The sequence below is a fragment of the Anas platyrhynchos genome, chromosome Z (genome assembly GCF_047663525.1).
Source record: "Anas platyrhynchos isolate ZD024472 breed Pekin duck chromosome Z, IASCAAS_PekinDuck_T2T, whole genome shotgun sequence".
In the NCBI taxonomy this organism is placed as follows: Eukaryota; Metazoa; Chordata; class Aves; order Anseriformes; family Anatidae; genus Anas; species Anas platyrhynchos.
In genome coordinates, this window is record NC_092621.1 from 15,832,554 (window position 1) to 15,976,732 (window position 144,179).

General features: G+C 36.4%; 1 protein-coding gene and 1 long non-coding RNA gene across 3 annotated transcripts; one reads left to right on the forward strand and one right to left on the reverse strand.

The window, feature by feature from the left end:
• Positions 1–9,659: 9,659 nt before the first annotated feature.
• Positions 9,660–76,000, reverse strand: FGF10 (fibroblast growth factor 10). Of its 2 annotated transcripts, none has more exons than XM_038170627.2 (5): positions 75,731–76,000; positions 75,241–75,315; positions 74,579–75,142; positions 16,199–16,302; positions 9,660–11,989 (listed from the first exon to the last, which is right to left on the reverse strand). In XM_038170627.2, exons 3-5 carry the CDS (start codon positions 74,913–74,915, stop codon positions 11,792–11,794), a joined length of 639 nt encoding a protein of 212 aa, XP_038026555.1. In that variant the 5' UTR covers positions 74,916–75,142; positions 75,241–75,315; positions 75,731–76,000; the 3' UTR covers positions 9,660–11,791. The 2 variants fall into 2 exon arrangements, with proteins under 2 accessions (XP_038026555.1, XP_038026556.1); XM_038170628.2 differs by lacking the exon at positions 75,731–76,000 and adding an exon at positions 75,437–75,668.
• LOC119714441 (uncharacterized) lies at positions 74,731–88,685 on the forward strand. The gene is made up of 3 exons (XR_005261665.2): positions 74,731–74,870; positions 86,893–87,007; positions 87,394–88,685. It is a non-coding gene; the product is annotated as an uncharacterized lncRNA (long non-coding RNA).
• Positions 88,686–144,179: the final 55,494 nt, after the last annotated feature.

Sequence of the window (144,179 nt, forward strand, 5' to 3'; positions counted from 1 at the left end):
ACATACTGGCTACATGCATCTGCAGGGAAAAATAAGAGAGAGTGTATCTTGTTCAGTTCTACCTAGGTGGCAAGAAATCTGTTGCGGATTTCATGCTCAATAAAAAAACAGACAGGAAAAGGCACAAGGTTTCTATGCATTGCAATAGTACTGCCAGCTGTCCTCTGTTTAATTGGGGCCATCCTTGTTACATGATGCTGTTTTAAATGTGATCTGGCTCAAGTTAAGAAAACTCTGCATATTTATATAAAACACAATAATGTTACCAGTAAAATGTTTACAACATAGACGATCTGGGAGGGACTGAAACAAACAAAAATTATATCTAATTTAATAATTAGAACCAAATAGATACTTGCTTCTAGGACTGGGTTTGAAGAACATTTGAACTTCTCCCTCAGGCTCAGGCATTGCCCCAAACTTAAACTGTAAGGTTCTGCAAAGTTAATTTAACTCATTCTTCTCAATATCCCTTATTTCCATTTCTGTGCTTCCTGGTCTAGCCACAATTAGGTTCCTCATTGCTTTTGATGCATGTATTTGCCTAGCAGTATCTTGCTGTCATCCCTTAGCATGAAGCCCCAGTTATATCAGTTTGCTAGATTTAGGACATACCTTTCCAATGAAGAATAAGGTTGTAATTTTTCTTTACAATACAGGTATGATCCTTTTTGCTCTCTATAGGTACCTTAAAGGAGGCTGTAGTGAGGTGGGGATTGGTCTGTTCTCCCATGTGCCTGGTGACAGGATGAGGGGGAATGGGCTAAAGTTGCACCAGGGGAGGTTTAGGTTGGATATTAGGAAAAAATTATTTACCAAAAGGGTTGTTAGGCATTGGAATGGGCTGCCCAGGGAAGTGGTTGAGTCACCATCCCTGGAGGTCTTTAAAAGACCGCTAGATATAGAGCTTAGTGACATGGTTTAGTGGAGGACTTGTTAGTGTTAGGTCAGAGGTTGGACTAGGTAATCTTGGAGGTCTCTTCCAGCCTAGATGATTCTGTGATTATGTGATTTTACTGTTCTGTAATATTATAGCAGTGATCTAGCTATTTGTTTAAAGAAGTGACTAGAAGTAAACATTTTCAATTTCCATGTGTGGCCCTAGATCTATTCAGACTCCCCTTCCTTTCCTGCATCTCTTATTTGAGTCAATTGACTGTTATATATGTGAACTACACACCGAGCATTATGTTGGTTATTACACTGCATTCACAAAGTTCAGTTTATGCTTCTCTGAAACATTTGTAGTACTTTGCTCCAAAGCAAGACTGTATTTGCATGATTACTGTGTTTTTCTCAGTAACTTTTTTTTGGAAGCTAAAATAATGAAGTCCTGTTTAGATTTTGTATTTCCAACAAATAAATATAAATTAATTACTATTTTCTTCCTGACCTTATTAAGTGAGAAGGATGTGTCTTGTGAGAAGACCATCATGATCACATACTTCAAACATTGTGTCCTATTGCTGTTTGTCTCATATGCTATGCCGAGTCCCCTCATTATAGAGTCATAGAACCACAGAATGGTTTGGGTTGAAAGAGACATTAAAGATCATGTTTTCAACCCCCCTGCCATGGACATAGACACCTCCCACCAGACCAGGTTGCTCAAAGCCCCATCCAACCTGGCCTTGAACACCTCCAGGGATGGGGCATCCACAGCTTCTCTGGGCAACTTTTGCCAGTGCCTCACCACCCTCTGAGTAAAGAACTTCCTAATGTCTAATCTAAATCTACACTCTTAGTTTAAAGCCATTCCCCCTTGTCCTATCACTCCAATCCCTGACAAAGAGTCCCTCACCAGCTTACCTATAGGCTTTCTTTAGGTATTAGAAAGCCACTGTAAAGTCTCCCTGAAACCTCTTTTCCAGCCTGAACAACCCGAACTCCCTCAGCATGTCTTTGCAGGAGGGGTGCTCCAGACCAGTATTTATAGGAAGGCTACAAAAAAAGCAGTGGAGGGACGTTTTGTCAGGGAGTGTATTGACAGGGACAAGGAATAGTGGCTTTAAGATTTACAGCACTCTGATTCTGTGATTCTACTAGAAGGCTTCCGTAAGACCTTAATATGACTATTAAGGATACTGCTCATAACATCATCCTACTGTCACAGGGTTTGGCATCCTTTCATTCTCTTTCCTTGACCACCCTTAAAGAAAAGGGCTCCACTGAGTCTTTTCCTGATATGCCTTAGATGATTTACTAGTTTCATTATACTAACTGTGATTGTTGCCTCTGCTTTCAGTATGTCTGTTTTTTTTTCTTTTGTTTTGTCCTGTTTTGTTTTGTTTTGATGTTCCTTCCATTGGATAGAGGAAAAAAAATCCTTCACATGAAAATCTGCATAGTTTTCTACTTTATTTTCTCATAAATCATTCCTTAAAGCCCATGACACATACTTTTGTGATAACGCTCCCTTTTATTTATAGGCCTCTGTCATATTCCACCACATCAGACAAAAGAGCTATAATTTTACTGGAGTAGCAACGTCTTCTCTCTTACCATTTTTGCTTTGTACCTTAACAATGGAGTTTTGATAACAGCAGTAGCTGTAGCTAACACCTGTATGATTGTGATGAAGAGCAGATAGCTGCCAAAGACACAGAGTAATAGAACACCTGCCGTAATGACTTTGAGGTACAAGACATGTCATGTAGATTTAAAAGATCTATGAACATTAGATATGAACATTATCTTTCAAGGAGGCTGATTAAGCTAACTTCCTACCCAGGTTATAGAAAGTAACAGCAGGGAATAACATCAATGCTCTTATGGGGTGAAAAATAGAAAACAATACAGTGAGTTTGGTAGGAAACTGCCAGTGGTATATGTCTATGTGCATGTGTGGTATTTATGACTATGGGGTATTACATCTTATATACATTACCATAGGATTAAATAAAGAAAATTGAGTTTGGGATGTGTAACATGCTGTATTTTATGATACATCTATGCCTTGTTAGAGCTACAGTTAACTAGAAGAATAATGTTAACCTTTTCTCCCAGTATTTTCATTATTCTGATCCCTTGCCATACTTTCAGAGTGTAAGCAGTAACAGAATGATCATGGAAACTGCATATTTTCCTCTTCCCTAGAATGGTCCTTCTTTTTAGGGCTTATCTAAAATAGTAACACAGTGTACAGGAAGAAGCTGAGTGGCTGATCTTCCCCCAATATAAATTGAGGGCTATAATTAATGTAGAGCCAGTCTTTCATTTGATACCATACTTTAAGAATGAATAAAAAAAAATAAATATGAAGCAAGCTCTATTAATTGTTAAGCTGTCAACTGATCAAAGATTTGCATTAAATAGAAAAAAAAAATGTTTACTGGTTAATTTATAGTACTGTGCTGTTAGTGGCAGCTGAAATAAATAAAGGTTCTTGGACAGTATCCACTGGTCAGCTGATAATAGGTTAGGGAACATTCTGAGGAGGAGTAGATTAGTGAAGTGGTTTATTCATTTTGGCATTATTCTTTCAAGGACCACTGAAAAATATGGTAATTACCTATGAATTTATTTATTTATTTATTTATTTATTTATTTATTTATTTGGACAAGTTACCAAATAGCAAAAGGAGGTGGACATTGACCTTTGCATATTGTAGCTGCCTGGGTCAGTCTCGTTTCCTGCAGTCAGTGTGCAACGGAGGATTGAGTCAGACCCAGATTACATCTCTCTATAATATCATCTTGCTGTCATTTCCTGTACAAGATCATGCTCTGCTGAAAAACTTTACACTTGCTTTTAACCACTTTGATTTCTTTCAGTTAGAGAACTGAAACTACTTTTGTCTGCTTCCTGTCCAACACTGCAAACACACTTGTGGAAAGTAACTATACATGGGGGGACTGGGTGGCTCTGGGGATTTTTTTATAGGATCTCCACATGTTACTAGATTGAGCCTGAGCTTGAGCCTGTTAATACTGATGGAAAATTATAACTGTCTTACTGCCTAGTGTTTCATATAGGTTTAGTCAAGGTTTTCATAGGTGGAAAATAGTTCTGTAAGGGATTTTGGATAAGAGATATTCCATTCTCCTGTCTATGGTAGAATCAACTACCTAAGCCATTCCTGATATCTGTCATATGCTTAGAACTTTGAAAGTACAATCTTCCTAATTGTTTTCTTTGGAGCTCTTAGTGCTAAGAAGTGTTTTACAAATATTTAAACTTAAACTTTCCTTATTTTAATTTGATCATTTTGTTTTTAAATTTTTGTTTTCTGTGGTGAATATAGTGATCCTTTCCTATTTGTAGATTTCTTTTACATCTGTATGTATTTCAAGGTAGTTACCATGGTTTCTCTCAAGCACTGAGCATTCCTCAAAATAAGAGTAACCCAGCTGAACTGGTATCAAAATCAGGTTCTAGGTGGTTCCAGCACATTTGAAGAACTAATCTGGAAAGTGAATGGCTTCCTCAGTAACAGGATTCTACTTTGAAGTCATATGATGTCTCTGTTACAGGGAAATATGGAAATATTGTCGTAAGATGGTCACAAGGTGTTGAAAAGAGCTCAGTCTGTAGGGTTATCAATTCAGGATTATTTTGAAGAATTTGTTACTGGATACCTCTTTCACAGCAGTTTAATTTAGTAATTTAATATAAACTTCTGGGTCAGAAATATTTCAGTATTTCTAATTGGGTGCCATAGTATATTGTTTTTCTTGGACACAGATGTAGATTAGTGCCTAATGTCTTTCTTGGACATCATGCAAATTAGACACTGAGGGTTTGGCTTTCTGGGGCATGTTGTATGTACTATGTCTATGTTTCACAAATTATTCACGTACATGTAGTTGGTCAGCATACCTACCTACTGCAGTACTGTGTATGTGTTCATCTGCTTAAAAACAGTGGTTAGGTACACATTTTATGGAAGTCTGGAAGCCATAATGAATGTCTGAGATGCCAAATAAAGTTTAGCAGTCCTATTGTGCCGGACTAAAAACTATCCTCTAAAATGTTCTATCTCAGTGAGCATAAACATATAGCAAGTGAGATGAGCACAAGAATGGAATAACATTTTTAGTATTTCCTTAAAGTACCCTTCCCAAGTCTAATACTGAGGTTATGAGGACTTCCTGGGCCGAAATCTGCTATCTTATATCAATAGTCCTCAGTGGACAAACTAAGAGAGCTGTTTGAAACTCGCTGAAGTCTTTTTTGGCAAAACATATGGCAAGTTTGGGGAAAATCTGATGCAATCTGATATAAGGCATAACCCTTATATAAGGGTTATATATATATATATATATATATATATATATATATATATATAAATGTTACCCTTATATATATAACCCTGATATGTCTGGTTCCCTGTGTTACAGTCAACTTTCAGCAATGGTAGTGCTTGCAAGGTTCCACCTGATATTTTTTACTCGATTTCTTTTTTTTTTTTTTTTTTCCGTAAGTGAATTTTTGTCCTTAGTACTTGATATACATAAGACCTCATGCTGTATTGCATTTCAAGTGCAATGAAGAACTGTATTTGTGTCAGGAGTCAGGCTCAGGGAATATGTTAAATGAGTAATGGGGAAGAAACTCATTACCACAGGTGACTTAAGCTCAGCCGCTGTCATTTTCAGACTGTGAGTAGAATTTGCCTCACATTTGGTATCTATACATATAACCAAAGTCAAGTTTGTTGTGACTTCACTTGTGGAAAATGGTTATGACACTAGAGCAGTCAGCAGAGTGGAGAGGCTACTTATTTGTGGATAACTAACTTCCTCAGTCCAGAGGCCCAGCCATTCATTTACAACTTGATGATGGCTTTCAGTATGAATATAGCTGAATATAGCTGAACCTTCCCAAGGGTTTTATTTCAAAGTACTTTAATTTTTCTGACACAGCACCTTCCCACTGCAACTTCCCACTGCAACCCCCAACTACCACAGAAACATACTATCAGCAAGACTTTTTGCTCACACTTCATCATTCACCTCAGAGCATTTAACAAGCAATCAGTTAAACAGATGAATAAATTAAATCTTATCCATCTCTGTCAGGCAAAGGATACAGTACTTATTTAATAGAATAAGCAGAGCCATATCTCTTCTAAAGCTGGATTCTTTTAGCTTAATCCATATTTAAGTGAACATGAACTATATGGTTTATCAGTAGCACTTAGTAAGTCAAACTGGCTGATCATAACGAAGAGACAGAGGATGACCCTTCAGGATTGCTGGTATCTCTGTTCTATTTCATCACCAAAATAAGATCTAGTCAAAGACCAGCATAGGACATGTATTTCCTACCAGTTAAGGAAAACAATGACGACTGTAAATAATATTTTTTTCTTCTGTTCTCATGTCTAGTGAACATGAAAAGGGAAAGCAGTATCAAAACACATTTTAATTTGCAACATATCTTGTGTATGGTGGTTGTTAGAAAAGCCAAGCTATTGTTGCAAAGCATATTTAACTTTTGAATTCGTATTTGCACGTTAAATATATGGATTTTTTTTTAGAGGATCCAAGGGTTAACAAGACAAAATAGTATTACCAGATCTCTGTATCATGTTCTACATGGAACCAAAACCAAGCATCTTAAGTCTGTAGTGCTAATGACACAGTACGACAAATATCAGTAATCCCTCAGTGAAGCATTTATGCATCTCTTTGCTTGAGGGCATCATGACATGTAAAATAAGGGGGAAATCATAGAAAACTACTGTACAACAATTGGACAAGATATATACTGCCCGTAGTAACATTAGAGCAAACTGAAAACAGTATTTTTCATTTTTCAAAAAGACTTAATGAAAAGTATGTTTTTAGAGCTGTGGCACAAAGAAATTGTATTCACATTTTTAGTGCAAAATTTAAAATGTCCATTGGGAACATTTATGTTGTGTTTTTAATTTATGCCTAATACCATCATTTGGTTTGGTTTGTTAGTATTGCTTGAAAGATCCCAGTCCACTGGCCCTACCATATAGAAGGTACTCACTAATTTTTTTACAAAATTCTACTGTTCCTGTAATTGAGGAAGCTAGGCTTTTTCAGGCACTTAATTGTATCTGCTACTAGAAGACCATTCTCAAAACATTATGATTGTTCTGAATGGATCGGTCCACTACAATTTGAAAGGATGTTAAACTGTATGTGTGGGCTCCTGATAATGCAGATCCTTATCTGGGTGCTGTCTCAACTCATTAAAAAGAAAAGAGAGCAAAGGCTGAAGTGCTTATACTTCACTTATACAGTTTTGTGGCATAAATTTTAGAAATATGGGAACAAGGTGAGACTTGACCATTTCTAATGCAAGAAAGTATATAAATTAGGTGGCCATCAGGAAAAACATGGATAAATGAATCAGGGAGAACATTTTGCGACTGTCATATTTTTTCCACTTAGACACACCTCACTGAATAACATAAGTTCCTGTATGTCATTAATTGAAGGTAATCTGATTTTCGGTTGTTTATAGATAGACAAAATTGCAGATTAAAGTGTAGGTGAGTGTTTGATTTTTTCCCGGACTTCTCTGAAGACTGTTAACAGAGAAAAGAGTTAATGACATTCTTTCACCAATTAAAAAAAACTGTTTCATCATAAAAATAATAATAATAAAAAATATAGCATCATTTAAATGGAGCCATAGTAATTTATATGGTGGAATAGTGTACTTCTTGAACTTGGATGAATAGCTACACTGAAGATGAACACACATTATACTTGCAGCAGTAATAAAGAAGCTGTAGTATTTTGATTCTTCATTGGCTACATTATCTCAAGATAATCATCATCAAAGAGTCTGACCATTGATGTAATTATAGGCCCTGTATTTTCACTGCAGTATACTGTCTACATATCATCAATACCTTAAATATTTCACATAGAACTACACAGTAAGATACTTCCAGTGTTGTTGTTGCTGTCTTCTGGTATTGAGATGTGTATAACCTCATATTTGGACAATGGACATGTATTTCTGATGTCAACGTTAGCATATGAGATTCACTGTGCTTTATTAGAAAATGGTAGTCCCAAGTAGTTAATCCCAACATGGTCAGAGAAAGCTCCATATGAGGTTCAAATATTCTGAGTAGGTAGACATAACTATGAATTTTAATCTGATAGGTATGAAGCAAACTAATTTTTTATTTTTATTTTTTTACATAATGTGATGGGAAACATAACCTTTTGCATGTTTTTGTCTGTTACTTGCAGTTGCATTGGAATTGTTTCACTTGAGCTTTTTCTGAAAACACCATCAGTAATCGTACACCAACTAGCTGCATCAGAACATGTTTGTGTGTTGTGTTGTGCTCTTTTCTCCAACTCAATAGAAAATAAGGAGAATGAATGCAGATTCACAAATCTAATTTAAGAGGGTTACTAATGACACTTTAAAATAGGCAATGTCTTCCTTAATTAATTCATGGATTACTGATTGAAGTAGTTAGGACTGTATGAATAGAGACAATCAGTTTCAGCAGGGACATGAATTATGATGTACTTATACACTTATATTATTAAAGCTTACTAACCTCTAGTGAACTTTATAACACAAAATGTCTTGAATGAAATCTTGTATAAAATGTGACTACTTTTCCATCTCTGAAGTTTACTTTAAAAATGTAAGTACACGTTCTTCCTAAAACCCTTCATTCTTTCATTAAAGATGCTTGCTTTAAATTCATTACTTTTTCCACTGTATAAACTAGGTGGATCTGAATACTTACGGGAAGAATCTAAAGCATTTGGTTGTTATTAGTGGGGAGATAGCTGACTCACACATGCAAAAAATTAAAGAAACTTTACAAATGTTCTAGTGATTTTTGTTTTGTTTTAGGGCTATACAGCACCAAACCACATCCTGTAGTACAACAGACCTTTTCCCTTTTTATTTTTATTGTGCAATATCACTTCAGGTTAATAAAACAAACAAGGACAATACTCTTATTCTCTATTCCCCAGATTTTATTATTTTTATTTAAATATAACATGCTATACATTGTTGCTCAGTGATTTTTGCTTTTATTTTCTTTTTAAATCCCTCCCGTTTTCCTTTTGCTCCGGAGTATGTTATGTTGACAGAAAACAGCTTATAGTTGAAGAATTGTGATACTCTAGAGTGTCTGCAGTTTGCTTCCACCACAGTGGAATACAGTATGATAACGATGCAGGAATCATTGATTCCTTCAAAGTAATTTTGCTTTGGTTAATTCTCAGAAACAACTATTCATGTCATAAATGGCTCCTGACTCACTTTGGAAAAGTGATATTTTCTGATTTTGGCCTCTGAGCAGCATAAAGTTTTGAGTACTATTACAAAGTTTATGCATAATCCCTTCCCTGACCAAGTAAACTAGGTAATTCTGTAAAAATAGAACCTAATTTGTACCCTAAATGTTCTTTAAGTGGTCAGCCAATACTGCAATTGCCCAGGCTAACATTGAATGTTCACTGTGGGTGGTCCGTTATGTCTTGTCAGTATTCATTATTGATTACAACTTTAAACAACAAAACCTCACTTCTACTATGGTAGTTAAGTTTGCTGATTGTCTGCATTTACATTTAAAATCTGAAATTATTATTTCCCTTTCTAGAAAAGTCACATTTGTGAAGAAGCAAGCTGGAGATAAAGTTCAATGAAATGTAATGTTAGCTATCAGCTAAAATGTTTTGTCTCAAATGACTTTCTGGTTTTAAAACAATTGATTTTATTTAAGTACAGGAAATACAATCTGACCATTTTGTATTTTATGGGAAAGCTATTATTTTTTGCTTAAAAAAAAAAAACAACAACAGCTGATATTTAAATAACAGATTAAGATTGAAGTGCTGGTTAAACATTGACTTAAATAAGTTATAGAAGACTCCAACACCAGCCTTTTTAGAGGTTAAACATTCTCAAAAAGACACATTAAGCAAGGCTATCCTTTGTACCAAAATACAGTTTCCAAACAATAAAAATAAAACCAACTTTTTCACAACAAGAAATATTGAAGATAAAACTGCAGCATCAATATAATCTCATAGTTATCACTTAAAGTATTTAGAACAAAATAATATTATACTACTTTTGTTTCTTACTACAGACACTGCAAAGGCTTATTTATTTATTTAGTGGAATACAATGTGAAGACAGTGGTACAAATTGTTTGATGTACTGTTTTCTATTTATCTGCTCTAACAAAATGAATCTCAATATGGTTATATTGGTGAGCTATCCAGAGCTCTCTAAAATTACAGAGTAAAGCAAAACATAAAACAAACCTTATGTACCTTTAATTGAACAGACTTCATATCACGCTTAACTTTGTTATACTGCAGTTGCTCAAGTTAAGCCATGGGACTAGTAACACTTTATAAAAATGTGCTGGATATTATGCATTTTGAGCCTTCAGTTACAATGATGGATATGAAAGGCATGCTAAAGCTGGATACCAGCACAGCTTTTTGGTTGGCTCTCATATATAATATACATGTGAGTAATAGTCTCTGATAAATGCATGCACATGATTTTGAATCCCCTACCCCTCAGTCCTTATTTAGGTATTGCTCCCAGTATATGCCTGTGATTCTACAAGCTGGTACCAAGGACAAATGTGCTGAATGGGCATATTAACTGAATAAGGAGTGCAGGACTGTGTTGCCTTCTTACTTACCTTTCAGAGACCAAATTTTACACTTGGGAATTACATACTGTTTAGTTTTAATATGTGCAGTCTCAGTGATTTTAACTGGGCTGTCCACATCTAGGTTCCAGCCCAGTGCTTGCCACGAAGTTTCTCACTGATTGCAATGCATCTTTGATCCCCATTGAAATCCAAGTCAGACATATATACAAACAGATGCATTGACACCCAAGTACAGAGGTGGCCCCTCCTCTCAATTTAAAAACAGCAGAAAGACCCTTTGAACAAAGTATTTCTTGAAGTTTGTTCTTGAGTGTTGAGAAGTAAAAAAAACCTCTCCAACATAGACACCCAATACCATAAATTCAAGCACTGCTTGTTTGGTCTTTTTGCTTAAGTGCAAGACAGTTTAAGAAAAAAAAAATGGATTATACACATTAAATTCTGCCTTTAAACCATGTCCATTCCCTATTCTCAGTGTGCTTATGAGGTTTTGACACTTATCAACCTCTGCATAAAGTACTGAGGAAAAGGGAAAACAACAAGCAAATGAGGAAAACATTTCAAACCAAAAAGATATTTAACATCCTATTAAATAAATAACTTAGAAAGAAATAAAAAGGAATGAAGTTAGAACATACAAGCAAATCATACTATCTGTTTTGTTAAAACAGTTTTACACTACTTTGCTTATATTCCTTAATCTTATCCATTCTTCCACAAGGCTTCTCCAAAAACATCTTTGCTTTTACATATGACCCAAGTGCTTCCAGTAAATGCTTGCGTGTCTAACTGTTCATTGGATCATTAGGCTTGAATAAGCAAATAAGGTCCTTGATACAAGTTAGTATTCCATAAATAACTTTCCCCATGAAGATCATTCAATAGATTGTCTCTCATCTGTTAAATTCCGTCGCAGAGATTAAAAAAAATAATAAATTGTTCACACTGGCAATAACTTCCATCCCATTTGATCCAGCTTGTATCTTGATTTTAAGATATGACACTGAACTTAATAAAAGTATTTGATCTGCCAGCAATAAGTTCAAAACTTTCAGAGGCTTCCCCTGCTCTTTTCAAATAAGCAGATATCTGTGCAATTTCTTTGCACTTACTCTTCGAGAGGACTACAAATTACGCTTGACATAAGAGCTTTTGGTTCAACTGAATTGGTAATAGAGTTCCTTCATCTATGACATTACTACCATTGGAAGAAAGTGAGCTGAAGTGTTTTTCCTTCTTGTTTTCTGTCCTCTTTTTGTGGCTCCCCTTCCATTCAGAGCCACAAACATTTGCCTTCCATTGTGCTTCCAATTTAGGGATGCATATGTGTTATATCCATTTTCTTCTATTCTTTCCTTCAATTTGCAATCACTGTTAAACTCCTTCTGTAAAAAGAAGAAAACACCAATTCAGAATAAACAAATTTCACTGAGTTGCATTTAAAGCAACATCACTTAAGATTACAAAAAGTGAAAAAAAAAATAATTATAGCAATAAAATGATATAATTCATCCAGAGTTGAAAAGCAACTTCTCTGTATTGGAACACAGGAACAATATTAAATCATATTCTCAACAATAAACTCGAAGTATGAGGTAGTGCTCTTGGAATCATTCATCATATTTAAGTTCTAATAAATACAACCCTTAAATATCTTGAACCAGATTATTGATACCATATGTTAAACAATGGCATAGCCCTACTTTTATTGAAAGTAGGATCCTTTACACTACACTGGCCATGAAAAAGTGCTTTTTTGGGTGGGTGCAAATCACTGTCAGGCTGTTGATAGAATGGATGTGAAGCCTGTTTACTTGCTGATTTGAAGAGGGGCTTGGCCTAAAAGAATGATTCATATATAAGCCTATATCTTATTGCGAAGATATTCACAGTAAAATTCAGAGCAGTTTTGGGTAGGATACCAGGGATTAATGCTTTCTATTTTTAAAGGAGAACCAGCTGCCCATTTGCTATAAAGGATAAAAAATACAAGCATGACGAAGCAAGTAGAGGGAGACTATAATGTTAAATGCACTTTTATTTGTATCTGCTTCTCTATAGTAAAGACAAGAAAGATTTGTTTTCACAAAAAAGTAATTACTACATATAAAAAAGTCAGATCAAATTACTTATATTCCATACAGAAAACTTTTGAAAGTATAACATTTACAACATACTAAAACATCAACCAAAAATTAATATTTTGTTGTTTCTGCATTTATAAAAACAAGATGTTATTGTACAGCTCAAACGGAAGCATGTCAGAATCTTAGAGTATGATATACTAACCATTCTTAAGGTGTTTATGAACAAGATAACACATTTGTATGAATAATAAAACATTTTTCATGGGATAATAATTTCAGGGATTTTTTGATTATGACTAAAATCTGTAGATATTCAGGTAAAAAAATATATAGAAAGTATCTGCATTAATAAAATAGACATTATTTAGCTGAATTACATTGTTTTAAAATAACACGGGTCAAATACATATTTTTTTCTATTCCTATTAATTTAAACTAGATTTTTTAAACTAGTTAATGTTTAGTACTCAAAACAGTAAGAAGTTTCTGGTGTATTATTAATGTTTAACTTGATTTTAAGACCACAGAACACATACTTAATGCTTTTTTAACACAATTGCACATATGCAAACACAATTTGGCTCTCAAAATGCACTTAAATTTTTGGATTAGTAGTTAGTGGAACAATAACTGTTGGGGAATACACTGCCAGGAGAAAACTCCTATGCAAAACAACCATTAATGCTGCCTGTATTCATACGCTAACATACAGATAATTTAACTTTTAGTTGCTGTAGTAATTTGCTACTTCCCATATCAAGGTATTAAGAAGGCAGGTGACTATCAACTATAGTTCTAAACTACAGTAATTTTTCCTATCTGACAGAGTGTTAATTTGTTAAAGAAACTAAATGAGTCTTCCTTGGCTCCCTCTAGTCAGTCAAATGGTAACATATTTGATAAATGGAGAAACAGTCATACTTGTTTTTCCAGATGCAGAACCATACTAGAATCCAAATTTTTTAACTTTTTTTTTTTTTTTTTTTTTTTTTCCTATTATTAGATAATACAGAGAGAACGAATGATGCTGTGAAGTGGCTAAGAAGCCTTATTGGCAGGGGTCTGAGTGTTAGCCCAGGACTGCTTTGTTCATTCCAACTAAATTTCAGTATAGCCCTGCACCTATATGGTGAATGAATGTCTATTGTGCACATGCTTAAGAGTGTTTTTAAAATTTTTATTGGTTCTGTTTTTCATATCCATCTGCAAGCTGCCACTCTGCAGTAATATGAGTCTAACTGCAAGTCTTAGGAGGATGGGAAAAATAATAACAGAAGCATTCTTGAAATCTCAGAAGTATTATGGAATAGGTTTTGATAAGTCATTATATTGTGATTTTATGATGTGAATATTGAAAAATTATCTCAGTTGGAATTAAAAAAACAGCTTTCCACATTCATAGCCTCCTGTCAACACTATTTCTAATACACTGTGAATTACTGAATCTTATGGCAGCAGTTTCCACCTACGGTACATGAAAGCTGCTTTGCCTTCTTTTGTGTATGAATAGGGTTGGATGAACTCCTACCACACCAGCAATGGATAACAAGTTGGGTAGAAAACCTTATTTTAGGTTTTGGGACTGATCATCACCAATGACTAACTTAACAACATTAACCAAGATTTGTATTGACTGGTGATATAAGCTAATGTATTCACTTATGTCCAGAAGTATTCCTGTGATCAATAAAGCAACAGAGCTTAATTGAAAAAAGAAAACATTGTCAGCCACTCAGTATACCCTTATGACTCTCAAATGTGCAGGGCTGACCACTGATTATCTATTATATCTCACCAGTGTAATTTTATAAATTAAAATCTACATTTATGGGAGCTTAGGAAAAAATTATCTGTTCAGATCTTTCTATCCCTAATGCAATTCTTCAACACTGCCCAGGAACTGAGGAGGTCAGAAGTAACCTCATAAACTAGGAGTGACTAGTAACAACAGTGCAGATAAGGGAAGACAGTTTATGAAGTTTATATGAACTAAGTGCACCCGACAGAAATGCTTACTTAGAAAAAAGGGCCAAATGACATCAACCCCCTTGAATCTCAATTGATGCAATCAGTAGTCTCAGACTGGCAATACTTCATTGTTTTCAGCAGAAGTGGGCTTAACTATGTTACCCTCTTTGAAACCTATGGATGTTCTGAATCCAGAGCAATCTGAAGATTGGCTCATCACCTCTGTACATGACTTGAATAAGTTTACACTCATGTGGGTTCAAACTGGATAAAAAGTTGTAAAATTACAAACCGGTTGATATGTAATAACAGAACAATCTGATGTCTGTGCCATCATGCAGATGTGTGAGTGTAAACTTGAATTTAGTAGTCAGATTTCTAGATTATACTGATTCCTATTAAGAATTTATTATTATTATTATTATTATTATTATTACTTGTTTGAACTGGAAATATCAGTAAACCCAAACTTACAGAAATGCAAATAGCACAATTTTCAAATGATATCCAAATTCTTCTCAGTCAAAATATCTCTGTCTCTTTGTCCTGTCTATAAGCTTGTGTATTAATTACTATAGTCATTTTATAGCTAAGTGCTCCAGAAATCTTCTTCTCAACACTCATACTTTGATGTGCCTTCTCCATCAGCTGAAGTTTACAGCATTTTAGGTACACTTTATTTCCTCAGAATCACTAATTATTGTGTCAGTACTGCAGAAACTCAGCTCTGGTGAGGCCGCATCTCGAGTACTGTGTTCAGTTTTGGGCCCCTCACTACAAGAAAGACTTTGAGGTGCTTGAGCAAGTCCAGAAACAGGCAACGAAGCTGGTGAAGAGTCTGGAGAACAAGTCTTATGAAGAGCAGCTGAGGGAGCTGGGGTTGTTCAGTCTGGAAAAGAGGAGGCTCAGGGGTGACCTTATTGCACTCTATAGGTACCTTAAAGGAGGCTGTAGCGAGGTGGGGGTTGGTCTATTCTTCTATGTGCCTGGTGACAGGACGAGGGGGAATGGGCTAAAGTTGCACCAGGGGAGGTTTAGGTTGGATATTAGGAAGAACTTTACTGAAAGGGCTGTTAGGCACTGGAACAGGCTGCCCAGGGAAGCGGTTGAGTCACCATCCCTGGAGGTCTTTAAAAGACCGTTAGATATAGAGCTTAGTGATATGGTTTAGTGGAGGACTTGTTAGTGTTAGGTCAGAGGTTGGACTAGGTAATCTTGGAGGTCTCTTCCAACCTAGATGATTCTGTTATTCTGTGAAAAATATGGAAAAAGAGCCTTTAAGATTACATTTTGTAGATCCTTTCCATCAGCCATCAGTTAGTAAGAAATGTGACTGAAGCAGTGAACATAATAAATCCCAGCTACAAGAAGCTTGTGGCTGGGGGGGGGTGCTGGTTTACCAGAGGTTGACATTTTGATGAACAGCTAATTTTAGCTCTAATTAGTAGTAATACACAGACAAGTGGGGTTTTCAGTAGGTAAGAGAGGAAAATATGTTGACTACTGCCATCTGTTTGGAAGGTAAAAAGAGGTACTTACAGAGCCATAGACTTTTCCTTTCTTGTTCATGGCTAAATAATAGTTGCTTTTAATAGACTTAACTGCCACGACTCCAATTTCAACGGATGTTATCTCCAATATGCCTAAAAATAAAAAATCAACTATTTAATCACTTCATTATATGACTTTCTCACTATAGAAAGAACAGTAAACCCCCATAATACAAAGCTTCTAATACTCAAAATGAATTGACCAATAGACTTCAGTAACATTCTTCTCCAAACTATTGCAAGAGTATACACAAATATTGTTTCAATTAACATGTTTCCTTTGCAAACCCTGCATTTTAAACCCCATAAATACTGAAACAGCTCCATTCTTCTTAGCATAGATTTTACTAAAATTTATCAGAAGAGACATCTGAACCACAGCATTAAATTAAATCTATAGCATATGTCAATAGAATGTTAGATTTATCCCAATCTTCAAAACCAGTGGTAAACTATTTATTCCTTGTAGGACATTTAGATAAACTAAATCTCTTGGCTGCACTGAGATGATAAATTCATTTTTGGCAAGTGTGTTGACATTTTGGGATATAGTAAGACTAACCCTAACGGCCACATTATCTTTGCTTTTCAGATATCAGAAACGTTTTGCTCTGTTTGTAATAAATATGATTAACTTTTTTTTTTTTTTTTTTTTTTTTTTTTTTTTTTTTTTAACGAACTATTTCTGGGATACTGGATAGCTCAAGGGGCCAGTAACAGGACACAGAACTTTTCATCTCTGCATTGTCTGTCCAAGAGCATACTGATTTGGGACTAGCAGTTAGTGCCACTTACATAGGGAGTGACTTCAGAGGTATATTTTCAGCTATTACTAGAGCAACTGGATGGCTCTGTTGTTTTAATGCAAATGCTTTAATATGAGATAAATATGGTTCCAAAGAAATATCTTCTAAATGGTTAGTATAGGTAGTATACTCCAGCCTTTCTATTGATATTAAAGTAGTAGTAATGGGAAAAAAAAGCCATCTAACTCAGAGGTCACAAAGGGGCAACCACTGGGGAAATTACTGGAGGGCCAAAAGTATTGGGAAATCTTAGAGAAAAAACATCCTACATAAAGCCAACAAATAATATGATGAATAGATCAGCTGGGACAACATTGATGAGTTGCCAACTACTTAAAGAAAAGGCATCTGCAATAATTTGGTACTACGTATGTCCAACACTTTTTGTCTGAGCAGAGAAAAACTGGAAAATTCATATGTTTTTTTCATTTACTTAAAATTCCTTATGGTAACCACACACCAACTGAATCCGAGCGTAGCTTGTTATTCAGTGCTTTGTCTGGAAATGCTGTTTTTCTGTCCATGAAAACTGTATGCAGTCTGTGCAGACTGTGTAAGCATCTGGAGTTCAGTTTGCAGTGGAGGTTTGTAGGAAGCTCCTTCACTGCATAGATATGTATATATTAATAATGGCTGCTTTAGGTACAATGGAAAAGTCAAGCAATATGGCCATTGTGCTGCAGGTCTGTATAAATCAGGATTAACAGATGAGCAAGGTTGATACTTGTTCTGTGACTTGACATAGAAGCTTTGATGCTAGCTAGACAGTGGCTATGAATCAAGCACGACAAAGAAATATCTGATTTTTAATAGGAAGAAAATTGATGATATAGGTTATGGACATGAAAAATAAAAGAAATATAAACCTAGGCAATATAATGGGAAAAGCTTCCTTTTATTGCCATGAAAGAAGAGATGGACTTTTCTGACTGCATTTTTTAATATATATATATATTATTATAATATATATACATTCTGGATTTATATAAATTACCTATTTTTAATAAAAAATATATGTAAATGATAATGCAATTACCAGAGAACTTGTATTTATTTAACAGGAAGCAATAGGTTGGCCAGAGCTACAGAGTGATTACATATTAGAAAGATTTCAGTGAGAATGGCAACAATAAACAACAAGAGGTCTAGGATCTAGTAAAGCTCTCCAAAAAATGGACCACTTTAAACCAGAAATATATACATATACATGTGTATGTATGTATATGTACACAATACATTTCCTGTCCAAACCTATAAAGAACTCAAGGAGGAGGGTTATTTTGTTTTAATTTCTTTATGAGTGCCTCATGCTACAAATACTGATTTCAGTATGTAAATGTAAGTGTTGATAGGCATAGTTTATCATGTACTGCTAAAAAAAGCAGTGATAAAGCCTTCTCTTGTAAGAATTTAATTGTAAGTTTTTCAACTACAGCATGAAAAATCAACACTGCTAAAGATTGTGTTGCACATATATACTAACAAACTTCACTCATAGAGCTGAATATCCATTGAGTTTCTTACAGCTGCATGAGAGCAGTTCTGTGATAATTACCTCTTGAGCTTGAAACCCAATGGGTTTAAAAAAACAGTGAAAGCATAGTTACATATGGCATTGCAAGTGTGCTACCTGTTAGGGAGTAAGAAAAACAATTTCCCAAATAAGCTCATTCCATCATCAGAGGTGTATCCAATTCAGTAGCACCAAAGGCCCCTCTACTATATCTAGAGCTACCTTTTTCCACTGCTAGGTAGAAAAAGATATGCCCGGTTAGATAAATGAAAAATCAAAACATAACTTCCATTAGTTACCTACACGCAATGTTAGCTTGTGCATTAGCACAAGGTCCTAGGTGGAAATAAGAGGAGGCGTAAATTGGGGGAAATTAGTCAATTAGTAAAATTAGTAAATTATTAATCTGGGAAATTCCAGAATGTTTTCAGGAAGAGCGAGGTAAGACCCACTACCTACTTTTAAGAATAATATGACTATTACGAAGGAGCTCTGTATCCTTTTCCATAAGTAAGATGAAGATAATTGTACTCTCTAATCTCAAGAAAAGTTGTCAGAGCTCCTTAACTAGGTCTTGTTAGCCAGCTCATATATTACAAACGTTGTACCATTGACACAAGCAGATCAGTAAGCCTAGCAGCCAAGGCCTATTATGTTTTTGTTACTCTTATAATGTTGCTCATTTTCACTGAAAAAAAAAAAAGCCAAAGTTGTTTTCTTGATTTTCTGCAAAAGCATTAATATAGAACAGTGGTCTTTAACATTTCTCTACCATGGGTCATCCTCTACAGTATTTGTACTCAAAATCAAGAACAGTTAAGTGGAATGCTTTAAGTTATGTGGATGACAACCTGTAAGAGGGTAAGACTATGTTGTGAATGTCGCTACAACACCCCTCTCTTTCTGTGCGAGTGACATGTTTTCAGGTCTTTTCCATGTCAAAAATGAATTTAGTCAAACTAATTTTATTGTAGAAATTAATAGCTGTAACCCAAGTGTCACCAGTAAAACTAGGCTTGGTCTATCTCTAACACCAGTAACAATAAAAATATAATCTGATACTGGCATAATATGTAGTATTATTAATTATTGTATGTTTAAATGGATTAAACTGATTTATAGTTTGTCATAGTATCTTTGTAATAACACCATATTGGATTAACTTAACAGACTATTGCACTTGTGAAATTTCTGAGTGCAGCTGAAGGAGAACAGTGTTTAAATAGGAAGCTTGCTCTAAATTAACACATTTTAATGCTGATACACTGCTCTTCACTATAATAACCGAGTTAAAACAACAGAACAATTTATATAAATCATGAAATTTTTTCTGGTAAAGTTTGGTCACTATCTCATTTGCCATTATACCCCCAATCAGGCAGCTAGAGGGAAGTAATGAGGAGAATTGTTATTATGTTAACATTATATATAAAAGTAATATATATATACATATAATATTATATATAAGAGTATATGTAAGAGTAACTACCTTGATTGTACCCAGTTATGGTATTTAACTGCAACCAAATTTTGCTTAATTCATCTGAACTACTGTCAGTTTGATCTCATGACCAGTGATCCTTGACTTATTTTCATTGGATGTGTTTTGTGTTTTTTGGAGTTGAAAAATGTTGTATAGCTTTCAGTGAAAATTTTGCATATTTTAACCTCTGCAATATTTTGAGGAAAGAAGTAAAAAAATTAATGTTTTTCTTTCAAATAAATGTAGTACTCTTCATCTATTGCTCCTTGGGTAGCAGGGGTCTAGTTTGGTATTTATCTGCCCTGTTACTAGTTGTATGCCCTGGAGACTTCAATGGAGTTAGAATCATAGAATCATAGAATATCCTGAGTTGGAAGGGACCCTTAAGGATCATCAAGTCCAACTCTTGACACCGCACAGGTCTACCCAAAAGTTCAGACCATGTGACTAAGTGCACAGTCCAATCTCTTCTTAAATTCAGTCAGGCTCGGTGCAGTGACCACTTCCCTGGGGAGCCTGTTCCAGTGTGCAACCACTCTCTCTGTGAAGAACTTCCTCCTGATGTCAAGCCTAAACTTCCCCTGCCTCAGCTTAACCCCGTTCCCGTGGGTCCTGTCGCTGGTGTTAATGGAGAAAAGGTCTCCTGCCTCTCGACACCCCCTTACGAGGAAGTTGTAGACTGCGATGAGGTCTCCCCTCAGCCTCCTCTTCTCCAGGCTGAACAGGCCCAGTGCCCTCAGCCGTTCCTCGTACGTCTTCCCCTCCAGGCCTTTCACCATCTTCGTAGCCCTCCTCTGGACACTCTCCAACAGTTTCATGTCCTTTTTATACTGTGGTGCCCAGAACTGCACACAGTACTCGAGGTGAGGCCGCACCAGCGCAGAGTAGAGCGGGACAATCACCTCCCTCGACCTACTAGCGATGCCGTGCTTGATGCACCCCAGGACACGGTTGGCCCTCCTGGCTGCCAGGGCACACTGCTGGCTCATATTCAACTTGCTGTCTACCACGACCCTCAGATCCCTCTCTTCTAGGCTGCTCTCCAGCGTCTCATCGCCCAGTCTGTACGTGCAGCCAGGGTTTCCCCGTCCCAGGTGCAGGACCCGGCACTTGCTCTTATTGAACTTCATGCGGTTGGCGATCGCCCAGCTCTCCAACCTATCCAGATCCCTCTGCAAGGCCTTTCCACCCTCAACAGAGTCCACAACTCCTCCAAGTTTGGTGTCATCAGCAAACTTGCTCAAAATACCTTCTATTCCTACATCCAGATCGTTTATAAATATATTGAAAAGTACCGGCCCTAAAATGGAGCCTTGAGGGACCCCACTAGTGACTGCCCGCCAGCCTGACGCAGCGCCATTCACCATAACCCTTTGGGCCCTGCCCGTTAGCCAATTGCTCACCCATCGTATGATGTTTTTATTTAGCTGTATGGTGGACATTTTGTCCAGTAGGATCCTATGGGAGACCGTGTCAAAAGCCTTGCTGAAGTCCAAAAAAATCACATCAGCTGGTTTCCCTTGGTCCACCATACGGGTGATCTTATCATAAAAGGAAATCAGGTTCCATGCTCATTATGAGCATGGAACTATCTTTTGTCTAGATTGCAAATTGTTCAGCATCATTTACACATTTTCTATGGAGGGGATTGTCTTGTGTGTTTGATAGAAATCTATTGAAGGTAATGGGAATCTTTTTGTAGGTGTCTGTGATGTAGACACAAATTCCAGAGATCAAGATGCTCATCTGACCTAGATCTATAAGAAGTCATAAGGACTTTCCAGAACTTTGAAATAGACTGCATTTAAATCAAGTGCCTTTGATCTAAGGGTGAAAATATGTATTTGATTATTCTTGAGTCATTATTAAATTCAGCAGGAATGTGTAAAGTAAAGCAATTGAGACATACAGTATGAAGCATAAAACTGTAGTGCTTTCACCACCTAATGAAACTGACTTCTTTGAGGACCTTTTTTTTTTTTTTTTTTTTTTGTATTTTCCTCAAGGTTTCTATAGTAGAGCTATGTGGCATGATTGGGCTTCTATGTTACTGAAATAAAAAATATAGATAATTTCCATTGCCTCTCAAGAGTAATCAAGCTTGAAGGTAAGGATCTCTAAATAGTCAAAGACAATGTGGCTAAAAGGATGCCAGAGTGAGGGGGCTCCATGGCTTTAGTCAGGAAAACTATTCTTGGCAGATGAATTGTTCTTAAACACTTTCAAAAAATGGTATGTGACCTCCCAGGTGACCTATATACACTGTCTACATGAGGAAGATTTTCTGTATTTTTGATATATATGGTATTTGATACAAAGCCTTTGCTGTAAGACTGTCACTTATATTTTGTTTGTTACTCTTGTTTAAGAGAATATTCTGATATACTGATTTCAAAAATCTTTCCCAAATTGATGATACCTACTGCTTCTCTCCTGTACACAAAGGTTTTAGCCCATCACTGATGTAAATTTGGCATGGTTTGATATTACTATTAATTATTTTGATTTATAATTTATTAGGTGCTTATAAGCATATATTTAAAAAATATTTGCCCCATATTTTTTCTCTACATATGCTGACTTGTTTCTAGGTCTTTTGTTTTCCCTTTTTTAAAAATAAGTATTATATTTATTATCACGTTCTTTTTCTATTCTAACCTGTGTTAGTTACCATTGGTTGGAGCTTGTGTTATTTTTCTATGGAGACTTAAAAAAAAGTATGTATTCCAAATACTACCTAATATGTTTCTAGTATCTGATTTTATGCCTTGGGTTCATTCATTTGCATTGCTAAAAAATAATCACTCAACAAAATAAATAAAATAATTAATGACTATGGTATAATTTGACTTGTATCTAGGTTTGATAATAAGCAGTACAAAAAAAATATTATTGGGGGGAAAATTCTCATCGGTGGTTACTCATTTCCAGTTCTATGTTCTTTAGGAACTTGGAAAAGAAAAAAAAAAAGTATATTTTTAAATGAAGAAAATAAAAAAATGCTGTGGCCTCCATTATGGTTTTAAAACAGATAGCACACTTACTTTACAGCCATAATTCTGTAAACTCCAAAAATTACAACTAATCCCCATTGACCACATCCACTGTAAAAGCATGGTTTTCAATACCCAAACCATTTCCAACTCAATATAATTAGAAACATTTTAAATATCGTCTTGAGATGTGCCCTGTAGCCATGCATATGCTCTCTTTACAGGTCCCAAAGGCTCAAAACATACTCCCAATAGAAACCAAATATATTTAACTTAAATAAACTGTATTTTTATGGTTTATAAAAATCATTGCATAAATGAGAAGGCAACAGAAAGCTGACTGGCTATCTTGTTCCACACAGAGGGATTGTTTAAAATCAATCAATCAAACAAACAAACAAAAAAACCCCATACTCTTACATAATTCTGTACACTAATTCCAAATGTCTTATGTTCTTATAAAAATACTGGTAATATGAGGCAAAAAAAAATAAAATACAGAATATCCTAGAACTTGTGTAAAATTATGTCAAGCAATTTGTTAGGAAGCAGACGTGAGAGAATACCAGATACATTATCAAGGCTGTATTAGAATGGACCAAAAAAACCCTGTACCTTGCAATGAGAACCACCTGATTCTGAAATCAAATGCTATGTAGCATGAGGCAGTGACTGTTTTTCTGTAGTGTCATTTGTATAGTAAGTTCTTAAAATGCACTTTACATGTCTGTAACCCTAGTCTTAATGTAAAAGAATGGGAATACCTTCTATAATCCCCAATTCAAAGACTTCGCATTTCAGACATAATGCCATCCATATATGTGGCACAATGCCATCCATATATGTGGCAATCCACAGGCAGTCCTTCCCTCCCTTGCCTTTTCTTCTGTCTGCACTGCAGAATAAGACTGAGTTCATCTGGACAGAATGTGATAATGACTGATAGTTTCTGAAACTTTCCAGTTTCTGAAATGTTGACAAGAAGGTGCTGGACCTGTGAAGTCAGGGAGGGCAAAGAGGGGAAACTTAGCAACATATCTTTAAACTAAGTTTTCAGAACTTTTTTTTTTTAGATCACCCTGCAGGGAGCATCTCTAGAGGAGTTTCTTTGACTGTCAGTGTCTTCGGCCAAAGTTGATGATAAAGCATCATGTTAAAGATTTCACAATTCAAAAAGCTGCTCCTACTAGGCCATTTGAAAAAGGCTTGTTTGAGGAAGTGAGAAGATTGGTTGGATGTAGTCATGAAAGACAAGAGTGAAGTACTAAAGGGTCACCGAGTCTTTTCCCACTCTGTTTCACCACTTACACTGGTGGAGAGTGAGTTGAAAACATCCCCAAGTCAGAATGTATACTGCTATCAATCATACTATAGAATCATAGAATGGCTTGGGTTGGAAGGGACACTGAAAATCATTTAGTTTCAAACCCACTGCCATGGTCAGGGATGTCACCAACTATATCAGGTTGCCCATGGTTTTGAGCATTGAACATGGCATTGAACACCTCTTGTTTTTTATTTATTTTGCATAAGAATTGCTGACATCAGAAAGAGAGAGATAGTGGAACAGAAAATAAATGCATTATAATGCATTATATGCATTTATCCAAATGCATATAGATATTATATATATATGCATTATATATATAATATCTCTCTCTATATATAACATATTAAATATGTTATATAATATATAATTATCTTATAATATATATTATATCTTATTATATATTTTAACCTATATATATATTATATATTATATATTATATATCCACATATATATATATGGATAAATGCCTGGGATAAATATCCAAACTTCTGGAAGACTGTGGGAACAGGACTTCAGGGCCCTCTTGCATGAGCACAGTATCAGCATTAGATATGAAATCTCCATTGTACACAACAACAACAACAACAAATTATTAGAGCCCTTTGTCAGACAATCAGAGGGAATAAGAGAAGGTAAGTTGCTTCTCCTTTCCTTATCCGTTTCTTTTATGAGTTTGAATTCAGAGCAGAGCAAAGACTACTCAACCAACACTCCTCTGTAACACCAAATACATGGAAGGGTGGCAGTAGTATGATACATAGGAAGAGGAAATCCTATTAGGGATGAAATAGTAAGAGCTATTGGTTAGTAAAGCAGAAGTTTAAGTTTAGCTACAAAAATGTCAGGAAGCAATTTATGCTGCATGGGCACATAATACCGACCTGTAACTGAAAATTAATTTTCCCTTCTAGTGTGTGGAGAGAGATAGACAGCTCCAAAGGACAAGTCTGAACATTGCCACTTCCTCTGCTAAATGACTGAAGTTAGATGGGCTAAACTTAAGCAAAGGAAATGCAAGAAGTGACTTTAAGGATACATCTATGCTGTCAATTAAGATCTGTTCAGATCTGTCCTTAAGGACACCTTCTCCATTATTTTCATCACTTACATGCTAGCATGTCATCAGATTTAGCCTAAGTGCTGGAGTTGTCTTGAAGGAGGGAAGATGATAAACAGTCTCACTTCCTTCACATGGATTTAATTCATGCTGTGGAGATGGAATGGCTACAGGTAGAGCCAACTCTACCTAGCCCTGTTAAGCAGAACTCAGATTTCTTGAACTCCATGCTTTGAGCCAAGACAGGAAGAGGTGCAGCCAGCTATGTGAATGTTGATGGAAAATTTAAGGGTCTGAAGATCTCAGCATGCTTGACCCCAACATTGTGAGATTTGATAACACGCAGATTAGACACAGACAGAATGTCAGAATTCATTATCTGAACTGTTTCCGAGATGGAGAAGTTACAGCTGACAACTCAAACCGCCCAAGGAGTAGTAGCAATTAACACACCAGGAGGAAAAAGGGGAAAACAAAACACCCCAACTTAGAATATATGATCTATGTATACAGATGCAGGGCTGTAGTTACCTGATTTGTTAGCTCTGTTGACAAAGGCAACTTAAGGAGTATAAGCCCTCCCTTCCCCTAGATACTTTATCCTGCCTCTGTGCTGAAGTTCACCAACCCTTCAAATATAACTGTTTGTGGAGCAGCACTATAAACAAAATCATTGGAATGATCTAGCCTGAAAATAAACTCTTGATAGAAAACAAATCAACCTAAAACCCTAAGGACTAAACAATCCAACTTTTTGCAGTCATTCCTAGTAGTATATGTTTTCTAGACCTCCTATTGCTTTCTTTCTGGTGTCTTTCCAACTGGCTAATTTTTTTGAAGTGAGGTGCCCAAGACTGAACTAGTGTTCTAACTAAGGTCTGATGGGTACTGAATAAAGCAGAAAGATTACTTCATGTGTTTATAAGGAAACTTGGATCCCAATCCAAATCCTAATCGAAACTTGGCAGACCATATATGTTTCCATTTAGTAGACAGGACCAGGCACTCAGGAGTTCTGCCAAATCTTAAATTTCTAGGTCTCCACAGAAATACATAGGATGATGGAAAGCTTCTAAGAGACCAATATAGTTCAGTAAATTTCCTCAGGGGTGTATGGAGCTGCCTATTTGTAACCTGGGTGGAATCCCATGTTACCTTTTACATTCAGGATCATTATGTTCATCTCCTGCATTTTAACATTTGTACAAATTTCAACATGAATAAGAGAGCAAATTGAATGAAATCATAGGGTCTGTTCCATTTATTGCCCAGCCTAATACACAAGAGAAGGATAATATATAGACAGTGGCACTGCAGAAGAAAAAGTCAAAATGTATGGTGACTGGTAGGAGAAGCAGCTTGTTACTTGCAGTCTCAGGAAAGGCAGACCTTCACTGAAGTGCAGTTCAGTCAGAAATTCTTAGCAGATACAGTATATATATTCACAAATGGGGCACAAATAGATGAAAAAATGTACAGGTGTATCAGATGTATGTATCACTTACAGTGTATTGCAGATGGCCTTTGCTGCTCAGCAGTCTTTATCCTAGTGACAGGTCTGTTGCCTCCTACAGAGATTGTCTCACAAATACTACTCAGCTGCACATTGAAATGAGAGAACAGTTTCGTTCAACAGTTATATTTAATTTGAGGCCTCATAGATCTCAGCTTCACTCCTTTTTATGCAGAAAACAGGATTGGAAAAATAAGATCTCATATTTTCTGGTTCCAAATACCTTCTTCTGTAAGGTGGGAGACAGAAGGAAACTCATTGCATAACTATACCACAACAACTGGAAATTTACATTGCACACTGCCAGTGGAAAGTAAGATCCCCCCCTAAATCTGTATGGGCACAATGACCTAGTTTTGGGGTAAAACAGAAAGTTCTACAGGCTCCCTTTCTAGGGACCATGGCTAAATACAATTCCTAACAGTATCCTGATACTACTGTATTTCTGTGAGGAAAAGGGTGTTTTAGTGTTTTCAATGCAAATCAGAAACTTGCCAAATGCACTAATCTATCACATGTTCCTAATGAATTATATCTGGTTTTGCCTTACACTGGAGAAAGGAATCCATGGTATTTTAAAATGTGGGATCCATGTGTTAATAATGCAGGACTATCCCTGGACAGCTATAATGATAACTTTTTCACATAATTACCTTAGGTGACAGTTACTCATAAACATTTTCAGCAGTTTTATTCCACAATAGCACAAATATTCCTAGTATTGCTTGGTAATAATAACCACTATTTTAAGGAAACCTCATAAGGATTTTGGGGACATAATGAACATTTTAGAAGTATAGACTAGGGAAGATATACAGCAAAGGTGATCAGTATTAAGAAAATGATTGCAAACCATATTTCAGTATATCTTAAAATTAGACTGTTTTTTGTCCCTGGCAACATTTTCTTCCTCAGATTCTTTTCTTGACTGAAAAGAAATGTGATCAAATAAAAGACAGACCTGTGAATCTAGTATTCTTATTTACATAGTTTGTACCAATACTGTGTATAATTTAAGATTGACATAGGTTGTGAGTAGCTCATAACCCTGGGGGGTGTTTTGCCAACAAACTACTGTCTAAAGTTTTTCAGATAAAGTATTTATTGAAAAAGACAATCATGTTATTGGATAATCTTAGAGTAAATAAAGAGACAAAGTGAATGGAGTGAGAAATTGATTGTGAGTTCATACTGCAGAAGATGTTAAAGCCAACAATTTAATAAGTGAAAATAACTGGATGACCTCTGAACATCAGTTCATTGTTTTGACTATTTTTTTTTTTCTGACATAAACAGTCTGGGTACTTAATTCATCCTAAGATGCAAACAATTGAAAAGACACCGTTCAATCACTGCATATATTGTTCTTGTTATAATGCTATGTGATGAGCTTCTCATTTTTAATGTTAGATTTGTACTCTGGTTTACATATCTTGTACACATTCTTCATTATCAAAAGTGTGCTGAAACACTAAAACAAGTAACAAGGTCTGTACCCTTGCACACAGATGTAAACTATTGCCTGCTACAGCTACAGTGCAAGCACCTGATATATGTCTTTCACAGTGTTTTCATCTTTAATACTTGACTGTCTCCTAACCTGGCTGGACATATCTTCATTCTTCCAGTACAAACAGCTTTTTTTTTTTTTTTTTAAACTCTGATGAGCAGTGATAAGTGCTGTCTTAAACATTTATTCAACACCTCATCAAAAAGCAGGATGACAAAATCGTCAATCTCTTGCACAGAAACTTAAAAGGCTGATCTGCAGAGCACAATCACTTCACACCCTTCTGCTTTCATTTCCTTCAAGTCTCTTTTTATATTGTTTCTCATCTTGCATGCTGACATCCTCAGATGTCATGATAACAAGCATGTTTTGCCCACAGGATTATGTGATCTAATTGCACATGCAGCCTGTTTTTCTTTTTTCCCTTTCCTTGAAATGCACAAGACTTCTGTGCAAATACTCACAAAACTATGTTTGGGACAGTTAATGGACAATAGACTACAGTAGGGAATACGTAAAGTGTAGGGACCTCCTGTCTTCTCTACCTACTTTTATGTCAGGCTCAGTGATACCTTCACTTACACTACTGCCTAACATTGTAAAGAGCACCTGCCCCCTTGGCTGGCTCATCAAAATTGTCTGGCAATCATATTCACACCTTTGAGCATAGTCTGGTGCATCCATGAGAGTACTTGGTTCAAATTTCCTGTGATGACCTCTGGAGACTTTACCTGTAGACCACTGACAGGTCTGTGTTTTTTCAGCTCTGAGTGTTGTGAAGACTGTGTGGCATCCCACCATTGCGCTTTTTATAGTTTGATGCCAAAGTCATCTAGACATCCTCTTGTAGAGCCTGGCATGAGAGTTTATAAGACCAAAAGAACCAAACCAGGCTTGTCCTTGTCCATATTTCGTCTCAGGAGTTGTCCTTGCAATGAACTTTTGTGAGAAATTTTGTGGAGGTTCATCTCTTGAGGAAATAGTTCATGCCAAAGAAAGCTAAGAGTGAACTAGTTTATATGCTAGGCTGTCAACCTTGAGAGCTATGGTACATGTGCTGTTCATACAGCCTGCACATAGACAATAAGTATAAAACTTTCTATGTGCTTGTCTGTGAACCAACTCTATGATTATTTTCCAGTAAGCATCAACTTTTCTATACAGATGCTGTGCAACTGATATTAGGTAACTATAAATAAAGAAATAATGGGTTAAAAATAGGGAACAAAAATAATCAGTTTTCTCAGGAAGAAATCGGTAAATTCTTTGCATTGTTTATACTCAATGTATTCATTACTGATCCACCATAATGGATGGATACTGACATGATGAACCCTGCTGATTATACTGAAATACTCAGGGTAGTAAATCTGAAAAGAAGCTGGAAGTAAATGCAGAGGTTTCTCAAGATTCCAGCTGATAGAACAGTAAAATACCAGATGAAATTTGATGTAGATGAATGTTGTGAAGTAATGCACATGGGGAGAATACTGTTAATTTTATAAACATGGAATGTGTTGCAAAATTGCTTATGGTACAGCTATCAATTCTCAGTCATATAATAAATAGTAGAAAAGGAATATGGACTATCTAGGAAATAATATATAGCAACAATATTTAAATCCATTTGTGCTTCATTTTGAACATGCAGGTTGGCCTAGTCTCAACATGTACAAGATGGAGTAGAACTGTAAAATCTACATGAAAGGGCACATGCATGAAATATGGATTAACTATTTTTTTTTTTTTGATAAATCACTAAAACTCAGGGCTTTGCAGGGTGGAACAGAAATGGCTTGAGGAGAGGAATTCCGTAAAATTGTGGGCAACCTTAAGAAAGTGAGGTAGGAAGAGTTATTCCCTGTATCTAAAATCAAAATATTGGGTAAATGTTCAAAACAAAACAAAACAATTTTTTTTTTCTTTTCACATTCTGCTCATTAGCTTACAACAGTCATTGGTGGCGTGTCAGTTTACATGAAAATCACTGAGAAGAATTAGTTAAAAAAACATAATGCTAGCACAAGGATACCATCATTAGTGACTGAATATTGATAGAAACTAGGAAAGCAGTTATCACTATATGCTTGTTCTCTTCTCTTCAGGCTTCTGTTGCTGCCAAAGACAGGAAACTAAATTGACCTTTAGTCTAAACTGGTGGGGTTGCCCTTTGATTCTTAAATATACATCCTTTGATACAGGGAAATGGAAGAAAGTGGAGAAGTAGCCAACATGAATTTGTCAAGAGAAAATTCTGTCAAATCTCATTTCATTTTATGGCAATGTAACTGTTCATATCATGAAAAGAGTTCAGCAGTTAGGCTTTTGACACTATCATATTACATTATCTTAAATACACTAGGTATGTACAAAACTGTATTTTGAGTGTGACAAAAAACAGGCTAGAAAAGTGTATTAAGAAAATCACTCTCAATAATTTATTGCCAAAAATGAACGAGGTATTGAGGAAATGCAAATATAAGGTGAAGAAGAATGAGGTAGCCATTTTGCAGAAAACTCTCTGGGTGGCTAGTTTTCCACAACCTGGGCTGCAGTGAATAGCATGAAAAGCAAACATCTTCCTAACATACATGTATTTAAACATGAATATAGAGTGTGAAGCAAAAGAAAATCTTGCCTTTTCATCCAGCAGTTGAAAGGCATAAACTGCACTCTATTCTCACTTCAAGATGTGTGTAAAAAAGAACTAACGTTGCTATACACCTAGAAAATATGTTTTGCAAGGTAAAGTAAAATAAGAGTTTTTTTTTTGTTTGTTTTTGTTTTTTTTTTTTTTTAAGAGTAAGCATATCATTAACTTTCAGACACTTAAAAAAAAAAAAAGTTGAGGTATACACTGTGCAAGAGGGGTCATAAATAATGGGCTCAATAGAATGCTTTGGAGTATGTGTTGTCTTCAAGAAAGATGACAAAAGTGTCTATTGGAGTTCACAATAGGTATCATCCATATGTACATTATAGGAGAGGTGGATCTACCCCATGGTCTCTTGAGATTTCTGTCTGTCTTAGCTGTGTTTCTACATACAAGATGTCAATCTAATCTTTCTTAAAATGTTGCACTAGCACTCTACACAGCAGAATTCTGCACAGTACTTGCATAGGAAGTCCAGCACTCCCAGAAATGCACAGACAGAGTGCATAGTGTGCAGGTGACCTTTTGAAATATTCAGGATTTTTGGTTATGCAAAGACCATTCAGAACTACTGATATCATATATGATATTTCTTATATAGGTATTGGAATTCCAAAAGAAACGCAAAAAATAATTAAAAGCCCTGGGCAGAAAAGGTCAGTTGAGATACATGGTTGCTGCAGGTCAGAGTAGGACTGTGATAATTTAGCTCTCTCTCATGAAAATTTGAACACCATAAATACTTGCATAATTACTAGACTTTACAGAGGCTATATTATCTTTGAAGATCTTGCCTCTAAATCATGAACTTTACAGTGAACCTCATCTTCATGTTCTTCATTTGCAGGTTTGTACTTATTACTTGATCCTAGCTAATGTCTTATTAAATGCAACACCAACCATAACTCTTTTTGGCTTTATCAGAAACTGACCAACCGCTGCAATCAGTAGAAGGAAGGAACCTATTTATTTCTGTAACGAAAAGTGTAATTATGGTAACAGTGGTAGGTCTGTTATACAGAAATCTGAACAGACATTTCTGTTCTGAGTACTGTGTGCAGTTCTGGGCACCACAGTATAAAAAGGACATGAAACTGTTAGAGAGTGTCCAGAGGAGGGCAACGAAGATGGTGAAAGGCCTAGAGGGGAAGACGTACGAGGAACGGCTGAGGGCACTGGGCCTGTTCAGCCTGGAGAAGAGGAGGCTGAGGGGAGACCTCATCGCAGTCTACAACTTCCTCGTAAGGGGGTGTCGAGAGGCAGGAGACCTTTTCTCCATTAACACCAGCGACAGGACCCACGGGAACGGGGTTAAGCTGAGGCAGGGGAAGTTTAGGCTTGACATCAGGAGGAAGTTCTTCACAGAGAGAGTGGTTGCACACTGGAACAGGCTCCCCAGGGAAGTGGTCACTGCACCGAGCCTGACTGAATTTAAGAAGAGATTGGACTGTGCACTTAGTCACATGGTCTGAACTTTTGGGTAGACCTGTGCGGTGTCAAGAGTTGGACTTGATGATCCTTAAGGGTCCCTTCCAACTCAGGATATTCTATGATTCTATGATTCTATTTACTTTAAAAAATAAACACGAGTATGCATAATGGTAAATCTTACAGAACATAGGATTCAACATCTGAAAGCTGGACTACTAACTGTAGTTCCTACAAGATGTAGAAGGGACTCCTTTCAAAAATCAGATTCACAGAGAGGAACTGTTCTACCAAGTAAGACACAAAGTTCACAGAACCTCTTCTGTAAATATGAATGTCCCTGTTCCTCTGATCATCTCTGGTGAATTATTCTTTTTATTCACCAGGGCCTCTTTTTTCCCTCAAATCTGCACTGTCTCTTTCTGTCTCCCTGTTGTAGACCCTAACAAAACAGCTTGATAGAAAAAGAGTAAGTTAAAGCATACGACAGAATCACAGTGGCTGCCTTTAAACTGTCAGTCGATTTATTAACTTTATTTATTTTGCTGTTTTGAAATCTGTATGTGCCAAGACCACGCTCTGGGAGCTCCTTGCTGTGTATAAAATAACAAAATAACCAACAGTTACAAGACACTGCTAAATCTATTGTTATGCATCTTCACATTTATAATTCACTTCCATGCCAATACAAAGCAATCAGACTGTCTGACCCACTCAATACCTTCAGTTGCATAGTCAGCTGTCAAAAAAAAAAAAAAAAAAAAAAAATTAAGCCCCCAGAGAAAGCAGAAAATAACAAAACTAGCCTCTGGTAAAAAAAGAAAAAAGGATTTTTTGAAACAAGATAGAAATTATGTTGCATATTTTGGTATACTGATATGATTCCAACATAATATTTCCTTGTTTATGACAATAAAGAAACATCACTATATTACCAACACTATTTCCAAGTTATCTGTAATTTCCGTGTCCGATATGTTTCATGTACATACTGAGCAACAACTAGTGTCCCGTAAAATCTGTTATAAAACAGAGATTAAGAAATCCCAGTTTGGCAGAACACCTTCTCCATTCTCTGGTATCAAAGAGTAATAGTTCTGGTACAAGTAGTTCTAGAAAGCTGCTTGAAGGATGTCAAAGCTGTTGATGCCACTACTACAAATGTCAGCTGACAAGACTCAGTGCCCACTGACCTCAGCAATCCCTTAGACCTTTCTAATTAGAATAGAATAAAATAGCTTAGTCGGAAGGGACTTTCAAAGATCATCAAGTCCAACCACTTCAGGGCTAACCAAATATTAACTAAATAACACTTTATTGAGAGCATTGTCTAAATGTCTCTTGAACACTGACAGACATGGGGCATCAACCAGCTCTCTGTGAAGCCTATTCCTGTGTTTTACCACTCTCACTGTAAAGAAAATTTTCACAATATCTAGCCTGTACCTCCCCTGGTGCAGCTTTGTGCTGTTCCCACACATCCTGTGATCAGTTCCCAGGGAGCAGAGACCAGCACCTCCCTTTTGCCTTCACCTCCTCAGGAAGTTACAGAGAGCAATGAGGCTACCTCTGAGCCTCCTTTTCTCCAGACTGAACAATCCTAGGCTGACCTATAAACTTATGTCTTTCCTTCCTCCTTAAATCCCATTTCAGCAGGAGATGCCAGGCCAAACGATAAATGAGTGGGCTGGTACAGTTCCCTGCTGGTTCACTGTTGTTTATTTGGAAACATCTCAAATCAGAAACAGAAAAATTTTCATGAGCAGGATGCTCTAATTTATGAAATTTTATATTTGTCTTACCAAATGTATGATTTGTAGAACCAATAATCAGTACTGTCTCAGAACAAAAAAAAAAATGCAACAGATGCAAAAGTATACATATTATAATATTCCTGAAAGCATGTGACCCTCATTCCAGTATCATTAGGCATTTTAGCTAGTAAGATCAGGTTTAGAAGCCAGTAACTTTCACTGGATCAGGAGACTGTTTTTCAGTACTCACTTAGCAGAATAATAGTAAAGTTTGAACATTTTTAATGTTGTCGAGTGAGACAACAACATTTATTGAGAGCAAACTTCTCTAGTTTTCTCAGCTGTTTCAAGTATCAACCTCTGATTCCCACCTTAACAATTCCAGTGTTGTGGGTCATAGAAAAGACTTCTGGATGCCTGTTTGATTCATACAACAATTTAAGTTGGAATGGCCTCTGGACGTCATCTGCTCCAATCCCTCCACTCAGAAGAAGGCCAATTTAAGATTCATTAAGTTGCTCTATTTCTTCTTTGTGTAATCTGTATTATCTCTCATGTGACCGTCCTGGAGAAGAGTTAAGTAACTTCCATAACTGAGGACCCTTCACCTCCATTTTTATCAACAATCTCTTCCAGAATTGGATCTGCCATATGCAAAGTCAAACCTCAGTGGAAGACAGTTGGGTAGAACTGGCAGCAGATTCAGAATCCGGTGCTGATTCCACTGTAAATGAATTAGAAGCATTAAGCTTGGAGAAGATCACTGACTTTAGACAAGGAGGTGGCTAATGGGGCACTGTAAAACACGTACAAGAAGACAGTGGCAGCTGATTTTGATTTCTCTTTCAACATGTGGATTATGTTACATCCACCCAAGCACTAAGCTTTCATCTCAAACAGTTGTGAAGGTGAATGCTTCTGGGGGTCTCATTCTCTAATTATGCCTGACTTAGAATTCACTTAACTTAGAGTAACATGCATAGGAAGTCAAATTCTGTTAGCTGTTCCACCTTTCACCTTACCACACATCTGGGAAATATTCAGATCAAGATCATAACCTTGCATTTTGGCATTAGCTACCTAAAAAAACATTAAGATATCACCAACAATTTGCCTTTGACTGGGAAAATTAGAAGCATATTTGAGATGTAAACACTGTTGTGCCACTAATATTGCTGGTAATGATTAAAGGCTGCTACTTTAACTATAATGGAATAAACCAAAACTGACAGTCTTAGTCCATGCCCCTTTTCAGTTAAAACAAGATAAGGAAATCCCAGTGGTATATCATATTCTGAAAGAGGGGAAAAGCTGGGAATATTTAGAGATGAGTATTTTCGATGACGTCTACAAATGAAAAGCAGTATAAGTAAAGAACTGTAACAAATTTGTGGTTATAAAGCAGAAGTAGGGATAGGACCCAGATCTTCCCACTCTAACAGTACTGTGTCTTGAATTTAGGAAGAATTGTTTTTAATTGTAAGGAGGCTGGTCCTATGCATACCCTAGAGACTATGCAGTAGAGGGTAGCATTCATTAGCCAGTTTATTTCATATCTACTAGCCAATTTATTAGACTATCATCGCCATCATTATTGTTTTACTCCAAGAAAAAATATTGGAAGTCTGGTACATGTAGGAGTTGGAGGGGAAGAGCAACTGGGACATTCCATGCGCAGGACTGGAGAGATCTAAACTCCCTTTCTCCTTCCATTTCCAACTCCATCATTACAACCCAAGTCTAAAGTTGCGCCAACGTTAAGAAGGTTTTGCTCTTACAGTCATACTGGAAGAACTTTTTTACTTCTAGGATTATTTGTGTGTTGAGGTTTCTGTTCATTTTTTATAAAAACAATGGCTGCCTAGAAAAAAATACCGAGACCAAGCAGAGATCAATTTGTAGAAGCTGAAGCCAAGAAGATTCATTAAGAAAGCAAGCAAAATATTTTAATGAAAAATTTTGGTCAGGCTTTGATACTAGCTATCAAACAAACATGAAGATTTTCCATATATTGATGTGTCTAAACCAAAACCAATGCCATTCTTGGATATATGATTAGCCAGATATTAGTTATGTTTGAAATACAAATTCCTATTCCCTCTGCAACATTAACAGTGGGAAATGAAATAGGCAGTGATATATTGATATATACAGTCAGACTACATCCTTCTTAAGAACTCTAAAAAATGATCTATATTTGTAATTTATGCTCTCCCTCCCTCTCTCTCTCTCTCTCTCTCTTTTTTTTTTTTTTTTTTTTCCTAAGGATATACTTGCAGGTTAGAGTTGTTGTAAAAATGAGATTTCCTTCCAGAAATAAGTGTTTTCTACTGCAACAATTTTTCACATCAGTAAGCAGAAAAACAGTAATGATCTCAAGTCATAAATCTGTATATGTTACTAAAGATGGTGAAATGAGATTTAGCATTGGTTAGCATCTGTCTCACACTATTAGTTTCTTTGATATATTTCAAATATCAGTAGAACATTTCCTCATCTTCCACATTGCAGTGGAAAAAAGATTCTGAAAAGAAAAACAATTCTGAACAATCAGAATTGTAACAAAAAGCTCCCTGGTAGCTTTGAAGGGCCACAAAAAGTTTTTATATAACTTCATAAGAAATTATACAATATGAGCTAAGGTTACTAAATAATTTCTGTTAGTTGTTGACCATTTATCTACCACAGGACAAATCATTGCATGTGGTAGAGAAAAAGTGTAGGTGCTTGGGGGCATCAGGAGTATATGGGGTGTATACTGGCTATATTATTTATTGTGAAAAATTTAGTTCTATAAATCAAATATAACAGACAAGTTTAGATGGAAGGAAGCAGAAAACCCTGAGTACGTAAAAACTTGTTTCAAGATAAAAATAGTTATTTTACCTACAGCTGGGTTTGAATATCACTGCTTTTCACAAAAGAGATATACCTAACTCAGTATGAAGGAACTAGTCAAAGTAGGTAACAATCCAGAAAACCTAGATATAGATACAAAGAATTAAAGCCACTATCAAAAGTCACCACCCAGAAGAAGGTGGAGGGAGAAGAAACAATATAACTTTCAAAATCCAAGAGGCAAGACATTTTTATAGTCTCCTTCCCTGACAAAAAAAGATATTTTTAAGCTACTTATGTTAATGGATAACTTACTAGATATGTCTAGTCAGTATAATCTTTAATATTTAAATTTACATGTTTGCTCCTTTAAGATAGAGTATGCCTAATCCTGACATCTTTACCCATTAGGAGTCTCCATTCTCCTTGTGTTACTTTGCCTGAAACTACAGGAAAAAACAGTACTGTAAACTGACAAAACAACACATCTGCAATTACTTCTTTGTACAGAAGACTAAGATAGTGAACACTGGCTTGCACTTAACATAACTTTGGCTTTTGTTTCCTTCAATCAGGCACTGGATTAAAATACTGATTTTTGAATATCTGAGAAAATAAAATTCAAAGTAATTCATACATATGGTATGTAGAAATATGTAAAATTGCATGTAAAGGTAGAGGAGATAGGAGTTTGCATGCTGAAGAGGAAGGAAAATACCACAGTGTAAACTGAAAACAGATCTGAAATCCTTGAAATTCACTAGAGTTTGTGAACAGAGTAACTTGGTTAACATCGATTAATGGAACAATTAAAACAATGCTAGAGAAGTTTTGCAACTGCTGAGGCAGTAGAGAGTACTTTTAGAAGGTAAATGTGTTTTGACATCTCTTGCCATATTTGTTAGAACAGCTCAGAATCTGAGAAAACAACACTGTGTGTGCAACAAACTCCTACTCACATGTATATCCATATTATTTGATTTGAATATAGCACCTTAAGAGACATTACAATGTATCTGATTAAACAGAAAACATAAGTAAATAATCTCATCCATTATCTCATCCATAAGTAAATAATCATCACATTGTTCAGTGGAACTGTCTCCCATTTTGTATTTGTATGCATTTATATTTTATTTATAGTATTTATATTTTATAGTATTTATATTTTATTGTATTTATATTTTATTTTGATGGCTTCAAGTTGTGCCAGGGGAGGTTTAGGTTGGAAATGAGGAGACATTTCTTCTGAGAAAGAGCAGTCAGGCATTGGATTGGTCTGCCCAGGGAAGTGGTGAAGTCACCGTCCCTGGGGGCGTTTGAGGGAAAGGTTGGACATGGTACTTAGGGACATGGTTTAATGGTGGCAGGGAGACTGTTGGAGCAGATGATCTTGAAGGTCTTTTCCAACCTTAATAATTCTATGATTCTATATAGTCCGTAGCATAATTGGATTAGCATCACAGATTTCTAAGTGCTCAGCACAAAATTCATAGCTAGGCAGGGTGATTCTGCCCAGTGAACTGCCCAGTGGCTGGACTGCTATTGGTACTCAGGCTAGCTAGCATAAAGCTCTGTAATACTGTGGTGGGGAAATACGGTGTCTCTTCTGCAGAATAAATCTCCCCTTTCTGTCTGACTCTTCCTGATTCACCTGTTCTTTCACAAGTCATTGTTCTGTCTTATATGCTGTATTTTTGAGGGCCATTGGTCCCGGCAATCAATGATCTTTCCAGTTTTGTTCCTATGTCTTCAGATGGTATTGATAAACTTGTATCTGGTTGTAAAGACTAATTTGCCACAGTTTTACATAGCCCTTTACTTAAGAACAACCAGAAAAACAAATGACTTCTTGTTTCAGCAACAAAACTCAACTGACAGAGGTCAAATCTTTATCTGAATTTGCACCTGAAAGTATCTACAATCATTTTGTTAATTACAGGATTTCTTTTCCAACACATATTTGTGCATATGTACTAAACATACATACATATCACTATATATACATATGTGTGTGTATATATACATATATATACTTACTATATTTACATATATATATACTACATATACTTACTATAGATATACATATTATATATATATGTATATATATATGCACACAATTATGCCTATGATGTAAACATAATATATCTAACCATATGACTATCTTCTGAAATACGGTTTATATATTGAAATACATATGTATGAATATGTATATGAAATACTACTTCTTACATAAATTGAACAATTCACATATACTTTAGAAATGTATTCCTAAACTCTGAAATACCTCTAACTGGATGTGAAATCCAGTTCCTTTTTCCTGATATGTTTCTCACCAGAAACCGAATTGTTGCATAGCTATCAACTATGTTCAAATTATATTGGACTTTTATAAACTACAATAGAAAGAAGTGATATTTCTTGTACAGAAAATGATTTAGAAAAAGAACGTATGTCATACATGGATCATACATCATACATAGGATCATACATTCAGGCAAAATTATAATGACTTGTAAATACTTCATGCAGTCCAAGGGCACAGGGTGAATTTGCTTCTCTTAAAATTTGATATATTTCAGCACAGGAATGAGACGCCATTCATCTTCCCTTCTCATATTTCTACCCACAAGACAGATGTCAATGTTGTCTAATGGATAGATCTGGTCTAAACTATTTCCCATCTGGAGGCAGGCCAAACAAAAGAAATAACAGCTAGAATCAGTGAAAAACATTGTTTAGAAGGTAACTAAAGCTCTTCACTAGTTATGAGTATCTTTTCAGCTTAGCTGTGTTTAGTCAATACTTAACAAACATCTACATTTTGGTTTTGGTGACATCAGATAACAGATATATTTACATCCACAGATACTAATACCCTCAATTAATAATCTAATTAATCAATATTAAGATCATTATCACAGGTGTTAGTATTAATCTCCATGCCACAGATATTTTATGCAAGATATCCCAATGCATGACTTTTCCATAATCCTCTAAGCAAGCAGAAACATCATCAAATGACACTAAAGAGATTAAAAGATGAAAACTGAAACTGATGGACTACAATGCAATGTGTGCTTTAGTATAGGACTAAAGTGTGTTCATGCTGCATGCACACAGAGTGACTGCAGATACATCACAAAAGCATCATAAAAAAATTGGTCTGTATAGGGATACGTCATTAATAAAGAAGAGATCACAATGAAACATTTGGTTGGCTTTGCTGAAAAGGAATTGTGAAATGTAATTATGAAATGTAGTATCTGAAAGTGGGTGTACAAAATGGCTGGAGTTTATAACTTTTCTTCCTGTGAGCCATATTCAGGGTTGGCAAGTACAAGTGGTGACAGCAGTTTTAGTCAAGATGTGTCAGATATAGTTAAGTCTCATGTTTGCTCTCTGACTTCTCCACATAAAATATTTTCACTGTACAGCCTGGAAGTCTTGCCAATGCTGGAAGTAATCTACTGCATGAAAAAAGGTTCAGGTCCCTGAAAACTTCATGAATAATAAAAATCAAAGTTTAGTAAACATTGCAGAACTAGTAGATATTATAGCACGAATTTACAGTTCATCATACAACTTCCAAGACAATATTATTTTGCCTTATTTATTGCAGTAATATTTTATTTTTGCCCATAGAGTGAACAAATAAGATTAATACATTATGACATTTAAGATTAGCCTAAATCTAATCAATTTATTGTGCTAACATTGCTTCAATTAAAATTGATGTTAAATTTCTTTCAACCCTACATCCTCCTATCCCTCTGTAATAGCTTCTTCAGTATCTATTGGTGGAGCAATTGGTCTTAAATGACTCACTAAATGTATCAGGTGCTGAGTAACTTTCCAAGGGTGCTGTTTTTCAGCAGATGCTGTTTTTCAGTGATGTAAGTTAAAGTATGTGATGTATTCCTAGCTTCAGCTCATCTTATTGCCAGCAACTTGTCCCTATGCAAATGCAAAATGCTGTGAGATATGATGGGAGAAGTTGCCTTTCAAACATGGCTTTATCAAGAATGTGCTTATGAGATTCAATCTCCACCATGCACTGAGGATGTCTTAGATAAATAAACAGATATTATTTTGATTGCAGCGTGTTGTAGAAAAACCTGAATAAAATAGTTCTGAATCATGGAAGTTGCTTAAGTGATTATTATAGGCAATGTTACAGCACTCCCCATTATTAAAATGTCAATCATGTCTCTCTTTTGTGTAATAGGAAAAAAACTAATCTGTAGCATTACATTTGTTTTGATTATTTTTGATTAAAACAAATCTCATATATTTTATTTTTTATTTTATAAATATTATTTAATGAGATAGTTCAGCTTTATTAAATTTGACAGTAAAATTATGATATTAAATGAAGTAATACTTTTGCAAATAATCTAGGAATCAATCAACTTAGATGAAATACCTTACAGAGAGTTTTAACAGAGAAAATAACTTCTTTATGATTTATTTAACTTATTCATGTCAGTATGTCATTCATTCAAAGTTAAAAAGTGATTGGGACTTTCAAAAAAAGTAAAATTTTAACAAGAAAGAAATCAATGATTAAAAACAAGGTGTCAGAAGATGAGTTCTACTACTTTTAAAAACCTAAAGGACATGGTAACTAGAAACAATCAGTTCAGCATATTAAATACATACAATCTTTTGCTTAATAAATTAGTTCATACTAAATGCCAAGCATGTTTTGACAAATTATTTTTTATGCTTCCAACATAATGTCATTTCGTGTAATTTAACCAGCAAAACAACGTTAAATTGTTTTTTGAAATTTTTTAGTTACATTGATTTCTTTCCAAATGTTACTCGACAAAAAAAAGCCATATGTAAATGATTATCTTTTAAATAACTAACTTATCATCCACCATTTTCTAGCAAAACCAAAAAGAAAAAATGAGAATCTGAATAACTGTTCATTAAGCCATATAACTACACATAGAAAAATCTGCAGATACTTTGTGGTTAGCAAAAAGGAGTGTTGAACAGTACCAGGCAGTGAGAATCAACAAAATGACTAAAACCAACCAAAGCAAAATAATTGTTTTTAAATTAAATATTTTTGTTGATGCTTTAAATCATGATAATATGAAGTAGGGTACTAAAACTGAGTTAAGTTACTTGTTATACGAAGCAACTGCATCATATATTCAGTTCATAAACTGATAAACTTTAATTCTTGCTTAGAATTTTTTTTTTTTTCAAAGTACATCTCAAAAATCTGTATTGTAGAGTTAAAAAAAATATAAATCCCATTTTTTTTCCTAAATGATCATTTTTACCTATTTTTTTATTTTTTATTATTTTTTTTTTTTTCTCATACTTCTGTATCATTCTCTCTTAGTGTAAGCAGTCATCTTGCCTCTTTCCATACTTATGGTTACTCTTTCTCTTTCTGCTTAGATACATTAATAGAGAACTCTTATATCTTCTTTCAGCTTTTTTCCTTGTTAAACAGGTCAGGTATTTTTCAGACTTCCTGCTAAAACTGTATACGTCCACTACAGAGTTACCCACAGATTCTTGTCTACTCCACATCTTTTTTTTTTTTGTCATTTTTTTTTTTTTTTCCTTGACTAGAATAATACATTTTATTTCAGTTGAGGTCTAACAGTGATTTGTAGAATGGAATCACAATTTTCCCTCCACTTGAAGATATATCTATTACAGAATGTAAGATGCTTGCACTTACATTTCTTATAGCTGCATTGCATTAGAAATTATTCTTATTCATTCTGTGATAAAGTGGTCCACTGAAGTCTTGCTTCAAGATTAAACAATAGTTGCATACAATATACGTTCGTGGTATTATCTCAAAACAGTATGTTTTGCTTTTTATACTGTTGAATTCTCTCCCACCTTTCCACATATCAATCTCACCAAATACTTCCCATATACTATTACTGCTTTATATTTTCAGGATTTTCCGATGTCACACCACCAAATTTAATTTTAGCTGTCCAAGTTACTACTAAAAGCATTGAAAACATATTAACTCTTCTGATGTCCAGCCAGATAGATGAGATCTCATTTATTTTGCTTGTCCAGGAAAAACAATCATCAAAGAAAGACATCAGATTACACTGACATGATGCCCTTTTGGAAAATCCATGTTGAATTTTATTCTGTTTTCCATTTATTTCCATGCATTTAAAGCAAATGTTGAAGAAAAGAACAGTTACATTGCATGATTTTTATATAATCTGAAGCCAACCAGAATCACAAAGTCTTCTTCCTTTTGCAAATCAGTAATAAACCCTGAGATTCCTGAGTTTTTCTGCCTGAAAATAGCCAGTGGCAAATCATTTAATTTCTATTTTTGATGGCTCAGTAAAGAATATGTAATGGATTGTTTCAGTCAGCCAGCTATCATAGACAGAAGTCTGTATGACGATCTACATGTGTCATCTTATGAGAGCTGCTCACTTTTTTGATGAAACCTGTCTTTAAGATTCTATGTCCTTTGAAAAACAGCTCACCATGTCGGTGCTTTCCTGAAAAAAAACAAGAATGAAAAAAACAAACAAAACAAGATAGTCGCACTACACAAACAGGAGTGCACTGTAAAGAATAACAATCTCTTCTTGTTTGAAAATGGGTGGAAGTAAAATTACAGCCTTGCTCTCTTCATACAATTAAAGAAAGCACATGCAAAGTGGGGATAAATATTAAGAGAAAAAAAGAAGACAAAAGGATTCTAATTTATAAATCATCTTAAACTGAACTTAACATGCGCACACTAGGCTTTGTACATGGAAGTGAATTACACCAAATCTTTGTCTATAACCATATTTCTACATTGTCCTGCACAATCCATCAAAAGCTACTTTACAAAAACTAGAAGGATTTTCCTAACATGGAATGCTTGAGCTACGTGTGTAGATGTGTGTGCACAAAAAGATGAGGTATTTTTGTTTAGTTTGCTGCAATGCTGCTTGGAGGTCTCATTCATGATCTACTTTTGCATTTTGCAGAGTTCTTTATTCACACTCATTCTTGAAATGATCCCTATCCCCAAAGCTTCCATTCTAAAGATATATTGTGAGGATGCAACAAATAGGATAAACAAACACAAGTTAACATTGTGACCATGTGATAAAATCAATTAGCAACAGTTTCTGTTTATATTATGATCTACAAATGGAAAACAGAGACTGGTAGGAATGATATAATGGCTTTTACAGTTTTTGAAAAGTCTGAGAAAGGTGAGAAGGAGCAGACAATAAATAACAAGGGCGTCTAGCAAGGGTGGAGTAATGGTCAGTAAAGACTAACTTGGTTAGCGGAGCCCAAAAAAGCTTTCTGAAGAGAACAGTTTTCAGAATTCATACTGACAGACTTTGTTCAGTGAGTCATGGCTTTGTACTATTATCATTTCTTTGTGCAGATAAAAATACTACAAAGATGAATTCTGGGCATAATAATGCCTGCGTGAGAAAAATGAGTTGGAAATTGTTTGAGGGAAGATTGGTGGGAGATGAGAGAGACCGATCACAGTGAGATCATCTCCAGATGTCAATGAGACCTGAATCTTTGAGGGCAGCCATGTGTCCAGTAGGGCTCTTTGAGACAGAACTGTGTTCAGAATAAGATGCTGTCAAGGATGAGTTCAAAGTCATGTTAAAATTGCTATCCAGGATCATTTTTCAGGAGGATGCATGCTTGTCTCTGAAGCAAAGCAAGAAATTGGATACTTTGTCATCCATCCCAAGCATACAGTAATTTTTATGGATCATTAAAGTTTGGAAGATAGAATGGGAATATTTTGGGTACTTTGAGATACAGGAATAAAATAATCTCTGGCCTTTCCAAACTTTCTATCTAAGCTAAAACACATATTATTTTTTAGCTCTACAAAAAACAAATATTCTGATAGGACAGTGATGTTAGAAATTGATTTATCTGGAACTAAATTTAAGCCTAATTTTAAAATTACCTTTTAAAATTTAAGGTAGAGAGTAGCACTTGAAGACAAGATGGTTAAACAACAACAACAACAACAAATGAACAACAACAACAAAAAACAAAAACAAAAACAAAACACAGTCAACTGTATGTTTGGAAGGTTTTCTTTCTAATAAAGGTTACAGCTGGTCATGAAGAATTTCCTAATTTTAACACTATGTTTTAACAGCATAGGGATGCTGTTACAACCCCTCTTATAATGTATTGATTTACTCAGAAGAACTGACGTTGTTGTGTTGAAACTAACTGTTGATATCTGCCAGTTAGTAGCCAAAATTGCAGGGCATATGTTTGAGTAATCTAAGAAAATAAGGCATCTTTAATTTTACGGTCATCAGGGACAAGATTTTAAGTTCACTGGATTCAGTGACAATACTTCCATGAACTTCAGTCTGGATCCCTTAATTGCACATATCTCAGTGAAGTCCATTTCCTTGCAACTCAAACTCAACTCTCAATCAGGATAAATACTACTTTATCACAATCTGAAAATATATACACAACCCAAAAATCTTCTGTAAAATAAAACACACTAAAATTACATATTAATGTATGTTGCTCATTAGTTATGTCTGTGCCAGATACAGTTAACAGTTTTTATCAATCTACAATGAAGAACAGATTTTTTTCTTCAAGAAAACAGTAATTATAATCACTCTATCAACAGCTCTTAGCTAACATATGCAAGGAGGCATTCATTTCCTATTTGTCCCTTTAAAGGGAAATATTGAATACCAAAAAAAGAAAAACCAAATATACTATTAAGATTTTCCCACTCAAAAAGACAAGCAAAAACCTGTGTAACTCAGAATAATAAGATTGAGCTCTCATCTACTTCATGGAAAAGCTGCTCCACTGGAATCAATTGAGTGACCTCTTTTGCACCTCTGTTTGGTCTTATTTGGGTTGCATACAACCTTTTAATAAACTTCTTGGAAATACAATTGTTTGGATTTTGTGAGTGGGATCATATGTAAAGACATTGGTGTTACATAACAACCTAATGAAGTTGTTCATTTCTGGAATTTTGGTAATTTTCAAATGCCCAGAGTTTTTGTCACCCACTAAACACTGCTAGCAGTCCACAAAGAACCCATGCCCAGAAAATGTTTTTGTTATTATTTATTTCTTTATTTCTCTCTGTGACAAAATTAGTAAATAAAGAAATAAATAAATTAAAATTCAGCAATTCCAACAGAGATAAATAAACCTGGAGCTATGGCACCCAAGAATCTGTCTTAAATTGTTAGTTTGCATGCTGCCCTGATACTATTAAAGTGAATAAAATAAAATACAACTTTAACATAAAAACCTAATGCTGCTAATGAAGTATTTTGTCTACTAACATCCACTACACACCAAGAAGACCTTTGGGAATACCTTGCCAATAAGTTTTATGTATGGTAGCATTTTTTCAAAAGATTATTTTGTATGAGATAAAATCTATATGACATATACACTTGAAGGTAGTTCAAGGACTGCTTCAGAAATACCATTCTCTTTCAGGAATTGGTGGCTTCTACTCCAGTGAAATGCAAACTGGCCCTTCTGCCAATGAACTCAATGGCAAAGCTACTGTTGATTTGAAGGAGAACAGCAATTCCAGCTGCTACTTTCTTACCATGGTGTAATACAAAGAACAAATGCACAAAATCCCCCGAGGATATGATACTGACTTTGTCTCTGTCCAAAAAATAACTTTTGCCAACTTAGGAAAAAAAAAATAAAGCAATATATTTTGTTACTTTAAATCTATCACTGATAAGAGATTGCACTGTAATGCCATTTAAAAGTATTTTTGATTTATATTCTAAAGAAAAAGGTTGCCTTGCATTTAAGCAAGATTTCTTTAGTGCTAGAAACCAGGGTAAATCAGAGCTATGCAAACTGTTTGAAGTAAAAAACAAACAAAGTTCTCTTTTAAGATTTATTCTGAGAATTTCCCTTCTAAAGAAGAGGCACTGACAGGTACAGAAGTGTTAATGGCTAAATTTCCCATTTCCCTTGTAATCAAAGTTGTGCTTTCTAATATCCTACCACTAAATTATTCAAACAAATCAATGGGAAGGTCCCTTTCAGTGCTCAGTGCCCTCAGTTCAGTCTAATTCTCTGAGTTTGCACCACAGCAGTCTCTTATGCCTATCATCCAACTCAGCAAGTGTGCCAAGGATACAGCTTGCTCCAGAGTAGGCTGCCATTACTTTACTCAATCTTCTTTAAACTATAACTGGAGATGGAAACCTTTTGCTGCTCCTAAAACAGGAGAAAATGTCTCATCTTACCAACATGGCCTCTTTCTGTCTCTTTTCCTCTTTGCTTCCAAAGACACAAGTAAATGACATCACGTGCTAAGACTATGCTTTCTGAAGTGCTTGTACAGCACATTGCAAAGCAACTCTTGTGGTCTCATAATTCATCTTCATACAAAGGAAATCTATTAAAAAAAAACCAACACCTAATAACTAGAAAAAAAAATTAACGAAAGAACAGCCTAGCATCTTTTAGGTGTTCTTTCAGGACTTCTTTTCAAGAAAACACTAAATCGGGGTAATGTTACTGTAAAAGAGTAGATTCCCTAGACTGCAAACAGCATCCACAGCTTAGAGCAATATTTTTATCAATTACAACACCAGAAATGTTAATTATTTTACTTGGGATTTTATTATGAAAAAAACAAGTTTCATTCACTAGGTGCTTCCTTACATACATACTTCCCCGTAGTTTTAATTCACAGCTTCAGTTTTCTAATGCTTGTAACTGTTAGGATAATTTATTGACTTGAACCAAAACACAGAATTATGAATTACAACTAATTGATTTGCTTTGGTGTAAGTTTCTAACTGCCCCTATTTATTTATTTATTATTTTTCTTACGTCGTCCACCAAAGAAAGATGAACCTGAAAGGCAGTGTTTAGCACTTCAGTATAGAGTTTAGACTCAATCAGTCTTTCCTCCTGTTTTGTCTGTATTTGCATTTTAGGCAGTAGCATTTATGAAATAACAAAATACAGTGAGATGCCAGTTTAGTTCTTTCAATTTTAAGTCATTAAAAGAGAAAAAACACTTTGAATGCAATCTTACAATCAAAAACAAAAATCCAAACTTGTGCTAGATCATACACATTGGTGTTTCATTGTTAAGTTTTTGCATGAATATCCCAACATCTAACAGATTTTACATTTCATCATCATATGATATTGTTAAAAACTAAAAGTTTGAAAAGAATTTTCTCCGGTGGGGATGAACCCTCTATGAAATTAAATGATGAAAAATTCTTAACATGTTGATGCCTACAGTCTACTTAGGCTTCATTAATATGGTAGAAGAGATGTAGTGTTACTCAGTATATATTAGAAGAGAAGGAAAGGTGATTCCCTGTTATTTCTGGGCTCCCCGGTACAAAAAAAGACAGGGGTCTCCTGGAAAGAGTCCAGCAGAGGGCCACAAAGATGATATGGGTCCTGAAGCATCTTCCTGTGAGGAAAGGCTGAGAGACTTTCCAGTCTGTTCAACCTGAAGAAAAGCAGACTGAGGGAGGATCTTATCAATGTTTACAAATATCTTAAGTGTGGGAGACAGAGGGATTTGGCCAACCTCTTTTCAGTGGTTTGTTGGGACAGGACAAGGGATAATGGCCACAAGATGGAGCACAGGAAGTTCCACACCAATATGAGAAAGAACTTCACAGCGAGGTTGAGGGAGCACTGGAACAGGCTGCCCAGGGAGGATGTGGAGTCTCCTTTTCCGGAGGTATTCAAGGCCCATCTGGATGCCTACCTGGGCAACTTGCTCTAAGGAACCTGCTTTGGCAGGGAGGTTGGACCTGATGATCTTTTGATGTCCCTTCCAATCCCTACAATTCTGTGCTTCTGTGACTATTTGATTCTGTGATTTCCAGTATACCAGACTGCAGGAGAGAGCCATGGTGTGTGTTAAATGCCTCTCACAGCCTAGGTGACATGCAGCTTGGGGACAGCATATATGAACTATACCTTATATTTCCTTTTTCCCTGACAATGCAGGATCAACATTTCCTCCAAATTAGAGAATAAGTCATGTTTTGCCAGAGAAATCTTCTAACTGAGCTAAGGTCTGTAACTACTGGACTGGGACCAAAAGGTTTTCAGCCCCTTGGAACATATTAATAACAAAAGACAGGCACACATCTCAAATTCCTGGTTTCAGCTAACAAGTTAATAGGGCAAGATACGTGACACTTTATCTGTTTCCAGCCAATCTTTATATAATGGAAGACATTTTCAAGCTGGTGTTTATCAATTTCAGGGTGACCCTATTGCTCTCTTACTTTTGTGCCTTGAATTACTGAGGAATGCAGGCTTCAGAGCTGACAAAGATGCTAAAAGGTGGCTTCTGCCTACCCCCTACTATGTACACAGAACCCTGCAGCGTTCTCATCTACAGGAGTCAGCCAGAGGACTCTGCTTTTGTTGGTTCTCTACTGCTTTCTGCATGGCTGAGGTTTTCAGCCCTCAGAGAGTCACCAATTTGCCTGCAGGCTGGAGTTTGTAATGAAAGTCTTGGTGCCAGGATTTTGTACATTCTATTCTGCCTCTAGTTAGGATGAGGAAACTTTCAAAATAATTATCCAATTTTAAAGACAAAAAGTAACAAATGGGTATCCAAGGAGCCGTGAGGTTCAATATAGTCTATTTCCTCATACAGTTAATATTGGCCTACAAACACCAGGCCTAAGTTTAGCAGTGATTAAGATTGAAAACTCTGCAGAGCAAAAGAGAAATAAATCTGTACTGAGGAAAACTGCTGTGGTGGGAAAGCTGCCCTCTACACATTACCACCCACAAAGCCATATGGGGATTCCATGGATAAATATGTTACTGCTAGCAAGAGCTGGGTGGGAAACCATCTCTCTAGCTCAGGAAACATTTCAAGATTTCAGAAATGTTCTTGTTCTGTACCAAGGAGGCTGACCAAGCCACTGCTACCAGTGGAATCAGATGGGAGGGTATTTGTGTCCAAAGTGAAATATATTATAAAACAAAACAGATAGTGAGAAGATATGTTTCAAAATCCACAGAGCTGGAAAAGAAAAAAAAAAAAAAGAATATCAGACTTTCTTACCACTACTGGAGCCTGCAAACAAAATGAGAACAGGAAAAACCCAATCAGTCCTGGCAGGCTGGCAAAATTAGAGTAGAGGACAGTGGACAGAGCTTGGAATAGCTACAGCACACTTCCCCTTTCCCTTTTCAAATGTAAATTCTTTATTTGAATGACCATCTGGTCTTTGAATCACTTAAGACTGAGGGGAGAGAATCCCAAATACTGTGGGCCTTATCCAGGCCACCATAAGCAAGCTGGTGACCTGTGATGGGGCACAAGACTTAAGTGGTCCTGACACACACCCTTGATCAAATCACAAATGCAATTCCATTTCCATGGAATTTCCATTGTCTCTCTACTTTTTGCTCACTCGAACCAAAACTTTTCATCATGAACAGAAAACTACAGCCTGCTAATGGCAGACTCTCCACGAAGAATTTGAACCTGCATCCCACAAAAACACCTGGTAGACAATTTCCATTTCTTACAACTGAAAAAGCATTGAAGTGTTTCCCTAACATGAACATAACACACAGACTAACACAAGAAATGTAAAGCTTCATAAGGGCTTCATAAAGCTTCTAGGTGTGAGAGAGAAATTCCCATTATATCTGGTACAATCCTATGATTTTTTGTTGATAACAGATAGCCAGATCCCAAAATCTGTTTGGGATCAGAACAGAACATAAACTGAGAATGATACAAACAGCAGTGATGATAACAGGTGAACTTTCTACATTTTAAACAGTCATTGAAGGCAAAAACCTGAAAATTGGAAGACTTCATAGAGAAAAAATGGTGGCTTCACTAATTGCACTATTACTCCAGCTAATATTCAAGACTATTTCTCCTGCAGACATGTAAGCTGATTATATTATCCTGGGACATCACATGCAAAGCACTACAGGACTTTTATTGCTTCCTGTCTTTCTAGAAAATTGATTAACCTATGTTCTATGTTGCTGTAATGTTGGAACTTGGAAGGTTTTTTTTTTTTTTTTTTTTTTTTTTTTGGCTGGTGAGGTGTATTTGCTCCTTATTTCTTTGGCAAACCTTTGACAGAAAAGAAAATAATACTTTCTCTACAGCCTCCCGATCTTTAAAAAGGAATAGCATAATCAAGAGCAATCTTATGTAAGGATAAAAGACATCTTGGAATGCTATGTTTGAAGGCAAAGCTGCAATATCATCTCAACTAAATGTTCCTCCTGTATATATAGGAAAGAAACCATCAAAGCACGTTGATGAACTTGAGTGTCTGATGTATACAATGCAAATATTTTAGTAGCAGTGAAACATTGTCCAGCTGTCTCTTCTAAGCTTTCAATCCAGTTTAGCAGGAAGCCAAATGGTCCAAGGCTGTTACATAAATTTGGTGACATCTGGAAGAAGTGGTGTGCTCAGTTGGACAGACAGGTTTTGCATGGGAATATGCTGTATTAGGAAAGTTATAAAGCAGCTGGAGATTTAATACAGAATCTGTGATGGATAAAATCCAGGGCTACTGGCTCTGCTACTGCCTGCCCCCTTAGTCACACCATCTCTACTCAAGCAACACATGCAACATATTAACAATCCAATAATTAGTACACATTCCTGTCTGCTACTTAAAACTTCACTCCCAGATGCTGCTTTGGTCTGATCTCAATTTTATTACCTTTGATGATTCCCTGCACTTTGTAATAGTAGGCTCCACTGCCATTCTTTAGACTGAACAGTGCTTAGACAGACAGTAGCTGAGGCCAAGTTTCTAATAGGAATGCCTTTTTTTTTTTTCCATGTGGCTAACTTATGTAAATTACTATAAATCCTTCTTCCAAATCCCCTTCAATGTATATTCATGTATGTGTTTGTCTAGGCAAAACAACTGCAGCCACAAGAACAAGACCAAGCAGCTAGATAACAAGCCAAATGATTAAAAATGATAAATGATAAAAATAATAATAAAATTGTTTTGCAGAAAACTACCTCGAGTAAGATAACAAGATAATATTATTTAATCTGTTCTTTTTATGTACTCATGCACACACACACACACTTTGATACTCATGGTTTCACTACTCCACCCATAAAACTACAAGTCACCTAATACTCTCCTACAGCTAGGCAGTCAGTCAGTCCTAATCACCTTATACAGATAATTCTGCTAAGAAAATAATCATGAGATGTATGTCAACAATGACATTTTTGTTTATAATTTTAAATAACCAGATCTCACATCTCTTATCTCATTGTTCTGGGCCCTGTCTCACTTTTTTTTTTTTTTTTTTTTTTTTTTTTTTTTTCCCCTGATATATATGGGCAGAATTAAGTTATTTGGCATAACTTTCTCAACAGCAGCTACAAATGTTTGAATGTGTGAAAAACTATGCACATTTGGACACTATCAGGAGATACTCAAAGGTTTTGCTTCTAGCATCAAAGATTTTAAATTTATTTTAATTTAAAATACAGATAAAGGGAAAGATATCATACAAATATAAACAGTAAATGTTTGGCTTGAGTTGATCCAAAGTGGTGCCTTACAGTGTCTTTACCTGCCTCCTTGCTTATTGATACAGCAAAATATGCTAAATAAAAGGGGATTTTTTTTTTTTTTTTACCTATAATGCAACAACAGGAACATTCCCAGTAAATCCCCAAACTGTGAAGCTTAGCAGACTTTGAGTTTAATGAACATTGTCAGGATTGAGTTGTTGCAAATGTTTATACAAATCATTCAAAAAGGAACAGGGCTGGTATTTTTGTCTATGTGGAAATCTTTCTAAAACTTGAACTTTGAACAATTTTATTCAGTGAAACCCAAACTAGAAAGCTAATAGAAGAATGGGTGTTGTACATCTAGACTGACATCACAACAATTGCACAAGCCCTTTACAACTACAGTTGCTGATTTTCAGACAGCTTTATTTGAAATGGACTTAAAAACATTATATTTTCAAATGTTGATCTAGTTTTTTTTGTTTGTTTGTTTGTTTGTTTGTTTGTTTGTTTTTCTTCTTGATGACAGTTTAATTTCACCTTTAAGCCTCAGAGATATTACTAGCTATGGTTTCAAATCATTTCTCTATTTTTCTGATACGTAATTTAGAAGAGTGTTGTCTATCATTTCACAACCAACATGAATTTCAGAATGGTGCAATGGCTTAACTTCTGTTACCCATAATGAGTAATTTTTCAACATGGACATTTCACATCACATTCTGTTTCAAGATACATCTTGCACTACTGATGGGATGGAATAAACAAAGAAAAGCAATGAGCTACTCAAATTCCTTGGATCGGACAATGACTAATTAAGTGTTAGCATCCATGAATGGTGTCAAACCAAACAAGGGACGAATGGAGCTTGTTTGCCACACTCTTAATCAAAATACTATTTATGAAACATATGACTGGTCATCGTGATAATGGAAAAATAAACAACAAACATAACTCATAAAAGCTGGGGTGTGCAAAAACTGCCTTGGCAACTTGCAAGGAGACCAAAGCCGATCCTGAAGACTCCTCCATTCAAGTGATATTTATCCTCAAGAAAATTATCAAAGTGACCACAATAGTGTTTTGATATAAAAAATTAGATCCTTTAAATTGTACATGCTGTCTACTTTACAAAACAATGGAAAAGGCCATACTAATTTTGATATCCAGTGTCTTATTTGACAGAAGATAGTGAGGTATGTTAACTCCTTATTCCACTGAATATTTAGCTTGTTATATTTTGACTTGCATTATGGGCTAAAAGACCCTTTTCTCAGTGCACAGTGCTCCTAATACCATCAACATCTCACCTGTACAAAAAAGCAGCTGGTGACACAGATTATTGCTTACATGGAATAAAAACTTCACTTTCGACTATTCTGTTCTAAAGTTGTTTTTAGAAAAAACAGCTATCAGATAGCACCTAATTGTTGTTTACAGACTTTATTATATCAACAACAGCTTAGTCTTTTCAATTAATATGAACTAGAATTTAACTTTCCTTCCACCCTCTCTCCCTCAAAGCAACATTGAATATAAACTCAATTTAACACCACTGCCAAAATTTAATAATTTCATTAACTGTGCTACCTAACACTTTTTTGTTACACAACACACTAGATGATATAAACGTAATTTTTGGCTTATGTGTATTTTAATTCAAAAACCAAGTTGGACAGTACAATTCAACATTTGGCAAATCACAGTCTTATCTTAGTTTTTGTACTAATAATGTCTAAACAAAAGTAGACATTTACTGGGAACAGCAAACAGCAGAACTTGTGTCTTATCTTTTTCACAATTCACAGTATCATGCTGGCATTTGTTATACATTTCTAAGCACATTTTGACAGCTAAAAATGTCCCACATCATATCTCAATGTAATGGCTGTTTTACCTCATATTTTTGTATCTAATCCACTTAAAAAAAAATGATGATCCAATTATTTTTGGTACAAAAGAATTCCTTAGAAATTCTGGTAATTAAATCTAGCAACCTGGAGAATTCCTTGAGTGTCCTATGATCTTTTTTTTTTAGCTGTGATCTCATATAGGCAAATTCAAGACAGCTCCTATGCAAACAGTGTCCAAGTTGCTTCAAGCATATGAGCCATATCAAACAGATTTAAAAGATTATTGCTCTGCTGCTCTGAAGAAGCAGGAATGAGGTGAGACAGAAGTGAATTGCCACACTTTAAGCTCCCTCGCTGACCTTCCAACCCTTCCTCAACTTGTTCCTGCATACTCCAAAGCATAAAGCTGCCTCTTTTCTACAAAAAGATTAAAGAATATGGTGTTAGAATGTAAGAAAACATCATAATAAGAGATGGAGGGAAGCAGGTACTTGTACATTCATTTCTCTGTTTTACATAGGAGCTAATTGATTTCACAGAGTTTGGGTTGAAACAAAATAATCTTAAATGAGACATGAGTGTTCCGAGGATTGCTTTTTGTTTAAAAACCTTATGATTTCTGTTTTTAACTGAACACCTGCAAGGATTCTGTTTAAAAGAGCAACTTTTATCAGTATGTTTACACTATGATCTTGACAACACTTTTGTTTAATCAGTTTTCCCAATGAAAGCCAGCTTCTGGGTCTATACGAAATTTTCATGGGACAACAGAGAAAAAAAAAAGTTTTAAACTAGCTAGATGTGACTACAGAACCTCAAAAATTATTGGCAACCACAATGTATGCAGGTGTCTACCTATATTACTTCAAACTATTGTTAAGAAGAAGAAAGATTAAATACTTCAAGATAAAGGAGAGCTTTTAGATGGAAAGAAAGACTTTAGATATTACATATTTTGAAGATAAGTAGGAATCTTTTTCCTTGTATATGTGAAAGAAATACCGTACATGGTATATGATGCTGACCAACCATCTTAGCTGAATGAATAAATTAATCAATATAAAATACACTACCATGTGTGAAATCTTCAAAATTAAAGCAGATAGAGCAGGGGTTGGGCAACTGCAGCTCTGATAACTTCTCCCAGATTGTTTATGTAGTGTGCTGAGTGTGTCAACTGATGTGTATGGTACTGGAAACTTTCAGGAATAATTAACCTCTGTAGCCTCTTAATGCAGTTTCACCTATAATCCACAGTTCCATATCAGGAAAGAGCAAAAAGCTTGTTCAGGCCCAATTGTAACATTTCACAGAGAAGTCACTGATTAAAGCCAGACATACAGATAGTAGAAGAAAAAGAAAACAGGAAAAAAAAAATCATGTGGTGCCCATTATCTCCATACATCAGATGCAACAGTCCACACATCTTCTATGACATCTTGATGCATCAAGGAAGTGCTAAGAGTAGCCTTGGTTGATATATCTAACTTAGAATGTCAGGAACAAGTGAAATTATACCTAAATATTTCAGGAAATTGTGAAAAACTCTGTCACAATATTTAAAAAAAAAAAAAAAAAGCACATTGTCCTCATCCCTCCTCAACATGGAAGTTAGAGACCACTATGAGTTATATTCAGTGCAAATACACAGCCACATAAAGCACACTGTTTACTAAAGTGCTTTTCTAAACACAAATATGTATTTTCTATAAAAGATACAACTTCTTGAAAAACATCCTGGTCCCTCAGCTTGAACCATATCCAGAACTTATGGCAGTTGTCTTGTTGCTCCAGAAAAATGTCAGGAGGAGAAAACAAACATATTTCTTAATGTTTGCCTTAAGACCATTGATAAATAAAATGAAATGAAGCCAAGGAAGTAAAGATACAGCTTTGCTTCTACACTTCTCCATGTATAAAAAAAAAAAAAAAAGAAGATGATAAACTGTGGACAGGTTTCTGCATGGAAACTAAGAGTTCTGTGCACAGTATTAGGTCCCATTATTAGTGGTATGCCCCCTAGTCCTCTTGCTTTTCTAATTCAATGATTCAATACCTCTTAGAGACCGAAGCTACCTAAGGACTGGCAGGAAATCTCTATTCCTTCAGTTGTACAGAAATCAGTAGCTTGAGCCTCAGACATCATCTAAGACATTTAATGGGCAATCAGATTGCTTGCCTGGTGTCAGGACTTGGACAAAAGCCAGTGCAAAACATAATTTAATCACTCTTTGTGTTTAGCTTAATTCTAGTGATGAGTCTGATTATTTGAAAAGAATATTAGAACTCTCTTCTCATCTTTTATCTATTTACTCTCCAATTCCTTTCTTATTCTGAAGCTATATATAGAAGTATATATATTCTGAAGTATATATAGAAGTTTTATGACCAACCATTAGTTCATTTGAAAGTATGACTTTTCATTCATTTTGTTTTCCCATAGAAATAATGGGTTTCAACAAGATTTTCAATTTAACTTTCTAAAACTTATCATAATTTTTATTATACTTTTAAAAAGAAAAAAAAATGTTTCTAATTTAAACTCACTACAGCAAAAATAAATTTCAATTTTTGGCAGTTTAAAAAATATATTTTAAATTAATTTCCGTAAAATGTTGTGTTTAATATAAACTGATATTATTCTGGACTTTGATTTTATAGGAGAATCTGTTTCAATATTTCATATTCACTCTGAATGGTAAATACTTTCGCTTTTCAACATCTTTCAGAAAGTGGGAAAAATGAATTCCTCCCCTAAAAAACTCATAAACCAATTCCCCACTTCTAAATTTAAAAAGAGGCCTTCTGTGCCAAATCATTGAGAATAAAACACTATGTGATAAATTGCTTCAATTCATCTTCACCTGTATCAGCTCTATTCTGACCATCACTCTTAATGGAGGACTTCAAAATTTCCAACATACTGTTAAATATATTGTAAGCTAGCTCCATTTCTATTCTTACATTTCTTTTATTTATTGGGCAGAGAGTGGCATTTGCCATGTGACAGGTGTAAGGTCTGTTTGGGGGGTTTGTTAGTTTTGGCAATATTAGAATTCTACTAAAATTAGAATACTAGAATTACTACTCATTTCCTCTGGCATTGAGAACTTAACAGTGTGAGTCCTGAGCACTGAGGGCAGAACCTGGCCTGGGACATGGCATGCAATTTTGGTTTAAGACCAGACACCTAGAAACAGTTCTACAAGACAGGAAAATGAAAGCATTATCCTACAAGAAAAAGGCATGTCTACACAGAACCATCCAGGTTGGTTCTTTGTAATCCAGAAAAGAAACACTTCAAACTAAGCTGCCTTAGTAAAGATACTAAACTTGGAAAGCAAGGCAGATATGCTTTCAGGGTACAACGCATGAATTAACATGATCCACTAAGATGCATAGCTTATCCATGTGGATTTAGCTACAGTACTTCATGGCCAGGACCAGCAGGAAAATAGTGAGGGTATTTCTCAGCACACTGGGCTCTTTTTAGCAATGAACTTTACTTATAAAGTTTAGCAGAGGAAAAAAAAGAACGTATATCAGCTTTAGAGAAGAAGAGGCAGTGAAGGAACCTGCCTTCCTTCAAGCGTAGGAGGAGTAGCACTGACTATGAATGTATCCTGACTGAAAATAAGAACTAATTGTAACATGTAAAGCAGTGAGATTGTGCAACAGCCTTTAACAAAAGAGTATGATGAGAAGAACCTATATGTTATTAATTGAACTTAGGAAGATTCTGAACAAATTTATATGGCAAGTACTAGTGATAACAGGAACCATAGTAGAATTCCCAAGAGTTTTTTTTTTTTTTTTTTTTTTTTTTTTTTTTTAAATCCTGTGCCTTTACAAATTTTTAATTAATAGATACACACTGACCAAGTGTAACAAATGCCCATGGTAAGGCTGTGCATGCAGTAGAATCCTCACTCATCAAAAGCCATGCAACAATGCTGGCTGAAACTTGATCCCGGAACACTGGCCTGTTCAACCACTTTTAAAGCATTCCACCAAAAGCTGATGTAAAAAGGATGCCAGAGAAAGATGAGTACAGATTTTTTTTTTAATTATTTTTTTTTTTCTGGTACCGTAAACTTACTGGTTACATATTACATGTCTTTGCAGGACTTCCCTGTTCTAGGCCAAAAGCCACATAACTACTCCTTGCCTACCTACATCTCTCAAACTGCCAAAACCTTGATGTTGGTAAGTTGGAGAAACCACCTGGAAGTGCCCATCCTGCGAATGAGTTAGTGTTCAGGAGGGGTAGCAAATACTTTTCTGATACCATTCACAGACTACTTTTTCACAGAAACTGTCTGCTGAAGCTATTCAGTAAGAACAGTTCCAGTATTAGTGTTTTAGCTTTGAAGTTTATGCAGAAAAATAAAAGACAGAGCTTCTAAGGTAGATGCAGGGCACAAAAAAAGATGAGGAGTTTATCATGCAATTTCAGAGTGCTTCTGCTTCCCCACTGGTTATTCTGCAGCTTGAAGAACAAAGAATTCTGTTTTAATTTCCTTTTCCCTTTTATCCCACAAATGACCTTCTCCTTTGGCTACTTCAGCCTTCCGCAAAGTCGACATCTGTAACCTTTTCCAGGATTGGCACAACCCATAAAATCTCTTGGAATTTTCTCCTGGACTAGGTTCTAAGGTGGTACTATTACTTTTATAAGGTGCTGAAATGATACTCTTGATAGAAATTGAAATCCCGGTGTGAAAAAATTGGCTATTTTGCATTGTCTATTTGAAGAAAATATGAGGAATGCATAACTGAGATCCTGGACTGCTGCGTTTAGGTACAGGGTCAAAACTCCATCCTCTTTGTTGAAAGTCTAAATGATTTTGGTGATTTTTTATCGAATGACACTCCTGTTAGGACTCCTTTTACTTTTTTTTCATTCTAAAGCATCCTGGTTCTCTGGTATGAATCATGAAGTCAGTCTTGATGTGATTGCATGTCCTATCTCTCTCAGTGTCAATATTGGATATTTCAAAGTAATGAAAACCTCTACTATAAAATCCTTCCTGTCTATGCCTTGATGAAGTCTGATCTCAGTGTCACTAGACACTTTTTGATTTCAGGTGTTGAGAAATCCAGAAATTCCAGTATCGCTGATTTCAGTAGGAGTGAAAACATTTTATCCTGCACTGGCAGAAAAACCTCCTGTCTCTAGCTGCTTGTCACCAATCCCAGACAGAGCTTTGTTGATCTCCAAAAATTCCACTGGACACACTTGCTTTAGATAATATCTTTTAAGCCAGTAAAGTTAAACTGGGTGATTTCTGGGTGATTTTGCATGATGGAAGCTACGGAATGCTCACATGAGCTGAAGAGATTTAGTAAACTCCAGCAAAGCAATTATAACAAATTGCTGGAGGACTTCTCCTCTACTTCTAGAAGATGCCGCTCACAGCCTTAGGTTTCTGTGTCTTTGCAATTAACCACTCAAATCCCTGAATCCCTGCTTCCAATAGCCTCTTCATTTTTTAAAATATCAGACCAGTTCCTCCTGCCTTTCTGTAGGCAAGTTTCTTTTGTTCCTGGATGAATACCTTTTCTTCAGTTAAATCTCTTCAACACTAACTCTTCTGTAAAGTTCAACAACATGAGAAAGAAACAACATGAGAAAGAAACAATTAAAATTATGATTTTGGAATCCATATGCAAAATGCTGGCTTTCAGACTCTGCTCTCCTGACAGACTGTTATCAGCTTTCAGCTGTTATCAGTAGTGAATACTTATCAATACTTAAAATATTTATTTTTCATTGTAAAACAGAATAAGCTCCCAAACTGAGATCTTCCAAAGGACAGTTTACGGATTACCAACAGCTCCTAGCTTTACTCATTAAAGTCAACTTGTTTTCAAATATTTTCAGTTTTCCCATCTAGGGGAAAAGGTATACTTAGCAAGAGAAGCTACCTTACAATATCTCTGTTATTAGACAGTATTGTTTATCTGTTTTCAATCCCTTCTCTAAACTTTTTTTCTACTTTCTATATATTTAACTAGCATCAAAGTCATCATGTAATCTTTCATATGTATACATCTATGTTGGAGACATACGCTGCTGTACAAACTGAACAATTACACTTTACCCTTTAAATCCCATTTCTATTAAGAACATGAACATTATCCCTTGTGTTGTGAACACAAAATAAGGAACAGAGTAGAATTATCGGTCCATTATTTAGCATGGAATAAGCTTGAATAAAATTAAAATAGAAAAAATCCAAGTCTTTAAACATCCTGTCTCAATTTCTGTCTCTATGAAAAGAGGAAATAACATAGCTGTATTTCAAGATTTGGCTAGCTAATGTCTATAGAATGAAAAAGCCCAACACTGGACAGGAAGCCTAAGTTCTAAAGCATGGTATTTGTAGATTTTCTTTAACAAGTAAGAATTTTACTACTTGTTACTTTCATTTTTGTGATGAAAGCTTCTGGCCCTTGCTTTTCAAAAGTAAACATGGAGCTATTAGTCCAAGTATAGAAATATCACTACAGTAGAAGAGTCTTTTGGCCTAAAACAGGACTTTGTAATACTACAATTTTATGAAAAGTTCTTAGCAGTTGAAAAGTTCACCGTGCCATATCATTATTTTTGTTTAGAGGTATTTTAACTTTTTGTTCCTAATGGAAGCCAATTAGAAAAAGGGGGGCAAGAGGTTAGACATACATCTGGTCTCCCTATAGAGTTTTATCTTTTGCATGTTGCTGATGACTATTTGGAAGGATGGGCCCAAAGAAGAAAAACTTCTCCACCCTAACACTTGCATATTTTTCTGTTATGAAAAAGACTTCTATTTCTCATTTGACATATTAAATAGCTCTGCCTTAAAAACCTGTATTTTTCAACTTTGTGTTTAATTGTTAGATCCAAGAAAAAGGGTGAAGAAATAAGACAGATCTTGCTTGGGCTGACACTTTTTAAAACATAGGCTATAGCAGGCATGTCTCTCATTATATTTAAGTGAATTAGTCTGTTTCCTTTAAAACTAAGGGGGAAAAAAAGGGAGAGATTAACAAGCCACCAAGGGCCTGCTGTAAGATTTTGACACTTTTAGTGGCTTGTGACATATGACTTGTGAGTATAAGCTCTCCTTCAAAACCAGAAAACAAATCTACTATTTGGATGAGGAATAAAAAGAAAATAATAATAATAATAAAATCACAAACCAAGAAACTCTGCTGCTACAAGTTCATGTTAACTAGAAATTATTAGTAAGATATTTATTGGAATAAGAGAATGAGATAAGTTCTTTAACTGACTAAACTCTAAGATTATTATTAGATATCTAAAAGTTTCTAACATTTGCCATTCTCTGCTTGGGTAAAGCATATGCTATGGTCCATCTGGAAGCATTAATCTCACATGTCCTAATAATGAAATAATACAGATTTCTATTTATTCACAAGATGTTTCACAATGTGAGGGATCTTACATCATAAACTTGATAGAGCAAGCTCTTGGAGGTTCTTACAGCAATAAGTACTAGAGGATTAGATGTGAAAATTAGTAGAATTAATAGAAAATTAGTTCATTAGTAGTTACGGCCTTTACAGATTCTTTGGAAACTTAATCTTATGAAGTATATTAGTTGCATCATCATGCGATCTACTTTTGTATTATCAGTAGTGTCTGAGTGTACAACAGTAGTTTTGCACATAGAACAGCCGTAGCTTGGGACACAAAACACATCAATAAACGAAAAGGTCATGTATATGTTTATATTTGACTACCGTGAGAAACAGAAAGTCTGATGTGGCTGGTGGTCTTACAGTAAACTATATCTGAAAATGATTAGATCTCATGAACTGGGAGAAAAAAAGATTCTGAAACTACTAGCACAAGGTACTTAGATAAAAAGTCAACAACATTAATATTAAAATATGTCAGACTGGAGTTTACTCAAACACGAAAAATATGTTCCCATCCTTGTATGGACTTAATGAGAAGTGTCTGGTAACCTCAGCTATAACTTCTTGTACTGACCACAAGGCAACAGAAAGCAGTGAGATGTTTTCAGGTATTGTTTTTCCTGCTCATCATTACAGATATGTTTTGAGTCTGCATTGGTGTTTGAGCACAAATACACATATCCCTTACATCTGTTTCTCCATTTTCAAGGATTTTAAATGGTGATTAAGATTTAGAGGTCCCTGGACAAGAGAGGTAACATTTCCCCCATCAACAACTTTTTTTTTTTTTTTTTTTTTTTTACAACATTACTGAATTTAATAGATCAGACAACACTAAAGATCTTTCTCAATATAAGCACTACTATTTGCCTTATTAATTAATTAATTTATTTCATTTTGGACACAGCACTTATTATAATTTAGTTAGTATTGGATGACTAGACAGGGTTTGTTATGCCCTGAGTATGGTTGAAAACCAAAAAGGTTACATTTTGCTGACCTTTCTGATCTACTGTGTATATTAATAAAACCAGCAAAACCTAAAAGGAAAAAGTTTCACAGAAAAAGTATTATGGATATTTTACAATAGTGTTTGTCCCCAAATCCTCATCTTTGCAAAATGTTTCCTGTTTCATAAGCAGAATCAGCTGCAAGCAAGTCCACAAATGCATGTGTGGCAGAACTGAAGGAATAAAGCAAGCATGGTGAATTTTGAGCAAATCTGGATAATGCTTTGAGGAATTATTTGGTGTGTGGTCTGAGGCAAGAAGCCACAGAGAGGCGGAAGTTAATCTTATGTACTCCCCAGCTGCAGATATGTCTTTTTCAGAGCAGACTGCAGCAGGAGACACAGAAGAAATGACCAAGAGACCAGATTAATACCACATGAGCCAAGTGTCAGCCTCATTATATGTGTTTTCACTAGAGTTGAAAAGACTTTAACTTGGATGGCTGTCATTTCAAAGAGAAGTTGTGACATGTAAAAGTAACTGTAATAAATTAAACTGAAAGAATAATGCCTGTGACACCAAAGAGGAGATATCTATAATAAAAACAAAGATAGGAAAAGAAATAAAATAATAATAATAACAAAAATCTTATAGCTTTACTCCAAAACATAGGCAACATTTCAGAGAAACTAAGGCAGTGCCAAAACTGCATAATAGGACCAAATACGAAAATTATTAGGCAGAAATCATGCTCAAATTTCTTTGACTGGTAGGTTGAACAGTAAAAAGAAGGAAGTGAAATAAATCACTATTTTACTGTTTAATCATGGAAATGACATAGATCCTTGAGCTAAAACATCCTAATATTTAGACCTTTAAAATAACATCAAGGTTGATATCCCTTAAGATCATAATGGTCATGCAGCACAACTAGATCTCAGCTCAGCATGACAGAGGGGCAGATCCAATTTGTGTCTACACCCATGTATTTTCAGAAGCTATTTTGCCATTAACTTTTCTATTACACTATACAACAAGTTTGTTGAGTAACCTCGACAGTGCTTTCAAGAGAAGCTATGGAATGTTTCTTTTCCAGTGGAAACTTAAGTTTTTGCTGATCAAAGGACAAACACCTAAGTCTGCTGGAGCTAAGAAGTAGCTTATTCTTTCCCTTCCATAAAGAGGACAAAACTGCCCTTCCTATTCGTTATACCCAAACATTTCTGTAAAAAGAGAATCATTACCTTCCTGGTGGGCTTTTTTTTCTTTTCTTTTTTTCCCTGGCATTCATCACCATGTTACAGGTGTGTTTCATAAATAATGTGTTTTCATAACACCCTTGCTCATGGAAGAAGCATTACTACCTTGGTTTTATAAACAGCAAGGAGCCAAAGAGAGACTAGAAACAAATACATGTATAAATTTGGGGGTACAATGGACAAAAATCATATACAGGACCTGATATTTCACAATAGCTAACACTGTATGACACTTCACAAACTCAAGTTTTACTTCCTGTAGACTATCCTTGTGCCAAATTGTTCAGTCTTCTTCCCTTTCCCTTTGAAGTAAACAGATTCCTCCTCTGTGTTGTTTGGCTATCAGCTAGGGGAGCATGGAGAAATCAGAAAAGTCTCCCAGATCCCCCTTATGCCCTGCCTATCTTCATCTCTTGTGCTGAAGGATGAAGAACCTTTAGTTCTTCACATCTCCATGTCATTATTCCAGTCCATATGACTTTCAGCCTTGTTATGATTGAAAATTCCATCAAAGAATGTTTCTAAATTTTGCATGAAAATCTGATTCCTCAAAGAATGCTGGTGCTGGACCTTTTCTTCGAGCCAGTTTATTTGCAACCTTCAAGTAGTAGCTGTTCTGTAAAGTATATCATCCACCTGTAATGAATTTCCTCATCCCAAACCTCTTATAATGAGGTATTTTACACTTGTGTTACTAGTAGCAATCTTTCTGCATGTATGTCTATAATGATCTTAAAATGCTTTCAGCAATGTTTTCAGCAACATCACTGGGTTCGATCTTGTAGCTCCTTAATACACAAGTTTCTCCAGTTTTGAAGCAATCGGCAATCACTGTTCTTGACTGGTTTATGGAATAAGAGAAAAGAAAGTACCAAAAAGTACTACTAACTCCCATGAAATGTACAGAGTTTGGTTGCAATTCCCACCCTCAAAGTGATTTGCACACGTGAAACTGTGAGAGAAATGGCACATTTCTCCACATAGTACTTGGAGAAGAGATTCTGGTTAGTATTGTTCCCCTTTCCCTATCCTGCACTATCTCCCACAGTGTTTGGACTATAGGAAGCACTGTCATTGCCAGGATTGATAGATTGCTAGTCTGCATGATTTCACCATCTCCCTCCATCTTCCTTGGCCTATGACTGTGGCTGGCCACAAAGCAAAATTGAAGAGAAGCAGCAAAATTGCTTGAATTGAATCCATTCTGGGGCACAGAAAGGGCATGATTTGCAGCTCCCACTGCTAACTTTTGTAAATTTTGTTATGGCTCCTTAAGCAATTTAAACAGTGCATTGCCCTAAGAAGTGAGCTATTGTTTGTGTGAGCTCATGAGTTATTGGAAGCAGAGGTGATGCTGTTCTGTAAATAAAAAGGAATAGACATGACAATAAACGTTTCTATTCATAACAATTTGCATACTTGCACAGTATGTGCCTTCATCCAGTATCTTCACGTGTAAGGATAAAGCCTGAAATGATCATTTCCTTCTATTAGTTACATGTTGCTCACTTTCGGAGATATTTCTGTCAGGAGCAGATAAACTGCTAGTTGAAGAGCTTGGAATGTTTAGGGTGTCTCTTTGTACCTCAGAACACCTAGTGAAACTCAGTTTGTATGAATATTCTACTCCAATTTACACATGGTTGAGTCCCTTAACCAAATTATCTACTTCTGCCCCAGATACCCAGTAAAGATAGTAGCAAAACTGCATGTACCTCTTCCAGGACGAAATTATCGTTTCAGCTTCTGAAAAGCCAGGTGAACATCCAGATACAGACCTTGAAGCATACTAGTAACAAGTGGCCACCACTCAGCTCAGACACTCAGTCTCTTTCTGCTGTTTCTTTTCATGTTACCATTAGTTTTGGAGCTATGAATTTTCACTGAGCACACAATTAATCTCTGCATTGTGGTTACTAGCAATAGTGTTTTGACAAAGGAAAGGTGTCCTGTCATCAAGATATGGGCCATGTCTACCACATTGCTTTTCTTGAGAAAGGGGAGAAGGACATGGTGATATTAACTAAGGTTAAAGTTGCCAAAGGTTTTAGATTCTTCACATGGGTGGGAGAGGTACTTCCAGATCAACATGTTTTACCCTTTTTAATGTCTACCCCCCCTGGAAATCCATAGAGAAAAAATGATTATCTGGGAAATACACAGTGAACAAACCTTGTTCTGTTGAAGTCAAAGACAGTTTCAGTGAATATCAGGAGTCTTAGCATCTCCTATAATGTTGTTAAAAACTTTTGAAAATGTGGCACTAAAACTAGAGTCTTATAAAACCTACTTCCTGTTAAATACAGTCATCCTGTGTTCTTTCACAGAGCATATATTCCTATTGTCACTGTAGTAACAAACAGTTATTGGATGTATGAGCTTGTAACTATGTAACTACTTTAAATCTTAAAGATAAATTTACAAAAGATGATATACTTGATAACAGTAAACGTATAGTCATAAAAAATAACCTGTTCCTTTCCCCCAAAATTAAAACACTTAAAAGTCTAAGGATATATCGATGCCCTTCAGGTATATGTTTCTCATACCAAATTCAGTGGATAGTGAAAAACTAGCATAGTGAAAAAAAAAAACAAACAAACAAACCAAAACCCCAGTTTTTTTCTTCTTTAACACAGGTTTGTTTGTGGCTGCTTTTCTTACTCCCAAGGGCCAAGTATGATCACCTTTCTGCTTGCAAGTAGTCAACACTGATTTTGACACTAGGAATAACGCATACTACTAATCCTCTTGAAGAAGATAATCTGAAGAAGAGAATGCCAGAACACATACCAAATCATATCAACAGAACAGGGTTAGAGAAGATACAATGGAAGTGGGGGTAGCAGTGGGGAGATTTGATAACTCAACATTGATTGCACACTTTTAAAATAATTCAATAGGTACCTTGATGAATTTGCAGGTTCATAGGTTCAGGAAGTGAGAAAACTGATGATGCAGTGAGATAAAATGGGGAAATTCAATGGCTTCACTACTGCCAGAATGGGTAGGCCATGTTCCTGTCTCCCATGTGTAACATATGGTACCCCTATTTCTTTCTTTCTTGTCATCCTTTCTAGTGTTGCTCTGGCACTCATCACATTTCCCTTCCCCTTCCTCTAATGCTGGCATGGTATCAATGATTTATTCCCAACCTCCACTTAGCACCACAACTTAATTGCAACTAAAGAGTATCCTGAATGCTTCCAAAATGCTTTAGTGTCCCCTCCCGAACTCCCACATACACTGACTGCAGCTTGCACAGATGTGCATTAGGAACCTGAAAGAAAATTTACATTCCCTTTATTTCTGTGCTATGTTTTGAATCTCTACTATCAGTAGCAGAAGAAGGAAGAAAAACTAGACCCGTCAGGTCCCCCATTTTCACCTCTGCTCCCTATGTAGGAGGAATCAGGAACTGCAAAAAACAACCAGCTTTGTCTTTCACATGTTTTCGACCATGAAAGGAACAGGCATCATATTGCTTTACTAAATCAAGGTTTATGAAAGATCCGATCTTTGTTTTTATATAAAATTTATGAGCACTCATGTTTATAGTATCTGTAGCCTTTTCCTCTCTTGCACAATATCAGAAATTGAAGAAGGGGGGTTGGGGTGGAAGGAATGAAACTTTTTGGTGTAATTTCAACATTTCCTTTTTCTTGAAAGTCAGCCTCAATGCGTGTGAAAATTCCTCTTTAACTGTAGAAGATATACACTACTGACAGATTATTTAGAGGTAAATGTGAAAGGGGACAGGCTAATAATTCTTTAGGCTAACTATAAAATATGGGAATGCTTTACAGCTGACACTGTGAGTATATCAACCCAGTAATTGGATGCACGTGTTAGTAGCAGTAAAAAGGCACTGTCCAGTTGTCCACCTTACATGGGAATCTACTTTGAGTGTATTCTTTGATTTACTGTTGCAATTAGAACTGAATGTTCAAAGAAAGAACACAAGTAACCCAATTTAAAAGCAAAGAGTGCCTTTAAAGCTATTATTTAGCGTGTGACCAGGCTTACTTGCAACCATTTAATTCCCCTGCAATTTCCATTTGTTGCACTGTACATATGAAGTAGCACAACCAGTTTTAATAATGCATTTAGCTAATGATTTAATATCTATCCAGTGCTTAAAATATAACTGATTTTTTTTTTCCTCATACACCTTCCCTTGAAGATATTCATTTTCTTCTTAAAAACAGAGATCTTTCCCATGCTGGATTTTCAAAACTTCATGTAACAGTGTTTCCTGTCTCCCATTTACTATGTAGTAAGAAATGTTTTACAACAAATTGGCTCTAGCAACAAAAACAATTAATACAGAGAGGAAAGGATCTTTTCAAGTCACAAAACTTATGCTTGCAGATACCATTATTAGTTCTTTGTGTTCAAGGTATCTGAACAATGAAAGGCTGCAAGATATGAAAGTATTGCATCAAAAGAAGTTGTTGAAGTACAGGAAGGATATTATTATTATTATTATTATTTTTAATAAATACATGCAATGAGACTAGTATATTTCTACCTACATAGTAACCAAGACACTTATATGTGGTCATATTACTCAAATGCATCCTCCATTTCTGATCTGATATTTAGCTTTCCTTAGCCCAAAGTAAGCAAAGCTTACTTCCATAGAGTCTCATCAAGCTGACAATGCTGATAAACCTTCAAACTATTTACGCTGTTCAAAGTGTCAGAAGTCACTACATGATAAACCACAGAACATTAGGATAAGACAGTTCAATGTCTTATGGCAACTGCAAGAAATAGTACCACAATGTGCAAACTGAAATGTCAACTCAGTGCTGTTTTGGGAAGGAAAGAACTCTAAGACCTTGATTCAGAAAACTTCAGAAAACTGAGAAAACAAACAAAAACAAGACATGAAGGAAGCATTAGAACGAGTCCAAGCTGACTGAATTATTTGTTGACACTATTGCTATCATCCAAATATCAGGCTTATGAATAAAAATGCAATACTGTTTAAAAAGATCATTTTTTTTTTTCTCCCCATTAAGAACCTTACCAATGTGATTTTATTACTCGATTACAGGAAAGGTCTGGAAACCTCCATGAGAGGAGATGTTGCTCTATGTTCATATAAGTACCCACTGTTTTTAACTTAAGACACACAGGTTAACAAGTTTTGCTAACAGGATGTTTTTTGCTTTTCTGGAATGAAAGGCTCTGTGGAAGAAATGAAAACTCCCCTATTGCAGAATCTGACTGAACTCCCATTTGAAGTGAAAAGACCCCTCTTCACACACACAGCTCAAAGACATATGAAAGTCATCTTTATTTCAAAACAGAGGATCTTATGCTATGAGTGAATGCATCCAAGATGTTTCAAAAGTGTAAGCAGATTCTATAGCACTCACTCAACTAACACCATCTTCAAGGGAAGTTTTGACTGAGCCATACCTGAGAATCATCCCATTAAATCAGCAGTATGGCATATCTGAGCCTGTATGCATCTTTCTCTCACTCTTCTGAGGTTTTAAGGACAAACTCTTAATTTCCCCAACTGTTTATTTATTTATTTATTTTTCTCCCCAAGAGGTTATAAGTTAGATTTATGAAGACAAAAAGACTTCTTACAACTGTATATTTTGAACAGATTTATGACAGGGCTACACTATCAGCATGGAGGGTCCACAAGGCAGAAATGCAGTAAGGATAACAGGAGAGTGTCATGTAGACATTAAATAGTACAATTCTTTCCACATTCATAAATCCTAAGTGCCTACGGTTGTACCCTGCTGGTTATAAATTATGTAACTGAGTTATGCAGGGGAAAAAAAAAAAAAAAAAGAAACCTGGAGTGAGAAGTCATCTCCATAAAAACACAAATTTCATATTAAAGAAAAAGGAAAACAAGATTCAACTTACTTCACTGAGACAGCATTATTTATTATTTTAAGTCATTTTAATTGGTAACAAAATAAAATATCTCTTATAGAGTAAAACAACAAAACACATATGACTACTAATCAGTCTTTAGAAAAATAGAGAAAAGTCCTCACATTAATTTGAGGAATTGATAAACCCAAACAGCTAGTTTAACCATGTCCAGAAGCAAAAGAAGGTATTTTACCAAGTATTCTAATCTGTTTTGAACTGTACATCTGAGATTAATGTACCAACAAAGCTTTGAGGTATACCAAAAAAAAAAAAAAAAGAAAAAAGAGTATCAAACTGAGTATACTTAATTGGAACACTTTTGATGTGTGTGTACACAATCCAATATATACTACAAACCTGTATTTACATGTCATGCATACACTTAAAATCCTCATTAGCAATGTTCAGCATTTCTAGCAATTAGTCATTGTCTACAATCTTTTGGCCTACAGAGCAAGCCTTGAAACTGTCTTGCTATTATTCATTATATTGCTAATCTAATCCCACACTGACTATAGCAAAACGAAAGACTGCCAAGGACTTCAGGAGATACTAAAGCCATTCATAAAAGATAATTGCATACTCAGGGGAAAAGCCTGGAGTAGGTTAGCTTGTGAGCAGTAGCTAATTATTTCTTGCTAGCTCTCTCAGTGAAAACACTTGTTCTGCAACTGTGCTTTTGCACTGTTTGGATTAATCCACTTCGGATGCTCAGAAGGCCATTTAATAGCCTCCCACCTGGTGTAAGACCCTTTAGCTTTGCTTGAGCCAAATTAGTCCACAGAGCTGAGGACCCAGCCCCTTGTCTACCTACTTTGAGCAGAGGTGACACCAGACAGTGTCTGTGCCGCCATCTACCGTAGGTTTTGCATAGCACTGCTTGGTCCAAAACTCGCAGGAATCGATCTGGTAATTCTTCCCCCTAATGGGCAGTCTCAATGACATGGACTACACTCCCCAAATATCTACCTGAATTTTTTACCCTGTAATCCTCGCTCAGGCAGAACTCCCACTACGGACTGCATGTTAGCTGCTGCTAGTTAACCATTGCTTATTGTGTTACCACTCTTCACCTACTACAATCTGTGCTGTAAATTTGAAGCCCATGTGCTTCTTAGCACTATTTATGGTTGCCTTAAAAGTCGATTAAAAATAATATAACACTCAATAATATGTCCAAATTTCCTAGATGCAGTTTATCACAAGTATCATGCAGCCCACTGAATGACGACCATATTATATCATGCAGCCTAGTGCATGACGACCATTAAACCCAAAGATTAACCATCTTCAAGAAAGCTTTCTAGGTGCAAATCGGGTAAGAATCTGCACCATGCAGTTCTCTCCAAGTTTACATATGGCTAAAGCTATTGTTGGTCATCCCAGATGTCAAGTTACAGCAATTTACTTTTTTAAATTACACTTTAGAGGTGTTTCCCCCCCCACCAAAATACTTAAGACTCCAGAAAGCAGCACAGCTGTCCTTGTTCATATACACAAATGATCCTACCAAGGAAAGGGATTTCACAGCTGTGGTGCTGAGGGACATGAGGGACAAACTATCACTAAAATGTTACTCTTTGAGAACAAAACTCCAGTTGCAAGGAACAATAAAACCAGACCTAAAAAGCATCCTGCTTTTACCTGGAGATACACACACTCCATTTCTCCTAAATGCTGCAAGTTCTCCTAGCTTCCTGACAGTGTGTTCAGAAGCCACCTCTGTTACCATTACCCTATAGGTAGAGAAAGGCTGATGGAAAAGTTCCAAGCAATCAAGTCGGAAAACATGCCAAAGTAAACTTTTATTTAGTGCACTTTACACAATATTTATAGAGCAAATCTAAGGATGCCGTTTGAGCCATTTTAAAGGCTGGGGACTAAGTTCTATTTTCTGAATGTTTATTCTGACTTTCTCCAACTGTTCTTCTTACTTGACAGTACTTAATTGGCAGTCAGCCATGAAAGCTGTTGTCTAATTACACAACATATCATGATCTTAGAGCCCTACAGATAAGGCTTTACTGCAGCATAAATGGACTTTAAACATTAGCATATGAGAAAAAGAAAATTAGCCCCCAAATTAGATTTCAAACAAAGTCTTGTGTGTCAATAGTAACTGTTATTTGTTTAGGAAAGCGTGATTTTGAAGGAGGAACTTCTATTAAATAGCCTTTAACATTAAACAGGCTACAATTTAGTGGGTTGGCTGGCTAACCCCTTATGCATGGCAGAAATTTGTTCACATGTAATTACACATTTTAGACTATCTTAATGATACCACATATTTGCATGGAATCAGTCCAGCTGGAGATTATGGCAGCACTCTGATTACACAGCTACATGGAAGTGATGAAAAGCACAGATTTTGTGAATCACTTGCAACATTTTGCTACAGACACCCTTGAAATTAAGACATGGTAACTGTCTACATGAATGGTCTCAGCTTATGTGCAGAAAACACAATTTCACACTGCAAGTTATAGTGAGTGTTAGAGGAAGATATAACTGTTTGACTTGTCTTCTACTAGCTAAAGTGTAATCATCTTGTGTTTAAAGATATTGTTGTATCACACTGTGGGGTCAGCAAGTTACATGCCCTAGGACGATGGGAGTCTTTTCTTCACTACTTGTAAACTTGAAAGACAGGATACATCTATGTGTAACACAACCATTGGTTTGCATTTATATGAAAACATAACAAAACAAAACACAACATTCTTCACCCCTTATGTAGATATTCTGCAGTTGTGAAGAATAGCCAGGACATCACCCAGAATGCCTGTTCTCTTTCTGGTACACTGTCTAGAACTCTAGGAAAAAGGAATCACATCCCAGAATTACAGGGAGTTGTTCATGCACATAGATCAAGAGTAGAAAGATGTATATGTACATTGCAGATTATGCTACCTCTTCTTCAGAAACTCATGCATGTGTGCAACTTTACTCACTAAACAATTCTGCAGGCTAAGTAGGGCTGCTCAGATGAGCATTTGCTTCTCTGAATATACTGTTGTCAATTCGGCCCCTTACAGACTGTGCTGCAGGAATATTCTACACAGCATGGCTCTGTGTTTTCAGTGATGCACACGTTTGCAGAATCCAGTTTGAGGGGAATCACGCTATCCTCTGCAAATACAAATTATCAAAGAAATACAGGGCTAGGACCTAGTTCCACACACACCCATTCAAGTGAAACCTTCATCAGATCTTTCTTTCAAGAATTTGGCTTCCTATGAAATATAAAAGGGAAATGGTAAGATTTGGCTGCCTTGATATCTAAAGCCTTTACAAACATTAAGCATATGACAGAGTATGAATGTGCCAGGTGGAGCAAGTGAAACAGTGACATGATACATCAGCTCTCTCCTCCCTGCTTGTACGCCTGTATTATGGGTATTTAATAGAAATACAGTGGAATTAACAGTAATGCCTCTCATACAGCAGGGCAACCTGCTGAAATATTCCATACTTTACACATTAGCTAACAGGGGAGCTACTTAAGTCACTTTAAGTTGTTTTAAATTAACGGGAAATTTATCTTCAGGTTTTTCTGTATTTATGAAAAACAACCCAAGAACCAAGGAGCGGTTCTCCACGAGCGGAACAAGTCAGAGTGCTTACTCCAACACTTGCATAACAGAGCTTACTTTTGCAGCACTATAGTGGGATGCAGTCACTTAAGAGTTACAATGCAATATATTGTGATTTACTACAATTGCTTCAGTTTGAGACTGCACAGGCAAGAAAACCGAATAAATGTTACATTTCTAGCACTGACAGCCAGAAATACATTACCAGAAGCACGCTATTACTAAAAGCCTCATTAGTACCACAGAAAAGCTGGAAAGTACAGCCATGGAAACAGCCATACGGCTTTTACTTTGAAATCATTTCTTCAAGAAAAAAAAAAAAAAAAAAAGACAATGAAATGTGTGTGAGGTCTGCGCGAGTCCAGCCCCAGATGTTTACAATGGGGCGCGGAGCAGCACCGAGGCTGCCGCGAACCCAAGCGCAGCGCGGGTGCCAGCGGAGCGGCGGCGGGAGGAAAAGCCCCTTCCCCGGGATCGGGGAGGGGGGGCGCGGGGCAGGCAGCCGCGCTGGGGCTCGGAAAGCGAAGAGCGTGTGTGCACGGGGGGAGATGGGTGCATTGTTTTAATATAGCGTTCTCGTCGAGGCGCGTTAATGACAGGGGATAATGATTTTCAGATTCGGGAGACAATGTCGTCTCCCCCTTCTCCCAACCCCCCCATCCCCCCCAACCTTCGCTCCCCCACACGCTCCGCGCCACATCCTTTGCAAATCTTTTCTAATTTGCTCTTCTGCCAGGCAGCGGAGCGAGCGGCGCTCGGCGAAGCCATTTGCAAAGCAAATGCCTGCCGGAGAGCGCGGCAGAGGCGGGCGGGCAGCGGGGTCCCGGCAGAGCCCACCCCACCTCCGCCCCGAGCCCCCTCCCCGGCCCTTCCCCAGCTGGGGGCTCGGGCGCCGGGTTCGGGGGAGCCGCGGCCGGGGGAGCCGGCGTCCGAAGTCGGAGCCGTACTTACTGAAGGGGCAGTTCTCCTTCTTGGTGCCGCTGACCTTGCCGTTCTTCTCGATCTTGAGAAAGTACTTGTTGTAAGAGTAGAGCTTCCTCTTGCGCACGTCGCCTTGGAGGTGATTGTAGCTCCGCACGTGTCTCCCCGCACTGGAAGGAGAGGAGAAGGACGAGGGGAAGGAGGAGGATGATGAAGAAGAAGAGTTGGTGGCCTCCGGGGACAGCATGTCCTGGCCGAGGTCATGGCAGGTGACAGGCACAGAAGACACCAAGAAGAGCAGCAGCAAGCAGCAACAAGGCAGGTGGGAAAAGGCTGAGGCACCATTTGTCAGTATCCATTTGCACATTGTACTGAAACTCTGGGCGCTGGAAAATGTCTTATCAAAAGAAACATACTGGAAGGGTAAAACCTGGTAAAAAGCAAGTGGAGAGCCGGTGGTTGCTGCTTCTGGTTAGATCCCTCTGAGCTCTGATCTGGCCTGAAGTAAGTGCACCAACATCCATAACTCAGGGGACAAATCGCCTCAGAAGTTGCTGCCTTTTAATCCTTCGAGTCCTCCCTCAGAAAAAAGAGCTGTTGGTTTTTTTTGGGGGGGTTGCTGTGGTTAATCCTCTTTCCTTTTTCTCTTCCCCTCCCCACCCCCCCCACCACATACACACACACTCCCCAACCTGGTTTGAGACTTCCCAGTAGTTATTTTGTTCTCTTCCTCACTCCTTTCTTCACCATCTTAGATGCAGAAAGGTCTGAAAAATAGATGACAGCAAAGTGAACAACAACAACAACAAAAATAAATAATAACCAGCGGAAAGGGGTGCTGGAAGGGATTTTTCACACACACCCCTTTACACACACACTCGCACTCACACTTTGTGGCTTTGCACCTTCTTCTGATCCCCACCCCCTTGCCTTTTTGCAAATCCCAAACCAGTTGCACAACTCGTCCTTTCTCACTGACAACCCCAGAGGAGGCAGTTTCTTTGTTTTGCTTTGAATTCTCCAGAACAGTATTAAAAAAAAAAAAATCCAGAGAGAGAAAGAAAGAGAGGGAAAAATCCCAACTTGTCTCCCCCCCTTCCCTTTCCTTTCCTTTTCCCTTCCCTTCCCTCCCCCTTTGGTTGTAAACAGGTTGGAAGCTGTAGCCTAAATGTCAGCGATTACAAGTCAGAGGTGGGATGTGCCTCTGGTGGTCAACCCTTATTTGCAGGGGGTCAAGCAGCGGTGGGACATCTGAAACCCTTTTGCAGTTGGAGCGAGCAGTGCCTGCTGCGGAGGGAGCCTCAGGAGCTGCCCTGGCTTCCTCCGAGCGGCAGCGGCAGCAGCAGCCGCCGCCGCCTTCAGCTCGCTGCTAATTGCTCCTAAAGCGTTCTTCTCGGAGTGCTGGCCACCAGCATGGCTTGGAGACTCATGCCTTACTAATTTCCCTGTCTTACAGGCTGAACCAATCCCCTCCAGGGAGGCTACCTTCCCCCTTCGCCCCCCCCTCCAAGGAAAGAAAGAAAGAAAAAAAAAAAAAAAAAAAAAGAACTTGTTTTCTAGCGGAGGATTTTATTTTATTTTTTGGCAGTGAAGTGCTTGAGAAAGCCACCTGGAGCTTGTTGCCTGCTAGATCTCCCCCTCCCCCCTGCTGGAGGAGGGGTTGGTGGAGGGGCTGGAAAGAAGTATATACTACAGGCAGACCCTGGAAAAGCAGATTATATGCTGGTCGGAGAGAGTAAAAAGGGAAGAGACATAATTAGCTCCTTTTCCTTCTTCTTTGCCAGCTTCCATGGAGGTCTTTCTCCCTCCTTTAATGAATCACTGATTTCTCGCTTCCGTTGCTGAAATAAAAAGTTCACACTTTAGCCTGCTCTTCCTTTTAAGCCTCTCAAGATTTATTGTGTCTCTTTCCCCACCCTCACCCTCCTTGTCTCAAAAGAAATCGGGGCCCTAAATGACCATTTTCTAATTGCTAACATGAGTCATTTACCGAATCACGCGTCTGACTTCAAAGCAAAAGGGGCTTTATTGGGATTGCAAAGGTTTCCCCATAAAATCTGTCTGAATGTTTTGCTGTCCTTTTTTTTTTTTTTTTTTTTTTTTAATTAACTAATGCAGTTTCCTTTGCCAGAGAGAAACACATTTTCCATTCCAAGGCTATTTTAAAGCGATTTTTCAAGCTATTATTTTCCTGGAGGGGCATATGTTGTTGGTTTTTCCTTTGATTCTGTCTCTCCTAATGGATTTGTCATTTCACATACTGAATGTTATGACAGATTCATATTTCTATCCCGTCACCGAACTGTCAGCTTTCCCAGTAATTAACAGGCATCTTCCATATGATGTACTATCTTTTAACACCATAACAAGGGATCAGGGACTGACAGGATATGGGTGAGCATGCTAGACGTCGAATGTTGGTTCATTATTCAGTATTGTAAAATAACTGTTTTGGAATGCAAGTAGGTGGAACATTCACTAAGAGGACAGAGCAGCAGAGAAGTGAACCAGTGCAGAAACACAGGGAGTTACTCAATATGTAAAACCAAAACTTTTTTTGAAATACAGGCAGTTTAATAATGCAGATCAGTGGAATGCAATGGAAAACCGCCTGTGCAATTACATGTGGCATTTGGAGTCAGTCTTAATTTAAACAACAGAAAATCCAGAAAGGAACAAATAGTTCTAAAATTAGACTGATTCATTAGATTAGGATGTTAAATATATTGTTAACTTCACAACAGAAATTAGAAATGATTTTCTCCAATTATGGTGTTTATTCTGGAGAGAGTTAGCTCTTAAATTTATGTTCTCAGCTTCTGGGGGTGACATTTAAACAGCCTTAAAAATGAAACCATTTAATGTTAGAATCAATATGTTTTATGATGTTGTTTATGGTACTTCAGAGTATTTATTCTGCACGTATTTGCACTGAGTGCAGAGCATTTCAGAAAATTTTTGGTGAATCTGACTTAGGCTTTTCTTTTGTAGCAACTAATAAAAAAAGAAATAAAAACTAAATGAAAAGCAAAAGCCTACTTCTTGGTGAATGCCTGACAGCTTACGTGTATGTCTGCAAAGCTACTGTCAATGTTCACTTGCTGTTCAGGTCATGAATACAATATATTATCTCTAAAACTGAAGTGCTTTTGATTCCAGCAGATTAAAGAATAAATAAATGCCATAATGTTTTAAAATTATACACTTGAAGAAACCTTTAATTTTTGTGCTTTTTTGTCAAAAGCTGAAAAATGCAATGAATTGACATTTTAGGATCTCTGGTGACAAGAGAAAATAGAAAGGTCAAACAGACATATTTAACCCCAATTCCTCTAAAAACAGGTACTATCTTGAATTGGTTCCTCTCCAGAAGAGGTCTGCTTAAACCTATATCTAGTTTGTGATGGATTGTATATCGATTTTAAAATCTTATGGTTAAATACAAAAGCTACGTGTCCAGAATTTCATATTAAATTTGCTTCTGTCAGGTGCAATATTCAGAGCAGTACTTAAAACTACTTCAACGCATAGGGAATGCGTTTCTATCCCGTGTGATGACAGGGAGGGCATTAACAAAACGGAGTCCAAATGAAAAGCTGACATAGCTTTTTAGATTATATCTCATTCTTTTTTTCTACATTCTGTATAGCCTTTCTTTTACAGCACAGTTGAATCCCTAAATACCCCACTACTTTGTATTGTTAGGTCACCTCTTAGGTTAGCCTGAGAAAGCCTGAGAAAAGTTCCACAGGAAAGATGCACTATTTAACGGAATTCAATCTGTCCCAATAGATTTGAATCACTAACATAAATGTATGAATGTAGATTATATCTCTGTAATGAGGCCTGAATCATTCTCAGTTACTTCAAAGGACTGAAATTCAACCTTCCTTTTTAGCAGCAACAATCAGACCTTAATGGGTTCCTTTATTAATTGTTCCATTGCTACGTTTGAAAAGCAGCTACCTTCAGTCTGTGTCCTAGACTAGAAATGGTACCTGCTGCTTCTAAAACAGTGTTTCTGTTTTGACTTCTACTCTCTAAGATTTGGTTTCCTTTTCTGCAATTTTAGAAATGCTGAATAATCTTGACCCACCATGAATGAAATAAAGAAAATCCCTTTCTAAAAACAATGTGCAAAAAGTAGAACATATGTTTTAAGCATTTTCCTTTTGGGCTCTTTTATTGCCAAGGAATGTTCAGGGAAATGAATTGCACAGGTGAATGAAAAATAATCTCAACACAATATTTTTTTTTATATTTGTAGCAATTGCTTGTGTCATGTTTTGCCTTTTGATCAGCAAGGGAGGGTTTTGTTGTTGTTGTTTTTCTTTCCTGTGTTAAGTAATTGACTTGAATCCAAGAAGGAGTATTTTAAGGTAGCTGGAATAGATTTTGCCTTGTATGATTTCCCTTAGGCAAGTCTTTATCTTTTCTGGTGTTGTAAATAAGTTCTGTGTATGTCTTTGAGTGTTAATATAATCAGCTAACTCTCAAATATCACCAGCCCCTTAGGTTGGGCTGTTAGCAATCATGCCCGTTTGCTGCTTACAGTATGATGAGAGATGCACATGCATCTTCTGGTCATGGGATCCAATTCTGTTCTTATTCAAGGTGTTGGGAAATTCACCAATGTTTTCAGTGAGAGAGATCTGGGCTAGGAACCTGACTGACAGAGAGACAGTCCTGTTGGAAGTGAGGCAAGGAATGCCAAATGACAGTGATGGTTCAGATGTCTCCATCTATATGACTAACTGCTGAACTTGGCTGTGTTGCAAAATGCTAATCACAGTTGTGAAGAAAAGGCGGTAGCACATGATGTCCACAATAGCCAGCCAGCAATGAGACAAGCCATTTGATTCAGGTTGCAATGTTGCTTGCTGAAATCTTTATACTGGGTAAAGAGTTTGTGGCCAGCAATAGCAGAGATTAAAGGCCATAGCATTTTATCTGAACGAACTGTGCCTTAAAGCTTGAGGGTAACTATGTCATGGAGCTTGAAGGAAATAATTGTTGCAGTTGCTTTCTTCTGAGAAATCTGTGAAATCACTATTGTTATATTTGTCTTCCTTTTTCACCTCATAGCATACCTCCATGCCATTTAAGAAGTGTCCAAATACTAATATTATTCTAATTTTACATATAGAACAAGATATAAATTAAGTCCTTAAGTTGTCAAAGAGAAAGATTGAAGGAGGTGTATGCCATATACCTCATCCATATGAAACTGGAATAAGACATCCAAAGACAGCATACCATTTCAGCTGCCTGTAGTGGGATTTTGTAGTGTGTGGGATACATGGCTGAGCTCCTCTGTGCACATTCCTTTCAAGCTAAGCATCCAAAACTGGAAAAGAACTCCAGCAGAGTTTACACAGAGTTTAATAAAATGGACATGTCAGCATTTATTTTTTATTTAAAAACCATTTGCATTTCTAGGTCAGACATAACAGTAGACAAATGCAAAAAGAACCTGAGATAAACAGAATTTAGCTAAGGCAAACCTGGTTCCCCCTGAGTATACAGAATCACTGCTGAGAATAGTCAAGTGCCTTGCCCATGCTGTTAATAGTCCTCAGAATGGTGCTTATTCTCAGAGATCTGGTTGAAGCACAAAGGGCTGTCTGGGCTAGCACTGCCACTGGCAATATGTAATGATCATCTAGCATATACTATCTCATGTTTTAATACAGAATCAAAATATGGCACCTCTTAGGACTACAAGGGTCATATTCTTCTGAACAGATGTGTGAATTGTGGGATGAGCAGCATTTGGTCATTGTGATTTACCTCATTACTTAGGTTGGATGTGTTTTCCACTCTTGGATGTATTGGAAAAGTTGTCTGAATGATGCACTTCAAGCAGACGATTAAGAAAATTGTTTATTCTTCTTAAAATGCTAATTATGGCTATTCTCTTGGAGTATGTTTATAGTTATGCTATGCCTGGCAAAAGAGATCTGCAAATAATGTATGTGTGATGGTTGAAAATATCTGTGTGATTTGTGTTTGATAAATACAGCTTAAAGAAAAAAGTAAAAACATGCATTCTACAGAGGTCATCTAGACTACAGATCCCAGACAATGAGCTGTAGTAGTAGCTATGTGCATGGGTTAGACAGTGACTGTGTTTAGTAATGGTCTGCTGGCAGCCAGTTTTACTTTGCAGAAGAAAAATTAAAAAGGCAATATTTTCAAGGAAGGATTTGTTTTTCTTTCTAATTTCATACAGAACTACCAAGAATACAGGCCACTTAAATATTGTCTATAAATATGAGTGATTGAGAACAAAACCATACGAAACTGCCAGGAAGGGGTAAATGCCAGTGAGGTCTGCATAATTCTCCCTCCCTCCCTCCCTCCCTTCCTTCCTTCCTCCAATCTCATCTAAGCCTAAATTTTCCATTGGAAGAACAATGATGACTGAGGAAATACTTTGTGCCTTCTGATAGTCACACTACACACATAAGCCAATACACCAATACACCCATGGGTTTTCCTTGTAATGGATATTGCTACCACACTTAGTCACCGAATCTCTGTGTGATTTTATTTTCCTTTTGCTGATAGCAGTTTCTCACACTGTTTTCAGACCTCAGCTGATTTGGTGTGCCTAGACTTGAATCAAAATTAGTATTTGAAATGAACTTGTGTGCAGTGTTAATACTTGGAAAAGATAAGCTGACCTTTTATGTGGATAAAAGTGGGATACTGGTGAATTTATCCCCCCACCCTGGTTATTCTAGCTGTTTATACAACTTCTGAAGATACACTGTAAACATTTCACTACTGCTTCACAAGATCCAAATCTTCACCTGAAAGAAGGTGTTGGCTTATTTATGATATTGAAGCTCCTGTTCCTTGGAGGAAGCTTTCCAGAAAAAGGGACAATTTTGTACTTAAATGTGCAAAATCATCTTTGTGTCTTTGTATTGTATTTCTTAATTTACTGGAAAAGGTGCTTATATAGGATGCAACTGAGACAAAATGAAAAAAAAATATATATTTATTTATTTAATAAACAGAATTGTGTATCCTGAAAGGTGCTAACTATCAGTATTCTTTCTGGATCCAACCAAGATCCCTTTTACACAGGCAACAAAGCCAAACCAAAAATCTGCAGCTCTGCTAGGCTCCATCCTTCTTCAGTGCTACTGGAAGGGAGTAAAGAAGTCACTTCTAGGCATTGCTTGTGGAGCTATTTGAAACAGAGCTGACAGCTAGGAACATCAGCCCAACAGCTGAACATGCTTGCCTCACCACAGGCAACCAGGGTAGCCAGCTGGGCTCCCTCTGAGCTAGTTAATAGCTCACACATTGCAGGGGGAGCTCACACATTGCCTCTTCTTTGTCAGTTAATTTGTAGCAGTCACTGGAATTACTTCTGTGAGTAAGCACCTCTCAGCGTGAGGAAGGGTGATGGAAGCAAGCCCTCCACTAGCTGGGCAGTGCTCAGGAGGGCTGGAAAGCAAAGGACAGCTCCTGATTCCCCTCTGGCTGAGCAGGCAGCACCAGAGACACCAGCAGCTAGGCTGGGCACCTGTCAGCCTTCCTATGTGTGCTATAACCCTGGAGATACCTGGCATACTGGGGCTTAATGGGGCACATCCACTTTTCCAAAGACTTTAACCGTACCTCTTTCACGAACTTATCAGACAAATGAGTCTCACTGAAGATACCGTAAAGAAAAGAAATAAATTTAAATGGAGTCAGTTGAAGTCTGTGGGATTTTTTTCCAAAGCATGTCATAGCTTAGGGTATCCTAGTACCCTTAATGTCATTACTAAGAACACAATGACTCAGGTATAATTTCTCATCTGTGTGCAATCTTATTATTTTGTCCTGGAGTTCAGAAAGAACAGACAGGCTTTACTGCTGTCCTCTCCATCAAAAAACAAGTCCCTTAAAGCTAGCATATTCCTGAGTTGTGATCTTTTTAAGGATGATTTTCTTCTGTTCAATAGCTGATTATGGTTTTGGAAATTCAGCTTAATTAAATATATATTTATTAGCAGATTCTTTAGCTTTTTATGAGGATCAAAACACAGAGATAAAGGAAAACAGTATGGTATCTTCTTTCTAGCATTATTTAAAATGTTTACAGCATGTTAAAGTTTTAAGCAACTCTGAAGAGCAGTCATCCATTCTGTAAAGCTTAAAGAAATTATTTTTCTTTATGACATGTGGGTAACAACTGACCACACAGATCCAAATTATTTCAGATTTTAACCAAGCTGACAGTCACTGATGATAATAATTAGCTCCTAATTGTCAGATTCTCAAAAAATGGCATCACGTTTCATGCGCTGTACATGCAGTTAAAAGTAAAGAACTTTGACAATGACATGTTGTTTTTTTGTATGCCAGTAACTGGTAAAATACCTTCCTTGTATGTTTCTAAATATTAAAACAAACAGATAAACAAACTTCTGCATTTTTTTCAGTGCAGCTCAGGAATACAAGCCCCTGTATAAAGGCTGGAATCTGACAAACCAAGAGATGTCACTGATCATAACAAGTAGCAAAAGCCTGTGTATATGGTATACACTTATTCTGAGCAGCTTTCAAAAGCATAGAAGGGCATGTTGCAGCCAAAGAATGAAGAGGGGAAGCCAAAAAAGGAGAGGCACTCCCTTTCTTGCTCTTCTACCGTGCTTGTGATGCTGCCTTGCTTCGTGTATTCCTTCCAGCCCTGAATCACCAAGTTATCCTATTCATGTGATTACTGGGAAAAGAATATCATCTTGGAACCTTTTTTGTGTATCTGAACGATAGCAATATAAACAGAAAAGAACAAGTTACTTAACTAGCAAATGTTGACTGTCTTCTGTGGAAAAGTACTATGTAATAGAAAAAGCTGAGGAGAGCATATGGAAGGGCTGAACAGATAAACCTACATAAATAATTTGTGTATTACAAGTACACAAAAAATTACAATTTCCACAGATTATTCAGGTATAAAATTACATGCTTAATTTTTGAGATATTCAAAACTAGTTCTTTTAATGACTTCTAAAGTTTTATGAATCTGTTGTACAAATGATTTAACAAAACTGTGGTGACCTTTTCTTCAGCTTGCCTCACGTTAGTGTGACTTATGGGTATTTGGGTCAGATGTACACCTAAAGGCAGGCAAACTCTTCAATTAATTAACAATTTTATTGGTTAGTAAATTAATGAAGAGTCAAAAAATTGTTCTTTTCAAAAAGCTCTGGGCATGAATGTCAGCTACTTAGATTCATGGTAACTCAATAGTGATAACTCAGTAAAAATCAAAAAATATTTACAAATGACATATTAGACCATAAAATTTCATTACAAAACAGCCTTTTTGGTCTTGGTTCCCTATGGACATGCATTTAAATTTGTCAACAAATGACATCCTCAGATAAACCACCACAAGTCAGATCTTTCTTATCTCACAGCCAAAATTAAAAGGATTACTTTCTCTGTGGGTGTAGAGGTGAGGGGAATAAATGTCTTTTTATCTCAGCAGTTTGCAGGAAAACATCCTCTTCCATCAGACTAAATCTGTGACCTATTTTGCTGCTCCACTGTACACTTTGCTCCCTACTGGCCTTCAGGAAGAGTACCTTTCCATTCCATTTCTCTTGCAATTGTTTTGTATCCTCAAATGAGAGCTAGAGAGAAGTCATACCTGCCACAAAATGGAATATTGTCCATTTAGTATATCTGAGATCTGGTCAGATATGTACAGTATGGTGGACCCCGAAAACAGCCTATCCTATTCACAACATGGAGCATCTGCAGAGAAGTGGATGAATGGTGGTTCGGATGTCGTCTCCCCAGTTTATTGATTGATGGCTGATATGTGTGATGGCTGATATCTTTCTGAACCATGAAGGTTTGGGGGTAGGGAGTGTCCTGGCACTGAGAATGACTGTGCTCATCCTGGATTTCTGGGAAGATCAGATCAATCAATGTTGGCTAATAAGTAAAAATATTGTCTTCTTCAACAGGGGCAAAGTTCATGTCATTACTATGAAGAGATAATCACTGAGGCTAAGAATGTGAGGGGAAAAAATGCAAGTCCATTCACAAAATCATAATGTGTTCTACCTAGTAAAATTACATAGAAAGCACAGTCCATAAATAACATGCTCTAATGTATCAGGTCTTCAAAGAAAACTGGACTTGGCCCTGAAAAACTTCGAGCCCTTTGCCAGCCAACCACTCAATTTCTTAAGCAGGTGTTTAATCATTTGAATATTTCAGTAAATTTCAAGATGATCATATATATACTTAAAACTAAGTGTGTGTTTAGGTACTCTTAAGACAGGGTTTTTCAGTTTACTAAGACTTTCTGCCAGCTTAGAATTTTGGGTATCAGGAGTGAGATTATAAAGATTTTTAAGGTGTTAAAAACAACCTAAAGTGTGAGAAGACAAACAAATTTTGCATGGCATATTTTCAAGTCTTAAAGATACTAACATTTTCATAATTTGAAAGAATAATACCAAAGTAATTGTTATATATCCTCCCAGGAGACGATCATTATTATGACACAATGTTTGTTACTTTTGATGAGCGTTACAAGGAACTGGTAACGCTCATCATATGATCTTTTGGTAACGCTATATGATCTTTTTCATGGGAAGATTTAAAAGCAAGTGACAAAGATTCTAGATATGTTTTTCTAGGTGAACCAGATCTAGTGCAGTGGTACATTTAGATGATCACTAAATTCTTTTTCTATAGTTTTTGTAACTTTGAAGTAGCCAAACAACTCTTGTTTAAAGTTTAACAAAATAGTTGCATTACTAAGTGACATCTGTGAAACTACAGCATAAGCAAGAACAGGGCAAGCTCTCATCCTTTCACAATAATTTATTTTCCATTTCTTTTTTTATGAGGATCCTTTCTCTCTAAAACTCTAATTCTACAAAACTTAGAGAATAAACAGGACTCAAATTTCAGTTGATTCTGGGCAGCTGACTTCAACAGATTCTATGTGGTTTTCCTGCGCTGACCAAATTGCAGAAAATATATCAGGGCGTGGCAATCCTAGAAATTCCCTGGAAATTCCCAGTGCAGACTAAGGAAGACAGTAATTAATGCTCCTTCATCCTGAATTGATTTTTTTTCATCCTGCCTATAGATTTTGCAATGTAGTATGTGTGTTATGTGTGCACATCCCCCAGGATCTTGACGTAGCAACTTTTTTTATATAGTGCATGAATACCTGTCAGACAGTATGAGTGCTTGATCACAACTGAGTGAAAAAATCAATAATATAGCAGAAAAAGGCTTCTAATTTAATTTCTAATATATTTTTTTTTATTATTATTATTTTTTGTAGCTGTCCTATGCATTCATATAGAGACTTTGCTCTCTGGAAAAACAAACAAACAAACAAACCAACAAACCATTAAATTCTGGGATAAAAATTTCTCATACATCAAAAATGACATTTCATTTAAGCACTGCCTTTTTTTTTTTTTTGCCCCCTTTTTTTTCTCTCCCTATAATAATTGCTGTGTGATTTTGATTTAGAAAGACAAGTGAACAACATTTAAAGTCTTCAAGACTCACTATTGCATTACTGTAACATATGAATAACTTTGCTTGTTAAGTGAACATTTGTAACCAATTAGTCTGAAGAATGCATCTTTGCAGATGAGAAAAAGAAGACTTCAGCTACCCCTTTTCTAGTGCCTTGGACATTGGTCTGCTTTGACAGCTGCAAGAAAGAGGTGTGCTTGGCTCACTAAGGTATTTAGCTGGGGATGGTAACAGAGAATAGGTAGACTATGTTCCTCTTACTCTGCAGGTGCTGAGTTAGAGGAAGGGATATTTTGCTGGTGATATTAACAACTATAATAGAAAGGGAGAAAGTCAGAGAAGCCATCTGACTCACAAGGGTTTCCTCTGTCATAATGATGTTTATTTGTCACACTTACCCAAGGCTAAGTTAAAATCCAGGCCCTAGACTAATTCTTCAGCTTGCTTACTCTTAGAGCTTCTGCTGGCTTTAAAATTGTGTCAAAAAGGTACGTACTCCATTAGTTTCAAGTAGTCTTGTCTTTGTCTTTTATTGAGTCAGCCTTTATGTTATTTTCTGTATAGATAAAAGTTATGAAAATCAGGGAATTATATCAAGACTTATATCCTCAGACAGTTCAAACAAATAACTCAGTAATAAAAACTCAGGAAGTGGTAATTTATGCTGCTACAGATCCTGACTGAATCAACCTCTTCAGAAATATGTGTGCACATATCACACACATCCCCTGTTTCACAAATGGCTTTTTGCAATGTTCTTGAAACTAGCTATAATAAATATTGTTTTAATTATTATTAACAATATTATTATTAATTTTTAGCTGACCTGAAGTAGAAGGACCTGAACATAGACCTGAAGAGAGACAATGTTTTACTCATGTTAGAATAGTACCTGATTATACCTTTATGTGACTGTCAGACTGTCATTTCTTACTGGTAAGTGCAAGATATCTAAACATTCATTTTTCTATTAGAAAAAACATGTTATAAAATTGGAATCAGAACTGAATCACTGTCAGAGCTTCTAGAAATTGCAGAGTGACTGTAGACATCATCATTTCTACATGTGAGCTCCTGTCTGTTTCTGTGCAATGTAACTGCTATGATAACCTGATCATAATGATGGATTTTGGCATTCTGGTGTTTGTCATCACATTCTATAAGTACCTCATACTTCACTGCTAGTGAAGAAGGTACAGCATCTTGCACATGCATTGTTGTCTATATGCTGAAGAGAAACCATTCTGACTTGTCAATCACTCTGTTGAAGGTTAGATGCTGTTTTGGACCAAAGGATGTCATCTTTTTCTTTTAATTTATAGGCACTTCAGGTAAATCTTCAGTCAAATGAAGTAGGAATCAGAACCATGAAACAGAGGTGAAGGGACAAGCAGTGATCTTTCATCCCCAGTTTATTACTAATGTGATGAGATGTTTCGGTTCTAATCCTTCTGCCTGAAGAAGATTTAAATTCATATCTAGATCCATTAAAGTGCATGAGCCATATTAGTCAAAATAATGGCATTTTCTTCCTTCTTGATTATAATGTTACTATTCCACTTTGCATGGACTGTTGTCCAGGAAAAACAAACAAACAAACAAACAACAACAATTCTAACACTGTAACTCGGGGTTAAAACATTGTTTTTAAAATAAAGATCTGGGTTTCAATTGCTGCTCCATGGTCTGTTTATGTGTTTTATGACTGTCTAATGCAACATAAATAAGCAGCAGTTCAAACAGGCACCGAAATTTAAGTCTCTCTTTTCACAGGTACAGTTGTTAACACTCACTGGATTGAATCCCTTACTGAGATAAGGAGATTTAGTTTCAGGATTCCAGCATGACATGTGCTGAATCTGTGAAACGTGAATGTGCATACACTGGTGTGCTGAGTTGCGTGGTCCTGTTTAATTTTAGTTGCTCAGGTGCTTTTATACACACTAGGAGTTGATTTCTGGCTTTTTTTTGATGCGCAAGACACCTATGATCTTTAAAGAATCTTTGAGCAAAGGTTTTTGAAAGTTCAGAATTAGATGCATAAACCTGTCTTATGTCCCATTTTAGGTACCTCAAATAGCCCTGGGTTAATATTATTTGCTTGAGGGTAGTGCTATGGGATAAATTATATCCCACATGCCCAGACTACTTTTTGCTTTCTGAAAGGATAAAATCACAGAAAAATATGAAAACAATATAAGTGAATTATGAGAGCATTATCAAGAAATCTCAAAATGGAGATCTCAGTGAAAATCCAGGTTACATACTAGGAAATAGAGGTACAAACTATGGAAATGACTTGCCAAAGGCTATCTAGAAGTCCAGTAGCAGCAGTAAGAGCCAAATTTCCACCTGGTATTCCATCTATGCATCAAACTCTTTCCCACAGTGTCCATTAACTTTGAATTGTAAAATATCTGAAAAAATAAGGTTATGTTCATCAGCTATTAGTTCATTTGTTATTTTGCTCATCTGATGTAGTTCAAAATGTTAAGAAATAAACCATTGAATTTGCTTCTCTATTTCTCAATTACATCTTGCCTTTCCTTTTAAATTACTGCCAGTTTTGTAGATCTGTAACTTTGAATATGCTGGGCTTTCCTTAAAATATTGATTAAAATTTACATTTACTAGCTTTTTATCAATAAAGATTTATTTATTTATTTATTTATTTATTGTTTCATAAATATTAGGGCTAAGAATAACTCTAATGGTTATCAGATCTAACTTGCTTTTTAATGTATGGTACCAAAAGCTCCTCTTTCATGTATCTATTTTCCACACAGTTCTTGCAGCTAGTCCAATAGCTGGTGGTTAAAAGAACTTCATAGAAGCCTCCAACAGTAATGTGCAATCAGTAATGTGGGACAAGCCCCAGGTACGACATCCACTGGCTTATGGACTAGAAATTCACAAATCAGTATAATAGCTGAAGCCCCCAAAATCAAAATTGAAGCAATATAAAGATATTCCAGTCATATGAAAGCAAAACAATTGGTTTCTAAGTTTAGGACATTTATTTTTGGATTAAATATTGAAGAAACTGCCGGTTTTTTTCCTGCTCTTACTGTATTTTTGAGATTTTAAAATTTTCCATCAATTTTAAAGAACAAATAATTTAATTTATAATCATAATCAACAGATGAATTCAAAAATAGATATTATCTCTTTCCTTTTTGTGCCATGGCAAATAATCTTTTAGCTCTGATGAAAGAAAAAAGAAGTTTTGTGTATCTTATATAATGCTAAATTTTTTCCTCATTAAAGCTAAAGATAGCAGAATTGATTCTGTTGTAATTTTTGTTTCAGAGTATCAAAGCTTTGGAAAATATTAATGTCATGTAAAATGAGGGTTGACATTTCTACATCACTGGTCTTTGTATTAGTCAGAATGGAATAGAAGAAGATGTTGCAGTGAATGAGATCTTACAGTGCCAATTTTTTCATATGCCATGTCCTTTACAAAAATGTGCTCCATTTTTGTAGGAAAAAAAAAAAGGGTAATGAGAGAGAAATTGACATGTCTAGGTTTATGTGTTGCTGTAGAACCTTGAGATGTTAGAATTGTGATTTTTTTTTCAAAAAAAATTTTTTTTCTTTTATTTCTGTGAAAAGCTTAGAGAGGAAAATTCTGAATAATGAAGAGAAGTCCAAGCAGTCAGTTTATCTTTTTTTTTTTTTTAAAGTTTCCTGTTGATGTGCCAAATGTCCACAAACATTAGAAATAAATAGGGTATTTCAAGAACAAAAGCATCCTCTATCAATTCCTTGGTAGCCTGCCATATCCCAAAATGTCCCAGGTAGTTGCTGTCATCAGAAGATTCACAATCAAAATTCACACATTGGAACAACTACCCACACAAACCTGTCTATTCACAATTTTTGATCCAAAGGTCTATGACATCAGCTGGGAAATGGTCTACAGTGTCTTCTGGATCAGGCTAACAGTGAGTTAATTTGAGGTTGAGTACAAGTCTTTGCAAAACTTTGTAGATTGCAGTATCCCAGCCTGTTAGTCCTTACAGTAATGTAATTCTGTTGGCAAATTTTGAAATGTTTTTGTGCCAATATCAAGATTTCACAGAGTTTCTGCTCTATGATTGGCCTGCCATCCTGTTGGCCAGGGTTCCCTTTAGCTGCAAGAACAGTAGCCACAGAAAAGGCACTGACAGGGAATCTGAAAGATTTGGAAAAGAATTTGTTGTGAAGAATGGCTATTTTTACCCTCCTACTCTCTTGTGGGTAGTTGATGACAGATCAACTACCAAGCACTTTAGTAGAGGGGAAGAATCTCTTTCTTGCTTGAAGACTGTCCAAGACCTTACGCTATACTAAATATTGCATATCCATATAACAAATGATAGGTCTTGTCCCGCTTATTAAAAAAAGGGAAAAAAAAAAAGAAAAAAAGAAAAAAAAAAAGTGTCTTCTGCTGATGCAGTCAGGTTTCTCCTTGAATTAACATCATGGCCAAATGGTCTACTGTACACATCTACTCTGCATTACCATTTTAAGCAAACCTGAGATGATTCTAAAAGGAAGTGCTGCTGGAACAGCACCTACAGGACTTTGAAGAGAATCAAGGTACCAGAGGTTGGGAACACCACAATATATTCTCTTTCTCTCACTAGTGGTTCTGTGCTGACAGCCTCAGAAACATTTTCTATTGCTTGTTTGAAATACTGCTGATCTTTCTTTGCCAGGCTGGCACAGTCTGGGTCAGAAGAACCATGCAAGCGTGACTCTCATTCTAGCAAAGACGCAGAGGTAACTGTGCAACTTTGGCTGTGACAATGGTGTTACAACTGTCCAGAAGGGTCTCAAAACACCTGTTGTAATTTGATGGTTCATATGCTTTCTTTTATACCTCTCTTTCAATAACAAATAGAATTATGCCAACTTCTGTAAACTGTTACTGATTTAAAATATACTGAATCTGTCTCTTTACTAAATTTAGTTATAACTGTATTCCCTAAGTCACAAACTACTCAGTAAAAGCATATTCATTTAGAACAGAGTATCTGTTACCAGTGTTATGTATACACCTTTGACTGAAGGGTTGCTGTTCACTGTACAGACACAGATTTCCTTTCAAGTTTCTTTACTTTTAAAATCCAACTTCAACACGAAGGAGCAATTTGCCTCATTGGAGCAGACAAGCCCAAGTAGGATTTCCTACTTAAAGAGACATTTATTTATTTATTTTTTCCCCTCTCCAAATAAACAAATAACTAGACAGTACCAACACAAAAGCCAGTTGAAAAACCTCACATGCATGGAGCTTACTGAGTGTCTATAAGTCTTTTTTGATCTTTCAGCATGGACCTCTGAACCCAACAAAATAAACAACCCAGATTACATCCTAATTGCTCCTACAGAGCAGAGCTGCAACACCTGGGTGTGTGGTTTCTCTTTATAAATTAAAAGGTCAAGCTAACCCCTCCTCCCTTTAGAAAAACATCCTGTGCTTATGGTTTTGGTGGCCTTAGGCAGCTAATCAGCCTTGTGCTGGTGGGTTTGTTGTGAATGAGTCTAGTTTGATTTGTTTTCTTCCTTTTTTTTTTTTTTTTTGAGGTGGGTGGGTAGAATTTTATTTTTTGCTGCTGTTTTCCTTTGGAAGTATTCTTACACTTCAAGCATGAATGGACAATGCTTAACAAATGGGAGTACTCTCATATCAAGCACTGAGCCTCTGCAGGGATGTGATTAGTCATCTGAATATATGCATATGACTTGCATAAATAGCTACACTAGTATATCGTGCCTCCTTTGGTTTATAAGCAGAGACTCCCCCAGAATGAATTCCCACTAATACCAGCGTGCTGTAAAAGATGAAAAATAAGGAGGGAAAAATTAAGTTTACTTAACTAAAACACAAAAAGTAAGATGCAAATTCACATTAAAATGGGAAGTTGAAATGAGTTTGAGAAGAAAACATTTTCTGGGTTACCACTTCATAACATTTCCAGCAAACCTGACATAAGTAAATGAAGGCAGAAAGGGGCTCTGTAAAACATCTGCCGGGTCTCCATTCTCACGTTTCCTTTAGATTCTTTCAAAGTGTGTGTTGTTCCTTTCTGTTGGTAGGTCTGAAGTTAGGGTGATTGTGCAGGAAAACACACGGCATGCTGCCATTTGTGTATTTCTTTACAAGTGTAGGAACACTTTATCAAGACTAAAGCATTGACAGTTTGCTTTTCCCATTCTCTGTGAACCCTATGAGTCTCTTTGAAAGTACTGTAAACATGATATATTTTAAAAATAACTACTTTTACAGGGCAACAACTAGTCATACTAGGGAAAAAAATATTTCAGGGAAGTAGACAATTAAGATATCAGTAAAAAATGGTCCAAGTCCTAATATGAAAGATGAGAATATCATAGATATGTGTTTAATGTATTTATCTAATGTGCTATAGCATAAACTCACAAAACCTTAAGTAATACCAGTAGTAATAAGTAGGTAATACTAGAGTGGGGCTCTTGATAGGTAAATGGCATTTGCTCCCTAAAAGAGAATCAAACCTTTCCAGGTGGGGGATAATTTTTTTTCAGGAATGGAATAATCTGGATTTTTGCAGACAAATCTTAGCTGTAATCATTGAAAACTATTCTTGGGAAATGTCCACATAAAAATGCACAGAAATAGGGGAAAACGGTAGAAGATGAAATCTGTTTGAGAGTCACCAAGGCATTCATAATTTTTTGTAACATAAAGATTCTTCAGCGACCTTCAACCGAAAGATTCATTATATAATTACCATTACTGTGATATTTATTTCTCTTCAAAGAACCCATTCTTAGTGTTGGAGGAAAGGTGTGTGCCTGTATCTACACCTCTGAACCATTGTGCTAAGGGACTACTACAGCTAAGCTTGTAATAATTCATCTCACTTCTTCCTCTGAAGCTCCTTATGCTGCAGTGTCTTCTCATCCTTGTTTGCACTCAAGTTCTTTCTAAAGGCTTGCTTCTAACAATGACGATAATTAATGACCGTGTTTCAAGGCTTCCCAGTACATCCTGTCATTTCAGAGCCTGTCTTCTATACTGTAGGCTCTGAGAGGCAGTATTTGTTTTCATGTTTTGTCTTATGCAATGCCAAGCAATTCATTCTGTTCAACAAACAATAAAAGTGGGTGAAATTTTGCTCACTGTTATACTTTTGAAAATCTTAAGCCTTTTAACTCCATATAATGAGGAGCAAATGAATATATTTCATGTGTATTACTATATGTCAATATATCCTTGTGCAGAGCAGAAGTCTGCTAGGTTTCAGAATGGGGGTTAATTTATTAAGCCACGTGAAGCAGATGTTTCTCTTTACCCTTATAAGCAAATATTTTTTCTGGTAATCTAAAGTGGTCTACATATTCTAGATTGCTTGGGGAAGAAAACCTCTTGCCCTTCCTTACTCCCATCTCTATCACAGGTTCACAATATCAATGTGCAATAACCCACCTCTTTTCCCCAGTCTTGGTTCAGCTCTTGCAAAGGCTAAAGGGTTTTGTCTGACACTTTTATTGTCCAGATGGTTTGTGACGTGTACAGATGTTGTATTTGGTAATACAGTGATTATCAAAACATGTCCTGTTGCTCACTTGAGGGTTACGACTTGATGCATAGATCTATTACAAAGATTGATAGTCTTAATAAATACTAACCTACCAATTCTGTAAGTGCACAGGGATTTTGTTGTTGTTGAGTTTTTTTAAAGATGCTAGATGGCACTGCTAGTCCAGGCTTTACTTTGAACAGCTGGGTTTCATAAAGCTAATTCTGCAAGTTACGAAAAGGGCATGTAAGGTATTACTTAAACTTGACAGCTAACTCATTCTGAGAAATATACACCATGATACATTAAAATAATGTTTCCATCATAAGAGAATTTGGGTTTAGGTCTATAAACTCTGGTTGACTGCACTTAAAATTGTTGTACAAATATCATTGTGTTTGCATTTTGTCCTGTCTTTTTCACATGCCACCTCATTTAATAGATGCTATGATAGCATAGAACTTGTAACATATTTTACTTTTTATTCAAAATGTTGATTGGGGTACTTTAAATACCTTTTTATATTTAAGAATTAGATATACAACAATGGAAAAACATACTTTTAAATTAATTTATTTTTTAAACTGGAATCTTTCATTTTACAAACATTATGCCACATTAAGACATAAAATGATTATTTTGCAGATCTGAAAAGTATTTAAATATCTCTGTCCTCATAGTGCTCTCCCTTTTCCTTCATTCACTTTAACTTCCATTTAATATATGCTATACCTTTCTCTTACAGTTAGGAATTTGATGCAGCTATCTGCTAACAGGTGAAGGTTTCATTTTGAAAAACAAACATTTTACAACTGAGGGGACGGACAAAAAAAAAGAAAAAAAAAAAGTTCCAGTAATGAAGTTGTTGAAAAAAAGTTTATACAATGTTATTGACTATTCACTCTCTGTTTAGTTAGTATCAAATTCCCTTCTTTTGTTTATTGTGCAGTAAGCTTACAAAGAAACTGCAAATTCTCAGCCTTTTTGGGCAGACAGTTGGATCCCATGTCTGAGCATTCAGGGCAACCAAACGGAACCTGCACCCTTCTGACCATTGGTTGGGTCACTGGCTGGGGCGTAAAGACTCACCTGAGTAACTTGAGAAATCCCTTCAACTTCCCTTTTGATTTGCCTTTCACAGGCCAGTACTTTTTATTTCTTCTCATCTGTCTGCTATCATGTTAACAAGCAAGGGAGAATCTCGGCAGTTCATTGACAGCATAATAAAATGGGATTTAGATTTCAGTATTTGAAGAATGGTTTGCTTTTAGGGTTTTCAGCTTTCGTCTCGTATTTGTATTGCCCCAGTGATCAAAAAAGCCCCAAACCCCACAATGTACGTAGTTGGCCCTATGAATTTTCACTTCAGTTTTCCAATTATAATTTGGGCAGAATATTTCGTGTAGGTTCTGCCACAGTTTAAGTGAAACATCCCCAAATATATTTCTGTATAATACTATAATATTAAACATTGAATATTCTGTAGGGCTTTTCTCAGGTAATTATTTCCATCTAAATAAAACTGAAGATGCAAAGTCTAATTGAACACAGTTGAATGGAGAATAGCCCAAATTTATTCCAGACATGAATTAAGTGAGCTGATGAGGTGAATTTGGCCTTGTGTGTCTGCATTGGAAAATTCATACTTCCTCTTGGAAACTCAATGCAAATGTAACCTAAGATTATTGCTTTGAAAAATCTGTGCTAGATGATGCTCTCAGGTGAATATTGTACTAAATATTTCATGACTGTTGAGAGGTGTTGCTTGACAATATTGTATTTAGTTCCTAGCTGAAAATAAACTGCATTGTAAAAACAAGTCAGAAGTGAACATTGTTAGAAGAATATAATTTACTGTGATGAAACAACTATAGTGCAATGAAGTGTTGAAACACCTGCAAATTAATATACTCTAAAATACTGCAGAACTTTTTATTTTTATTAGCCTGACCAAAAATATTAAATTGTATTATTGTTTTCAATTATGCTTCCGTATATATTTAAGTTAATTCTGTTATCTCTTATCCGAGTGACAGTAATGAGAATGATTTTAACCTGATTGCCAAATGTTGTTGTAGCATCTGTGGGAAAAAGTCCAGCTCTATAGGATTTACTCAAAATTGCAGTTCACCAAGTATTCTGGCAGCAAATATAGTGATATCTGGTAGGATAAACAGTTACATGTATTGGTTTGTCAGCTGTTCCTAATTCTGCATAATTTAGATACCGTGAACTGGAGAGGTGCACATTATTTATAAATAATGCATGTGTGGATTAGTTTCATGTGAGAGAAAGCTGAGTAAATAAAACCACTCTAATGTTCTCTATTTATTATTAATTAGTGCAACAGAGTAACTCTTAAAATATCCCAGAACCCCATAGACATCAGTAGCAATTTTAAGGAGTTATTACCCATTCTGTCCTAAATTTTGAGATCCTTGTTTAAATCACTGATGTTATATCTAAAAATACACTAATGTAGTATTTGATTTCTCACAGAAATATTTATTTACTTTGCTTAGTCTAATTTTGACCCATGTCAGCAAGGGAGAAATTCAAATTACAGCCTCTGCTCTTCATAAACTCACATAGCATATTAAGACACTTGCTGAGAATTTAATTGATTTCCTATATAGATACAGGGTTTAGCCAGGAGGACTGCAGTGCCAGTTCAGGACTGAAATTGGCAGAGGCTAAGCACACTTTCAGGAAGCTGCACTCTTATGAAACTGGTGACTGGAAAATGACCCAGAATTAATACCAATTCCATACAGAGAAAAAACTCAAAATGGAGTTCAAACCAGTAGATTACAGTCACTTCAGCTATTCTGGATGAAATGCAGTGAACAGAGGTGGGTTTTGTTATGTTCTTACGTGTTTCAGGATTGCAGGGAGGGATCTCAATTTAGAAACCTCATGGGTTGCAAGGTGGGTTGGACACTTGGCTATGGCCATCTCATGAGAAGTGGGATTATAGGCTTGGGCTGAGAGGCTGTCTTTCTGCAGAAAAGAAAGGATGCAGCAGAAAAGAAAGGATGCAATAATCCACTTGTTGAATCTGTTTGGGAGAGCAGGGTTTTGTACTCCCTGCTGCAAAATGAGATCTGCAGAACATTAGAGCCTTGATCCTCCATGCTGTTTTCATACATTTCAAATTGTTTTGATTATTATTTTTGTTGTTTAGTGGAAAAACTTCATCAAGAGGATCTGAAAGCATCAAGTACTGGACAGTCATCAGGGTAGCTAGAATCTAGAGGGCTTAGGCATTCTTGGGGATTTGAACTCAAATGTTCTCAGGCAGAAAATTATTATTTCATGATCTGCATGTGTGCTATGATCTTTTGGTGTAAAAGGGAGGATTGTTCTTCCAAGCATCTTCTAAATGCATTATATTGAAAGATCCTCTTTCAATTGGTGTTCAGAAATGTGCTCAGAGAAGCTTGCAGTTCAATGGATGTATCTTGGTTCGAGAACTTTGTGTGTATATCTTGCTATGGAAAACTGCTAAGCAGGGAGCAGTGTAACATTGTAACATTTTTATTTTTATTTTTTTTAAAGCCACTTAGTCTGTGCTGAAGATGAAAATAGATATTTACAATAGGAGAAACACTTACAAAATTTAGAAAGCTGTTGAAGGATTTTCAGGGCTATTATTTTGGAACTGAGTATATATATTGCTATTGAGCCAGCATCAGAAACCTAAATACTACTTAAAAAACAAACAAACAAACAAAAAACAACAACAGCAAAGCATGACAAAAAAAATCAACAAAACAGCTACAATGACAAAACTGAGCAAATAAATAAGTCTGAAACTGAGATATCCTTGAAGTCGGATTTTTGAGGTTCAGGATCCATAGAGTACATTGAAAATATAAATACATAAAAGTATCCTATTTCTTATCCTATTTCTTTAAAGTTGTAGGTGTAGTACAAAATGCCTGATCTGTCTGCAATGGTCAGAGAAACCACTGTTGTTACCTTCAACAGAAGCAAAATTGGCTTTCATTTGTGTGTACACGTAGTAAATCTGAGGTATCAACAAGTCCTTCCTGACGCTACAGTACTTTTTAAAAAACTGTTTCATTTTTAACAAAGTTAATTAGTTTCCAAGTGAGTAGGATGCTTTTATACCCTCTTAATATTCTCTTTGCAGTGTGATGGTTGCCTGGGGTTGAAGTGTTTTCGATTAACTATATGCGATAATGAAAACCATGAGAACAACCTTATGCAGAACTTCTCTCTTTCTGATGTTACATATAAAACAGCGGAAGTCTTACAATATTTAACACAAAGCTTTTTCTCTCCTCCTGCTCCTTCCTCAGGCCCCTCTAAGAGCAAAAGCTAATTACGGAAGTGTTAGAAATGGTTGCACACCAAGTCTTCAGTGTTTTGTAAGGTGTTCCTAAGTGTAGAATTTGACTATATTTTTACGGGGATGAAGGGCTAGCACACTTATAAGGACAACGATGATAAGCATCTATGGTGAGAGCTGCTTGGTTACTATGATGCTCTACAGTGTTATTGAGAATCACGCTCACATAAGAATACATATGTTTAAGGTTTGTTAACAAAGGAGGAGAGACACCCTACTTCACTCACATGGTTGTTGCTGCTTTTTTCCCCCCAGCAAAATCTTGTTGACTGTTGGATCTTTCTTACATTCTATAGCTTATGAAATGGAAGCCTGTTGAGACTGAACAAGATGGCCGGATGTTAGAGGTTGAGAAAATGATAGTGACTGGCTGCTTTGGATTCTGTGTTATAGGCCTCATTTTTGATATGAATTCCCATTGCAAAAGTAACTTTGGGTGATATGGATGATTTTCATGTGAAAACATGCATAAAGGGGTATATTCCTTGGTAAAGATGTGAAAGGATCTGATTCTTCTCCCAGGGAAATGCGCAGGAGTTTTGCAATTTCCTTTAATTGGGGAAGGATTGAAATCCTTAAAAGAAGGAGACAAAGCTGAGGCAGGTATTTTGCTGTTTCACTTGAATTTTAATGTGTATAAAATAGATGAATTACAGTAGTACTCCAATTCATATTTAGAAATATTTTAGAAATATTTTATACCAACTTAATTTAAGTTGGTATCAGACAGAAAATCGTAGCATCTTTCTGCATGTAACTAGTAGGAGGAACTCTGTACGTTGCTGGAATTGATGGCAATCTCCCATTCTGCTCTGTAATGAGTTCTGAGCTCTTACCAAGCATTATTCCAGCTTACTTTAGGGCAGGGAATGATATGACTGAAGTGTCTTTACAATAACGTGGGAAGGCTTAGAGAATCAGATGTCTAAAAATAATTGTGGCTCAGATGTCGAAATATATAATGCAGAGTAGTAAGCATGCTGGATATTGTTATATACTGTCGAGTGGATATTATGCAATGTGGTTTTGTACCCATGGGAATTTTGTTGCAGACTATCATTGAAGCAGGAGCTGGAATCCATGTATTACTATCTGGCATGTGCTACAGAAAAATATTTGGGCATATATATATATATATATATATATATATAAATTTATATAAATACATATATATATTTATGGAGCAGAGCTATGCCAAAAATGGAAAAGAAGAATCAAGTGTAATTCAGATTTTATTGTTTCTGTTCAATGCTAACAAAAATGACCTCCATACTGAAGTCAGTTTAGATCAAAACAAACCCTGTTGAAGATGCTAGATGTGAGCATTGCAAACTCAAGAGGAATATATGACAGGTTTCCTTCATACAGCATTATGAAGCAGAAATAATTTTCCAAAGTGAAATTGATGTGTATCATCCTGCCAGAGCCATGCTCTTCAGAATTTATAAAATGTTGCTGTATCAGGCTAATAATTTGTAATAACTTCTTGGCCACATTCACAACATTTAACTAATAGACAAACACTTTAGTGCAGGACTGTATGTAATTACTCTCACTATAACAAAATAAAGAAGGTATTAAATACAGCTGAAAAAACAATTGTCAACACGAATAAAAGGATACAGGGTACTACAATGTTTAGATACAACTGGTAACATCTTTAAAAAAGAAAAATACTCTTCCTTCTTCCCTTCTCCCCCCCAATCTCATTCCTCACAATCCTTCCTCTGAAGCGACTAAGTTATCTGTTCCTTTACAAATGCTGTACTACAAAAGTGATAATTTGCAGGGATCAAATTAACTCTTCATACATTCATATTAGTGTTTCTCTGAAGTAAACATTGTCTTAAATGTTCAAAGTAAGAGTAGTGGCTTTGAAAAGGTGTTTGGGATAACTGTAATATTAATTTTTACCACAGCAGTATCCTGATGGCAAACAGACACATCACAGCATGTCACCTTTTGGCAGATAGCTGCTGAGCTGTATTTTGCATCCCTATTGGCTTTGCTTGGATTCCACAGAATGCAAATCTGGGTAAAATTTGTCCAGTTGTGTCCAAAGAACATTGCTGTGAAAGTTAATAGGGAATTCAGCAATAATTTTTACCACTGGGAGGAAAAGTATGACATCATGCCAAATATGACTGAAAGCCAATTCTCAGTTCCTGTTTAAATATTAGTAGCTTGATACAGCCCAAAACCGTATATTGCTTTAAAAATAAAAAATAACACTGTCAGATGTGAGAAGTATTACTCAACTTTCTATTGGCTAAATGTAAATGGTAAAAACAATATTTTAGGAATATTTGTAACTAACTTAATGTCACTTATTTGTTTAATTAGTTGACCTTTAAATACAAACCCAAATTATTTTATAAATATTTAGCTTTCAAATAAAGCTATATCCAGATATCAGTCTTTTGACAAGAACCATCTGCAACATTTGAACTTTCTTCACATTCAAATCCTTATTTATGGTTTTGCTTTCATTCTGAAAGCAATGCTTTTCACCAAAGTTAACGATGCAACACCTAAATGAGATGCCAACTCTGTGGCAGACACCCAACAAATGTTAATGGCTCACTGCTCAGATGATTAAAGTCAAAGAGAGACATGGATACAACTTTGAATTAGACAACTGCTGAAATTCCTTGTAGCTCATGCCCATTTTGGAAATACACATGCTGAAGGGAGACAAAAATCACACAATGTGTGCTGGTTTAAATTATGTTAGTTGTTCCTTCTGAACTTATTTTATACAATAAAGTCTGTGTATTCCATGAAAGTTATTTGAAACTGGATCACTAATTGTGTTTACAAGGATAGTCAGGCAACATCTTACTAGAAAGTTTCAGTGATACTAACTTTACACCTATCAATAACCAAAGAAATATTTTGCTGGAAGCAACTGATCTAAAGCAAATAACTATTATCTTTCAGTCACTTATGACATGTTCATTTTATCTCCTGGTCTTCCTGCTGATATTCCCTTTAACTGTAGCAATGCCACCTGAACTTAAAAGATAAACTATTAACTGAAATATTTCTTACTGCTTCACCTGTTCAAATTAGATTTAATAATTAAATATATATTACATTACACGAGATCAAAGGTATATATTACATCACAATAACAAATACAGTTCAAAAGGTCTATTTTGTTTTCTCTTATAAGGCTTTTGTCTCACTACTAAACTTTAGGATAGACATCTGTTTTCTGTGTGGATGTTTCTGGAAGATTTGATGTCAGGTGCACAGATTAGGACTTAATCCTGCTAACCTCTGTTTAGATGAACAGCTCAAGAACAATGGCATTTATAACTGGAACCTCTGTTTTCTTAGAAGAGAATGTAAATTGTTTAGTCTGAATAGTTTGTGACATAGTTTCTTCATATATACCGCTTATGTGAGTTATATGTAACACTAAGCAAACTACTGCTGTTAATGTAGTTGCTAACATGAGAAAGGGAAGAAGTTTTTGAAAAGATAAAGCTAAGAAAAGCTGAAGAGGCATAGTGTTTAATTTTCCCTCAGATACATTTATTATACTTTTCTGCTATGATGCTGATATGTAAAAATACAAAGACATTTCATTAAAAATTGTGGTAATATGTGTCTCTTCATTTGAAATGCATTTTTAATATAATACACAATGTAGACATAGGAATGTCATCGCTGAAGTACATTCAGAAATTGTCATCCCTGTCTTTTTATGTTTTTAAATTTATTTCCAAAATCTTGACTTTATCAGAGAACCCCTGTTTCACACTCCTTATGTTTATGCTTATCTTTATCTATCTTCTAGGTTTGCCCTCTGTAAAAAGTTGCTGTTTCTCTGTTTTAATGACTAGATCTGTTTAAAATGTTGGTGATGTAGAAGTACTTTTACAGCACGTTCACTAAACTTTGTCTGCTCAGTGGTGGTTTACTGATTCCTGCTAAAGCAAAATTAGGCTGCTAATTTCTTTCGGCTTCTCTTGTTTTGCCCTCACCCTTGACACTTGACTGGGGAGAGGAAACATTATAAATGGGATGAAAATCTTTAGCATACTCACCCTGCAGGACAGAGGATACAGAAGATCACAGCTGTCTCTACCTCTTGAATCTGCATGTTATTAATGTCACCAAGCAGTCAATCCTCTGTAGCTGCAGGCTGGACTTTTCCTGCTGTTAACAGGCCATGGAGTTCACCAAACTTTCTGCAGCTAAATAAACTCGGTGTTACTCAAAAGTTTTCTCCAGAGTCTAAGATGACAACAAATGTGTAAGCACAACAACCCTGTGGAGCAAATTTACTAGAGTGTGAAAGTGCATCACTTGGGGGCTGCCCCTCCTCCTGGCCATAACCTGCCCCTGGGAGAGGGAGGCAAAGCTGAGCATCCTGCAGGGCTTGGGGAGGGAAGCATGGCTCAGTGCCCATGATTATTCCTGTGGCCTTTATCTCACTGAGCTCTGCCCTTTGTTACCTGGCCCCTTCTTGCTGTGCTTCATGCAAAATGGACAAATTGGAGACCAGGGAAGAGGAATGATAAACGTCCTCCCACGGGAATGATGCATAACGAAACAGGCAAACTGGAAAGATAGAAGAGGGTAGGAAAAGAGCAAAACAAGTCATTCTGCCCCCAAGATTTTGAAGTATTTATCTCTCCTGTTATTACAGAGAATACATTTCCATGAGATGTGGTTGTGATATATTTGATACCTTTCTGTTTTAATGTGTTACACTTTTATAAAGATGGCCTAAACTTGGGAATACAGCATCAACTGTATACCTGTATCCTGTTATATCCTGATATTATCCTATTATAATAAACTGAACCTGAAATGATTTGCAAAATACATTGGTAGTGAAACAGAGTTCTAAGACCTTGTCTCTCATGAGAACAAGTTGTCTGTTTTTGGAGGATTTTTCAATAATATGCAGTATTTAAGAAAATCATTCTTAATTAGACCAACGGTATTGCTTGTCTAATGCCAAATATTTTCAGAATGTCATCAGATTGGCAAGTAAGAATGGATGGCAAATAAAATAAAAAATAAGTAATAAAATAAAATAAAATAAAATAAAATAAAATAAAATAAAATAAAATAAATAAAATAAAATAAAATAAAATAAAATAAAATAAAATAAAATAAAATAAATGTCTCCTCTTCTATTAGAGTTTCACAGTTTTGCTCTTTAGAAATCTTGGACTATGGTAAGAAGTCGAGTTTGAGGATTGGTGTCCTCAAGAGTCTTCTCAGGAAGGCACAGAAATTATAAGTGACAACAAAAAGAAGTGTTATCTGAATGTGATACTACATTGAACTACTGCAAAATCAAGACAAACGAAATCCTAGAAGATCACTTGATAAGGAAGTGATTTTTTTTCCCTCCTCTCAATTTCTCAGTTGCTACTTTATATTTCTTGGAGAGCAAATCTGCTTACTTATATGGACTTCATTTGTCTGTGGGAAGTGGGAGGGATAGCAAGAGACACATGGACTCCACAGTTCAGCTATGACTGTTGTTTATTAAACATGGGTAAATATTATCATAAACTCAATTTTCTTCCAGGTGAAACTGAGGCACACAGATTAAAGCTCTCACAGAATATAAATGGTAGAATTGTTACTGCAATCCAAGTTTCTGGTTTTCAGTCCCCTAAATAAATAAGTGTCCCATCTCAGTGAATCCTTGTTCAGCAGTGATACCAAAAAGGAAAGAGGGGAACAAGTGGTATGAAAGATGCAGTGCAAAGAAAGGATCATCCATATACTCTTACAGCCATCAGCAGATTAGGGAGTAAGGCAGCACAAGTCTGGAATACCTATAGCATAAGGCAAAGTGATCTTAATTTTTGTCATAATTTTTCATACAGATCTAAACAGATCTTACAGAGCCAGCTGGTTGAAAAGGCTTGGGACTAAAGTAGCTCATGCCTTGGCTTTTCTAAGGATTGGGTTAACAACACTCTTGTCAAAGAGTGCAGTCACATTTAGTGATGAAGGGTAGCATTTATTTATTTATTTGAAAAGACTGTTTACAGCATAGTGCCACCTATTACCATATTAGGACATCAATTTAAATGGCTGGAGGAAAGAATATGACCAGCCTTACAATCTGCAGAATCCTGTGTTGGATTACATCTACCCAACATCTAACTTCCTTATAAAATGTCAGTCCATCTAAAATGGCAGCAGTTTGTGCTTAATTCTTAAGTTTCTTAATTCATCCCAGAAAACTCTCTATTTAAAGTCTGATTCAGAAAAGAAATGGTCAAGGGAAAAAGAAAAGAAAAAAAAAACAACTTTGGCCGTTTTAACACAAAAGCCTGTTCACGGTTTCAGTGGTGGTTTTTGTAGGATATAGTATTATTCTGGTACAGATTGTTTTTGAGACATAATTTCTATAAGAAAATTAAATAGGGGTTGGAGATCTGAGTTAAATTCTGATTTAATATCCACCAAATCAACCTCAGATACTTAAGTACTTTAGTTTTACTTAGTTAATTTATGATGTTGTTGACTTTTAAGTGCTCTTGGCCTGTTGTGGATCATGAACTTGGAAGTCTTTTAACCACTAAGTAAAAATTTTCTCCTGGAACTGAAAGCTGCTTTCCTAGGGGGGCTTACTGGAATTGGAAACCAGTTTTCCAGACATCCCAGCTGTAAGAAAAAGAATGAGTTAGAGGAGAAAAAATAATCAAATACATTTTTAAAAGAACTATGTTGAACATCTTATTATTTTAAAAGTCTGGGTTTTGGCTCATGAAGAAATATTTTGCTTGTTTTCAATGATGTTTTCTGTATCATTTTTCTGGTACTTGGAGTGAAATGGACAAGAAAGAATATATCTTCCACCTATCTGACGATAAATCTAAAATGTTTATTCAACAGGAATTTAAATGTTCTTGTGAATAATCTATTTCTAATGTCATTGTAACCAGACAAACTAAGTTACATAGATGTAAAAACATTATGTGCATTTGTTTGCATAGATTCTTTGAAAAACATCTAACTCTGAATTCTGAGATCTGAATCTTTCTTTTCTAGAATATCTTGGAAAATATTGAATGGCATGTATTGTGTATTAAAATCAAAACTCCCAAGTCAAAAGTCTGAAAAGCAGTAAGTCAAGGTGATCAAAACTGGGTTAATGATGTTAGACTTTTAATTTCACTTTTTGCTTATGGGAAAGCTCCTGATAAATGCTCAGCTTCCACTTTTTTTTTTTTTTATTTATTATTTTTTATTTTTTTCCATTATTAAACCTTAATAGTCTAGCTAGATGACCAAAGAGCTGCATATGTTTACTTCACATTGATACCTGCTTTGGGTTTACTTCAGTTTTTTAGCTTACTTTGTAGATTTATTTTGCAGGTTGAAGTAGTATGAGACCTATATGCTGCTGTAACATCTCATTTGGATGAATTAGAAAATGCTGGAAGAAAGATTCATGCTGGTGATTCTTTCTAAGCTGGTGACTCTGCTAAGAGAGTGGAGGAGAAGGCTGTGAGGGAGAAATTATCTTTCACATTTCCTATGTGAGAAGAGAACAAGCAATACTGCAGATTATTTGTTCAGCTATTCTGTGGCCCTGGGGTGTTATCCTTGTGATTTTTTTTCAGGGAAGTCTCTTTGGTGACAGTAGTGTTTGAAGAGTACAAATGAGATGAACAAATAACAGAACAAAAGTTGTTCTTATGAAATACCAGCAAAAACAGAAAGCTTGCATCTTCTTCCTCTATTTATTGAATATTCAACTTATTAGACAGCAATCTCTCCACCATACTTAAAATGAGGAAATTTCCCCACAGACATGATTTTGTGTGTGCGTGTGTGTGTGCGCGCCATTATTTTCTTTTCCAAGGAAAGCTTTCAGCTTTCTAATTACCCTTAAAATAGAAAAGGTGAATAAGAAAACCAGCAATGGGAACATTGGAGCTAAATTTACTAAGCACTCTTAAATAAAGCAGTGGGAAGGCATAAGTTTAAGGCAGAATTTTGAGCCCAACTTTACTATACTTACAATATTTAGTTGCTGGATCTCATGAGGCAAGAAATGTTTTTGCAGGCTATATATATTTGGTGTTTTGTATTTTTTGTTTGTTTGTTTTTGGTTGTTATCTGTCTTGTGATTATTGGTGCTAATTAAAGATATTCCTACTGACTTGAAGGAGAACTTTAAAGAATTTGATTTATATCTTGATTTAGGCCCCTAGAGGTATAGGATGAATATAGTTCTCAAGGAAGCTAAAAAAAACACATTTCCTTATGCTTAGTAATTCTAGAAGCCAAAGTCTAAATATGAAAATATGAACAGCTAACAAATACATGTGTTAAAAATACTGTTCCCGTTTACCACAGTCTTCTATAATTTTGCTTTCAGAAAGACCCTTGACATCTTTGAAGGTAAGACATTACACAGGCCAAGTGTTAATAGTCACGCTAAGACAAATTCAGCTTGTAGTTCTATCAGCATAAATACAAAGTTATAGTGTTGCCTTTCAGTAGGCCCTTGGGAGGAACAGTGTGCATCCACTGAGATTTCAGAATAATTCAAATCGCTGTTGTTGTTCTTGAAACATTAAAGTGAATGATGAAAATGAGGAAACGAGTGCTGGCAAGAGGTTAGCAAGAGGCAAACAGTGTGCAGCCATGTCCATGCAGCTATTCTGCTTCGCCTCCTTTGCTCATGACCTGCAACGCCCTGAATGCTCGAGTCCTGGATCTTTGCGGAAAAGCAGTTACAAGCTGTGCCAAACTGTGTGATGCTTTTGTGCTCTGAATACATGTCCTCCAGGGGCTAGGATGAAACCACCGCATTCATTTGCACTTGAGTAAAAACTACATTGTTTTTGCAGTCATTTGGCATCATGTTCAAAAAATATAAGGTCAAATTCAACTCTAGTGTCGCAACTCAAATGATTTCAATGGCATTTTGCCCACCTACATCAGAGCTGGATTTGGCCCATCATCTGGATCTAGTTAGTGAATACTGTGCTAAATGTTCAATGCCTTGCACAGGGTTTTAGTTATGTGCTTACCATTGAATTAAATGGGAATTGTGTTCTTAGGATCTTATCCAAATTATGAAACCGTAGGACTGTGAAGGGAACTGTATTTTTGTTGAAGTTTGTGCAGCACCAAGCACATAAAACTTAAGTTGAAGTTGTGGTACTGGATACACCTGTAATACAGCTATTAAACACAATAAAACACCTCGTTAGTGCTTCAGTGAAGAGAATATTATAACAGAGAAGAGATTAAACTTTCTGTCATGGGATTACTTTGCTTCTGTTTCTGAATAATTTATGACTTCATACATTAAATACAGTGAGTGCATAGTTTTCCTAAGTATGATCCTTGTAATTGCTTCAGAGAGTATATGAAGTTTTTTTTCTCTTGCAGGGCAATGCCCAGAAAAAAAGTCTTCTCTTTGTCATTGAGAATTCAATATTGTCCTGTTAATATTTCTACATCTTTTAAGAAACATATTTTAAGCCTTGCCTAGATTTATTTGTTAATAATATCTAAAAATTCCAGATGATCAGGATAGCAATGTGAAACATTAGAAGACTTTAGAAAGACATTCATTACATGTGTGTCCAACCAGAAGTGATCAAGTGGTTTTGGTCATATTCATAGTTCATAGAAAACTGAGTTTGTAAACACAGGATGCTTTTGTAAAAGCATTTTATTTTCTAGGAAAAATCTTAACTTGTAAATCTCTTAGGACTTGGGAAATGCGAATGGTCAGACTGACTTTCTTTGACAAAGAACACTCTCACTGGCTCCAGCCTACCTAAATCAAGTGCTTGAAGTGTTTGATGCACGTATCTCGAAGATCTTTTTGAAAACAGTACCCTGATGAAGTCTTGGAACAAGACTTTTCTTTCCTTTGCTCAGATCTAACAATCTGATTTCTTTGAGTGAGAAAGATTTCTAGAAGAGAAATCAACAATAATACTAATTTTAAATTATCTAAATTTCTTCCTGTCTTTCTACTCTGCTGATAATTTTTCAGATTTGATTAATCCAAATGAAAACAGTGATGTGAAACTACCTACCTAGGGTTTTTAGTTTTGGATTGATCTAGTGGTTGCTTTCATGCAGTTCCAGTTCGTCCTTTCCTGTCTAGTTCTAAATTAATCAATGGTGTCCATAAATCTTATCATTTGTCTAATCATTTTAATATTGTTTCATCATGCTGTAGCCCTTTGAAGCTTCAAGTACATGTGAAATAATTCTGTTCAGTACTGACTCTTTTGTTCTGCACTGACTGACAGCTCAGTAGTTTACAGGGTGTGTGAGGAGTAAAAGAAAACCCATGGGGGAAAAGGATGTGGTGATCATGTCAGGGGTGAATTCTGTGGCCATTACACATGCAGAATATCACTATCTATGGGAAAATGATCCTCCAAGGCCAGTGAGACTACTTTGTAACAGGCCAGTTCAATGTGAGAAGGCTTTTTGAACCAAAGTAAATGAAATAGAAGTGCAAAGGTATAAAACTGGTATTGGATTGTGGCAGTGATTTCACTGGCATTTGAAATGAACATCTTTGCACTGTAGGGGAGAGTTGCACTCCTGAGTGGTGTATGGTTATGAACACTGAGGGTGACCAAGAATCAGTCCCTGAGAACCCAAACCAAGCATATTGGGTTCACTATACCTTGTTCTGCAAAGTTAATTGCAAGAGAACAAGAGCAGTGAAGCAGCTGTGAATCAGAGATCTAGAGAGAGATCTAGAGGTTGCCTTGGAGTCAGGAACTGAAAAAGCAAGTAACAGCAACTGTAACTACAGTTCTCAATATCTGTTAATATATTAATATATTATCCAAAGTAAAAGAAAATCTGGGAAATTTAATCCAGCATGTTAACACTGTGTCGTGGTTTAACCACACAGCCGTTCGCTCACCCTCCCCCCTACCTCTCTGGGATGGGAAGAGAGAAATGGGAAAGTGAAGCCCGTGAGTTGAGATAAAGACAGTTTATTAAGACAGGAAAATAATAATAACAGTAATAGTAATAACAATAATGATGATAATTGTACCGCTAATAATAATGTGTACCATCAAGTGATGCACAACGCAATTGCTCACCACCCGCTGACCGATAGCCACCCCTACATATTGTTTAGCATGACATCAGGTGGTATGGAATACCCCTTTGGCTAGTTTGGGCCAGTTGTCCTGGGTCTGTCCCCTCCCAGCTCCTGCTGCACCCCCAGCTTGCCCGTGGGTAGGAAAGAGCAAGAAGCTGAAATGTCCTTGGCTTGGTGTAAGCACTGCTCTGCAACAATTAAAACACCAGCTTGTTATCTTCTCATTCTAAGCCAAAACATAACATTCTACCAACTACTAGGAAAAAAATTAACTCTGTCCTAACTGAAACCAGGACACACTGGATCCAGTATGTTCATATTGGTTTACAGAGTCATTGTCAGAAAGTTACCATACAGGATTTTTTAAATGTATTACCTAAAGATAAAAAAACAAACAACAAGCTGATTAGACATCCTTTGCAGTAATAATTTTAAAATCATAGCAGAATCTGGAGGATATATGATGACCCTGATCCCTAATATCCAGCTAGTTTAAGATACTTAATAGCTTTCTCTTGTAGCGGGCACTTAAAATATAAAGCTGATAGTATAAAACATCAGAAGCAAAAATACAAAACAGAAGCAAAATATACAGTTTCTGGCTATAAGTAGCACCTAAAGATTGATGAAAACCTCACCATGGTCAACTCTCCTGCTCTACTCTGTGCTGGTACAGTCTTATCTTACCTAGTATTGTGTGCAGTTTGGGGCACCACAGTACAAAAAAGATGTGAAACTGTTGGAGAGTGTCCAGAGAAGTGCTACTAAGATGGTGAAAGGCCTAGAGGGGAAGATGTATGAGGAGTGGCTGAGGTCACTTGGCCTGTTCAGCCTGGAAAAGAGGAGGCTGAGGGGAGACTTCATCACGGTCTACAGCTTCCTCACTAAGGTGAGCAGAGGGGAAAGTACTAATCTATTCTCTTTAGTGACCAGTAATAGGACCCATGGGAATGGTGTCAAGCAGTGATATGGGAGGCTCTGGCTGGGAATAAAGAAAGAGGTTCTTCACTGAGAGGGTGATCATGCACTGGAACAAGCTCCCCAGGGTCATAGCCACATAAACAAGCCAGCCAGAGTTTAAGAAGCCTTTGGACTATGCTCTTAGTCATATCGTCTGAATTTTTGAGTAGACCTGTGTGGTGCCAGGAGTTGGACTCGATGATCCTTGTGGGTCCCTTCCAACTTGGGATATTCTATGCTTCTAACTTTAATTCTGTGGAATGCTTTTTGGATTCACAGGTGAACTGTAAGTGATGTAATCCAAGTTTTTGGGCATGGAAGATATTCTCAAATACTTACAAGATTTCAATTGCTTATATGAAATAGAGAAGGTAAATTAGGTAGGAACTGGAAGAATCCTGAAGCTATCCAAATGTGTGTTCCCAATTTAGAGTTCACACCTTAACACAGGAATGCAATGCAAGCTTAAGGTAAAGTAATTTGTAACTGTGCTTCTGCAGCTTCCATTACAGAACTGACCATTAGAAAAGCCTAGGAAATAGCTTAAAGACCTGAAAAAATTCATTGGTTTGAGAGTACAGAAGACTTGTATGCAGTTTTGATGAGTGGGCAATGCCATTGTAGTAACAAATAATGGAGTGACTTTTGACAGAGGAATAGCAAAAAGGGTTTGAATTGGTGAAGAAAGGATTTTTATGAACTAGATTGTATTTAAATTTCCAAATTGATCCGAGTCACTTGCAGCTTCTGTATGGGAAATTACTTTTTTTGCAATGTTAAAAGTTGCTGTGGGATTCGCACTTGAATAAATTGAGCTTGATTGGTGCGGAGTGAGGACGCTGCAAATTAAATGCTTAAAATCTTGGTGAAGACTATAAATGTTAGAATAAAAAAGTAACATTTGTGGTCTTTGCTAGTGTTCTATTATCCATTACTTTCTCAGAGCTTATTTTTGCACTTCTGCTTTTCTGTGCCTTAACAGAAGGCACAGAAAATCATCAGAGTCCTCTCTACATGGTTGTCACAGTGTTTTATCTCTGCTTTCAGTGTAGTATTCCTGAATATAAGACAGTTTTGAGGTGGAAGTAAAGGCACTACAAGCCCGAAAGAAATGAAAAGAATTATGCACCCAAACAGGGAGCAGCAAACATTTGGCTCTTGATTAGAAAAAGTAGCCAGGAAAAGAATCCCAAACTTAGTCCCTTTTGGATACAGCCTAGCCCAATAATTAAGAAACTAAAGTGTTTATTCTTGTTGATTCCAAAACCAAAAACTCATTCCTTTGTTGTTCTTCAGGACCTGGTGCAGAGAAACATCCCAGAGGGAATGAGAGGGAGTTTGGAACAATCCCAGCAATTTTTTTTTGTGCATAATTGGTAATGGCTTGTAGAAGAGAAATTACTCAAGACATTAGAGGTCTCCTTGCAGCTGATTATCTGGCTAAAAGTTTCTGATAATCTCAACCAAAGAACAGACAAAGCTCTTTGGCAGAAATTTAGCAACAAATGAACAGAAAAGTTACTCAGGACAGAAACTATTTGGATTTCAAGAGTTTCAATAAAATTAAAACTTCTGTAGACAATCACCATTAAATGAAAGGGAGGTGTGGTAGAAAAAGGAGAAAAGGAGTTGTAATCAGAAGTTCAGGTTATCAAAATCTAGCAGTCTAACATTGCCATCTTTCATAGTATGTCTTTTTTCTATTAAGATTGGGTGGAAGGAGATTAAATTTGGCTTGCCGTAGTAGGATGTTTACTTGTAATGTCTTAATGAGTTATTTCATTTCAATAGACAAACACTATATTATGTGGCTGTAATAGTAAACAGTTATAGGTTTCATGCTTGACTGTCAAAGGACTGATCATCAAGGCTCATACAGGGATTAAGAGATAAATTCCAAGGTTGCTGTGGTATAATGCTTTTGCTTTGTCATCACTGACTCTTACTGTACAGCTGTTTAAATTGAACACTGTCTCTTTTATATTGCCCATGCCTACCCTTCCACTCCCCTCAAAAAAAAAAAAAAAAAAAAAAAAGTTAAGAAGGATCCAAAACACAATGAATAATACCAGGGATGAAAGGTAATACAACCCCACAGGAACTTCTCTTTGTAGTAGACAGCAGAATCATATTCATTATGGCCTATGTAGCTGCATTCTCAGAAATCACTTTCAACTTCTGGGCACAATTTCTTACTAAATTTTCAGGGTAATTTAACTTACTGTGCAGGTACCTGCATAACTGTAATATACTATACATGTACACATATACTGTGCAGGTACACTGACATAACCTGTAATGACAAGCCTAGAAGAATATAACTTCATTTGGAAGTTTTGTGGGAATAAGGTACAGGTTTTCTAAGGCTGTTATCTTTCAGCAATTCACCCACTTGACCAGCACATTATGACTGTTTTATAACTTGTTTAGGACATGTAATGTTTTACATTACAGAGGTTGGACTCGATGATCTTGAGGTCTCTTCTAACCTAGAAATTCTGTGTGATTCTGTGTGTGACATATATTCCCAAACAGGCCTTGTATCTTTTCCCTTACCAGATGGCTTTTTAAAAATCTACTTCTTTCTGTTTTATGCAGGTTTTGTGTGTGAACTGGTAGCCTAACATCTCCCTCCCTTTATCACCACCTTTTTTCTGCAAACCCCACTGCAAAGGTCCTGTCTTCTCTTTGTGCATTCCCATTCATTCGGCTTCCTTGCCCAGACCATTGTACCCTTGATTCTATACAGCATCTCAGTTCCCTCCTCCAAGCAGGCTGGCTTTTCTTGGCTCTGCTCCCATGCACTGAATCTGAAGAGCATGTCCAACCACAGGTGACCTCTGTAGCACACAGCAGTGAATTAACATGGATCAGCTGGAACTGCTTGTGTAGAAGTGCTTCAACTCAGGTAATCTATCATCGTTGTTTGGGGAATTCTGTAAATTCTGCTCAGCAACACAGTTTAGAGAACTCTGCTCCAAATCTTTGCTCATTATAAGGCTTTAATAGTTACAAGCTCATACAGAAGAATAGTTTTTACATATATCTAGAGTGCAATGGCTAGATGATTCAGCGTATGAAAGGTATATTAAAAGTAAGAATAGCTTGCATCTTTAACAGACCCATTCATAACACTGTTGTAATATATGTGCTTTCTTGAATAATTATTTAATCACTGAGTTTTAAGACAGTTCCAGAAATACTCTGGTGTTTATATTCTAATAAGTAGTATAACAGCAACTGATTCATAACTTTAAAAATTGAGTGCATTGCTAATACTTATGCTACACATACGTTGTGTGGTCATGAACACCATTCTTCTTTTCCCAAGTATCTCTTCCACTGGTATGTGTTATAATGTAAACGCAGTTATTTTCTTTCTTTGGGGCTGAAATTGAATTAGCCTTTTTGCTTCCCATTGTGGCAGAAATATAAGGAAAGTCCTGTTCCTTCCTCTGGAGAGTGATTTCAAGGCTAGATATATCATTTGACATTTCTTAAAATTGTTTTCTCTGTTCCAAAGCAACTTAATTTACAGCTTTCTATATTTACAGTGTTTCATAAAAAGAAATTATGTTTGGCTTTGTTGAATAAAAGCTGAACAGCTTGAAGTGAGGTATCTTCAAAGCAACAATAATTTTCTGCAAATACTTCAGAAAATCAAATAAAATAATCATAATCAAATGTTGCTCAACTGTGTTTGGATCCTACAAACTAAACTCTGATCAGACCTTACAAGCAAAACGCTACAAAAGCAAGCATGGGTTCTCTCTTCTGGGCCAAAAACTTAGAGATCTGGATTCCAGCTAGAATCGTTCCAAGAGCTTTGTGAACAAATTTAATCAAAACTGCTTTTGAAGTTACATTAGTTTCTCATTATAATAAAAAAAAAAAAAAAAAAGAAAGTAAAAAAAAAGACAAATCTGATAGCTCAAGCCATAACCAGACCTAGAACCAGCTTAGAACTCAGAGAGGTGGTTAGACTCAAAAAGGTGGTTGAAATGCCTTGTGAACATTCATGCCTATGATTGCTCAGCTTTATAGTGCCACTCTATTTCATTCTATTTTAGACAGACCTCTTCAGTTGTACTTCTCGTAATACACTGCTTCTTGTCACTAAGAATTTCCCTCTAGAGAAAAATAGAGGGCAAAGAGAAGACAAGCATGCATATTGAAAACTTACAGGTGTCATAATATTCTGCTCTCGTTATTTATGATGCAAACTGTATATTAGAGAGAGACTACTTCTAATGTGTGTTTCTCTGGGAAAAAAATTTCTGCAACTTCTGTAATCTGTTTCTGACACAGGTGTGTTATCTTCAAAGATTATCTTTACTTGTCTTTATTTTCTCATTGGACGATGCTTAGTTTTGTACTTCAGGAGATGTTTTTCACGTATGTTGCTCTCTCTCTTTTTCCTTTCTTTCTTTCTTTCTTTCTTTCTTTCTTTCTTTCTTTCTTTCTTTCTTTCTTTCTTTCTTTCTTTCTTTCTTTCTTTCTTTCTTTCTTTCTTTCTTTCTTTCTTTCTTTCTTTCTTTCTTTCTTTTTCTTTCTTTCTTTCTCTTTCTTTCTCTTTCTTTCTCTTTCTTTCTTTCTTTCTTTCTCTTTCTTTCTCTTTCTTTCTTTCTTTCTCTTTCTTTCTCTTTCTTTCTTTCTTTCTCTTTCTTTCTCTTTCTTTCTTTCTTTCTTTCTTTCTCTTTCTTTCTCTTTCTTTCTTTCTTTCTTTCTCTTTCTTTCTTTCTTTCTTTCTCTTTCTTTCTCTTTCTTTCTTTCTTTCTCTTTCTTTCTCTTTCTTTCTTTCTTTCTTTCTTTCTTTCTTTCTTTCTTTCTTTCTTTCTTTCTTTCTCTCTCTCTCTCTCTCTCTCTCTCTCTCTCTCTCTATCTCTCTCTCTCTTTCTCTCCTTCCTTCCTCCCTTTGTCCCTTTGTCCCTTCCATCTGTTCATTTTTTCCCCTTTTTTCATTTGTTTAGTCATTCTTTTTTTTTTTTTCTTTCTTTCTTTCCTTTGTTCCTTCTTTCATTTGTTCTTCTGTTCTTTCTTTTGCCTGCTTAGGCCATACCTGTGATTTCTCCGTGTGCCTGAAGCTTCATCCAAAGAACTGTCTTTTTCAGCATTCTGGACTAGACTAATCTGGTCTCATATTTCCTCTGTCTTGCAACAGGTGCTCTTGTTAAGGAGGGGATTTCAAGTATGAATGTGCTGCAGGTGGTGCTCAGAGACCTGCAGCTAAGGATGGTTGCTGTAAGGGTGGCTTTGGGCTTTCTACTGACTTTTGAAATTGGTTGGACTGAGGGATGGCTTCTGATGTCTGTTCATGGAGATAGACTTTTGCTTGTTCTCCCCCTCAGTTTGACTGTTGAGAAGTTTGGCTGTGGAAGGTGTACAGTCCATCTCTTTAGCTGCCTTGTACAGGAAGAAATGGTGAAGCCTGGTGTTAATTATCCTAGCCCAAATTGTAGGGGAGTGGGACAATACAAAAATTGATTATACATTATAGAGACCACCAGAGTACACCACTACTTCACCACTACTTCCCTCTGAAAGGTAGGTCAGATTATATTAGTGAATATAACATGAAGAGAGGATAGCAGGTTATTTTGATAGTTTTCATTATTTTGTTATTCTGTTCTGGGGGTATTTTATATATATATACATATATATATATATTTGTTTGTTTGTTTTAATTAGTGATTGTGTATTTAATATCATAAAATTTAATGAGAAGTTAATTGAACAATTACTTTGACTCCTTGGTAAAGAAAAAGGTAAAGAGGTTATTTTTTAGAAATTATCTTGATGGACTCAGATTATATTTTTATTCATATAAAAATATGTTCAATAATATTTATAAAGGAATATTTATATTCATTCTTAATCTTAAGAATGGTTCTTTGTGGTAATAGCTGGAAGAGATGTAGAGTTATAGGGTTTATTAAAATCACATGCTTTTATTTGGTGTTATAGAGGAAGAGAAAACTTTTTAAATGATACAGTTTAGAAAAAATCCCTGCAAGCTGCTAATAGTTAGAATTCTGTATGATATGACACCTTCTTAAAGTTATGGGAATGGAACATAAAGTATCCTAAATTAATAAATTTCTTTTTTCAAGTTTCACTGTTTAAGATTGAAGTTAGGCTTCACATCTGAATTTTTCAATGGCTTCCTCTCAAATGGGCCAAACTAGCCATGGGTGGAGAGTGCACATTAAGTGAATTTTGGACACACTTAACACATTGGATTCTGTCCTATATGTAAAGGTACATGTAATCAAGGGTAAGTTACAGCCTTTTACAGCCTTGATTTTGCATGTAGAGTGATGTGTAGAGAGATACAAGAAAACAGTAGTACTGTGTTACCATGTGGTGTTACTGCCTTTAGGACCGGCCTTTGCACAAAGGTGGACATGCTGCATCACATAGGATGAAGCTTCCTAATCCCATGCTTCTGCCTGGGAAAAATGATAGTCCTTCCCATTCAATTTTCACCATTTCTGTTCACTGCTACTGCAAATCAATCAGCATTAGAAGGAAGCAGGTTCAGATGTGATTCTAAATAATCACCATTGGACAGCTTTTACATATGTCTTAAGATGAAATAGCATGGAAATGGTTCTTTTCTCTGTGAGTTCTGCATAAAAAAAAATTACTCCTCTCTTGGTTCACTGGCTCCTCTAGGGCTATTCATTTCAGTTAGTAAAATAGTTTTGCCCATATGAAATTTGAGTTTTAGTAATCTTCTGATTCAAAATTACTACAGTCCATCTGAGTGTATTTACAACTCCAACTAATTCTTTGCAGGTTCTTAAAACTACATTATGTAATCTGTGTTTTTACTTTTATTGCTCTTCCTGAAACTCTAGTGTTCCTGTTAATACTATTCGAAGATAAAACATCTATGTAACAAGACTATCATATTTTACATTTTTGGGACAGTTTCAAATGCAAAAAGCATGTCAAGGTGAATTGCATAATGGAATCAGGAATGCAGAACTTCCTCTGTCCTCATGGGAAAATAATAATCATAATGCCTAATCCAAAGCCAACTGAAGTGACCTTGGAAAGAGAAGGGTAAGATTTTCCATTGGCTACAGATCCATTATGTTGTGTACTTGAACAAATTGAAAGCTGATTGCTTTCATCACCATTACTTTGCAGTGTCTATTGAAATTCTGGGATCCCCTATGTTATAAATTCATGTGTGAGGATGTAAAGTTCTTTTTGGTATGTCACTAAAATAATATCTGACAACAAAACAAAACAAAAACACACACAAACAAACAAAAAACCAAACTGGTTTTAGATCAGTGTGCCCCACAGAAGAGATTTGGAATGCTTGGAGATTAGATGCTTAAGGGGTTGATTGATTGAATTCAAGCCAGGACCCCAGGAAACATATCAATAATGATGTACAGTCAAACTCCAGGAACCAACTGAACTTTACAAAGGATTATATGAACTTCCAAAATGAATCAGAGAAATGCCCATCATGTCTACTATGTTTATTTTTGTTATTAACCATTTCATGAAAGAAAAATGAGTGGGTTGTTTTTGTTGATTTTTTTGTTGTGTGTTTATTTGTGTATGTGTGCATTTGGTTTTAGGGGTTGGTGCTGAGACTATTAAAAGAAAAAGAACAGAATAAGCCAACAGCTTGCAGGCATACACAAAAACTGGTCAGCAGGACTTAAAATTTCCTACTTGCTTTTTTTGGCCAGTACAGGAAGATCATATGCTTTGATATTTGAAGAAATACACAATTTCTATTAAAACCATTGCTGTAATCAGAGAACGTGAAAATGCCTAAAATTGTCTTTTTTGATGAAAAGATCATTAGATCGCCTTACAGATTTTCTTGAATTCCTGCTGTCAATGATCCGTCCATGTGTAACTATGAAAATTTGCTTAACATATGTTACTCTCTATGTAGAGTTGTTTCAAAACATACTTTTTTCAAAACTTCCTGGAAAGTATTTTGTGTAGGTATATACATTAACTTATCCACTGAAGGTGAGCTTTTGCAGTTCCTGACCAAAATATTTTTGCTCTCTGCATCAAACTGCTGCTAAGTCAGGAGCAGTATTAAGGTCATTTTGTATCATGATTTTCTTTTATTATTATTTTATTATTTTTATTATTCTATATTTTATTCTATTCTATTCTATTCTATTTTTATTTTATTTTCATTGTATTATTTATCTTTATTTTATTTTATTTGTATGTAGAGATGAACATAACAGGCTAATTAAGTACTCTGGTTAAATTATATGTATAACTAAAACTAGTACATGACTGAGTCTTTTCAAGCACAAAGAAAATCTATTTATTACCAAAATGCAATTTTGGTAATTACTATTGCATTAGTTCTCATAGTGTCAAAGCCAGAGTCCTCTGTATATATTATGCAGTGCCTCTGAGCTCAGCCTATTAATTATGTCTTATTGATTATTGAAGAGATGGGTTTCTGCAGTCCTAGGAATATTCCCACCCAAGGAATAGTCCCATCCAAGATAGAAAACCATGCAATCTTCTTTCAGAAATTATATCTCTTCCTTCAATATCTCATTCCATTCTCCCTTCCCTGCTCATCAGTTTGGAATCATAGGCCTGAAGGAATATGCATAGAGTATAGAGCCCAGGAATTAAATTCAAGGTTTCTTCAAGTTCTGTCTCATTTCCAGGACCAGCAGAGAAACTGATCGTGCAGTTTTTCCAGAATTTCTGCATCTGTTTGCAGTTCATCCTTTTTCTTAAGGGTTTTTCCTACTGGACATGTATTATGATGGTATGCACGGGTGATAAAGGGAAGGTGAGATAATACCATACACTTGATTCACAGAGTTAATTTAAATAAATTTATTTTTATAGTTTAAATATATATATATATATATTAATTTTACTAGGTGAACCCAATAACAATGAAGCCACAGACATGGAAAAACAGTAAAAATATAGGCTATTTGAGAAATTTGAGTACATGCTGTGGTTAGCATGCACTGAAGTTCACATGGTTGCTTCTACTGTCTGAGTATACATAGAAGTCATAACCCAAAGTCTATTATAATTCCTGAATCCATTTCACTTTATCGTCATGAAGATTTGGGTAGCTTTTTTTATTGATTAAAATGAAAAACTAATTGATTTGAAGCTGATTAAAAAGTATAGGTTTTGTTTGTTTCTTTGTTTTTAATTAAGTGAAAACACTGTTCAGTACCACAGTAGCTAACTCCTGCCTTCCTCCTCCAGGTAAAAAACCTAAAAGACCTAACGGCTTTAGTAGTGCTTTGTTTAAACAAAGGTTAAGCAAGGTTTGATGAAAGCACTGACAAATAGTTTATGTACTATGTACATATTCTTTTTTTTTTTTTCCTACACAGTATATTACGAGCATGGCTTTCTCTTCCATGCTTTTTATAAGAAAAAGCTCTAAAAGAACTAACATGGATCTCAATCTTTATTAAAAATAAAGGATTAAGCCACTTCTCAGGAACATTCCAGTCTTTTTTGTTTGTTTGTTTGTTTTTTGTTTTTCTTTTTTTTTCAATTTACATGGAAAACTTCAAAAATAAGTCAGCCTTTATATAGCAAAAAGATTCACTATAGTGACACTACAACGAGGAGTTCCTAATTATCCTCAAAATGCAGAATTATGTGTCTGGATACACCTGCTTGAGCACCCTACACAGGATGACCAAAACCAAATGATTAAATATGAGATGTCTAATGCAATACATGCTAGTGTTTTCTGCTGTAAAACTAAAGGAAATCTGAGTCACTGCAATCTTAGAATGTAATGCCAGACAAATGAGAACCAGATCACAATCAATGAAGCCAAGTACATCATTATAGGGTGAGTAATGTGAACAACTTACATAAACCATGGCTGAAACTCATAATTTAGCAAAAGACCATCACCCTTAATTTCATCAAGGACAATTAAAAGCTTTTTAGACTGCAAGTTGTCTATCAGGAATAAGAATCTCATTGATCTAAGTCATAATATTTAAGGAGGGAAATTTTTCATTTTAACTACCTTCCTTTACCTTACCTTTCTTCCTATGGTATGAACTGTTTTTCATTTATTCTCTCTTCTCCCAAATGGGGAAATAACTGTGTAATTTTCTTTGTCTAGTCTCCACTTCCAGAAAGTTGTTGTTTTTTGTTTTTGTTTTTGTTTTTTTTTTTTCAGCCCAGGATCTTTCATTAATTCCTCTGAAGACTTTTTTTTTTTTTTTTTTCTCTTGACTATCAGTACTCTCATAAGCTAAGCATCAAGCTCCTCCTTTTCTGATAATTTGGTATAAGAGCAAAAAAAATATATACTGTTAGTAGCTGTAAGGTCCATGGGGCTTGAGATATCTTTCTTTTTATTCTTTATTTTAAAAAGGAAAAAATAGATAAAAGTTATGAACCAGTTCCTGTTGATGCTAGCTAACATCACCATTAGATATTTACTGTCTGCACTGGCTGAAGTCATTCACTAAGAAGCGCAATTTATAGGATGCACTCCCACATGATGAAATAAACCACAGATTATCAAAGGCTTTAATAGTTTCAGAAGATTCTGGATGAGACTGTGGAGAGAAGAGGCATCAAACTAAGAACAAAACTTAAGTCCTGCAAGACAATGTTGTAACATCTTGTCACACAGCCACATTAAGAAACTCTCACTTCTCTTTAAGTTGCCTCAAAGACCATGAAAATTCTCTGGTAGCAGGAGGTAGCAGACACTGAGATCCTAGTAAGAACAAATGCATCAGGGATTTCTCTAATGCACATTTGAAGTGGTTGGCCATGTGATGTAAATGTGTGGAGGCAGACTATCCCATAAGACATCTTATGATGAAATTAAGTGTGGTAAATACTTTTGTAGGAGTCATCTTTAGGGATATAAAGATTTCCTAGAGATAATCATAAAAATGTGAGAAATCCACTGATTTATGAGCTCATGATGCTCCTATTGACAACAACAACAACAAAAAATGGCAGAAGATGATTTACAGGAGTGCAAGTATCTTTGAAATAACTAGCAAATAGCTAGTCCCACCCTCCCACCCCACCTCTCTCTCTTTTTTTTTTTTTTTTTTTTTTTTAAGAAAGAGCTACACTAAATTAAATCTGACAATTGTGTGGTGAAAACATTCCTTGGATTTCATAATCATAGGAGAACTCATCATCTCAATTATTGTGCCATCATGGATAATAAGCAGAACAGAACAAATAGTTTATAATCAGAAGCTAGTTCAACTCTTTACAGCTCAAGTTTTCCAATTAACATTTTAAATACATTAAGAAACAAATGTAATCTCATTTGTGAATTGTCTTCCTAACAGTTTCTCATAACAGCTACCACAGCAGTTAAGTGGTAGACAAGAGACAGTTTGTTGGCTTCTGCTGAAGAGAGATTTAGTGGAAGTGACATGTTTTTACAGACAAGTTGCATCACCTATTTCTCTCTAAAGTCATTGACACCAGGTTTATCGTAGTGTTAATACTAGATTTTAGCTATGAGAAGAGAGTTCAGAACCTGGTTTATACTTTGCAAAACCCAGAAACTCTTATCTAGTTCAGGGAGACTGCAGTCTGGCTGGAAGGAAAGGCTGCATGCTTCTAACCCTTATACTTTAATCAGCAGACAGACAGACAATAAGTTTAGACGCTGAAAGGGCATAAATATATGTATATATATGTATTATTGCCACTGATACATTTATGAAACCTTCTTATTCAGTAGTAGCAGTGCTTCTCCACATTATATCATCAGATGGATATTAATAGTAGCTTGGCTGAAGAATGCTAGAATGAACAACTTGTGCTACTCATAAGTAGCTTTTTCTGAAGTATGTCTTGATAAATCCTACTGGATTAAATAAGCTGCTGAAAGCTACTGCTCAAACCAATTTTGACAAAATAGATGTTTTGTCTGCTTCTGCATCTGGCTTATAATAACATCTGGTACAGTATGTTCTACTTGGGTTTCCATGGGATTTGATACTATTGATTTATCTTATTGGGTTCCAGACACAATGCAAAAAGAAAAAAAGTTTTTTTTTTTTTTTTTTTTTTTTTTTAAGTTGGGGCATCAAGGCATTTAATTTTCTACAATGAAATTTCCTTGAACTACTTGAGGAGCCTAATGTTCTTTCAAATCTGAAAATCACAAATAAACTTGAGTTTAAATGGCATTCCAACAAAGATTTCCTTATGTCAGTTCTGATTTTTTTTTATTTTCTAATTTAGGCCTATAAATATTTCTGTTTAAGTCGCCAGTCACTGTTCCTGGGATGCAAAACTCTGAACTGCTTTTCCAGTTCATCAATAAATACAGTGCTGGAAACTAATATCTACAGCAACTTGGTGATGCAATGTCATGAATTTCTACCAACAGTCAGTCACCTGCACTTAGGATCCTTTCAAGTGTTCTCTGTCAGCAGTGCACTGCAAAGAGCTAATGAGAATCAAAATACCTGCTGGGGAACACCTGTATAGCAACTAGGCAACAAATCCTTCTGAATCAGATCTAATGACAAAGGAAGGCTTGGTTGTACTATCTTAGATTCGATTATCACAGAATCACAGAATCACAGAATCACAGAATTTCTAGGTTGGAAGAGACCTCAAGATCATCGAGTCCAACCTCTGACCTAACACTAACAGTCCCCACTAAACCATATCCCTAAGCTCTACATCTAAACGTCTTTTAAAGACTTCCAGGGATGGTGACTCCACCACTTCCCTGGGCAGCCTGTTCCAGTGTCTAACAACCCTTTCAGTAAAGAAGTTCTTCCTAACATCTAACCTAAACCTCCCCTGGCACAACTTAAGCCCGTTCCCCCTCGTTCTGTCACCAGGCACGTGGGAGAACAGGCCAACCCCCACTTCACTACTCCTCCTTTAAGGTGTCTGTAAAGCACAATAAGGTCGCCCCTGAGCCTCCTCTTCTCCAGGCTGAACAAGCCCAGCTCCTTCAGCCGCTCCTCGAAGGACTTTTTCTCCAGGCCTCTCACCAGCTTCGTCGACCTTCTCTGGACCTGCTCAAGCACCTCGATGTCCCTCTTGTAGCAAGGGGCCCAAAACTGAACACAGTACTCGAGGTGCGGCCTCACCAGAGCCGAGTACAGGGGGACGATCACCTCCATAGGTGATACAAATTATCATTTGTATCAAGATTTTTGCCTACAGTATTTTCTTCATACATACATGTATATGTTGGCTTACATCATAACTTGTTCCAGTTATTCTGTATATGTCTTTTCAGCATCAATACTAGGCCTTTACCATTCATTTCCTAGAAATATAAGTTCTAGATCAGGCACAGATCTTGCTGTCAGCTCAGGTTCAAAGTATATGCCGACCTTGTGTTTTTATGCTAGTTGAGGAAAGACAGCATTTAACATAAAATATACAGGTAATAAGTTCATTCAGCAATATTTTTGAAATGTACCTGAACTGTTGGCTGATTTTATATTACACCAACTCTTTGTTGCTGTAACTCTTTGCATCTCTCATGGCTGCAGGATCTTTGATCTAGAACTAGGAGCCTTCAGATTGAATTTTACCATATTAATCAGTAGCAAATAAAGCCGGGCCTTCAAATTCCCATTGACATTTAAAGATTACATATTTCTAGGTTTACAAGTGAATTTTATAAATATCACATCTCATCTAATCTAAAAGATTCTGTGATTCCCAACATTAATCACAACTTTTTAAGTACAACATACATGTCAATGTATGGTCAGAATTACACACTTAGACACTGTCAGTTGACAAGACATGGAAACCATTGAGTTTTATTAAAACTTACCAATATTTATTGTTCAAAATACTTTCCACTCAACAAATTCCACTAAAAGTCCAAAAATGGAAACTAAATTAATTTTGTCTCTTATTGACCATGGAGAAGGAAATGAAAGACTGGAACTACCATTTATCTCCAAGCCATAATACCTCATGATTCAGTGATCAGGGAACATGGTCTAGTGAACTCATATAATCAGATTCTAATTTGCTCATACAAAGCAGAGACATACATCAAAGTATACATTCATTCATACATACATTCACAATATGGATAGAGCTTTAATGCCTGGAGGACTGGTGATACATGTACATCCTGCATCAGCAGCTTTTTGGATTAAAACATTTTTTTATTTAAGTTTTAGAATTCTGTGAGGTTTATTACTTGTTCCCTATAAGTAAGATACAAAAGTCTATTCATTTTTTTTCAAATTGTTTTGGATATGATCCTTTTCACTCTCAGTCCTCCATTTTGGTCATGCCTTTTTTTTTTTTATTTTTTTATTTTTTTATTTTTTTTTCCCCCTGGTATTCAACATCAAAACTTTTACTGGAAACTGAGGGGAAGTATCTGTTTAATTTTGGAGCCGTAATATAGTTATTTTATGTTATTTTCTATCTTTTGTCATATCAGTTCTGCTCCTCTGTTTTTGTTTCATTTTCATTAGTGTCTAAAGAACTTCCTGTGATTTGTATTAGTCTTCTGTGAAGTAGTTTGCAAACTTTCAATATTTCTTTCTTTATTTCAATAATTCAAAATTCTGAAATTTGAACTTATTTTGGCTTGGCAAGTCTTTTCCCCATATTCTTCACCATAAACAGAAAAAATATATCCCTTTTCAGCTCTTTATTTACTGGATTACAATTTAACACTACTTCCTATAACTGTGTTTTTCTGTCTTTGATAAAAATCATGAATAATACTTGCTTCTCTGTTTTTATTTATTTCAGGTATCCCAAGTAGTTCCTTATATTTTTAGTCCATTTATCATCATTAACTAGCTCCCAGAATTTTGCATTTCACCCATCTGAAATTGAAAGTCTTCATTGTATTTCTACTTACATTTGTTTAAAGTAAAGGATCCCTACAAGTCCATGGGTCCGGATGGGATTCATCCCCGGGTGCTGAAAGAGCTGGCGGACGTCATTGCGGAACCTCTCTCAATTATTTTTCAACGATCCTGGGAGTCTGGAGAGGTCCCGGTAGACTGGAAGCTGGCAAATGTTGTGCCGATTTTCAAGAAGGGTCAGAAAAAAGACCCTAGCAATTACAGGCCTGTCAGTCTCACGTCAGTGCCTGGTAAAATCATGGAGAAGATGGTTCTCGAACTTATTGAGGCGCACCTGGGGGACAAAGCAGTCATTGGTCCCAGCCAGCATGGGTTTGTGAAGAGTAGGTCCTGCCTAACTAACATGATTTCCTTTTATGATAAGATCACCCGTATGGTGGACCAAGGGAAACCAGCTGATGTGATTTTTTTGGACTCCAGCAAGGCTTTTGACACGGTTTCCCATAGGATCCTACTGGACAAAATGTCCACCATACAGCTAAATAAAAACATCATACGATGGGTGAGCAATTGGCTAACGGGCAGGGCCCAAAGGGTTATGGTGAATGGGGCTGCGTCAGGCTGGCGGGCGGTCACCAGTGGGGTCCCTCAAGGCTCCATTTTAGGGCCGGTACTTTTCAATATTTTTATAAACAATCTGGATGTAGGAATAGAAGGTATTTTGAGCAAGTTTGCTGATGACACCAAACTTGGAGGAGTTGTGGACTCGAATGAGGGTGGAAAGGCCTTGCAGAGGGATCTGGATAGGTTGGAGAGCTGGGCGATCACCAACCGCATGAAGTTCAATAAGAGCAAGTGCCGGGTCCTGCACCTGGGACGGGGAAACCCTGGCTGCACGTACAGACTGGGCGATGAGACGGTGGAGAGCAGCCTAGAAGAGAGGGATCTGGGGGTCGTGGTAGACAGCAAGTTGAATATGAGCCAGCAGTGTGCCCTGGCAGCCAGGAGGGCCAACCGTGTCCTGGGGTGCATCAAGCACGGCATCGCTAGTAGGTCGAGGGAGGTGATTGTCCCGCTCTACTCTGCGCTGGTGCGGCCTCACCTCGAGTACTGTGTGCAGTTCTGGGCACCACAGTATAAAAAGGACATGAAACTGTTGGAGAGTGTCCAGAGGAGGGCTACGAAGATGGTGAAAGGCCTGGAGGGGAAGACGTACGAGGAACGGCTGAGGGCACTGGGCCTGTTCAGCCTGGAGAAGAGGAGGCTGAGGGGAGACCTCATCGCAGTCTACAACTTCCTCATAAGGGGGTGTCGAGAGGCAGGAGACCTTTTCTCCATTAACACCAGCGACAGGACCCACGGGAACGGGGTTAAGCTGAGGCAGGGGAAGTTTAGGCTTGACATCAGGAGGAAGTTCTTCACAGAGAGAGTGGTTGCACACTGGAACAGGCTCCCCAGGGAAGTGGTCACTGCACCGAGCCTGACTGAATTTAAGAAGAGATTGGACTGTGCACTTAGTCACATGGTTTGAACTTTTGGGTAGACCTGTGCGGTGTCAAGAGTTGGACTTGATGATCCTTAAGGGTCCCTTCCAACTCAGGATATTCTATGATTCTATGATTCTAAAGCAACTCATCATCATTTATTTTGTACTTGAGTACTTGCCAGAACAAAATCTAAAAGAATCTCACCTCTCATGGGTGCTGCTGATTGTCAGGTGACAGCCCTGGACATACTGTATCCCATCCAATACTAAATGGGCACTATGTTATTAATAGCCTGGATAGTAATAACCTGGATGTAATAGTCTCCCACAATGATGTAAATTTGCAATAGTATGTCTAAAATAATGTTACCAAGACCTGTGTTTATACTGAAATCTAATCTAAAGGATTCACATAAATTTATTTATTTTAACAGAAGTTAATTCCAATAAATTTGCACTATCGTTCTTCATCAAAGACTGATGTTTTGACTCAGTTCAATTTTGTTTCATTTATGTTAGCTCTTATTCACTGATTTCTATCATCACTAGTATACAATTTGGTACCTTCATCATTGTGTTTTTCTGTTCCTCTAAATCCTACACTTGCTTTTCAGTTACAGTACCTGTTTGTTATTTCTGCCATCTCTGGTTTCATGTCCTGTACTAGCAGCTCTTCATCCATTTTTTCCTAGTTTCCTTGTATTAATATAATAGAGGTTTCAGTTGTTTTTTCTTTCAGTCACGCCTAAAATTTCCTGAGATCAAGTACTTGTTCCTAGTATCTAACTAGACTAGACTAACCAAATGTCTCTCCCACACATACAGTTTTCTATATGCAAACTTATAGCTTCGTGTTAACAAAAATTGGTCTTTGTTACACTGTCTATAAGAAAGGCATATAGTTTTATGTTTTTGCTATGTATGCATGGCACAAAATCTAATAATATTTTAGGAGTATAGTCAAACATATGAATGAATAGGTAGGAGTAAAATTCAAGTGTTACTCAACATTTTTATTGAAATAAGACAGTGACACTCCCTTTAGAGATCATTAAAATTAGATCTGGATTGAGAAACTGTCAAGTTTTGTCCCAAGTCACACACGCACACACAAAAGTTGTTATATCTGAAAATGTTTTTTATTTTATTTTATTTTATTATTTTATTTTACTTTATTTTATTTTATTTAAGAAAATAGAATTTTCTGCTTGGAAAAAAAAAATCTAAAATTTCAAACCAGCTTTAATAAATTATTCTTCACAAATATCCCTCTTCTATTCTTCTATTGGAGATAACTTTTTGTTTGGAAGCAGTTCAGACCCATCATTTTGGGCCATAGCTTGGGAAACAGGGACTATTTAACTTGTATCAGCTGATGGTTTTCATTCTGAAAAAAACTTAAAGCCATTAGCTCTCTCTCATTATGTTCCAGAGGTGACTGTCTATACCTGATGAAAATTTGGATTACACAGCATATCTACCCTAAACATTACAGTACAAAAATACTTCATTTGTTCTAATGATTTCCAAGGAGTAACATCTGACACCCACAGGAAAATGAATAGACCTGGGTGTCCAAGAGGGAACCGAGTACAGGAAAGAGTTAATTATGATTTTGTTGGTGGAATAACATATATCTGGCTCCAAATGATGGTTCAGTGCTCAACAGCAATAGTGCTATGTCTTGAATCAACTTCATCTGGTTATGTAAGAAATTATTAGATTGCGATTTTGAAATCCTAACCACTGGCAAGATCTTTCCAGAAAATTTAAAGGCCACATAAATAGTATAATATCTGCAATTTCATGATTACATTCCTATTAATAATGAAAATATCAATTGTCATAAACACAATTGTTTAAAATGTTACTATGATATTTACCTGGTTACTGAGTTGCCTGTGCCTGCTCAGTTGCCAAACAGTAATTTGGTGGATAAAAATCACAGAATATTTTCAAAAAGTTAGACAGTTTTTTTTTTGTTTTTTTTTGTTTTTTTTGTTAGAAAAATTGGAAAAACACTTCTGCACTTATGTGCTCTGTGCTTTTAGTGATACTGAATAAATATAATAGAATAAAATATGAGGTTTGCAAGGCATAAACTTTTCCAGGAAGGATCATATTATGAGAATAAATTACTAATGATGTTGAAAGGACATCCTTTAAAATAATTTTATTTTATATATTTGATATATTAGAGAGGAGTGTCCTGGTAGTGGGAAATGCTGAGAAAGTGGAGATACTGAGTGCTTTCTTTGTTTCAGTCTTTGCTTCAAGGACTCCCAACACTGATACTCCTCGATCCTGGAGAGAGAAGAAAGGATCTGGGAAATGGAGGGCTGCCCTCTGGTTGATGAAAGAGTGGATCAGGAGCATCTGAGTGGGATCAATGCACACAAATCTATGAGCCCCGACAGGATGCATCAACGTGTGCTAAGGAAGTTGGCAGAGGTGATCACCGAACCGCTCTCTATCATCTTTGAAAGGTCCTGGAGAACAGGAGAGGTGCCCGAAGACTGGAGGATGGCCAATGTCACTCCGGTCTTCAAGAAGGGCAAGAAGGAGAATCTGGGAAACTAAAAGCCAGTCAGTCTCACCTTTGTCCATGGAAAGGTGTTGGAACAGTTGTTCTGGATGCTATCTCCAAGCGAGTGGAAGAGAAGAAGGTTATGAGGAGTAGTCAGCATGGATTCACCAAGGGGAAGTAATGCTCAACCAACCTTGTTGCCTTCTATGACGGCATCACCAGCTGGGTAGATGGGGAGAGAGTGGTGGATGTCATCTACCTTGACCTTAGCAAGGCTTTTGATACTGTCTCCCAAGACATCCTGCTAGCAAAGCTGAGAAAGTGTGGGATAGACAAGTGAACAGTAAGGTAGTTTGAGAACTGGCCAACCTCAGAGGATGGTGATCGGCAGTGCAGAGTCCAGCTGGAGACCTGTGACTAGTGATGTTCCCTGGTGATGGGTCTGGTCTTGCTCAACATCTTCATCGATGACCTTGAGGGAATAGTGTCCTCCCTCAGCAAGTATGCCAATGACACAAAGCTGGGAGGAGTGGCTGACATGCCAGAAGGCTGTGCTGCCATTCTGTGAGACCTGGACAGGCTGGAGAGATGGGCAGGAAGAAAACAAGTGAGATTTAATAAGAGCAAGTGTAGAGTCCAGTACCCGGGAAGGAAGAAACGTATGTACCAGTAGAGGCTAGGGGATGACTCGCTGGAGAGGAGCTCTGAGGAGAAGGACTTGAGGGTTCTGGTTGACTATGAGCCAGCAGTGTACCTTGGTGGCCAAGAAGGCCAATGGGATCCTGGCGTGCATAAAAACGAGCGTGGCCAGCAGGTCAAGGGAAGTGATTCTTCCCCTGTACTCTGCCCTGGTCAGGCCTCACCTGGAGTACTGTATCCAGTTCTGGGCTCCTCAGTACAAAAAAGACAGGGATCTCCTGTAAAGAGTCCAGCAGAAGGCCACAAAAATGATATGGGGCCTGGAGCATCTTACCTATGAAGAAAGGCTGAGAGACCCGGGTCTGCTCAGCTTTGAGAAAAGAAGACTGAGAGGGGATCTAATCAATGTTTATAAATACCTGAAGTGTGGGAGATAGAGAAATTTGGCCAACCTCTTTTCAGTTGTTTGTGGGGACAGGACAAGGGGTAGTGGCCACAAGATGGAGCACAGGAAGTTCTGCACCAACATGAGAAAGAACTTCACAGTGAGGGTGACGGAGCAGTGGGACAGGCTGCCCACGGAGGTTGTGGAGTCTCCTTCTCAGGTGATATTCAAGGCCCATCTGGACACCTACCTGGGCAGCCTGCTCTAAGGAACCTGCTTTGGCAGGGGGATTGGACCCAATGATCTCTTGATGTCCTTTCCAACCCCTTCAATTCTGTGATTCTGTGATATATAATTTAAGAAAGGTAAATGACAATTTATAACATGTTGTAATATGTAATATTTTTATAGTATAAATTAGTAAGATATTGTCGTGGTTTAACCTGGCCGGCAGCTAAACACCACGCAGCCGTTCGCTCACCCTCCCCCCTCCCTCTCTGGGATGGGGGAGAGAAATGGAAAGTGAAGCCCGTGAGTTGAGATAAAGACAGTTTAATCAGACAGGAAAATAATAATAACAAAAATAATAATAACAATAATAATAATAATAATACAATGGTGATAACAGGAAAGTAATAATAATATGTACAAACAAGTGATGCACAATGCAATTGCTCACCACTCGCTGACCAATGCCCAGCCTAACCCCGAGCAGTCCGGCCCCCTCCCCCGGCTAGCCACCCCTATATATTGTTTAGCATGACGTCAGATGGTATGGAATACCCCTTTGGCTAGTTTGGGTCACCTGTCCTGGGTCTGTCCCCTCCCAGCTCTTACTGCACCCCCAGCCTGCCTGTTGGCAGGACAGAGCAAAAGGCTCTGTCCTTGGCTTAGTATAAGCACTGCTCTGCAACAATTAAAGCATCGGGTTGTTATCAGCACTCTTCTCATCCTAAGCCAAAACACAGCATTCCACCAGCTACTAGGAAGAAAATTAATTCTATTCTAACTGAAACCAGGACAGACATTTATAAAAAATGTATTTTAAAATATTTAATTTTCTAAAATAGTATCAAGGAACAATAGTTTTAAAATACATTCATTTTCCAAAATTCTGTTAATATGCAGTTCCTTGTCCAGAGAAGGGTGACGAAGCTGGTGAGGGGCCTGGAGAACAAGTCCTATGAGGAACGGCTGAGGGGGCTGGGCTTGTTCAGCCTGGAGAAAAGGAGGCTCAGGGGTGACCTTCTTGCGCTTTACAGATACCTTAAAGGAGGCTGTAGCGAGGTGGGTGTTGGTCTATTCTCCCACATGCCTGGTGACAGGACGAGGGAGAATGGGCTAAAGTTGCGCCAAGGGAGTTTTAGGTTAGATGTTAGGAAGAACTTCTTTACCGAAAAGGTTGTTAGACATTGGAACAGGCTACCCAGGGAAGTGGTGGAGTCACCATCCCTGGAGGTCTTTAAAAGACGTTTAGATATAGAGCTTAGGGATATGGTTTAGTGGGGACTGTTAGCGTTAGGTCAGAGGTTGGACTTGATGATCTTGATTTCTCTTCCAACCTAGAAATTCTGTGATTCTGTGATTTTAAACAATGAAAAAAAGCAGACAATAAACCAGATGGAAAATTTCTACTACTGCTACTACTTTTTGCCTTCACCATTATGTTTTCTTCTTCCAATCACCAAATTTCTTAAAACCATCTCATGGATAATCTAATACAGTTTACCACCTCTAACAAGCAGCAAAACTAAGCATCAGTATGGAAAGCATAATAGTACCGTTTGAACTTGGCTTTGAGACTGGGCAGATAGCTTCATTAACAGCTCTGGCCACACTAAGGCATGTGGATTGCAGATTTGACAGGGCAGATTAGAAAAGAAGGGTTACAATTGATGGTTGCTCATGGAAAAAGTATTTACTTGATTGAATCCTTTTCAGCAGGGTAACCAGGGGCGATCTTTTCAGAAAGAAAGTTGAGGAGATGGCTTTGGTGTCCCTCTCCCCACTTCCTGAGGGTGTGGGGAGCACTAAAGTATTTTCTGAGGAATAGCTCATACTTCAAGTGCAGCTCCTCCACCAAGAGCAGTGTGTTCAGCCACTACAGAGTTGTAGCTCATAAATTACAGGAAAAAGCCTCTTCAGTAATTAATTTATGTTCCAGCAACCACACTTAAAATTAATTTGTCAAAATTACTCCAAAAAAGATAAATGATACTTTTCCTATTTATTGTTGGTTCTGCTTTTGCTCTTTATGAATTCCTGATCTAACTTTGTATTGCTATAGAGCAATATTAGTCCTCCTTTAGCCTAAACATAATGTAAGAATACAGAATGAAAACTCCAACTTTATTAAGGAGTTGGACAAAAAATGTAACGATTTTGCTGCCAAACACTCTGGGTCACTGTCCATGAATGAACCCTGTGGTGAACTTGATACTGGTTTGGGCAATTTTATTTACCTTCACAGTCATAACAGGTTAGGACAAATGTATTAAGCAGGAGTAAAAATTAATTAATCTATTCCTCAAAAGGCACTCCTACAAGTTTAGTTAGATTCAGAATCAGAGTTTTGGCAAAAAGGAATGAAAAAATGAATGTAGAAATACATGTATTCAGGCTAATGACCGGTTCTCTTGGGTAATCATCCAACAGTTAGATGATATGCCAGGTTTAGAAATAGACCATAATTCTACAATAAAGAAGCTTTAATATAAGCTTTGCTATATCATTTTTTTTTCTGTTTACTAAGATTCTGGATTTCAGATAACTCAAATAATTTTACTTAAGACAATTGCTTATGATGAGCCAACTCTGTTGAAATATAGTGCTTTTGAAATTTCCTCTCATTTTCTCTAGGGATCTGTCTTGTAAAAGTGGGTACGATATGCCTCTAAGAGAACTTTGTACAGGAAGAACTTAAGAGGCAAAGTATTTATTTGTTTGGTCATAGCAGCAATCTGAGAGTGGATTCTGGCAGAAGCAGTTATACTATGACTATTCACAGTAAGTCCAGAATAACTAATTGTATTATTTTACATTATAAAAATGCTCAGCAGTAAAAGATATATTTTTATAAGATGCAAACTTGGAATAGCCAGAACTTTTTGTTTTTACATGTTCATTGCATAAAATGTGGTGAGACTTGTCATATTCACATCTCAGGCAAAGCAAACCTAAAAGAGATTTATCACTTTTTAGTTCAATCATAAAAGGGAGGGGACATATCCTCCCATAAAAAATTGTACTTTTAATGGAGTTACCAACCCCGTGTTAGATATAGTAAAATACTAAGTGCCTGAAGATTATAAACCTGTTGCAGTATCTGATCCCAGCTCCTTTGTGATGGAGCTGGAATGGAAATTTTCCACTTCATTATGCCTGCCATCATTTCCATTCATTCCTGTCAGTTGGCGTCACTGAATTTTCTGGGGTGCTGTAACGGTGTGATTGAAATAATGTTGAGAAATGATCATGAATGTTACCAAGATCCAAGACAGGTAAAAACTGACAATGAAAAACACTTCCCCTCTAGCCACACAGAGGGGCTCTTACCAGCCCTTCTTTTTCTAATTGTGAAATATATCTGTGACATTACAGGTGAATATTTGCTGGGCTGGCAAGATATGAGAAAGGACTTCAAAATGGTTTAGACCCTGCCTCTGACTCCTGAAAAAGCCTTACTCTAGTGCTCTGGTTAACACTTTCCTCCTTTCTGTTCCCAGCAGTAAGTTCACTCTTCCAATCTGTTGCGCTAGCTGAATTTTAAATATATGAACCAACTCCAAAGGCATTCACAGGGCCCCGTATCATTTTTGTGGCCTTCTGCTGGACTCTTTACAGGAGATCCCTGTCTTTTTGGTACTGAAGAGCCCAGAACTGGATACAGTACTCCAGGTGAGGCCTGACCAGGGCAGAGTACAGGGGAAGGATCACCTCCCTTGCTGGCCATGCTCGTTTTTATGCACGATCCCATTGGCCTTCTTGGCTGCCAGGGCACACTGCTGGTTCATGGTCAATCTGCTGTCTACTAGGACCCTCAGGTCCTTCTCCACATTAATAGCATTCTATCCCCAGCACTGATTATTTTTACTGCAATAAACATAATTTTTATTTCCTGACTTAACATTGTCCTGTATTTCATGTTTCGTATTCTACTTATGTTGTGTACATTATTCATGCCCTACCTGGAGCCCACCAAAAACCGGCCATCAGAAATGATAGCTTCTCTTGCAAAACTCCATACCTGTAATATTTTTCTGCTTCTGCTTTTTTCTGCCTTTTTTTTTTTTCTTTAGTATTATTATTCCTGGGATAGATGCAGAAATCCACTGACTGAAAAGTGTGCAACTGGGGCCTTAAAGTCCCATGTGCCTGTGGAAAAAAAAAAAAAAAAAAAAAAAAAAAAAGAGAGAGAGAGAGAGAGAGAGAGAGAGAAAGATGCTTCTCATTACCTAAAATGCTCTAACAGGAGCATACTTTTCGAAAAAAAAAAAAAAAAAGAGTTTTGGACTCTCACCAATTTTTTTGGATAGAGTGTAATGAAGAATATGTTTCCAAAACACTGGCACTAGGGAGTCCTGAAGCAACAGTATATTTAAAATACTCCCTTTCCTTCTGCCTTCCATTTGCTGTTTTGCTGAACAGGCCAGCTTTAACTTTTCAAGACTTTTCAGAATACTTTACAAAGAATGCAACCTTATTATTATTGTACAGAAAACCATGCTAAGTATGTGTTAATGATTCCCAATCCATTTTCAAATAGAAATAAATTTCAGACACTTCCTATAAGTTTGTTCTGAATAAACAACCCACCAGAGGAGCAAGGTAAATCAGGCCATGCTGAATAGCTAGACAACCATTCATACCACAGCTAACTTGAAAGAATGGAGTTGGATGTGTCTATTTTACACTGATTACTCCCTCTGCTATATTAAAATTGCAGAAAACATAGTAAACGTGCACTAAAAGTAATACAAAAAAAAAAACAACAACAACAAACAAACAAACAAACAAAAACAAACAAACTATAAAATAGAATTTATAATAATGCATATAACCTGGAAAACAAGATCTAGTAGCAGAAGGTCTGCTGGATTCTCTTTGTAGATACTGCCCTCCAGACAGAGAAAGCAGCTCTGGAAGGAGCAGAGAGGCAGCTCACCACCTCAGACAAGATCTCTGTCTATCCTAGAAGTATCTGTCTCATCTGCTTCTCCATGTTGGTGCTGGAGGCTCCAGGGAATATGTTCTGTAACACTCTATTGTGAGAAGGTGTTTTCTAACACATAATCTGAAGTTTCTTGACGTTTTAACCTGCTGCTCTTTCTTTCCTTCTCCACAACATTTAATGAACATTTGATGTTTCTATATATTAGCATCCTCATCCTCTAACTGTAGCTATAACAATTACCTACTGACAGCAAGTGAAATCTGTAAGGCATCTCAGAGACTACTTGAATATTTCCAAATTAACTAAGAGATTGTTTCCAACTGGATTATTTGTGAAGTTGACGCTCAATAATTATTTTATTTTATTTTATTTTATTTTATTTTATTTTATTTTATTTTATTTTATTTTATTTTATTTTATTTTATTATTTTATTTTATTTTTTATTTTATTTTATTTTATTTTATTTTATTTTATTTTATTTTATTTTATTTTATTTTATTTTATTTTATTTTATTTTATTTTATTTTTTATTTTTCTGGAAGATGGAAGGGAAGCTGTGGTGAATTTTGAGGACCATCCTACGGAATTGTTCAGGGGGTTATGTTGTACACGACTGATGAGGTAGTTCTCAGATACTGAAAGGGAAAGGAGCACTTGTGCTCCCTGTTGGGCTGTGTGAGAACACCCAGGAGCATCTAGAAACAACGCATGAGACCTACCTAATAGGCTCAGCAATCCTCTACCTGAAGGTGGAAAACTGCAGAGCATAAACATTCTGGCAAGCTGCAGCCAGACCATGAGAAACACACCAGGGAGAGAAAAGGGAAGAGAGGGCAAGAATGTTATATTTCTAGTTGTTATGGCACGTGCTATATGGCTCCCCCAGCGTGGGGGAAGCACGGCAGGTGTCTATGGCACTGGAGCAGCCATAAGGCAGTTCTGAGGGATTTCAGCTGAGGCAATAGGCCTGCTGAAGAGATCCAGAAAACTCAAAGACCTTTGAAAATGCTGAGTTTCTGCTGCCTCTTAGTGGATACATGGGGATGGGAGATAGCTAATAGCTAAGTTCATCTCAGAGTATCCCATATGCAAAGGCTTCCTCTGCTGCTGTCCCATGTGCAACTGTGGAGAAATATCTGGGCTTTGTGGTGTAGAGTCAACACTTTTTCTCAGCCCTGTTTCCTTCTGGGCATTTTCCTGCAGGGGCCCATACCTGAGGGATAAGCCCTCACAACGACACCAACCAACCAACCAACCAACCAACCAACCAACCAACCAACCAACCAAAAACAGAAACAACAACAAAAAAATCATGCTATTGAGAGGAAGTGGAGGAAACATCCATGCAGGGTGGGAGAAAAAACTTCAGACCTGACATGCACTGCACATTCCTGGCTCCACAGAGTTCTTGCAAAACCTCATCAAAGTATAAAGTTCTTCACAGAGTATTTCACAAAGTTCTCTTCCCTGACAATCCTCTCCCTTTGGATCAAACTCACACAGCATCAGCTATTATCAGCAGAATAATAATTATTGCTAGAATTATTCAGTGAGAATCTCTACATGGATGTTCCCCTATGCTGTCATTTTGAGTATTGTACTTCAAGAAAGGAACAAATAAGCAGTATTTCCACATTTAAAAGTATTCTAGTTTTCCTTATGAATTTGTATGAAATTTTGGGAACCCTGCCAGGACATATAGGAAAATAAAAGTATATATAAGAATTATAGAATGTAATAAACCCACCAGATAAATATTTTCTTTGCCAAAACACTATGAAATATTGGTTAAAATCTCTGTACTTGTAATCTGCCAACAGCACACTTAGGAAACTTTAGTGTGTATAAGTGGTGCTTACACATAAAGTTACAAAGCTCTGGCAGGCATGACCACGGATGTGTTTTATATGGATCAATAATTTAGAAATAGAACCACCTGAAAACATCTGCTGTCTCTAGAGAGAATTTACATGAAATGTTAATGAAGTTTTGATTTGTATCAGAATGACATGTTGGTTTGAAAAATGCAAAAGGACAACAAGCTGACAGGTTGGCAATGACCTTTCAGTTTTTGTGGTGATAAGAGAAGGAAGTAATCACTGAGAATATCTGATTAGAACAGAAACAAATAAAGAGAGAAAAATAATATTGTTATAATTGTTCATGATTTTTACATAAATGATAGCAGTTTTCCAGAGGTCTCTGAGATCCTTTTACTGAAGAGGGGCAAGATCTGTGTGCTGTGTGTGTCTGTGTCTACAGAGAACAATTTAAGGTTGCATTTGTGGTCTTTTACAGGAAAATTTTTGAAGGACTTTTTGCTTATGCTAGCTGGACCAATATGAGTTGGACAATGTTGTGCATTCTGTTGTGTGTGAGTCTTGTTTTCAGCAGACCACACCTTAGGAGTGCATATAGTGATATAATAAGGCATCTTGGTATTTGGGATGTTGTGTACAAATATTGTGGCCTAGAGAAGCTGCTAGCACTTGGTGCTCGTTTCAGAAAGACATCTCTGAGTAAGTCTCGTCCTCATTCTAGGCACAACCTTAGGTCCTTAGGGTTCTGACAGAGAGAGGTGTCAAAACATGTCAAATAAATAGTTAATTTTATTGAACACTTGCAACTGTTCTTTCCAGAACAAATTAAAGATCCAAGTGAACTTCAGAGGTGACTATTTCTTAGCTTTGTACAATCCTTCTTATTCATAACTACCAAACAGATTTATTTCAGAAACTAAGTAGTCAGAACTTTAATTCAAATATTTCAGAGGCAAAAGCATTGAAATCTCCAAGCTCCAAGTCCACTATACAAATGAAACTCTCTAGTGCTCTTTGGTTCTGGATCAACAGGAGTAAAACCTTTGTTTTGAAATGTAGGATATGTGGGAAACATCTTTGGCCTCCATGGAAAATGTCTGAGCAAAGGTCTGAGTGAGTGAATTGAGCAAGTGTCTCAAATTAAGGACATATAATTTGGAAATGGACAGTCTTCAGACTGTCAGGAAACAAATCACAATGTTCTGAAGGTGCAAGACTTGTGGACTCTGTGGAATATATGTCTTTTTAGAGTTCATTGTCTTAGAACAAAAATAGCCAATAGCTCTGGGAGCTGGAATGACCAAAGATATATACTTGATTCCTCACATGATGTACTAGACTTTATGATATAAGCTGGTGTAACTTTAAACACCCACTAGGCCCCTGGAGGCCATCTGGTATCCAGGTGGGAAAGGATTGGGAAGCTGAAAGATACATTTCCTTCTAATCCTATTCAGTCCTCTTTGAGGAAAGTACGATGTGCAAAGGTGGTTGTGATAACGTCTGAGACCATCACTGTTACAGTGCCTATTCTGTGTGTCTTATGGTTCAAAATTGATTCTGACTCTTTTTCAGTGATTCTGCAGCTGTTGAAGACTGTTTCTTGTGTAGGATATGTTACAGTGTACTTACAGTATACCACGTACATCCTATTTTTTTTTACATTATCATGGGTCACAAAAATGTACTCCAATTATTCATTTGCACTTATGCTTGTGTGCACCTATATTGCCCTTTCTTTAAATTTGACTGTAGATACTTTCAAAGTTACAGCTCTAAACCTAATAAGAGGGGCACATTCCAGAGACTTTAGCTGAGTCCTAGAAAAGATAGATATTTTATATAAATAAAGAAAGAACTAGAGTTCACTATGGAAGATTTCTGCTATGAGTACCATGAAGACAGAGCAGATGTTATTGTCAAAGAGGCTGGCTCTTGGAAAGTATGACATCCTATTTGAAATATAATCAAAAGTCTCATTTTAATCTCACTTGCACTTGTGTAAATCAGGAACAATTACCTTGCAAGTAATATAGTATTGCTGTTGCAGTTTCATGCAGGACAGATCTTATCTGCTGCAGTTTACTGCACAGACTTGTTTGAATGTGGATATCTCAAGAAGCACAATTTCTCTGAGTACAGGATGTTTTCTCTTGGTTTTCTCACTCCTTTGCCAGTGGATTGCAATTTTTCCAAATGAATTTGGAGGTGAAATGTATAACTGTTGTTTTTCAATCTAAATATGCCAAAATTTGCCAAACTTGAGAAAATGTCTAAACCATTGCAGCTGAGTTATCTTAGTACAAAAATTTCTCATGCCATGGTTTCAGATCTGAGAAGGACTCAAGTCACATCATTTGATCCAGATGTGGGTCTAAAACATCCTCAATCCAGACTCAGGAAACACTAAAATTTGACTGTTTCCACAGTGTTTGCTTGGCCAAGTTGTACACGTGTTATTTTCTATTCCTGGTTTCCTTATTAAATGGAAACCTTAATGTATCATTTTGTTATTTATGGTCTACCATAAAAACTACAGGATATACAACGTGAAGAGTTAAAACTGAGGAAGTTAAAGCTTAATATTTGGCTTTCCTGACTTTTGAGTGCATGTTGCATTATTCACGTAAGGTTGTATGCATCTTCTTACATAAATTTACTTGATTTATGGAAGTTGTAAGAGCTGCAATGCTACTTTTGGCTCTCCCAGAGCTGTTACTCGGTTACCTCCCTGTTCTTTTGAAGTGATTTCATGTGTGTTTATGGCAAATACTACATTTGAATTCTGACCAAATGGTTGAATAAATGTGATTATTCTAATTGATGAGTATGAAACCTGTTACAAGGAAATGGGGAGAGCTGATATTCAGTTTAAACTATTTTTTATTTTAAATCTCAGTTTTGATGTTGTAATAGATGGGAAAGGACTTTCACATGCAATCCTATTCTTACTACATGTATTACTCCATCACTTTTTAAACTTCCGAAAATGTAGTTTCACAAGAGGGCCCCACAGAAGCAATTCCGTGCGCTCCCTCTGCTGGCAGCGACAACCAGGCTGCTGCTTTGTGTTTCATCTGGTGGGGAGCCAGGCCAGGGTTCGCAAAGTGCTCTTCTTTCTCCTCACGCACTGGCACTGCTTCTCATCCCAGTCCTGCTGAGATCCTTGAAGAAGAAGGGAGAAAGGGAGAGTGTGAGAGGAAGAGAAAACAAATGAAAGGAGGGGCAAAGAAAAGGAAAGAAAAAGAAAGAGGTAAGAGGAAGAAAGAAAGGGAGTGACAGAAGAAGAGAAAGCAAGAGAGAGAGAGAGAGGAAGGAAGAAAAGAAGGAAGTGAGGGGGGAAGAAAAGGAGAGAGGAAGGGAGGGAGAGAGGAAGGAAGGAAGGAAGGAAGGAAGGAAGGAAGGAAGGAAGGAAGGAAGGAAGGAAGGAAGGAAGGAAGGAAGGAAGGAAGGAAGGAAGGAAGGAAGGAAGGAAGGAAGGAAGGAAGGAAGGAAGGAAGGAAGGAAGGAAGGAAGGAAGGAAGGAGGGAAGGAAGGAAGGAAGGAAGGAAGGAAGGAAGGAAGGAAGGAAGGAAGGAAGGAAGGAAGGAAGGAACGAAGGACGGAAGGAAGGAAGGAAGGACGGAAGGAAGGAAGGAAGGAAGGAAGGAAGGAAGGAAGGAAGGAAGGAAGGAAGGAGGGAAGGAAGGAAGGAAGGAAAGGAGAATTGCTTCTTTTGACATAAGTTTAAGGTTTGAGTAGTTTAGTTCTAATGTCAAGATGCATCCTTAGATAAAACCAGGACAGTTCAAGTTTAGCTATGTATGTTAAACATATAAAAAACGTGAAAATTTACTTGTCATTGGGAAAATAACAATATATAGGTAAATGATAGTTTCTAGTTGTTAAAAGAATCACTAAGAGAAATTCAAAGAAAAGAACAGAGTGTATCCTGGAGAGTTTTAGAAAAGAACCATATCCTTATTGTCTATGATTGAAATGTCTGTGTGACCAAACTATAAATTAAATGTCTGCTTTAGATATTTAGACATATGTGTAACTCCAAAGTAAACTGAAGGCCACGTTATTTGTCACAGAACTTCTCTTTTGTGATTCAACTGCATTCCTATCTCTGAATGCTGCTACAAGGTGAACGAAAACAGAAAACCCAACGGGGATAGAAACTGCAAGAAATAACATCCCTGAAGGAAACATATTCCCATTTTTAAACCTGATTTTTTTTTTTTTTTTTTTTTTTTTTCTGGGATTATTGTTTGTCCTTCACTTGATTGATAGATCAAACTTAACGGTTTTGAATTATGGGTACAGTTCTAACATGGTGACTTGTCAAAATCAGAATGTTCTGCCCTACTTCATGACTCTATTCATGTTTCTTTCTTCATTGCTTTCCTTATCATCTCTCCTTTGCTAGGGGAGAAGCAAAGTTTTGTTTTTGTTGACAAAAACAAAAGAGATTGATATTTCTTAACTTTGTCCATCAACATTTGTACTTTTCTCTTCTGGCTTACCTCATTGTTGCCATCCCATAGCTCTTATGCATCTTGCTGACATTTCTCTCTCTCTGGAGTTAATCGTGGAATTGCTATTAAAATTAGTAAGGTGTTTACAAAGAAGAATGTGGACCACAGAGAAGAGAAAATAAAGGCTATCAGAAATGAAGTCAAGCACTGTGAAAAACACATATAAATTATAGCACTGTTACAATGCCTCTTATGTTATACTGTGATTTATGTTGTTTTTCTGGTTTTACATTCTATCTAATGTAATCCAAAACATATTGTTGACAGATACCTATTTTGCTGTTATTCTAAGCAGACCTAAGATTGGTATCCTCTTACCATTCATGGAGTTACATTTTATGTCATTGCTGCAGGAATGGAAAAGATATCTTGTGGAGGACAGCTCTATAATTACCTTTCCTAGAAATGTTTCATTTTTATGGGACACCTCCGAGTTAAAGGTATGCTAAGAAATCAACATAGTGATCAGGTACACAAGTTATGATTAGGAAGCCAAAAATGATGTTCAACCTAGTGTATACAGGAAAAAGTTAGGATTAAACAACCAGAGCTAATGCACAAAATACTAATGGATTTACCTGCTAGCTGTGACCTCTTTCAGAAGAAAAGGAGATTTGATTCTTTGTGAGTTGAATTAGCATAAGCTGAAATAAAATCATTGTGCTTCTGAATGTTACAGCTTAAAGGGAACAACAGATTAATGCGCCTGTGAATTAAATACTTAACTCCTCTCTTTATTCCTTATACCCTAAAAGACCTTGTTTACACAAGTGCTTTATGATGTTTAGTGCATAATAAAAGTTCTCAATCCTCAGGTTTTGTGTGGCTTCTGAATTAACTAAAATACACTTACCATTATGTGTGATGTCTTGGTTCCTTGGCACAACAACCTTGCGAATCTGGGGAAAAGAGGAAAACACAGTCAAAAGTTTTATATCATGGAAGAATTCTGTCACTTCTACCCAGGCTGAGTCAGATCAAGGGGACAACTGTTTTTTCTTTAGTTTTCATTCAGTTAGTAGAATTAATCTTCCCAAACAAGCTTGTCTACAGGCCTGGGTTAGCGTAGTTGAAAATAATGTTTACTTCTATTCCTATTTTGGAGAATCTGTCCCTACTCAGCTTTATATAGTAGCTATGAGAAGCAAAATAATGTGCCCTAAACTTAGGATAGACTCTTCCTAACATCTTAAATCTAGTATATCGACAGGGCTAAGTCCATGCCTGATCTAAAGTATTTCAATAGATATGTATCAGGATTGGCTTAGATCCAGAAATTAATAATTTCTCTTGAGTCTGTATGAAAATATATGCATATGTATGTGTACACGCACAAGTACATAAAATACATACTAAAAGTGGTACTGGATTTGTTAGCAAAATATTTGATAATTGTTAAGCTATATAAATGAGAATTGTATTTGACTTTGTGTTAAAAATGCTGGTGAAGAAAAAGTCTGTGAAGAGTCTCAGAAGACAAAACTATTCTATTCCTCAGAGACCCTTCATTATTTATGACAAACTGCAAATTAATGGAGAACCATCGGAGAACCATTTTTGGTTCTGTTTTCTGACTCCCAAGCCTTTTTTTTTTTTTTTTTTTTTTTAGCCAGGTTTCAACACTTGCTTATTTTCAGTTGTTTGTATAGTTTACAAAATTTAGAGAGGTTACCTTTTCCCTAAATCTAAACAGTGAGCAATCTTGTACTATGTGCTCTAACACAAATAAATTACAGGTTCTTAGAGATCGCTTTCTAAGAAAACTTGTACTAGATGTCTCAGGATTTCCTCTTTACTCTTGAATCTGTATCAGTCCAAACCCTAGTGAATGACTTGGCTTACAAATGGCTTATTGCAGGCTTTTCTGTTTGTTCAAATCGGTTTGGATTAAACTGAAAGGAAGAACATGACCCACATGGCTTTCTGCAGTGATATGCTTTATGCCTTTAGCAATACAGAAGGTTTAATGAGGATATAAATTCCTGGGTTTTGTTTTGTCTAGGACAGGATACAGAATTATTATGACCAAAGATCTTGTTGTACATGAATTTAATAATGAATGTATAGGTTTAAAACAATTATTTAGGCAGCATCTCTGAAGTATTTTGTGTTTCACAGAAGAATCTATTTGTAGAGGTTGGAAAATTCAAGCAAATCTGATATTCTGTAATAAGGTACACTCTACAATCTTGTTTGCAGGAAGTTAAAGCTACATCTGATTGTACCAGATATACTCATTACTCTGGAAACATATAGGGATTTAAAGGAAGGTAGGAGAGGAAACCAAGATCCTAGAGTCTGTATTTCACAAGTGAAACATTGAAAAATAAAATAAATTAAAATAGAAAGGTAGTGAAATAATTCATGAAGTGCATTCAGCTACTTTCTTTAATGGTTGGGTTGGATGACAAGGAATTGGTCTTTCTCAAGAAATAATAATTTGACTGTTGACCTACCCCACTTGGTTCTGTTTCACATTCCAGAAGGAAATGATATACATGTACGTAATTGGAAAATAATTTGAAATTCTAGATTGGCCATGTGGGATAACTGATATACTGCTTAATTTAACCAAAGTTACATTAAAGTGTTTAAAATCTGAGTATCTTTTACTCTTTCACATGTTGGGGAACTGATGCAGTATCTGTGAAAATGATCAGCTGTCTAGAGATGGTAAAGATAATTTCATATGTTTTTGCAGCTCTTCCTGTGGAACAAAAAATTTCAGTTTCTGTAGGCAGATGTAAGAAACAGAGATATAAGGAAAAGTGTA

Excerpts from the sequence above, each read along its gene's own strand:
- FGF10 (XM_038170627.2), bottom strand. The coding sequence starts at position 74,915 with ATGTGCAAATGGATACTGACAAATGGTGCCTCAGCCTTTTCCCACCTG. Across the intron at positions 16,303-74,578 it reads GAAGGAGAACTGCCCCTTCA|GCATATTGGAGATAACATCC; the intron begins GTAAGTACGGCT and ends TTTTATTTTTAG. Across the intron at positions 11,990-16,198 it reads AAGGAAAAGTCTATGGCTCT|AAGGAGTTTAACAGTGATTG; the intron begins GTAAGTACCTCT and ends TTCTTTTTACAG.